This window comes from Styela clava, chromosome 5, assembly GCF_964204865.1.
Source record: "Styela clava chromosome 5, kaStyClav1.hap1.2, whole genome shotgun sequence".
Taxonomy (NCBI): Eukaryota; Metazoa; Chordata; class Ascidiacea; order Stolidobranchia; family Styelidae; genus Styela; species Styela clava.
The window spans coordinates 21367747-21489555 of NC_135254.1; the positions used below are offsets into that span (position 1 = coordinate 21367747).

General features: G+C 36.0%; 5 protein-coding genes and 4 long non-coding RNA genes across 10 annotated transcripts; 7 read left to right on the forward strand and 2 right to left on the reverse strand.

Moving 5' to 3' along the window:
• Nucleotides 1-2992: 2992 nt before the first annotated feature.
• Nucleotides 2993-13724, forward strand: LOC120344496 (endophilin-B1-like). Of its 2 annotated transcripts, none has more exons than XM_039413742.2 (8): nt 2993-3463; nt 3807-3948; nt 4054-4182; nt 4918-5144; nt 5612-5701; nt 8935-9035; nt 10840-11100; nt 12174-13724. In XM_039413742.2, exons 1-8 carry the CDS (start codon nt 3380-3382, stop codon nt 12175-12177), a joined length of 1038 nt encoding a protein of 345 aa, XP_039269676.1. In that variant the 5' UTR covers nt 2993-3379; the 3' UTR covers nt 12178-13724. The 2 variants fall into 2 exon arrangements, with proteins under 2 accessions (XP_039269676.1, XP_077968825.1); XM_078112699.1 differs by having other exon boundaries at nt 3011-3463; nt 10840-11026.
• Nucleotides 13725-17021: 3297 nt separating this feature from the next.
• LOC120345078 (uncharacterized) lies at nt 17022-19269 on the reverse strand. The gene is made up of 2 exons (XR_005569818.2): nt 18259-19269; nt 17022-17727 (listed from the first exon to the last, which is right to left on the reverse strand). It is a non-coding gene; the product is annotated as an uncharacterized LOC120345078 (long non-coding RNA).
• A 6596-nt stretch (nt 19270-25865) lies between these two features.
• Nucleotides 25866-27298, forward strand: LOC144423067 (uncharacterized). Its single transcript, XR_013475564.1, has 2 exons — nt 25866-26301; nt 26540-27298. It is a non-coding gene; the product is annotated as an uncharacterized LOC144423067 (long non-coding RNA).
• An 8558-nt stretch (nt 27299-35856) lies between these two features.
• LOC120344681 (protein mono-ADP-ribosyltransferase PARP4-like) lies at nt 35857-57049 on the forward strand. Its single transcript, XM_078112559.1, has 9 exons — nt 35857-37114; nt 37343-37422; nt 45554-45659; nt 46023-46100; nt 47096-47226; nt 47362-47444; nt 47735-53682; nt 54034-56526; nt 56969-57049. Exons 1-8 carry the CDS (start codon nt 37094-37096, stop codon nt 54571-54573), a joined length of 6987 nt encoding a protein of 2328 aa, XP_077968685.1. The 5' UTR covers nt 35857-37093; the 3' UTR covers nt 54574-56526; nt 56969-57049.
• Nucleotides 57050-57886: 837 nt separating this feature from the next.
• LOC144411636 (protein mono-ADP-ribosyltransferase PARP4-like) lies at nt 57887-65535 on the forward strand. The gene is made up of 4 exons (XM_039413982.2): nt 57887-57905; nt 58168-58276; nt 58491-58573; nt 59526-65535. The coding sequence occupies exons 2-4, from the start codon at nt 58233-58235 to the stop codon at nt 65252-65254; spliced, it is 5856 nt and encodes a 1951-aa protein (XP_039269916.2). The 5' UTR covers nt 57887-57905; nt 58168-58232; the 3' UTR covers nt 65255-65535.
• Nucleotides 65536-68596: 3061 nt separating this feature from the next.
• On the forward strand, nt 68597-69551 carry LOC144422768 (uncharacterized). Its single transcript, XR_013475375.1, has 3 exons — nt 68597-68805; nt 69328-69399; nt 69488-69551. It is a non-coding gene; the product is annotated as an uncharacterized LOC144422768 (long non-coding RNA).
• A 32300-nt stretch (nt 69552-101851) lies between these two features.
• Nucleotides 101852-103999, forward strand: LOC120345161 (uncharacterized). The gene is made up of 3 exons (XM_039414585.2): nt 101852-102254; nt 102744-102967; nt 103814-103999. Exons 1-3 carry the CDS (start codon nt 101975-101977, stop codon nt 103997-103999), a joined length of 690 nt encoding a protein of 229 aa, XP_039270519.2. The 5' UTR covers nt 101852-101974.
• A 212-nt stretch (nt 104000-104211) lies between these two features.
• On the reverse strand, nt 104212-109226 carry LOC120345163 (E-selectin-like). Its single transcript, XM_039414586.2, has 5 exons — nt 109022-109226; nt 108308-108544; nt 105922-106134; nt 105220-105402; nt 104212-104485 (listed from the first exon to the last, which is right to left on the reverse strand). Exons 1-5 carry the CDS (start codon nt 109056-109058, stop codon nt 104472-104474), a joined length of 684 nt encoding a protein of 227 aa, XP_039270520.2. The 5' UTR covers nt 109059-109226; the 3' UTR covers nt 104212-104471.
• Nucleotides 109227-113528: 4302 nt separating this feature from the next.
• LOC120345178 (uncharacterized) lies at nt 113529-115291 on the forward strand. The gene is made up of 3 exons (XR_005569843.2): nt 113529-113639; nt 114465-114584; nt 115114-115291. It is a non-coding gene; the product is annotated as an uncharacterized LOC120345178 (long non-coding RNA).
• The last annotated feature ends 6518 nt before the right edge of the window (nt 115292-121809 follow it).

A 121809-nucleotide genomic window follows, 5' to 3' on the forward strand; every position in this document is an offset into this window, starting at 1 on the left:
CTGAATTTGTTAATAAAACTAAATGACTGATTGGGATAATCATATTACTTTCAATTTGCCTTCCAGTAAACTCTTGAGTATTTGCTTATTTACAATTATGTTATATTACAGTATTATGGATAAGTTCCTCAACCCAATCATTTATAATATCTCCTTACTTCACATTTTACACAATTTTGCTGCACCAATTACTGTACAAATATTGCTATGTGTCTGGCACACTCATGCCCTTCATGTCTTATAATGGTTCAGCTTTTGTCTCTAGCAAGTTACAGTGGAGATAAAAGTTATTTGTCATTTCTTTGTTAATGATTATCAATATTGCCCATAAATTCTTTTGAAATATTAGTGGCGATGTTTTTGTCTGTAATAGCCACATCTATCATACATAACACATGTACTGATGATCATCTTTTGCTTTATACTGTATATTAGTTGCCCCAGATGCAAATATTTGAAAATGTCAAATATCTACCTTTTCTCAATTACCGTAGTCAAAAACTTTGATATCACTGTGTGCAAAAATGTATCAAGCATACAACCTCCCTGATTACACAATTGGTATTTATTAAATAAAAATTCAAGTACTCTGCAGTGTTTCGTCATATGGTTAAGCCATCTTATCGGCTTTCCCCTCCCCCAGGATAAATATGTAAATCCTATCCTGTTTTTGATATTCTGGTGGAATCTTCAAACATTTGACAATGCTAATAAGGCTAAGAATTAAAGTCCAAAATGCCCCTTACACTGATCCCCTGTGTCCTTTTCTTTTGATTGAATATAAATTTTGTGAAAAGTATTTTTTTATTTTAATTTCAATGATAAAGAAGTTAGTTATATTACTAAGTTTCAATAACTTCTTAGCTTGGTTGCAAATTTTCGCCATGTTGTTTGAAGCGCTTGATCCGCTGTATATACATTTTTTTCTTTATACATATATTTAAAATGTTTACATAAAGAATTATTTATTATAGTTTAAAGCCGACTGATACTATTAGTGCAACTAAGTTTCCAAATATATATCATGTTGACTTCATTTTTCACCTTATTATTCTTACCCGTTCAGGTTATATCGTGTTTATTTTGAGTCCCAATTCATTATTAGGTATAATCTGTTTACATTTATATTATTTTTTGTTCCTAAAGTTTGTAAAAATATTACTGGTCTAACTTTTTCATTAAGTCATCTCAAAATTTGAATCTTATTCATACAAGCGAAATAGGTGGGAGTTGACCTCGATGACCGCATGGTCGTATCGCTCCCTCCTGTCCATACTAAAACAATTTTATTGTTGCTACTTTTTTACTGTATTGATGACTGCAATTTTTTTGGTTGACACATTAATAAATCTCTCTCTCTCTCTCTCATTATCCGTCGGAAAAAATTTCATCCACTTCTTCCATTTAGTGTTCAGCTTTTTAGTGACTTCAACCACCTCATTATTCGTCGGAAGAAATTTCATCCACTTCTTACTTTTAGTGTTCAGCTTTTAAGTGACTTCAACCACTTCATTATTCGTCGGAAAAAATTTCATCCACTTCTTCCTTTTAGTGTTCAGCTTTTTAGTGACTTCAACCACCTCATTATTCGTCGGAAAAAAATTCATCAGGTTTTTAGTGACTTCAACCACCTAACTACCCGTCGGAAGAAATTTCATCCACTTCTTCCTTTTAGTGTTCATCTTTTTAGTGACTTCAACCACCTCATTATTCGTCGGAAAAAATTTCATCCACTTCTTCCTTTTAGTGTTCAGCTTTCTAGTGACTTCAGCCACCTAACTACCCGTCGGAAGAAATTTTATCCACTTCTTCCTTTTAGTGTTCAGCTTTTTAGTGACTTCAGCCACCTAACTACCCGTCGGAAGAAATTCCATCCACTTCTTCCTTTTAGTGTTCATCTTTTTAGTGACTTCAACCACCTCATTATTCGCCGGAAGAAATTTCATCCACTTCTTCCTTTTAGTGTTCAGCTTTTTAGTGACTTCAACCACCTCATTATTCGTCGGAAAAAATTTCATCCACTTCTTCCTTTTAGTGTTCAGCTTTGTAGTGACTTCAGCCACCTAACTACCCGTCGGAAGAAATTTCATCCACTTCTTCCTTTTAGTGTTCAGCTTTTTAGTGACTTCAGCCACCTAACTACCCGTCGGGAGAAATTTCATCCACTTCTTCCTTTTAGTGTTCATCTTTTTAGTGACTTCAACCACCTCATTATTCGCCGGGAGAAATTTCATCCACTTCTTCCTTTTAGTGTTCAGCCTTTTAGTGTTTTTTAATTTTTCACCTTTGGGAACACTTCAACTTCCGTTTTCCCTCCACTTCATCCGTTTCTTCCTTCAGCCTTTTAGTGCTGTCCCCCCTTTGCGCTGTGGGCCCTCCCGCGACCGCGGGGATTGCGGCCTGCGGGGGTGGATGCTACGCCACTGTTGAAGATATTACAGTTATAGCGACAATTACAGATTTCAGAATTTACGAATTCTTAAAATACAGCGATATCGGTATTTATGTATTACTGAAAGCGCTAGGCTACCGGTTCCGGTACCGTATATCTATATTCTGATAGGTACCGGTACCGGTAGTGCGGAAACAGGGAGATGTATTTTAAGTTAAATATTGTACGGTACGGTACCTCACCCTAACAGACGTTCCGGGTGTACAGACTTTTCCGATTATACAGTACGGCAGTTCTCCGATACTAAGAATAGATAGTACCGGTACGGTACCGGTACCGGTAACAGGGGTTACATTGAAGGGAATCTATTATAACAGTGAATGTAACCCCTTCTTTTTCGAGCCAGTTTGGGCCTCCATATTGGCACTGTGCAATAAACTAAAAGGAAGCGCCATCTAAAAGAGTCACCATTGGATTCCACGGAAAAATAATTCGATTTACCAGATAAAATTTTTTTATTGTAGTTTCGAGAGTTTTTAGCAGAAAAAGCAATTTCGGTATTTTTGGCTGATGCACATTGCAATTGATTGAAATTTTTATCGAGACAATCCTGCCACGATGTGCCGTTATGCCAGATGCCGTCAGTCTATAAATTAAGTGTTTGTTTTATTGAACCAAATGTCGGGACATTTCCGAATAGGGCAACTGTACCCTACTGCACTATCACCTATAAATCCGCATGTATTTATAAATTATTATTTTTAAACAACTCCTAAGGCAAAGGTTAAAATATATCGTATTTTGTGGTCTAAAGTCTGAAAGTCCATGCTGCCATTGGAAAAATTCTGTATATTGGGAAATGTTGCTTGATTTCATATTATTGCTAAAATTCAGAGAACCTATAGTGAGATAGTCTGAATTGTGTTTACTGCATACACACAATTCTGCCATTTTGTGTGGTGAGATTTGTTATATTCAGAAATAAGGATGGATATACGTTCAAAATTCTCCATGTCTGGTGTCAGACAAATGAGCTCTGATGCTTCAACATTGTTTACTAGAGCTTTGCAGGTGAGAAATAAAATTTATATTCAATTTATTTTGACCAATTTAAACGTTTTTCAACAAATCTTTGATGCAGTGCTTCTATAATTATGAAATGATTTCATTCTTGAGAATGAAGGCCTAATGTTTACCAATCTCTTCATTGTGGACCAGCTAAAATGAACAACTACTGCTTAGTGATGTGACAAGTTCCTCGAATAGAAGTATAATTTCAAAATTTATTATACTACTGTACTCTATCCTCTGTAGGCCTATTAATAATTTGTCGAACTTGCTGACCTGTGACTTTGTTTATATGGAACTTTTTTCTATCAACGGTATGTTTTTTTTCCAACCAACCTTTTTGCAGTATACAGAGGAAAAACTGGGCAGTGCAGAAAAAACTGAATATGATGCAAATTTTGAAAATCTTCTCGAGCGTTATGATCGCACTAAAAACTGGACTGAAAAGTTGAAAACACAGACAGAAATATCATTACAACCGAATCCAAGTAGGTCAATGGATTTTTAGAATTTCAATATGGTTATTACTCTTGCCTAATACCTGATCACTCAAGATCTAGCAAAACTAAAGCTAAATATTTTCTATTTTTTAGATATGCGTATGGAAGATTTTGTTTACACAAAATTAGATAGAAGGCCACCTGAACGTGCAACAAATCAAGAAATATTAGGTGCTACTATGATTGAAGCAGGGAATAGTTTCGGTCCTGGTACAGCTTATGGTAAGATTTATTCTCACTTTTCAGACATATGTCATACAATAACCAGAACTAGTGGTTCTTGGTTATGTTATCTATTTGGCATTTGCAAATAGACAGTCAGCATTTATTATTAACAGATCATGCTTGTTTGTGACATATTCCTATTCCAGCAACAAGTTCAATCTCATTGCGATCAGATATTTTTAAGAAACTTAGTTTCGATAGAACGGAGATTAGATCAGATTGGTAAAATTCCCTTTTCCAGTGAAAATTTTTTTATTTCAAGTTCAGTAAATATTGAATATTTAAGTAGAAAATTCATAATTATTATTCCAAGGTGAATTTTCTAAATTAGCAAGAATTATAGTGTAATTGGCTCTATCAGAGCATACTTGTACTGAGAAGTGTCCAAAGTAATTCCAATATGTGTTACCGGTAGCTATAAACAATGTAGCGTATTCTTAATCAGGATAAGAATTTTATATGCCGTAATATAATCTTTCTAAGAATACAGGGACCAGGAATATTGCCATGCAATAGTAATTATACTAATCAAAATATGATGTGCATATTGGTAAAAATCTGTTTAGATTTTATGAACTGTAATTATAGAAAATGATTCAAACAATATTCATTTTTTCACTTTTGTAGGTACGGTATGTCTCTTTTCCCATTGTGTCATTTGTGATCATATCTCCGGTAATAATTGATGCTAGTTTCATTAACATTATTATTTTGCTTTACTTATTTATTCAGGGAAGTCTCTTATAAAATGTGGAAACACTCAAATGAAATTAGGAGAATCAGAAAAAACACTCGTTCATACATCAGCAGTAAACTTTTTGAAACCACTCGCGAATTTTCTTGAAGGCGATTGTAAAACTATACAAAAAGAACGCAAGACGCTTGAAACAAAGCGACTTGATTTAGATGCGTGTAAAAACAGAGCAAAGAAAGCAAAATCACTAGAGGCTAGACAGTCGGTGGGTATCTTTATATTTTATAACGCCATAAATAGTCAGATACGACACAAAATCAATTCTGAATAATATTTTATTGGCATTTTTGCTTAATACTTATCATGTGATCCCATGAGATTAACACCAGCTGTTGCTATTTTTCCACTTTCCCAGTTTGCATTTAGGTAAATGAATAGCTATGAATGGCTTACAGAAATATAGATAAAGAGCATGTGGCAAGGTCCGAGGCTACAAAGAACGATGGGATCTTTGTAAAAATTGCCACAAGGAGATATACTGATTGATTTACTGTACCAAGTATTATAGCAATATGGTAATATACTACCACTTCCAAACCTTTTCATTGCATTTGACATGCTCAACCAAGAATTGGAGAACTCCTAGATGTATTTATTTTTGCTGTAAAATTTGTAGAATAACATTCGATGTTTTTTATCCAAGTTATATCTAATCAATACATTATGTTTCAGGCCGAAAATGATTTGAGACTTGCGCAAACTGATTTTGATCGTCAACATGAAATAACAAAATTACTACTTGAAGGATTAAGCAGCACTCATGTAAGTAAGAATTTTGGAGAAATGTTAAATGTTTATAAATAGTAAATACAAGTTATCATTACCTAGAGACTGGGATGGCAACTACTGAAAAATTCACTATTTTGAATACATTTTTTTCAAATAGGAAATATTGAATATACTCTAAAATAAAATCAAGTAATAGAAGCTTTTCATAGAGTGTGAAAGAATTTTCATATAATAATAAACAATGGAATAAAATTTTCCTCCAACCTGGCTAAATTAAGTGGAAGCCTTGCAAGAAAATAGTAACGATTTCCACGGCGCAACCGTGCATGAATATCACCACAGTAAGCGCCACGATTGCACATAAGTTAACCAACAATCAAAGTTCCGATTCTATATTGCTGTTATGACAACATATGACAAAGCGCAGAAAATCATTTGAAGATTTCTCTCGAAAATGAAACATCTTGCTGACAACAAAAAGTGGCCATTATTCTAAAAATCAGATGAAAAAATATTCGAATATATTGATATTCGAATATTCAATTCATTTTGGACAACCCTTCCTGACTGATTGACTGATTGCCTTTTAAGTATTACCGTATATCTTTTAGCTAAATATTAGCAAAAGTAAATTAATTATAACTTTCAGTATTGAGTAAAAGTGCCCAATTTAATTTACTTTGATCTTTATGAAATGGAAGCATGAAATTGGTAACTTATTGCTGCAAAAAATATTCTAACTGTCCTTTTCATTAGTTCGTATGACAATAGCTTTAGCCATTAACCCAAAACACAAACTTGAAAAAGATGTTTTTAGATATTGAGGAAATGTATATTTTTGATTTCCATTAAGCTCGTGTAACTCGCTACACATGGATTTAAAACTCATGAGTATTGCTATGAGTAGTGATAAGATATGAGCCTAATAAGCACTTACTCTTCATAGCAGAATTTCCTAAGTTTTTCGCGAAAGAATATTTCATCAACAATTGAAATGTGTTTGATTTGATGATATAGCCCATGTTATAAAACTAATGTAATACCTGGGGATTTACAAGCATGCTTTCTTATATCAATAATTATAGATTATTGTTATAATCATAGCTTTTGTCGGATTATGAAACTTCAGAATGCCCAATCCATATAATGAAAAATTGATTTTGTGTTTAAAAGTGGAGTTTAGAATATAATATGCCATATGGAAGTAATATTTTTCAGAGCTTATTCACTTCCACTTATTAAGTATTGTAAATGTTACCAACATAATAACACAAGTTACAGTCAGACTAAATCAAGATGTATTCTTCTTCGTCCACCATATCCTAAAAGCTACATAGAACATACTAATTTTGTATCTATTGGCAATTATTTGTATCTATTCATCAAGCTTTGCAATTCCCTGATATATGTAAATACCAAACAAATCATTCCAGCATTTATACGAGTACTATCATCTGGCAGTCACATGCAAACAATCTATTTAACAGAAGTGTGATCCTCGTTTCTTTGCTATATTTAGCTTTATATTAAATATTTCAAACCAATCTTTTGGCTGAGTAATTTTAGACATAATACAAAATCATAAATAAAACATCCAAATATTTGAGCCTCAATGTAGATTTTAGATTTGTTAGCTATAAATTTTGCTTAGAAGTGTAAGCTCACATCTGAATACTTCTACCATTCATTAATTCAAGTTTAACTATCATGGCTGTTATTGAAGAAGAAATTTAATAATGTTTATAAATGTTGTACCCTACTCACAAAGAATGTTTAATTAAACACATCTATTTGTTTTTTCAATTCTCTGGTAATATTTTTGGTCTAAAATGTATGGATGAAATTTTGTATTATATAAAAACAAACTGAATCACTCATGCAAGGTTTCAGGTATGCTGATTCATGCTCTCTTCAGTACATAATAATTTATACAAAAGATTTACTTGTTTACTATTCGGGCTGTGCAACTATGGTTTTGGCATGTGATAGGGTTCTGTGCACACAGCAGAGCATGCATCTTAAATCAATACTATAACACTGATATCTTCATTACCCTTTCCTACCTTTGGAAATGTGAGAGTTTTGTGAGAAATTTTGTAATTTCTTATTTGATAATACATATAATTGCATTAATATAAATTTGACAGTATTGTATTCACAGATCTCAGATACCCCAATAATATAAATCCTTGGTTTGAATAAACCTGTTTAAAGATACAACATGATTTCTGTCATGTTGAAACTATCGGAATTACACTGAAAAGCCAATATGACGTAATTCATGAGTCACCTATTGTTTAGACAGGACGTAGCTATTTTAATAATGATTCAGTTTTACTTTGTAAGGTTATGATCCAGCCATGCTGATACATTTATACAGTTTATGGTTATGTCATCACAAGCATCTGTTGATTTAATCTTCACCTTAGTATGTTCTTGCCTGTACCAGTCAGCAGTCGCAATTCTGCCAATGGCCAGGCAAAGCAGTGAACATTTTTCCTGCACAATTATAATCTGATATTTTTCTGAACTATTAAATCATAACTTCGTGGGTAAACAGTTTATTCACTGTTTCTTATTGAACAATGACATTTTATATATCTGGGCTCAGTCAAATATACATGTGAAAAATGTGACCTTGTATTTTTCAAAACTACGATAAGTTGGAAATTCTACCTGATAAAGAAAATTTTATAGCATGCATTACCCACAAATGATTTAACGAATGTTGAAACTAATTCAGTTTCTCATTTATATATAGGCAGTGGTTATGTCTAATTGATCACGGATGAATGGATAATGAAAGGTTATTCAGTTCAGATTAAGGCGTGTCGTCGGTCATATAGAACAATATTATTGATTTATTATTTTCTTGACCTGAAATTTTATATTGAAGTTATACAGTCACATTCATGTAGTGATACAAAGACAGCGATACATTTACAATTTTTTTGATAAAACTTTGGATCTAACAATGTGTGAAAGAGTCCCCACCATTTACTAGATTACTGTTTATAATATTGGAATGGGTTTCGCTTCAATATTCTGGATTCAATTTAATAAGTATTCTTGAAATTAAATTTTTCTGACTTGCCCATTCTTATCTGTAAAATTATATATTGCAAGTTTGCATAATAAAGTAACAATTGTATGATGAAATATTGCAAAATTATGTAAATGGGGATTTCTCTTTTCACTTCATTATTTAATGGATTCAAATTATTTGTCATTCATACATTCACTAATGTACCTCTTATTTTTTACAGTCACACCACTTTCGAAGTTTGAATGAATTTATTGAAGCACAGTCACAATATCACGCATCCTGTCATCAAGTAATGCAGGAACTCAAAGCTGAATTGAATAGGTGAGACTGCTCGCCGCTTGAATATATTGAATCATGTGAATATTTACATATTTGATCAACGAGTTGCTACTCGCTATGATAGTTAAGATCTTCTATAATCAGCTTTGGTTCCCCGCGTCTTCCCTTCACTAGTGAAATGTTTATTCAATATTTTTCGTCTTAATGTTGCATGATAATTTTTTTTACTGGATGGAAAAAAAAAACTCGACTAAGACTATAGACTGAAAAATATTTCAGTAAGGCTGAATATTCAATTGAATTCAATATTTGGCGCTCCAGAAGTGTGTGTACCAATATGGAGGTAACTAATTTTGTTCACCTACTTTTAGGGCTGTCCAAGCGAACCAAATATTCAAAATCGAATCGCAAATTATTCGAATCGTTTTTCGGCTAATTTTCGAATCGCTAAGATTAGCTACATAAAGCAGAAACCACCTTTGCAGGACTTTTTTTATGGGGCAAGCGGCGGCGCTTCGAGTTTAGACCACTCTCGCTCCTGGCTTAATTGGTTTCCCGATATCCGCCCGGTGGCACATGATTAGCCATTTCATGCATGGTCATCATAACTTAAAAGTTATCGGTAATGACTTTTTTGAGCGAGAACAAGGAGGAACTTGGTACAGGCAACTCAAAGCTGAAACAGGTGTTTTGGGATCCTTATGATGGCAATACCTTATTTCAATGGAATTTGTAATTTCTTATGATGGCAATACTGTATTATTCATCAATATACCAAGACAAATAATTGCACTCTTGATTTTTGATGGCTGTTTTACACTAACAATATTAAAGTCATCAAACTAGCTTCGAATTTGTTAAATGCAATTTTGAATTTGAGCAACAGATTTATCTATATTAATGGTTGTTATTATTTGCTGAAAATTACACAAAAAAACATAACCCTAGTGAATAGAATTAAAATAGCATCTACAGGCTTTACATGTCCTATTAAAACTGAATCCATTAGAATTGAGATTGTAATTTTTACCCTTAACACTCAACAGTTTTCGAGACCCAAATTTTGGAGTCCTCAAAATTTTTTGACCAGTTCATACAAGCGTGTGATCTCCTTTCATAAATCTGAAAACATTGTATTGCAAAATACCAGCAGTAAGTAAGATGTAACTGCACATACGTCACCACAACATCGAAGGGCAGGCGTTTATTGTATAATAGAGACGGATTTAGGATTGCGCAATAATATTCGGTTCGATTCGGCGAAAATATTTGATTCGATTCGAATCAAAAAATTATTCGATTTTGGACAACCCTACCTACTTTACATCAAGTTGTGTAAAGGGACTGAAACCTATGGGCAGGGGTATATTCACTTGGCTAACACAGACAGTCCTTGAACTCGTAATAAACCTAAAACAAGGAAAATCTGAATGAAATTATAGCCTAACGCCCAACCCTAAACTGGTACACACCACGGTAGTACCCAATATTTTACCAATACAGCTTACCAGTACAATTATTTCATAAAATACATGAATAATTTTGTCAACACTTCGATTTTCTCTCATTAAGCATTAAATTTTATCACGACCAGTTTCATTGAAACAGTGCTCACATAGATAAAATTACATAAGGTTTTTCTACTCTTCTCTGCAATAAATCTTTTGTCATTTTGCCCGATGCATATATTGCTGTAAGGTTATGCGATAGTCGCTTCTCTTCTCTTGCCTTTTTTGCTAAATTTGTCATGTGTAGGCCTACTGGATGTCTGAAGTTGGTTTCCGTTACATGTGAGCAGTAAAACCTCTCAATTTAATCTCTTAACCTCTAATCTCTCAATTTACAGCTTAGGTGATTCACCAACAGCAGGTGCAGGTTCATTCAACCGAGCACTACAACCTTCAGCTCCTGTTGATGTTAATGATATAACAGCAAGAGATGCGAATTTACCTTTCATTGGATCACGAAAAGCGAGAGTTCTTTATGACTATGATGCCAACGACACAACTGAGCTATCTTTACTCGCTGACGAGGTATACGACCACATCCCCGAACAAAATTTTACTTTAAATTTTCTGACGCCACACTCAACCAGCTCCGACATGGGGTAATTGATTTTCAAGTATATAACAAAACTTTGTCGTTTTGTTGTGTCCTACCAATCATCTTTTCGGAATGTTAAAAATTTTATTTTTCATTTTGCTATGCCAATGTATACCTATTTTGGACTGATTTGTGATTTTAAGTTTGATTTCAGGTTTCATTTCTTTTCTATTGTTCCAAAAACAATTAGCCTATTATATTGAAGGATTTTTTTTTCAATTTGAAACAATAGTATTGTATGAATCAGTCATGTTGAATCAAGACGCCCGAACTTCAAAACCCCTTTAGGATCATCAATGATATGACATTTGATAATTTATCTCTCCATCTCTCAATAGTTTTTAAAGCATATACTGGGAATCACAGACATCTTGTTCCATTAATTGACAATTTATGCACCCTAATAACAGGAATTGTCGTCTCCTGCACATACCCACATAATGCAGTTCATTGATGACCTATTCTCTATGATTTTCCTTAGTAAATGGCACGTTGGTGTACATTGGATTCGTCCAAATTCTTATGAATAAATATAAAATGATATGATTCTAAAATTAATGATTTGCCATTGATTACATGATTAAGAATTAAAAAACAATCTTAAGATGCAACAGGGAAAAACTTTTATAATTTCAATCATAATATGATATATAAAAGATACTTACAATATAGGGAAACTTGCTCTGTTGTCAGGATATCTGTCAAGATTTATCATAGTGAATATGATTTTTTGTGCTTCAAATTTATTTTGCTATGTATATCATTGATAACAATCTATTTCCTTGTGCTCTGCATGGATTTCTCTCAATTTCTTTCAAATGTAAAATCACAGCCAGTTGATTTAACCACAATAATATCTTACATTTAATTTGAGCATAAAATTTCTGTATTGTGACTTTGAGTATTGTTGAAGTATTAGTATGTTTAATTATCAGAATCTTTTAATTATGATTACGGCCCAAAGTTCAGATTGCTACTTCCATGCCCACTTGACTCTCAATCAATAGTTAACGGCATCAAAATTTGGAAATCACCAAAATGGGTTATTTTTCAAGCTTCTTATTATTTTCTATTTAGGTAATTACAGTTACTGCTGTCCCTGGTATGCATCAAGATTATGTGATGGGGGAAAGACGATCATTAAAAGGAAAAGTTCCACTCACATACATAGAGATTCTATGAAGATTCCACTATCCATATTCATAAAGTCAGATGGAGAGAAGAAGTCGAAGATACTCGTTATATACTCGTCATTTCGTGCACCTGTGGTGTGATCATATTATATGTAATACTATTTAGGCGACTGGAGAAACACATGCTGCATTTTTTGCAAAGCGGAGTGGTATTTATGGATCATTCCTGTCATGTCACAGTCTTGCCTTTGCTTGGTGAGAGAATGACACGAAAATATAGATTTTGGTTGCTGACTTGTATGTCAGAGGACTACTCACTACAAAGCTCAATACCGATTTTATGGTGGCAAATACAATATATATATTAGTTAGTTGCCTTTAATCATAATTAAGTATTAATTTGGAGGTAGTAAAGTACATGTGGTGGGAAGCTAAACTTTTACAATTCTTAGCATGTTTCATTAATGTCACACATGCAGTGTTACAATATTTTTTTATCAGTTATGTATCCATATAAAAGTTATCGACAATGTACCGAGCGACTACCAAATGCTCTCGTTTAATTATTTAAATTACAATATGTGATAAATTTTTGATTGCTTTATTTATTCGTTCGCCTAACTCCAACGTTTCTCATTTCATATTTGAGGAAACTCTGATACTTCATAAAAACACATTTGGCTGATGGTTCTGTAGGAGTCTGCAAACATAATGGCTTCCAGGACAAGTCTTAGACTAATTATATATTTCAATGTTCCAGCCAGTGACTTCTAACCAGCAATCTTAATTCTTGCAAACTCTTATCTCCTATCACTCATCTCTTGCATATATAAAATTTATTCAGTAATTTTATACCAAATGGTGACTATATCAGCTATGACTATATGTTTCATACTGTTTTAGAAAACTGAATAATTTTTAGGTATTTGTTACATATAGCTGTTAAGCTTCAATTTCTTATCAGTAAATTTCTGAACATCCACTGGTATTACTGATAATCAAGCCGGATATAACTTCATTAAGTCTATGCCATTTGTGATGGTAAATGTTACTTATTTTTCATTCAGGAAAATAATTTGGCATTCACTCTTACCATACATCATATATGTCATATACACAAAAAAACATTTTGAGTGAAAGGAATGTCAAGCCTAACAATAATATTTTCAATGTTGTTTAGAGGTAGATGAGTTCATGTAGTTTTCACCCGCGACAAATGATTTTAATTGTAATGCTGGAACTGCTAGTTGTTCTCGCTTGAATTTCAAAAGACCAAGTAAGCAATCGGCACCATCATCTGAAAAGTTGCTTTGCTATTGATGCCAACTCCTCTGAATCTGCAATGGAAGTAAAGCTGTCTTTCCAGCAAGCAGTAGCATGTGCTTGCCACCGATATATATATATATTTGCTTGTTTTCCATACTTATTTCAATAGCCCGTTACTGTTGTTTTTTGGTCTCTGTAACGTATAAAAATATATTTGTAGTGGAGCGTAGTAGCATGCTGTATTTCTTGTGTGGATAAGCAATATTTTGGATCGCTTTTTGTGTATAACCTGGTTATGGGTTTCTGAAGTCCATGCAACTAAAATGAATGAAGCGAAGCAGTGGTCTCACTGGTCTGCCTACCTTACCTTTTACAGTGCCTTACATAATATACTGCAAGGTACCGTCAAAAAACTGGCCTAAGACCGAGTTGTGCGACATGCACCTCTAGAAAGTATAATTGCAGCTTCGGACTGCTGTGGTATAGTAGGACAACAGACATGAAATATAGCGATAAAACTAGTACAAGACAGAATCAGCTTATGGCACGTTCATGCCCCAGGTTCCGGTGTTAAAGAATGGAAATAAGATATGTAAAAATCGCCATTTCGCTTTGAGCATTGCTCTCTTGCCTTCCCGGTCATGTTCTACTAACAAGTAGCGAATGACACACATACGCACAATACACAAGTCGCCATACTATGTCTTAGATATGTAGTATGACGTTGACTCTGGAATGACAAGCTGGCAGAACTAGGCCCTCTAAATCTAAATATATCGCAGCGTTTCTACAAAAGGATGTGGCGTAAGCAAATGTTGCATTTGGTCTGGAACAATTTATGTCGTAACTATCTTCAAACGAATTGAGCGCAATGTCAACATGGCGAAGAATGAGTATGTAGGCTATAGCATAGCGTTTCACAACGTAATAATTCGATAGCTTCCAAATTTTTTACTTCGGTATTTATCACAGCATACATTGATTTCAATAATTGCATAGGACAAGCATATGGTGTTGCTGCGTTGAAGCTGTTTCATACTTCGGCTTTTTGCAGAGGCTGTGTATACACTTTGTAACATCTTCGCATCGGTGGTGGATTCTGCTGAATCACAAACCTATGATACGCCACGAGTCAGAGACAAATTGGCGTAATGGCGCATTGTAAAAACTATTATATATACATGAAATTGACTTTAGTTTCATGAAAAAAAGGGTTTGCGATCATAGATTACGAAAATCTGTCTATTGTGCTTAATCTTTCGTGCCACCTACATTTTCATTCAAGTCTTTGAATGGCCTTTTCAGGGTAACTTGAAATAGCTCATGTAAAAGAGACTCGGGGAGATGACCGACAAAGGGTGAATGGTATCGATGAGTATCAAGTTTATGTACCTGATCACAGGATGCAAATATTTTTTATTTATTAAGGCAACAGACTTTTTCTAAGCTTCTCTTCCATAACGAATGACTTCAGCGATGAAAATGCGATGGGTAAATACCTTGGATAACTTCGATAGCGAAGTAACTATGTATTGTAGAGAACTTCTTTAAGGCAGGGTTTCCCAAACTGGGGTCCGTGATGACTGCACAGGGGTCCGCAATGATATGAAGAGTCTGATCGGTCTTTAATGATTGATTTCAATCAAAATGATATTGCATCTTTTTGGCTGAGCATTGCGGATGGATATACATTGCTGTCAGAAAAGGCAATTAAAATTTTATTGCCTTTTGCAATGACCTACATGTGTGAGGCAGCATTTTCAGCTCTTACCAACATCATGACAAAATACAGGTCGAGACCTTCCATAGAGTCGGACCTACGCTTGTCACAGATTGCCCCGTGAATTAAGAAATTGTGCAGTGAAAAGCAACCCCCTCCATCACATCAATGTCGTATGTGTTGTACATGCAATATTGTCCTTCCTCGTTGGTTAAGCACAGAAATTGATACGGCATATAATAGGGGTCCGTCAAAACTATGATTCACAAACAGGGGTCCGCGTCCCAAAAAGTATGGAAAACCCCGCTTCAAAGGTATTGTTAGATATCAGTGGCCGCTTTTGTGTGGCTTTGTTTGGAACAAAGGCACGAGTAAGCGTCGTATTACGTCTTTAAAAAAATGGACTGGCTACGGTCTTGTCAAAATCACGCTGATCCATCAATCTGATTGTCAAAAGTCACAGTATTGATAAACTAACCCTGTGATTAGGATTTGTTTGAATTAATCGGGTTAAAGATATTGACGAGTTCAAATATTGCAATGGAGAGGATAACAGAAAATAGAGGTTCTCAGATAGTTATGGTCACTTTAGGCTTAAGGCACCAGAGGATCATAGTGACCACTGACCAGTCACAGTAGAAATTAACATGACAATAAATCGAATTCAAATGCGAATAAGCACTTGCGTGCATGTGCGTGGAGTCTGACTTTCTGAGAATCTAATTTTTAATTGCTTGCTTACGCCATGCCGATGATCAGGACAATGGCTGATCCCGTTTGGGTAATTAATACAGTATATTATTTTACATTTATTTTCCTTTCTATATATCTGATGAATTTATACAGTGCATTAAGTTGCATCGTTGGTTGTGGATTTTAAGAAACATGCTTATAACTGTAATGTTTTGCTTTTACAAACCACTCATGAAACATATTCGTTAATATTTTGTTTTGCTTTTTTTCTTATAATATTTTTTGAAGTGTTTTGGTGTTTCATTAAATTTTTGTGCTCACTGACCTGAATCAGCGAGCTTTTAAGGTGTCGCTGCCTGAAGACCTTATGAGGTCCCTCGCGACTCCTGTCACACAACTTAAGTTAAGTTCATATTGTGTTTGAAACGTTTTTTTCCTATGATATGTTTATTTTGTGCTGACGAATAAAATGATTATTGATTGATTGCCGGGCAGTACACATCTTTGCTTATTCCTTACCCAGTCCCTTGTTTTTGTTATTTTAAATATATACAGTATATGCAGTGGTGGGATTCAGCCGGTTCGCACCGGTTCTATAGAACCGTCTCACGGAATTTTATGAGATCAGCGAACCGGTAAGCATTACTGGTTACTGTCAATGTTCTGTTTGTGACAGAACCGGCTGAAAAATATGACTTTTGTGAAGGAACCGGCTGACGAAAAATTTGATTTTCACCACGGAGTATATATATATATATATATTTTGGGATGAATGTTATTGCATTTTGTCCTATCCCTGTTTAACAAGCTGCCATACCGCAACGAAGTACGTCGCACGAAGCTCCGCTCCCTTTCCACGTGGATGTGATTGATGCTACTTGGTTAAGGACCACTGATATATATACACTCTTTTGAAGGAATAAATCTTTACTAGCCAACATCTCAGAAGAAACCTTGGCATTAGTTAGGGCCCACGTCCCTCTTTTAATCCTCTCCTCAATCCTTTAGATGTGCTAAAACATAACAAACTTCCTTATGTCTCCAACATTTTTATAGCTCTACCATTTATACCTCTATCATATTGATATCATTTATGTAAGTATCAGACGCCGCTTGAAATAAACATGCACGATTTTTTACACACAAAATTATACAATTGCAAGCAATTAAATACTGAACCAATATGTGCAAAATAAAAAGAATAATAAAATGTTTTTTAATAAAAACTACTGTCGATTTCAATACATCATGGTTACGTTGTGCGATTATATATCTGAAATTATATATCTGAAATTTGTCTTAGAATTATCATTCACAATCTGCAACACCTTGTCACAGATATGTTTTTGATTTTCTCCGATTCAGTTCACGACTAATATTACTTGTCTGTAAAAACTTCTATATATAGATGTTAAGACAATTATACTATTTACGATTATTTCGCATATATTTTTAAAGTATTTCATAACAAGAGTGTGTTATGTACATTGGAGATCTAAAAAAATTACTCCAGTTTAATATGTAGCTTAATTGTCATTGAACTTTCTGTACATCAAAATATTTTTCAAAGTGTAACCAATTAAACAGTACGGACAGATTTTGTTTTTGTCTTTGGCGTTGTTGCCTTGCACAACACCGAAACCAATCCAATAAATGCGAAGAGTACCAAAACTCCACCTCCAATATATAGCCATCCATACTGGTTGAAATCCAAATGCGTTGATTCTGGGTTCACATCTGTACATCCTTCATCCGATGGTGACCACCAACAGCGGAAAACCGGAATACTTTCTGTTTTCTCTTCCATGCTTTTTGCTTTCTGAAAAAAACTTGAGTGAGGTAACAAAAATGTCATCTAGGTATTATCTTATAAATAAATAAATAAAAAAAACACGGCATAGCTTTACACAACATGAAAAGGTGGTTATGCGATACGGAAAAGAATGCGGTGGAGCTCCGTGCTCAAACTCTATAGCAAGTATTTCCTGATTCCAAGTCACAAAGTTTGTAGGTTATCGCCATCATTTCGATCAATAATGTATTCATTGGAGCTCCTATCAAGACGCGTACAAGATGGCATGAGTTCCCATCGTTAATATATGTGTATTATATACACAACTGCTGAAACTGATAATACACCGTAAAACTAATACTGTCTTTAAAACATCGAATTCATGTTGTAATTCAGATGGACAGATTTTAAAATTTCAACAACAGAAGCTATGAAGCAAACTCGAAAGAAGAAGTTTTATGGTATGTCTCACTGCACTAAGGTGCTTGTTATATCTGTTGAATATGTTCAATGATAACCGATGACTGATGAATATTCGTAATCTGTACCATAACGTACCTTGTGACTTTTGTCTGTTAAATATTCCAGTAGTTGAATAAAAACAGTTGACACTCAACCTCTCGTTTATGTCTGCTATAGCGACTCTATTACAATTACTCAACAATTTTTCCAGTCGAAATAACGTAGATATATCGACATGGTTGAAGTAGCGTCGCTTAATTTTCCCTGTTAATATTTAATCTTGGGTGCTATATAAATAAACCGTGATAACATTTTGAGACACATTCCTCTGGGCGTGGTCTGTCGTTTTGCGTATGAATTCTAGTGAGCAAGGTGGCGAGCACTAAAAGTCATTTTAGCATTCGTTTATTGAAAATGACACAACCGCGACTGTACCAAACTCGAAGACAATATTGGATACTCATGCGAGGGCGAATTTTGAATGTAACACTCGGCAAACACTGTATTAATATTATGCCACATTTGAACTTTTAATGGCTTGTATACGTCACAATCTCTTGTGGTATGACGAACGGTTTCTTCTATTGCAGACAGTAATGCTTGGCGGTATAGGGGACTATTACCCTATCTGCGTATCCACACTCCCGTGTTATTGAACACACGTTAACAGAGTGCAACTCCGATCTGAACTCTTCAGAAGTTAATGAGCACACAATAGATTGAATGCCAAATGTTTTTATTTTGTAAAGATGCACAATCCAACTGATCCAAATAACAGACAAGAGAGCTACGCACAAATATATGGACACGTTAGACCAGAGCGAATCAGTCCTTACCGGTAGCTTTGACGCTACCGGTACCCTCAAAAAAGTTCTGGATTTCTAGTAGCAAGAATTTTGCAGAATCAAAACGTACAGCCAGTCATGACACTGACTAAAATCCGTGTTCCCATGGATAAAAAATAATACAGCAAAATTTTAGACGAAATATCAAATTTCATAGAATTCAAAATTTTGAAATAAATAAAAGTAATAGCCTTCTAGCGAAAAAATTAATCTTTAACCACACTGAAAATTTGAAAGCAATTGGTCCAGTATTCGAAGAGAGAAGCGACTTGAGAGAGAGAAACGTGTCAAAGAACAAGTACAACAACATAATATTGAAACGATCGTTATGTCCACTTCGTGTCCAATAACGAATTACACTTAAAACCTATTAATGCAGTGGCGGCGCGTGGTGATTTTGACAACCGGGCAAGCTACTGCGGGACCAAGTCACCCCCAACTACGGGGACAGGATGAGCGCTGTAAGTTCTCCCATCATTTTATGAGTATAAAAACCATTCCATCGGTAACAACCAATCGGCAAAAGCGACAATTTTTAATGATAAGAAAGTGTCTTTATAACCGGTCCAAGTCAAGGGATTAATAAATGTAGACATAGTTTATTTTGAAACCTCTTTCAAAAGGAAAGGCAATATTTACCCAGATAAATACAATGACATATTAACAGAAACTTCGGGAAAGCAGACAAAACCTAAAATAAGGTTTAAAACGTTACTATGAAAAAAGGAAAGTTAATGCAAAGATAAGGACATGCGTCGCTCACTCATAGATATATATGCTGCTAGACTTCTACTGCTTGAACATATATGCAACACGCCGCGGTTTCTTGGAAGCAAAATGCTCAATAACGCGCTTATTAAAGTCATGCATCCCAGAAATAACGTCTCTGTGAATGGATAAAACAGCCAAGGAATTTAATCTATCTTGCTTCATTGTGTTTCTGAGATGCGTTTTAATACGCTTCAGCGTGCTGAATGTTCGCTTTGCGTCGGCGGAAGAAATAGGCGTCGTCAAAATGATGTCCAGAAATTTTGCAGACGCCGCAAAGGTAGTTACTAGAGTGTTATCTATGAGGAACCCATAGAGCGCGCAAGTTGATGTGATGTTCAAAAAAGTTTGATTGGTGTGTATACATCGCAATTCATTTTCCAATTTACCCACGTTTATCATGGGGTAAAATTTGGAGACAGTAGCCAACAAATGGATGGGAAATTGACGTGCAAATTTTGGAAAATTTTTGAGGTTCATCAAAGAAAACGCGGCAAGGTGTTCAGTGCGCAGACGATCGCCTATTTGATTCACCAGAATGTCACAGCATTCCTTTGCAGACAAAATCAAACGCTGCGTTGTTTGCCCGCGGCGTAAAGAAGCACTCCATGTGTCGTCGTATTTTATTGTTTCCCGGATACGAGATATAGCATCGCAGAAGTCTGATATACACGACTGCACAGACGCTCCATCCATTAGCCTTGACTGCAATGCGCCGTATAATACATCCACGTGATAGAATATTGTGGAGAAAAAAGCGAGAAAAAATGAAAACTCACCATCTTCTAGCAGACGCTTTAGACCTGCCGCCTCCCCTACAGAGCGTTCGTCCCAAACCGGAGAGCTCTGAATGCCATTGAAACACTCAATGAGCTCAGACCTAATTTCGGATACGCCCTGCACCACGCGTGATTGGAAGTTCCAACGTGTTGGTGCACAAGCTGGGAGACGGCGGCTACATATCTGGCGAAGGAGGTCAGAGCGCTTCGGCGAAACGGAAAAAAAAATGAAGAAAACCCCGAAACATTTGCAAAAAATATACGGACGAGAGGGGTATCAAGACACATATTTTAATAACGAGGTTAAATTGGTGTGCATAACAATGTAAAAAATGCGCATGAGGAAAATCTTTTTTTATACAAACTTGAACACCATGTTTCGACCCACTCATGACTGCCGCGCCGTCATAAGTTTGAGCTATCAATTTTGACTTCGCGTTGTAAGGCTGTAACACTTCTTTCAGTACAGCCGATATCCCGCAAGTCGTGCGATCAACGATTGGTACAAAGCTGTGAAATCTCTCGGTAGGTTTACCATCTTTCACAAACCGAAAAATCACAACCAGTTGGGAAACGCACGTGATGTCAGTTGTCTCGTCAGACTGAATCGAAAGGAACTGGCAATTCTCAATTTCCAGAGCCAAATGTTGTAAATAAATTTTATACATTGAGTCGAGCAAATCATTTTGGATATCCTTAGATGTCCCTTCCGAAACAGTTGCGGCATCAAGATGATCTCTCAATACTGTATCTAGGGATGCGGTGTATTCCACCATATCCAAAAATACCCCTCTATTAGAAGAGCCAGCCCGTTCATCGTGCCCACGGAGGGACAGCTCGTGACAACCAATGAACTTCAAAACATCTATCAATCGACCGAGAACATGGCGGTCTTTCTCGACGTTTTGATTGTGCCGACGAATAGAAACCGCGCGTCCTTCATCCAACTGTGCTGCAAAATTAACATTTCCGAATGTTCGGTATTTTACTGCATTGTCCGGTTGCTCCATAGAAGATTGATGATCCCTGGCACGCTCGGAAAGATGTTTAAGATCTCTAAAACCAAATTTACACCAACGTGAGTCACGGGCGGTAGCAAAAAGTAGGCAATAAAAACAAAAAAGTGCATTTTTGTCCTCGCTGTAACACAACCATTCGTGTTTTTTATACCAAGTTTCTGCGCAGAATGTACGCCGACGCTTTCCTCCGTCATGGGATTGTTCCAGTGAACAATTTTTTGGTTGATAAGGCCCAAGACGTTGTGCCTCTAATTTTTGTTCGGAGTGCGAAGTAGTGCATCAACCTTATTCATTATGAGGTCTAAGGCTAAGAAATGCGAAGCCGGAAAGAAGTGAGGAGCTCAAAAGGAATGTGGAAAATCGAAAGCAAATGGACTAAAGGTCTCTAACTGATTCAAATAGCGAAACAAGCGACAAAAACGAAGGCGAGGAAACTATCAACTCTTCAAGCAACCAACGAACGAGAAGGAATGCGTGAATATGTCAACACGTTGTTGTAAGAAACGTCGGCATTGTGTCGTCATAATTTCGGGGCTAGCCCCGATGATTTAGTAAAAGAAACAGAAAACAAACGAGACAAACGCGGCGAGTGGAAGATAAAAGAGAGAATACGATATACAATGAGCAAACCGGGGCAAATTCGGCGTCGCCCCGTCGACGTTCGGCGAAGGCTTTGCGAGCGAAAAATGAACCATGTCGGGAGAATATGGCTAGTGTAGACAGTCTGTGCAACCGATATTGAGGTATTTTTCGAATATTTTTTATTATACCGAAAAAACAACCGGGGCATTGCCCTGGTTGGCCCTATTGACGCGCCGCCACTGCGAGTTTAAGTATAATATAATTAGCTTAGGGGATTGATACTGAGGTAGGTATTGTAATTTATTGGTTACGAAGGGTTAGAACAAGGATAAAGTAATGGGAGATGTTTTTTCATAGGATCTTTTGAGATTAATGCGGAAGATTCATCAGAGTCAGTCTTTGTAAACTTGTTCACATATTTCACGTTATTCGATGATTGTGACGTATTCTGAAAAACGATCTGCGAGTAAATGTTTAAAAGATATATGCATATATGGATATATGTTGACCTATTAATTATTAGGAGATAAATGAAATTGTTAAATTGATTTTAGGAGGTATTGACCATTAAATTCTTATCACTTTTTATTGGTGTTTGAAGGATCCAAAAGCAATTTCTGTTAGAGACACAATAGTCACACCATGCAAAAACACTCAACTTTGATCATATCACACTATCTACACTTTGGTCAACAAGTCAACTCCACAGCAATAGCTTACCTAAACATAAAGTGCATGCCTACATTAAAAGGTAGAAAACCACATCAAATTAAAATCACCAACACAAAATTAAACCCCTCATGCAGAAAACAAGAGCCATACACGTGTAATAAGAATGATCCCACACAAAGAAAAGAAGCATGACCATGCAATTGTCAGAAACTGAACAGCTATTCATAAAAAACACTATCCAAGTATGTCAGTTACCATCTGACAAAGCAAACAACATATATATATATATATATACACAGTGATAAGAATGCCTTCACCAGATTGCGATTGGAACAAAACTAATTACAATTTGAAGCAGGTATAAAAGAGCTACACATCACACCTAGTCACAGTAGTAACTAGCTGCAGGAACTATAACAGGATTTCTATAGCTGTTCATAGCTGACAAAAAAAACAAAGTGCAAGTGAGGAGTGCCCCGACTTTTTGTCATGGATCGTCAAAAAGATATTCATTTTCTTTAAAGTTTGATTGCTTCGAAACTATTAACACGTATGGTATCAGTGAGTTTTTGAAACAGTAATTTTTAATATTTGGAGACTAGATAAGACTTGACTTGGTTTTGAAAAGATTTTTTAGACTTCAATGTTTCAAATTTGAGGGAGGTGAGTTCCAAAGTTTGGAACCGAGTTCCAAAGCTTATAAAAAACTCTTTATGAACATCAAATATTGGCAGTATATTTTGTACCAAACTAACAAAATTTCACGCCAAAACTCACATACATGCAGAAAAATGACTGTTAGATTAGGGTCAATTTTATTAATTTTGACAAAATGTATTTCAAAATGGAAAATACATTCTGAATGCACGATAAAATTTCCTTCCATTTGAAATGTCTCACAACGTGCTACCTATAATTGGTAAAAAGTTACAAGCGTGCCAAATAGCCAGTATTTAGACTTATTTTATTGTTCTACCAATACGGCGCCGCTAACCTTCAGGGTGAGCGAGTAACTTCGCTCAGAGCCGTCAGAGTTCAAAGAGTTGAAACACAGGGAATGCTGGCTCACAGATTTACTCATGAAGGGTAGGAACAAATCGGAGCTACTTATTCGGTTGGAGGTATTTTTGATAAGTATGTCGTCGAAGCAGTTTGGTAGTGCGTTATTATGAAAATCATAAGCTAATGACAATACTTCAAATTTCATCAGATCTTCAACCTTAAGTATATTTAGTGATTTGAAGTAATGGTCTACAGTCTACACTTTCATATTTTTTTTTCTTGAAGACAATTCTTAAAAATTATTACTATTAAGTACTTTGCAATTTTGAGACTCGTGTTTTGTTTCCATGGAGCCAAACTGAGCAACAGTATCGGATGTGGCTGAGTAATAATGATTGAAACATTGCTAGTAAAGCCGATTGATTGACACACTGGGAAACCTTGGCAGCAATTGCCAAATTTCTTTTTGTTTTACCAATAACATGTGTGATTTGTGATTTCCAAGATAGTTTTTTATCAAAGATAACTTTCAAGAATTTTATTTCACTCACTCTTTCAATTTCTTTGCCATTGAGTGATAAAGATTTTGAGCAATTCAAATTTCTATGCTGATTAGGATGGAATAGACAAATTTAGTCTTGTTGGCATTAAGAGATAGTTTATTAACCAGCATCCAACTGTGAATGTTGGCTAGTTCTCGGTTTGCAACAGCGAATAGATCTTCCAGATTTTTCCCACAGAGAATCAAGTCTGTGTCATCAGCAAACATGATTGACACAGATGAGTCCAGACACCTAGGCATGTCGTTTATATAAGCTAGGAAGAATAATGGGCCAATTAAAGATCCTTGGGAAACTCCGTGCTTCATGACACAAATATTAGTAGGGAATGAATTGTCATAGTGTACGACTTGCTTTCTGTAATGCAGGTAGCTCCGGATCCAATTGAGTGGAATCCCTCTTATTCCATTTTGATACAGCTTACTTAGAAGGATAGAATGGTCTATGGTGTCAAAAGCCTTAGAAATATCAAGAAATATTCTAATAGCATGTTGCTTTTTTTCAAACGTCTTTATTAATATATGTACCAAGACAAGAGCAGCCATAGCAGTGGAGTGTTGCTTACGGAAACCAAACTGATGCGAATACAAAATATTAGTGCTTTCAAAATAATTTGACATTCTACTATAAATTATTTTTTCAAGGATTTTGGAAAACTACATAAGAAGACTGATAGGCCTATAGTTTCCATAATCAGAAACATTACCCTTTTTAAAAACAGGGAGAATTTTGGCTGCCTTGAAGCTTTCAATGAATAGTCCAGTGGATAGTGAGAGGTTAAATATATATGTCGGGATATCAATAATATGTTCTAGAATATATTTCAAAATTTTGAATGGAATACCATCAATTCCAAAGCTGGACTTTGGCTTCAATTCGTTTATGATGTTTTTAATTTCTAATGATGTGATTGGCCTTAAAAACATAGATGAGCATTCTTGCTCCCCAAGATATAATAAGTGATTTTTATCACAGTCTACAGGTTGCGGCATATTGCCAAGCAAGCTTTGTGCCACTTGGGAAAAGTGTTCATTATTTTTATTTTCGGAGCTATTTTAAGAGTTCTTTTGCGAGTTGGCGCCTGTAAAATGGGATATGTGATTCAAACCATCCTTATGATTCATCGCATACTACATCTGTTTTTTAAATCTACCGGTAAAGAATTTAGCCTAGTCTATCACAGCTATTTCTACTCTAATTTTTTGTTACTGCAATCAAATTAAAACTCGGACCTTTCCCCGACATCAGAACATCCGTATTTTCAACCAATCACAAGCGAGCAAATGTAAACAAACATTCTCCGCTGAAAGTCGCTCAGACAACTTTGGACGCGTTCCGCACAAGTTGGTGGCGGTTTAGGCAGATCTTTGTACTTTTTTTCGCTTTTTGTTTTCTTCACAGGGCTGCGAGAATTTGAAAGCGGTAATACTGTATGTTACCGTACTTGTTGCAAATCACGTTCACGAAATCTATATATCTATACTAAAAGGCTCTACCCGTTGCAAGCACCTTACAGGTACGGTACCGTACAGGTCAACCAACTGCTAGGCCTATTTCGAACCAAAAAATAGTAGACAGTTATGCTGATGCAATCAACGGTACCGGTAGCCTACCGTATGTCCGTACGGAAGAATTCACCTTCGATACGATGTTGCATTTTTATTAACCAGAATCTACTAGTGAATTATTTTTTGAAAATAACTACGTGTAAACGCTGCGCATATGGTATTTGCCGGTCTGACAACCTGTACCGGTACGGTACCCCTGCCGTTCAAATGGAGTAAGATTTGTGCTACTTCCGAAGCCACATATTGACCACTAAAAGACAATGAGGTGGATGAAGGAATGCAACAGGCCTCACAGTCAAGTCAATCTAGGAAAAATCACCAGAAATACATACGTGTGTACCAAGGTAGGCCAACATCAATGTTGTTTTCGATACCTATGATTTATTCAATGTGTTAATTTTATATGAAATAAATTTTCATACAAGCAATGCGTTCCATCATGCATTTTCATGGAGGCAATGGACCAACTGATGAATACCCTGACCCTATATCAGATTCTTATCACCCAACAAAAAGACACCATCAAATTGTGAGGTAAGGATCACTTATACCATAATTCAACTTTGGATCATAATTTAACAGGATCTGTCACCAGATACTTCATTTGATACAGCGACGTGCGAATCTGACGAAAATGAGAAAGGATTGTCAAGGATCCAACCAGATATGCCCCCAAACTCTTTAGTTGAAACTACCTCAAGCGCCACTGAAGAAAATGACAGCGCTTTGTCAGACAGCAGAAAATTGTAAGCAAGCATCATCATCATTTTATTTTGGTTCTCTGGCATGAAACAACACAAAAAGTCAACATGCAAACAAAATGCAGAGAAAACTGGTAGTCGAGCATAACCTAAAATAGATTTTAAAAAGTACACGGCTACCTACCAGAAAAGAAATAATAATAATAAAAGGGCACGGAAGAATTAACAAGATTCAGAATCGGGCAACACTTTTAACATAATTCAAAATGAGAAAACACATACTTCTTCCAGCATTGGTGTCATATTTGCTAACTGTAAAAATGATGAATGAAGAAGGAAAATTAATATTGAAGACTTGTGACTTCATGCAGAATCTTTTAGTGCTCAGTGAGCGCAATTCTTCCATATTATCAGGAGATGAAACCAGGCAGCTCAATAAAATAACTCGGAAGTAAAATCATTGTGATACATTATGTCTGTGAATGGAATTGTGAAATGAATTTAATTCTAATATTTTGACGTTCCATTGCTTTCATGGTTTTTGTTTATTGTGCCCAAAAGCATATATGTGGTGTGTATTTTTATCCTATACAACACAATATCTGGAAAACTGTATATTTTGTAGTAATTTTCTTGGATTTGCTTGTTCCTTCATCATATATTTTTTATAATCTGTTATATTCCATTTCTACACTGAATGAATAAACTATATTGTAAAACCTATCAGATACCAGACTGTTTTTGGTTGAACCTGTATGATTGGAACTCTGGCTCGATCTAACTTTGTGGGCTTAGCACCAACTACAGACGACAAAACTGTTGGATCTATTTTGTTCCCTCCATATAGGTTGTTACCAATGCTGGGGAAGGCCTGTACACGCTTGGCTCAGCAGAAAATCTTTTATTCCCATCAATTTCATCTGTTGGATAGTCCTTGTTAGTTCAACGACATGGCAACAAGCACCAGTAGTTCTGATGAATATGTAACAATTTTAAACCATGTTTATCACTATAACATTATTGGTCTTGTAATTTTATGTGGTAAGTAATCAATCATAATACCTCAATAAACCTGTTGAATCTAATCTATCAATAGTATATTTGCACCCCTCTTACTGAGCTAATAAAGACTCCGGCAGAGACTCCTGAACTTATCTATAGCATTTGGCTTTGAAATCTAGCGTTGAACCAAGATTGACGACTGAACCATCATGAATGTATTTGAAAAAAATATTCATCTGTTCATAATTACAGATTGCTGTAGTTTGTGCAATGTTTCCAAGAATGTATTCAAAAGACATTTTTTAAACTGCCCCTGCATTTCATTTGCTTCTATACTAAATCCACCAATTCAGTCCTAACTTGGACGCTACCTATTAGTCTATGAACCATGGGATGCGGTACCGGTAGTCACGCAGGTCTCCCAGTCCTCTGACATTCTTCAACCATATAAGTTTAAATATCACCTTTCAAAGTTTTGTATCCCTCTCCAGCTGGGGCAAAGAAAAGGAGAACCAAGTCATAGAAAAGCCATCTCTGAGTGATTCCATTTTTGTATGTTAAATAGGCTTTTGGAACTAAGTTAGGTACGATAACGACAATGTGAAGGCGGAATAACGTTAATAATAGATCACTTGACAATATGTTATAACTTCAGAAGCACGAAAATACCGCCATCGCCAGTAAATGCCATTCGAAGGCATTTGAAACGAGCAACGTACCACTTTATCGCCCTACACAAGCCTGAATATTTGCAATGTTTGTCTGAGCGAGCAAAATCAAAACAATAAAGGTCAAAGGTCGGGGAAAGGTCCATTGAATTATTGGACACGTTTAGTGGCCATAACGATTGTTTCAAAATTTTGTTGTTATTGTTATTTGTCTCCGTCTCCATATTTAAAAAATCGCTTTTCTCTTCGAATACTGGACCAATTGCTTTGATATTTTCAGTGGTTAAAGATAAAATTTTTCTCCAGAAGGCTATTACTTTTTTTTCGCTATGACGTTATCAAAATTATTGCCACTGGGTGGCGCTACGTGTCCATATATTTGAGCATAGCTCTCTTGTTTCTTGATTTGAATTTAGGTTTCCGATACACAACTGAAAACTAACGAATAGAGCTCAAGAACGCGAAAACGAGGTAATGTTTACGACCACGCTTGAAAATCTGTCTGGGTGAGAAAAGTGTCTGAGCGGATGCGAAAAGGGACCATTGTTACGTCACTTTTTGCATCTTCCTGATTGGCAAATGTCAAGATGTAAGCAAGGAAGTCGATGCTCTGGGAAAGGACCATACTAACCACTTTTGAACCTGATATATAAATTGAAATAAGTAAAATTTTGGTCAAGAAAAACAGACTTAAAATTTCGACCGGAGGTTATAGTCCGGCAGAATCGGGCCTTTACATTGTTTTGGGACATAAAGTTTTTTTCATTGTTTAGATATAATGTCGATGACATAAATAATGATACCCAGGTGGGTGTGGAGTATATAATGTTGAGCAATTTTTTTAAATGGATTTTAAGTATTCATACTAAGATGACGCACAGCCTGAATCCGAACCTGGTACACATGCAATGTTCAGGTTGTGCGCCATCTTGATACGAATACTTCGGGAGCACCTTTTCGTTAAAAACAATTATTTCATAACTACATGGGTTAGTTTTGAATACATATTAACATTGCATCTCCTTACAATGTCAGAAATTCAATTTCAGTAGAACAAATGGTAGTTTATTTCACTAATATAAGCCAAGATCCATCGACAGCATCTAGCCACTTTCTTTTGCGCTCGTCAAACTACATTTGTGTTGCTTCGGGCATTTCGTTTTCCTGCTTAAAGCTTAGGAACTTGGGAAATATTTTCTTAGTTGAAATGGATTGGAATATTCGACCTCGTCTTTCACTCCGAACAAGGCCATGTAAAACCATCCACTGGTATCTAACGATGTGTAACGTGTTTTCTTTTGGAAGAACCGGAACCTTTCAGGTGCAGCATTGACTTTGGCCAAATTAATATATCCTTGTGGAGATAGAAGGTATGCGTGTGCGAAACCGAGATGTGCACCTGTTATTCCAACATAGTTGAGTCAAACATTTTGATCACTAGTACATCACACACATTTTCCTGCGTGCTTCGGTTGTATATACGTAGTAACGCGCACATTTTTGAGAACATGCATCAAACTCCACTTGTTTATTGAGCTATAGGTTTTTGACGAGCTTTTGTGTATGATTTCATTTCATAGAATTTGTATGCTGTTTTAAAGAATACTAGTTTAAGCTTTTTTATTCATTCAAACCGCGTGTTGGAAGTAAGTTATGAATACTGCGTGTTGGTTTTCAAATGGTTTATTAGTATCCATCACTTGACATCCTTAAATCGGTGACGCCAGTAAATCTTTAATACAAAAAAATCAGTATCATCTGCAATAAAAACAGCAGTACCTACTCAAATGACAGCTGGGGGATGGATACTCATATTATCTGCTCCATCGCGTGCCTCTTACTAGTTTACATGAGTGCCAATTGGTATCTAAGATCAGCCAGAGACAAAAAGTTTCGGACTGCGGTTGGCGAGACGAAATGTTTTAAAATATGTAGTCCACAATAAGATTATTTGATGCATATTACTGAAAGTTACGCCTTATATGTCATTTCCAATTGCACTATTTCTTTACTGATATTCAATGATATGACGCTCATCTGACATAGTTTTTCAAGTGTGTAGATAGGTATAATCTTTTCCACGCTGTTCAGATGGGAATGCGCGAATATATCTGAGAATCGCTAACATTGGTTCGCAATGCGATGAAATCCCACCTTGGCATTTATGCCTCTCGCAATTGCTGCGTATATTTATCGGGGAAGTTCTGTGGCGTGGTTATCAAATGAAGAACACATGGGAGTATTTTTTCCACTTCTCTACTACTCTCAAACCTTGACATTTTGTCAAACCTTTTTTCCAGTGAACCTTTTTTCTTAAACATCCCCAACAACCACAATTAATTCTGTAATTAAACTTCCGAAACAAACAGATAAAATTATCAACAGATGCATATCACCAAGTCCTGAGTAGATATTGCTAAATTGATCTTTATTTTACTATTTTCATGTAATGCTTTTTGGTAAACCTGTTATCTATCGTAAATGCAGCGCATTTGGCTATGTTGAAGTGTAACTATTTTGGCCTCACATTTTTGATATTTGATCTCTTGGCCTTGGTGCTCTGTCAAACAAAGTTACATACAAAATATTGGTTGTTGTACATGTTGTTGGAATAACTTGGCATTTTACCACCCGTATATATATCATTCATCGTCGAGAATAATAATGAAATCATAAAATCTAAAACCCGTTTTCGTGAATTTTTTGTTGTAGCTGAATTCGAGGGACAGCATGACAACAGGCAAGAGAAGCACTGTGGCCTCTTATACTTTTTGACAGGGTTTCCTAAATTGGGACCCCGGTCTCCTTGGAGGCCACTGATCGGTTATCTGGGAGCACGAACAAACAGATTGAAATGCGAATATATAATAACAATGTATTTTTATAGAAGAGAAGAAGCAAAAGTGTTGAAAGTCTTTGGTAGTTTGGTAAAAAGCATTGAACATAAGAATGAACTACATTCTTTCTCAGGGATATACTATAAAATGCAGCAATTTTCTCATTCTTGTTTACGTGATAGCATTATCTTTCTCTGCATTGTAGTGATCATCCTGCTACATAAAAAATCCTTTCCTTGCTAACAAATAATTGACTGTTCTCCACCGGGTGAATATCCACTTGAACCACTGCCGACTGCATTAGCAGGCTTGTATTGTTAATTGCAACAAAAGCGGGTATTTTGAAATAGTACTCTTTAGTTTACGCGTATTTCAACAGTATTTCCATATATATGGGTCGCGACTCAAAGCTGGGTTCAAAAAATGCCTAAAGTTATTGATTTTTATTTCCTAGTAAATTTCGTGCTTCCGTAGTTTGTGTACCAAGATGGCGCACAACCAGAACATAGTATTGTAACAGGTTAGGTTTCAGGTTGTGCGCCATTATGGTGCACAGATTTGATGGAAAACACTAATACAAATATCGAGCCATAAAAAAAATTGCTCAAGGCTGCAAACTCCACACCCATGTAAAAATGATGGGCAATAACCCCAAGATGAATAATCACAAATAAAAAAAACTTTATGTCTGAAAACAAGGTTGGGCCCAAAAAGACCCCTTATCTGCCGGACTATTAGGAAACATTCAAAGTGATCGCTTTTTACTAGATCAGTGGTTCCCAAACTATTTGAAAAAAATTCCATGACGGACCCCTTGCAATTTTTTGAATGATTCCCGACCCTGCGCACTAAAACAAAACATTAAAAGATCACAACAAAAAATCAATGCGCCGTTAAGTGAAACGAACAAAAGAATATAAAGCGCAACTCTTATGACATGTGTGACATCCAGCCTGTTCCGATATTTGGTAAACGTACAAAAGGGCAACAACACCTACAGCCCTGCAGTTAGTAAACTCGTGGTAACATGAATTGAACTCTCTCTGTGATATCACAAGCACACAGCTATGTGACATCACAATGAGGCAGTGTGATCGAAACAGAAAGTGACGAATCAGTGTCTCCAACGGTGATTACGAAGCAGAAAAAGGCGACAAATGTGTATTTGTAAATTTAAGCACTTAATTTTTGTATTATCGAGCTATGAGTCATATTACAGATTTGTTTCGCGGACCCTCCGAAAGTACTTCACGGACCCCAAAGGGTCCGCGGACCCCAGTTTGGGAACCACTGTACTAGATTATCATATGCGGCTGCCACGCTTCAAGAAAAAAGTGTTCCCATGAATTCAAACGACAATAATTTATCAACACAATGGATCATATACAAACAATACATAAATTTAATGGATTATAAAAACCTAGTTTGATATATCTTTCCACTTTTTTACGCGATCTCATTATGAGTAAACTAATAAAAACTCGTACAAACAATTACGCAGTTGTGTCATGCATGACTACTTCCAGTGTAAACAATTCTTATCTCCTGACTAAGGGAAAACCCCCACAATTCAGGTTGCCTTGAAAAAAGTGCAGGCTGTGGGGCGATGTAGACTATAATAGGCGTACTTATAGAGTACATATTTGTGTTTTATTCGTTGACGTTTGTTTCTATATATTTGGTATTACATGAAGATATGTTTTAGGGCGAAAATTCGTCGTTTATGTCGATTCCATAATCGGCAACTTAGGTACGCGTACCGTACCGTAACTAGCAAACGATAAAATATTTAATAAAAATAAATAAATGAAACTGATTACGGTACAATACCAGAACAGCAATCAAAAATATGGGTAAGATTTAAAACTTACAGAATTTGAATTAAAAGGTCTTTCCAAAGGGAAGTCAGTAAGTACCGGTACCGGTAATAAATTTATTTACACACCGGTCTTACTACTTACTGAATACAGCGCGAAACATCGCAAAGAGCGCAAAACAGCGCGAAAGAGCGCAAAACAGAGGGAAACAGTGTGAAGCAGAAAATTTTTTTGCAATGAGGCACTTTGTTTTGAATTGGAGTACCACGGCAGCAAATTAAAAACACAAACCAACGTTGTAGCCAGTAATGCTGTAATGCAGTAATGGCAGGTCTGCCCCTGCTGGTGACACATTTTGGGTATCATAATTTAGAACATTTTCCATATGGATATAGTTGGATTTAGGGTTAGGGTTAGGTAAAAAGCGGTCTTACTATTTACTGAATACAGCGCGAAACACCGCAAAGAGCGCAAAACAGTGCAAAACAGTGGGGAAACAGCGCAATTCAGCGCGAAAGAGCGCAAAACAGAGGGAAACAGTGTGAAGCAGAAAAAAAATTTGCAATGAGTTCGGGGCACCTTGTTTTGAGTCGGAGTACCACGGCAGCAAATCAAAAACAGAAACCAACGTATGTAGCCAGTAATGCTGTAATGACAGGTCTGCCCCTGCTGGTGACACATTTTGGGTACCATCATTTAGAACATTTTCCATATGGATATGGTTGGCTTTAGGGTTAGGTAAAAAGGGACCTCCAGAAGTATGTGCACCAAGATGGCGCACAACTTGAAAATAGTATGTGTGTGTGTGTGTGTGTAGCGGATTCAGGTTGTGCGACATATTGCTGCACATACTTCTGGAGCACCAAAAAGGTAGATAAAATTTCGCATGATGACCTATAATCCGATACATAACCTTGTAAATATACCGGAAATAGCGCCATAAAACCATGGCGAGAGGCGCCGTGGTTCTTTCGTGGCAGGAAGTGGTAATGACTGCGTCTCCTGTTTTGCGCTGTTTCCCTCTGTTTTGCGCTGGTTTCCTTCTGTTTCGCACTGTTTTGCGCTGTTTCGCGTGGTTTTGCGCTCTTTGCGGTGTTTCGCGCTGTATTCAGTAAGTAGTAAGACCCGGTAAAAAGAGCCTCCAGAAGTATGTGCACCAAGATGGCGCACAACTTGAAAATAGTATGTGTGTGTGTGTGTGCGTGCGCGCGTGTGTAGCGGATTCAGGTTGTGCGACATATTGCTGCACATACTTCTGGAGCACCAAAAAGGTAGATAAAATTTCGCATGATGACTTATAATCCGGTACATAACCTTGTAAATATACCGGAAATAGCGCCATAAAACCATGGCGAGAGACGCCGTGGTTCTTTCGTGGCAGGAGGTGATAATGACTGCGTCTTCTGTTTTGCGCTGTTTCCCTCTGTTTTGCGCTGGTTTCAATCTGTTTCGCGCTGTTTTCCTCTGTTTTGCGCTGTTTCGCGCTCTTTGCGGTGTTTCGCGCTGTATTCAGTCAGTAGTAAGACCCTCTACACATTCATGATAATACAAGGCTCGGCCATGTGGCGCATCATGATAAGCGTTCGCACCCCTGATTACCATATGTGCCAGACTGGATTCTGTGGCAGGTGCACGTCTAGGTGTACGCTCGCAAAAACCAACTGACTATAGATAGACGAGGGTCTCGTGCAGTTTCGTACCTAACATACTTCTAGTGAGCGTATCGCAATAATTTTTCGAAATATCAATCCTAGCCCTCACCTGACTAGGCCATCCAAGACGTTAAATATACATACGATCGCCCGAAATGGCATTGGCGCCGACGATAAAGAACTGACTAATCTCAGTGATCTCACTCATATTGGGATTGTTGCGACGAGAAAACGAGAGAAATAGTTATTCGATTTGGGATGCTCGTCTGCGCATCTTGGACAACAGTTCGTATAGTTTGAAGGGCTCTATTACGTCACTGTGACGTAATTTTTGGATGGCGTAGTCAGGTGAGGGTTAGAATTGATATTTCAAAAAATTGTTATGCTACGCCCACTAGAAGTGGATTAGGTACGAAACTACATGGGACCTGATAGATAGACGATACACCTTTAAGCTTACACGAGCTTGAACATGTCAAAATCCATGTAGATAAACAATTAAATGGGCTTCTTTTTTTGTTATCTTCATCGCATCCTGTTTGTGCCAATTAATTGACCATTGACATATGCAAAAATGTGCATTGTCGCCATCGTTTTGCGCATAGGACTTTTTTGGGACCTCCTGAAGTATGCGCACCAAGATGGCGCACAAACTGAACTCAGGTTGTGTACCAGGTTAGGGTTCAGGTTTTGCGACATCTTGGTGCGCATATTTCAGAAGTACCCTTTTTTGTATTCAGCATTCGATGTAGATCAACAAATATAAAGAAAACAGACATGGCGAGTTAGCTCTCTCTCTCTCGCATCCAACGGCTGTTTAGAATAAAATGAGACTGCCGGTAGCGAAATAAAACTTTGTAACTAATAACTAGGTTAGATTGTATACTGTTGATTTAGTGCTCACACAATCAATTAATATAATGATATATTTAGCGTTGAGACATCTTTTACGTGTCGAGTACCGTACGATACCGGTATGCCTTTCGGTACCGGTATATGAGCACGTTTTCTTGTCACTTTGTTATCCCTTGCACAGTATTCTAACCAAACACATTTGATTTAATATATTTATCCTAGCTATTGAAGTTGTAAGTAAAAACAGCCACCTTTCCATCTCCCATTACAAGAAGAGCTTTCGTGCAGTTGCAGGCATACCCGTTAACCGCCGTCGCATGGCGAGTGGTCCATGGCAAGTTATTCTACATGGCGAGTTAGCCGTCAGCCACTTCAACCATGCCAGTTCTTTTTTTATTTATCATCTTTGAGAACTCTGAAACTTCCTGTTTTTTTCCACTTCATCCTTTTCATGTTTTAGCCTTTTAGTGATGTCCAATCAAAATATTGAAGAGTTATATCGGCGCGGCGGTGTGGCTCAACGGGCTAAGCGTTAGGAATACGCTCGCCACCACACCTCTAATTACTCTGCGTGGGTTCGCAGGTTCGAATCCCATGCAGGGATGGTTAAGTCCATGCTTCCGGAAACAAACAATATATAACTAATCCCATACCCGACTCGGAATGGTAACCGGTTTCGCAATGAAATATTGGTGATTCATTATTACGATACTTGTTACGTTTGTGAGATTACCAGAAGCCTGCCCTGATTGTGAACAGCCGATTTGGTGTAAATGATTCAGGGCAGAATGACATGATTATTCGACAGGAACTCATTTTTTACCGTACATTGTATTTAGCAGTTTTTGGGTTGGCATTGATTTAATGCATTTAGTTGTAGAAGCAGGGTTGAACTAGCTTGGCTGCAAGTTCCTTACCAATGGTTTTACATGGAAACACAGTAACAAGTCTGGCGAGTTCAGTTTTTTAGATGAATGCTTGATAGATACAAACATTTGGTGTTCATGACAAAATGTATGATGTATTGTTTTGCGCAGGTGGTTCGGGAATAGTGGAATAGGGCAGTACAAAAAATATGGCCATCTCCGAAGTAAATGCTGACTCATGACACACATAAACAATAAAAAATGAATAAAAAGAATTGACAAAGAAAACATTTTGCTATAGGTTAACAATTGATTAGGAATGAAGTTATTTCAAAACTTTCCAGAATATTAAAAAAATCGAAGTGATTAAGATTTAGGAGGCAAAGTATATCATATTATTCAAATGACATGGGATGATCTCTTGACGAAATGATTGAATTATAAATTATAATCTAATAACATTCAGTTTGTTCGCATCTATTAAAATCACAACTGATTCACTACTATACTGAATTTTACATACTGTAAAATATTTTATAAATGATATTCATTACACTGCTAACAACAATGGAATGATTTAAATGCAATTGCAGTGCCGATAAAATGATCAAATCTTTTTAACAAAAAATGTGACTTTCTATTTTAAAAACAGATAACTAACTATACAACTTTATGTTTCATTTTGTTTGGTACTGATTCCACCCCTACATTTTTCTATGAGCATAGGTATTGCTCATTATGGGGCTGAATAGATTAAAGGTGAGTAAAAATTTAGATTTTTGTTGGTGAGCTGAGTTTTATATTGGGTATCTGGCTATATCTTCATTTCATTGGCGAATTTGTACAGCCAAATTCAACCAACATTAAAAATGAAAGCTTAAAGCTTTTGAATTGGCAACACATGATGGAATTTTGCTTTAGGTTAATAGAATTTTGAAATTTGAATTTATAAGCTTCAAAAATGGCTAATGATCTCATATTTTTCAGGAATTGGAGGGGAGAAGTATTCAAGCTCTTCCAACAATTAAAAAATCCCCAACCAATCGAAAATGCCTCAGGAATAATAGGTGAGTCATTTACTTTTTGCTCTATTGTTCGTTATCGTCGGAATTGGTGCGGCGGTGTGTCTCATCGTGCTAAGCGTTAGCCGTAGGATAGTTCACTTAACCGCTGGTCTGTTACGGCTTCCTCCACCATCAAGTCCATGCTTCCGAAAAACAAATAACTAATTAATCCCATACCCGACATGGAATGGTATCCGGACGAGAGGCCGTGGTTTGCCATATGGTTAGGCCGTATTATCGGCTTTTCTCTGTCCTGGGATAAATATGTAAATTCTATCCTATTCTAATTCTGGGATGCCGGTGTGAAGTTGTTTGGTTGACTTTTTGATTGTTGCTCGCTGAGCTGTGTGATTTTCTATTGGTTGACAGTTTAACTTGAATTCCCTGTTGTTCTTGTGTTGTCCCCAGTTTTGTTCCTCTCTCTAGCGACAGGCCCAACGGTTGATGGCCATTGTTTGTTTGTGTGCTGTCGTGTTGCTCGTCATGGTTAGGGCATCCTTGCGTTACATGCACGTGGATTCACTGTGCAAAGGTGTAGAGCAAGTAAAGGTCGGTAATTTTTATGGTTATCAATATCATATTTGCGATTTGTTTATAAAACAATAGTGGTGCTGGTGCTCGTTTTAAGGGTAGGCAATGAAGCAGGAAGCCATACATTAGGCGCGTTTTATAAGGCACATTATTTGATATTTAATAAAACTATTTTCAAATCCACTAAAATATTAGATTTAGCTTCCCTGCCCTATGTAGTGCATTGATTACCATACTCTATGCTTTCGATTATTCGGATGAAAGTGATGAGCCCCATTTACAGATTTAAATGAAACTAGCTAAATTGCTGTATTGTTGTGCACAAGTATTTTCACTAGAAACAAGGCTTCTCATTCTCATTAAACTCACACAAACTGTTTTGAATAATGTGAGAATTTAAGATTATATAGCAGGGGTCACCAAACTACGGCAGGATCCGGCCCGCGTCGTCATTTTATCCGGCCCGCAATAACACACAAATGTGGCCAAATATTTTTCCAAGAAAAGTTTTCTCGAGCATGGTCTTCCTTATTTATTTCGTAACATTGGCCAATCAGCAAGATGCAAAAAAGTGACGTAATAATGGGCCTTTTCGCATCCGCTCAGACACTTTCGTCACCCTGACAGATTTTCAATCGTGGTTGTAAAAAATACTTTGTTTTTGCGATTTTGAATGCTATAGTAGTATATATTTACGATGTTATTCGTTAGTTTCTGGTTGTATTTGGGAAATTTAAGTATGAATCAAATAAGTCAATCATCATTTGCCTCTTTAGGAGTTGTAGTTTAAATAGTAGTAATGAAAAATTAGTCTAGAAATAGCTGTGACGAAATAGGCTAAAATTCTCTACCGGGAGGCAACGTTTTCTGCGAAAGATGCACGCACCGAAACTGTTTACATCTTTGTGCTAAAATGAACTTCGAATGTGCATTTTGCGCTAACAGTACTGTAATCCCTCGCGTACTGCTCCAATTTCACAAGTCACACTAATTTTTGTACTGCTTAACTGATTCATGTAGGTAAGTTACAAAAAAATGAAGTTCATCCGATTTGAATAAAAACTGCGCGAGCGGATAGATCTGAGTGAAAATAAGAAAACAATATCCAGTTTATAAAAAAGCGGTCGAGAAATAACGGAGATATCGGAATTTTAGTACCGCCCGACAGGCCATTTTTTTCTTAAGGATTGTGTAACTTTTTTGATAAGAACTGTAATAAATATGAAAAAAACACATATCAATCACTAACCTTTCAATCTGCGTCACATCTATGGAATATTGAGACTATTTCAGGATTTTTTTTTCTGGCAACGGTCTTGACACCCCCGACAGTTCGTCGCAAATAAACGCTGGAGTTGTGCATGATGTTTGACCGTAAATATGTTTGACAGTGGTTCATTATGGGTAAAATAAAACGATGTTCTGATTGTACAAACTCCATAAAAATTGGTAAGTATCATGTATCAAGTTAGGAAAGAAATACACACGTCCACATAAATTTTATTGGTGTCCATAGACAATATCATTAATTTGCACCACGAATGTCTTGGGCGTAATTTTAAAAGCTCCGAATGTTGGGAATTTGTGCCCTAATGATTAAAAATCAAATACCAGATAATAGTTGTTTATTTTATCTAAATTATGTCGAAATTTCATGGAATTCCATGCTACAGCAGGCAGTCCGTAGTCGTGCAACGTTTTGATAACAGCTAAACTCAGGATTGTCGTCTAGGGCTAGGCTATATATAGAAATTTTGTATATTTGTTTTCCTAGGATGTTCTCGATCCATATTCTGCAATATATATAGAATTTAATTTTCAAGTCTTCAGAAATGTAAAATATATCGCCGGATGAGAACAGAACAGGCCTAAGTCACATTTTTGAGTTTTGAGAAAATCGCAAAAAACAGTTTTGAATTTTATCATAGTTGAATATCTAGTTATGTATTCTCAGTGAAGATCTGAGCTTTGGCTAGGATAAGGTCCCTGATAATAGCTTTTTAATCAACATCTTTTGGCACTTCAACTTCGATTCGTTTTCATTTTTTACCCCCCTAAAGACATTTGGCCTATTCTGTTCTCAGTGATAATTGACGGACTTAGGCCCTTTCTGTCACCCATTGGTTCTTAGGCCCAATATACACTACACAAATTCCTATAATTGTGACTTAGGTCTGTTGGCCTAACATATCTCTGCTTGCTAATGCCAGTATGCCTCAGTTTTACAGCAGCCTTGTTGTTGTTTTTGTCTTGTGTATTGAATCAAAACAACAGAACAACTAACGAACTACAAAATTAGACCAATTTTGAATGTGAAGTTTTCAAAAAAGGAATAAAAAAGAAACTGAATATGAAAAATCAAAAAACAATTCAAAGGGTTTGAAACCCTGTGTCTTTAAAACTGGTGAATCGATCTAAATAGAGGAAGATTCATCATCACTGTCTGATTCATCTGTTTCATCATTTTGAATGGTGAGACTCTCGTAGAACGTATGGTATTGCGGTGGAATGAGATTTTTTTTACACAGCTTCATTAAGGCACCATATTTTTCCATTGTAATTCCCGGTTTTTTTTTGTAGCTTCGCCTCATTTCATTCATCCTGGGTAACATATCCAGGGTTCCTGAAATTCTTCGACTCAACCTCACTTTTTTTATGAATGAAACTTCCTGATATTCTTCTTCTGCATAAAGGTACTTGAAGAAAAACTTATCAGGTTTTTCACCAGAAAACTTGGCCTGCATGATCTTAGACCATTTGATCTTTGATCCATTCACTTTTAGGTTTGATTTGTAAACGTCTTGAAACATGGTGAGTTTTTCTCCAAATTTGAAATCCAGGATATCACTATGGGACATTCTAGTCATAGTTATATTTCTATTTTTATTCCCTTTAGTCAATGCTTGTACGATGACAGATTCCCACTGATCGGTGGTAAAGGTATGCAGCCGTTTTGACTCTTTTTCGATAAGAGAATGTGCACAGTCATTCTCGTTTTGGCTATGCCCTGTAACAAAAAAGCTTAACGTTATATCTGAAAATCCAAACCAATTAAGGGCAAGGGATAGCATGATGTATACCATGCGGTTGCAATTTTGTCCTGCGCATCTGTCACAAAAAAGGTACACACTCTTCACACCCTTTTTTTGTAAAAACTTCAAGTAGAGCAACAGTGCAGACGCCACCTCATTTGAACCCTTTTTTGCTTCTTCCTCATTCCACAAGTAACAATGAACTTCTTTAAAAGACGAGATGTCCGAAACTGTGAAGTTGTAGTTTCGCAGTCTCATGCTATAGTAAAATGAGGAACTCTCTCCTGCAGGTGCCAGGAGTGTTTTTTGAAAGTCAAATGCTGATGCTTGAATATGGCTATTGTCTTGTGCTTTTTCTTTTATTTGTGCTTTGAACACCCTGCTCAAGTTCTTTTCTTGATCATGTTCTGCCTTTGATTTTACTATTTCGGTAGTTCTCAATGAATCTTTTGTATTGTCCCATGCATCACATATGTCACATCGATCCTTTTTGGGTTGATGAAATTTTATATTAAAATTATCATGAAAAATGGACAAGTAAGCTTCGTATTTCAAGGGATTCTCAATGTTATTTGAGGCAAATATTGATATTTAGACTCCTTTCGAACATAGTGACTTTGAACTGTCTTAAACATACAAATATGTTCAATTACCTTTTCCACTTTTTTTGGATCAAATCTGTTATGGGGTACAGTTATACCACGCATATCATTTTCAACACTTCCAATAAATTCTTTTGATAATGCTGTTCTAACTTGTTTTCTTGAAACATCAAGAGTTGTGAGGAAAAATGTCTGACAAACCTCAAACTGATCTCCACTTTCCTTCTGAAGAAAATATTTGAAACTAACATCTCTTTTTTTGCGTCTGACTTCAATATCTGGTCTCAATCTGCTTCTTTTAATTTTGCATTTTTCAATCATTTTCGTAATATAAATTCTTTTTGACAATATGTTATCTAATTTCCAATAATTTTCAAATAAAACTTCTCTGTCCTTGGCAGAAAATATTTCATTGCACTTTTTTTTACATGAACTAGAACATGTTTTCTTTATTTCTCTTTTAGGCATCAATCTAATTTCTTTATTTTTTGTTCTGTATTGGTAAGACTGTCCATGCATTCGAGCTTCCTTCCTAATATTTCTCTGCCACTTGGAGATATTTCTTTTTCTTTTTCTTTCTGTCAAAGGAGTAGGTGTTATCCAGTCTGTTGAACACTGTTCATTAACCTGATTTTCTGTTTGGTCACAAAGCTTATTTATGTCACACAGATTCCATGTGATGGCAGTACCTTCCTTGTGTTCTACAAGGTTAAAATATGGCCAATGGATCGCAGTTTGGAACACTTTAGTTATAAAAAAACTTCCTTGTCTATCCTCACAGTGAACACTTCTACACTTTGCTTTGAATATGGGATATCTTTCATAGCATAGAATTACTTCTTCACTTTCGACGACTGAAATGTCAACCTGGTGCTGTACTGTGGAATTTGATTTATCACTGTCAGATTCATTGTTTTGAGCCGTCCAATAACATGGCATAGACTGAGACTTTTCCTTCTCATAATTATAAGTTGGATCTTTATCTGAATCATCATTATAATATTCAAAAGATTCATCTGATAAATTTTCTTCCTGGTCTTCGTTTTGAGAATTTTGAGCTTCAACAAGGACAAAATCTTTTTCCTCATCACCGATATCAAGTTTTAAAGCATTTTTTGGAACTGAAGTTGTTTGATTGTCAATAAAAAATTTGACTCGAACAGTGTTGGAGTAGACGCAAACTATCACTCCTTTTAACAGCGTCTTATCTTTATATGGTAAACTATTACTGTATTCACGCTGTTCATTATCGAAATATGTAGCAGGGAGATAAACTTCTTTTCCTGTTTGCAGAATCTGACTCTCAGTGCTATCCCAACTTCGTGTGCCACAGGGGAATTCAGATTCAGGACCTAACATTGCTTCACTGATAAATTGTATATAGCTTTGGGAAAAGTTAAACATACAAGATTATTAAGTAGAACACAATTTAATACATACAAGACTACTAAATAGCACACAATTTAATATTTATAATCTTTAAATTATTATGCAGTTATACTTAAAGCCTGCTATTCAATATACCAAGGCTCTTATCCCATTTAATATCTAACTTTCCAGGGTAAGCTACCTCTAGTAACCTGTTTCCTGTAGCACATGCTCATAAGTATAACTGCAATATGCTTTATCAGTTGTCTTCATCACAATGAATAATTTGTTTCAGCCAATCAGGACAATCATATTTATTTTTTCATGTTCTTTGGGACTACTTGATTCTAAACTTTGCCATAGAATGGGCCTATGTTCATTTTGACAGTAAATATGTGGGACTGAAAGGGCCTAAGTCCAGCATATTGGACATAGGCCTGTTCTGTTCTCAACACCTCTATGATTATAGCATTCCTAAGTCCAGCTAAAATTTTTATTATTGAGAAATTCAGGATTTCAAGACCACCATCTTGTAGAGCATGGCTCAAAACCCCAAAATATTGAAAAAAGTGAATTTTGCAAAAATGTGACTTAGGCCCCTTCTGTTCTCATCCGGCGATATATTGTTGAATAAATTGAATGGATTCCCCAATTTTTGTGAATTTATTGTATTGCATTAACAAAAATATTTGTCCGGCCCATTTCAACATAGTTTGAGTCATACCCGGCCCACGGTCGAAAAAGTTTGGTGACCCCTGTTATATAGGAATAAAATAAAATCTGAATTTCTGGAAGGATAAATTTTGGTATGCAATCTCGTTAACCTAACAATGACAGGGTTCGGGTTAGGAACAGAATTCTCTGAATTTTTTTTTGAGATCACACATTGAGCAAGTGGTATCATGTACAAAAGGAGTTTAATGACGCATACCAAAGTAGCGTCCAAATTTTTTTACAATGTTTACAAATGCATAAATGCTTTGATAGTGATTTACTGGCAACACAACTTTCTTAAAAAAAAATTAAAAAAATTTGTTGTTGTTTTGGTTACGTAAAATTATAAATGCAAAACAAGGTAACGAGCTATTGTGCGAATTTTTTTCCGAAATTTTACCAAGGAATTATCATTTGACTAGTAGAATTGCCATTATTGGTGTCAACAAAACTTATATTATTCACAGTTTTATTTTTAGTATTTTATATTGCCGCTTTTCAACTTTTCGACATAGTTAATGCTTTGTTCTTTGCCCGCGAATTATGCTGGGCCTTGCACGAAATCAATAACGTGAAAAGATACGTCCAGCGGTGAAAATTGTTTATAACAACTTTAGATCTAGTTAATTTTTTAGCGATAATAATTAATTGTTGTAATGAAACACAGTTTGCCTCTTTCATTTCTCTCGCAAGTGCCAACAATAACACTATTGAAAGATTTTGACAATGAGAAAATCATTTTAAATTGTACAAAATGAATTAGTTGTGCAAAACCGTGGCGCGTGATCGGCGGTGCGTTTGAAGACGGAGTATGACCCGTGCTGGCGCGCATTTTTCACGAAAATGTGAGGTGCTCCGAAGGCGCCCTGATCCACATTATTGTAAGAAAACAGTTATAATATCGGTAACTATTAACCGTTTAATTGCGTTTGACTATCGCACTTTTCGGAAATGGTAATTTTGTAAGGCGGGAACAACATGTGTTTTTGCGAAATTATTGGGGGGGCGACTGCCCCCCCTCGCCCCCCCGGGTGTCCGCCCCTGCTCTACCTGGTTTTACTTTGAAATGCTGAAAGTTTGTCGCGCATTTGCAAGTCCCCACGGCGAAACCATTGGGAACCGCTACATTGCACCGTTTTTCTTTATCAATATAACCCTTTCATTTTTTGGTGTTCCGCGAGGAGATATAAAAACTGTGGCCGAAAAATGGAAACTTTCACGTATAGCAAAACAAAATATTTCATCATCTATCCGCTGAAAGGAATATGCGGTGCGGTAACCTAACAGTACCATACCTGTAGCCCTGATATTCGATCGCGGGACCGCCTGAAACAATTTAAAAACAGTGTTCCATGATTTTTGATGTCACAATCACTAACGCTTACATTTATCCTAATACAGTGTAACCATGTTTCCCATGTGCCGAAACATCACTGTCCATCGGCTAAATGCTTGATTGAAACATCAGCGCAACAGTTAATACAAGATAGAATTTTATAATATTGCACATCCCTAAACGTGTCGTTGGAAGTTAAGTTTCAGTAAACAGAAAGGTTGGTGATGAGCACAGACAATTTCAAAAAACTGGGAAATGCAATATTTCTTTGTTGAGCGTATGAGCATCCTGACATGTTTTATCTGCACAATTGAAGTTGCTGTGCACAAGGAATACAATTTAAACGAGTTGCTCAGCTTTTATTGTGGAAAACCTGATGTGGCCCGGACTCATTTGAGACTCTGCCCCAGCAAAGCTGCCCCAAAGAAGCTTCACGTACCGGCAGTTGGGAACCACTGTTCTAGTACATCGTTACATTACACCAGTTATACGAGTTGAATTTGGTTCAAATTTGGTTTGGAAAAAATGGTTCAATCTTTGATATATTTTAGGAATAAGTTGGTAAACAAAAGCCTTCAGAAAAACATAGAAAACAAGAAAAAAGTTATTGTCCCCAATAAAAGATGGCTTCAACATTTCACTGACAAGGATGCGAAGGTTGGTTGCCGAAACTTTAAGACCTTGATTCTAGACATGGGATAACAGTTCAATGTTGAATTTTTTATCAGGATTGGCAGATTTGAGACATATTCATGGGTCTAAATATTTGTATGGGCATTTTTAAAAGCCATAGTTCACTGTTGTGAATAATAATTGCTTCAATATATAACATTGTACGGATAATTGTATATGCAGGAAGTTTCTGGTTATTTTTCATATCTTATCCTATTTTAAATATTTGAAATGCTATCATTCACCATTGAATTTGAATTTCAAAGATGATAATAGCTTTAAGTACTGCAATTTTTATTACTGCTTAAATTATCAGATTGTATGATATATTATTTCTTTGCATGCCAGATAAGGCGACACTTCTGGTGTATAGATGATGACTATGTCACACTTTTCTTGACTGAAAGTGAATCACTATTTTTCAAGGTAATAAATAGTTCTATAAGCAATTTTGTCTACCATATCCAACATTGAAGTTGTTTAAATTATCTATCATGATTCATGTCTTATCAATTTCATAATTTCTTTTATTTTGCTTTTTTTATTTATAAGAAGATACCGCATAAAAAAATCATGGTAATTAGCTGAAGCAATCAATGTATTCATTGTGTTATCTCATATAGAAAAGCAGAATTGCTGGGGCGTTAAATGAGTGCTCATAAGGAAGGAAGTGTTAGGCAACATATCAGACATGTGATGATTCAGTGTCAATCAAAATATACAGACCATAAACAAAGTAATAGACAACTTGGGAACCAATCTAAGTGGGTTGAAGCAGAGAATAAGAGGATGAAGCAGGCCATAATATTTACCTCATGGAATGAAATGACAAAAAAATTCATCTGGCAATAATCTGACAATGGCTTTATTGTGTTACTACATGTGATCATTAAATTTTATGCTGTCTTGAAGTTGTTTAAGGAATTGTATAACATTAATACCCAAACTGTGTTAGGTATTCTACTAGTGGTTATGAAAATTTACTGCAAGTGAATGAATATGTTTTTCTATGATTCCGTTGGTTTTACAATAATTATTATAAATTGTTCCAAGTTTCTGTCTTATCTTCCTTTGACTCAATACCACTCAGGAATGCTGTGTATAGTTTTTCTAACTCGAAATGCTAGTTCTCGACAATTTAATAATCATTGGGCAGGGATCATGTACCTATCTGTATAAGACATAACTTATAATGCGCTCTGAGTGATTTTGTACTTTAAAAAAGTCAGCTATTCTGTGGAGGTGATGGCGATTGTTAATTAATAATCGTAGTGCAATTATAAGACCATTCTGTGGTTCAATCCGGCTTTATATAAGCAATTTTTTACGTCATTTTTTACGTCATTCAATTAATAACATTCAATGAAATTTGAAACTCAGTACCATACCTCATTTATGTCCATCGATTTTTCTTCTCACAGAAAATTCTTTTGACGGATATCATGTCAATCAATAAGGGCAAATGTTCTCAATCATTGAAATATGATTTCAAGTTAACTTTATCAAATTTGACTATTTTTGTCTTTGAGGATTTATCAAAGGATTTTGACATGTGAGTCTTTAATTGTTGTTGTATTGTTGGTTTTTAAATTCCTCGTATGTGTTACTATTTGTTAACATTTAGCTGTTATCAGTTGGTAAGTGTAGTTTGTTTCTATTTGAGCCATAACCTTGTCTTTGCTTCAAGGAATCAAGAAAAGCATTGGTATGACATACTGAAACAAGCGCATTCGTCTGCTGTAAATCATGAGAAGATTGCCAATGTGAATGGTAGGCAATGGGTTTAAATGAACTATTTTATTGCTGTATTTTCATCCCAATGATAATATATATATATTTTATATTGCCAAGATAAAATTGGGAATTGGGTATACTTCATAACACTTCAATTATCATTGTATATTGTAGCACAGCTGATGTTTGGTGAATAGAGATATACTTTTTATCTCATGTCAAAATTAAAAATTCACTCATAGTCTCTATGCTTCTTGCACTTCTATTAATTGGAACATTTTCAATTTAATATTGTTCACCAAACAAGTTTGATTTTGTATTGTCAGAAAATGAAAGAGTTCCAAAGAAGAAAAATATATTTGATAAACTTCAATTCGCCCTTGAACTTGGAGATGCATCATTTGAAACAAAGAAGACTTTACGTGAACAGATAACAAGTCATGGAGGACAAATCTCATACATATTGACCAGTAATACTGATTTTATAGTTCTTTGCAAGGAATTGATTGCCCAATCTATGCATTCATATAAAATTCGCAAAGCAGTTGCATTTGGCGTACCTATTGTTAGTGAAGAATTTCTCACAGAATGTGTAGGGAAGAATCAACTTGTCGATTTCATGGATTTTGCTCCGCAGACTGATACAATTCACAATTTTTCGTTGGGAAAAATATCATCACAACCCATCAATGTAAAAAAGTTTGTTTCTAAAAAATTGGACCTTGGAAAAATTGTACAATATAAATTAGAATCTGGTGACTGTCCTTGTTTTCCAAATAAATATGAAGTTCCCAAATTTTCGATTTTAACAAAAAGTTTTGAAGAGAATGGTGAAATTAATGAAATGTGTTGTGTTGAAGCACAGGTTGGTATAACTGCAAATCAGAATAATCAAAAGATGTATAGAGTCATGGTTTCATATAACAATATTAGCACTTGCTCAACTCATCACGTGTATCCATTAAATAATTCATTTGAGTTAGTCCAGTGTTATGAAAAACTTGTAACACAGTTCCTTGATGATGGAATGAAACGAGCTATTGGAATTTCAAAGGATCAATTCTCTGATATTGTTTCACCTTCACTCAACCTTGTTTTAACGGAAATGAAAATTTCATCAGGAATTCTCCATCCTGAAGTCGCACGATTAGTCAAAACTATTTGGCTGGATTCGCTAGACGAAATAATGATGACATTTGGTGTCGGGCCATATGGTATTGATGTTGAACAAGTCAGAAATGCATTGATTGTTCTGATGCAAATAGAAAAGTCCATCAAAGAGAAAGATTTCAAATCAGCTTTATCTGACAAATTTTACCACTTTATTCCACAGACAGATGATAAAAAAGAACCAATTGACAGCATTCAAAAAATTGCAAAGAAAAGAGAATTATGTCAGCTTTTAAAAGACATCACTTTAGTGAATGAGACTTCTTGGTTTTCTAAGGACTGTAATGATTCTTTATCACAATACACCGCATTGAAGTGTGCTATAATGTGGATTGACCCAAAAGAAAAAGAATATAAACTCATCAAAGACACACTTCCTGACATCGATGGAAAAACATACAAATTGCAAAATATATTCAGAGTCAGTCGCTCTGTTGAAAACTCGCAGTTTAAATCAGATATTGGCAATACTAAACTTCTATTTCATGCATCCCACCCTCATAATTTTGTTGGTATTTTATCGAGAGGTTTAATGTTGCCACTCACACTGTCTAGTGAGTATGGAGTCTCAAGGAGTGATGAAGGAAACCTTGGCGCTGGAATTTATTTCTCAGATTCATTTTGGATGTCTTCAAAATTTACCGCACGAAGCCAAAGTCGAGGTTCCAGAATAATGCTTGTTAGTGAAGTAGCACTGGGAAAAGTATTCAACACAAAGGAACCTATGGCCCATTTATTGGCTGCACCAGTGGGTCACGATAGTGTGAAACGCACGCATGCCACAGATGCAGTTAAATCTGATGCTTCAGAATATGCAGTGTATAACAAAAATCAACAGAGGATGTGCTACATCATTGAATTCACAATTGATGATGATAGTTTGGTTAATCATGACAAAGTAGTGATACCTTTAAGTTTTAAGATGAATAAGAACACTACCGCTGAAATTGCTGCTGAGCGTGAGAATTTTGAACCAAAAGTTGAGGAAGTTAGATATGGCCTGATCATGGAATCAAAAGATATTTCTGCAATATTAGAGGAAGTTCATATCAGAGCAAAAGTTATTGATTTGGTGTCAGAAGTCACTATTTTTCAGTCGTACATCAATACAACCAATAAAACTGTTGAAGCAAAATATGTTTTTCCTCTCACTGAAAACGCTGCTGTATGTGGATTTGAAGCTTTTATAAATGACAAACATGTAATAGGAGAAGTTAAAGAGAAAGAACAAGCCCACAAGGAATATAAAAAAGCAGTAAGCGAAGGTCATGGAGCTTATTTGATGGATGAAGAGAAATCTAATGTATTTTCTGTTAGTGTTGGTAACATTCCTCCTGCAGCTCGCGTAATCATTAAAATTAGTTATGTTGCTGAGCTCGAAACTACTAACGAACCTGACAGTAATGTTTTATTTACATTACCAGGAAGCATTGCTCAATGGGAGGAAAAATCTGTGTTGCTTTCAAGTTCTGCTACTCAAGAAGTTACGGAATCAACTTCTGTTTCAAATGAGAAAAAATCTTCAGTTATAATATCAATTGATATGCCGTTTGATATTCTCGATATCACTTCACCTACTCATAAAATTGTAATGAAAAAGACATCTACAAAGGCTTGTGTAAAACTGCAAAAGTCAATTAACCTGGATGGAAACAATTTTCGTTTGCTGATCAAAGTAGCTGAAATTCATGTTCCTCGTATTTGGATTGAAAAGGAAAATGAAGAAAGCAAAGATCAAGTGGCAATGGTGACTTTTTTTCCTGAATTTGAATTCGATGCAGTAGAGAATTTCAATTGCACAGTAATGTTGGATATGTCGAATTCCATGAAAGGATCTGCTGCATGTCATTCTAAGCATTTATGTTCATTGCTTATCGAAAATTTGCCAGATCAATGTGATTTTAATGTCATCTCATTTGGGTCATATTTCGAAGAGGTGTTCATTGGATTTGAAAATGTTTCAACTACTTCTAAAAAACAAGCAAAAGATTTTATTACATGTTGTAAACCATCTTTTGGAGGATCTGATCTTTTTTACATTCTTAATTCAGTCTTCCTACTTCAAAATAATTCATACAATAATGAGTTACATAATATATTCCTCTTTTCTGATGGTCATTTGTCTGAAGAGGAAAGACTTTTCAGGCTTTGTAAGGAAATTTCAAAAACCAGTCATTGTCAAACAAGAATTTTTACATTTGCTGTTGGAAATTCACCAGATAACCACACTCTACAGAGTTTATCTATATTAACTGGAGGGTCTCATGAACAATTCTTATCTTCGTCAAAGAGGACATGGAAAAGACAATTAAGCAATCAACTATTCAATGCTAAACAACCTGCATTAACTGATGTACATATTGATTGGTGCAACTATGATAACAAATCCGATGGTTTTCAAGATTCAACTGTTTTGCAGGTTCCAGAAAAAGTAAAATGTGTGTTCAGTGGATCTCAACTTGTCGCATACAGTTATGTTCCAAACTGTCTGAAAGCAACTCTTTGTGCTAATATTAATGGAAAAGAGTTCTCTACAATGGTAAATGCGAACGGATTATCAAAAATTACTGGAATGACATTGCACAGACTTGCAGCAAAAGCTGTGTTCAAGGAACATGACTGTGGTAGACTTGCTGATGATGCTTTGTGTGATCAGATGTTGAAAGAGGAAAGAAAGTCAATTATTATTTCAATGAGTATGAAATACTCAGTTGTTTCAAAATATACAAGCTTTGTAGCTATTGAGGAAAGAAAACCTGGAGAAGATTTAAGCATAACATGTGGACCATCTCTATCTAATCTTGTTGATGAATCTTTCATTGATATCATTTCTGAAGTAACATGGGGGGCTGAAGAGAAATCTGTGGAAGAAAATGTGGATGAACTACTGAAGAAGTCTTTGCAAATTCAATCAAGTTCTATACTGCAATCTCGGGATTTAGCTCTGGAAGCAAAAGCATTGCATAGCACATTGGAAGAAAAAGATCCACTGAGGAAGTTACGAATATGTGCGACGTTATGTAAATTGGATGTGAACAGCGATCAACTTGATGCATGGCTTGATTTGAAAACCATGTTGTTGAAAACTGATAAATCACTGAATTTTGAAGTGATGAACACGATCGCTAAATTTGACAATTCATCGCCCAGACATAATTTGTTGGATATTTTTAGTAGCTGTTTTCCTGAACACTGTTCAGTCCATCTCCAATCTATTCCTGAAATTTTTCAGCCACTTGCCATTGGAGGATACACTGAAATCTGTCATTTTTATGAAACTGTGGGAGAATGTTTTAGAGATTTTCCTCTTTTTTGGGAAGAGTTTCATGATGTTTGTTGTTGTGATGATAAGAGTTATAAGGATGTTTCTTTGGCATTGAAAGTCTTGATCAGAGAATTGAAGTTTATAAATAAACCTCACAAAAAGAAAAAAAGGTACAAGCCCAAATTATGCCCATTTTCAATAGCCACCCCACCATCATCACTACCTAGGCCTCTACAAGCTGTTCCACCACATCTAACACCAATACCAGCAAATTCATCTCTATTTGGATCAGCAAGATCAGGTATTTCACCATTACCACCACAGCAATCTTTTCTCTTTGCATCATCTGGTCCTCCGCCACATCCACCACCTGGATCTGACTTTACACCATTACCACCACCATTACCACCGAAACCATCTGTATTTGGATCAGCAATTCCACCACCACAACTACTACCTGGATCAGGTATTTCACCATTATCACCACAGCAATCACTTCTATTTGGATCATCTGTTCCGCCACCTCCACCACCTGGATATGACTTTCCACTACCACCAAAATCATCTCTATTTGGATCATCTGTTCCCCCACCACAACCACCTCCGCCACCTGGATCTGTCTTTCCACCATCACGACATCAACAACCACCAAAATCATCTCTATTTGGATCATCTGTTCCCCCACCACGACCACCTCCGCCACCTGGATCTGACTTTCCACCATTACCACCACCACTACCACCAAAATCAGCTCTATTTGGATCATCTGTTCCCCCACCACAACCACCTGGATCTGCCTTTCCCCCATCACCACATCGACAACCACCAAAATCATCTCTATTTGGATCATCTGTTCCCCCACCACGACCACCTCCGCCACCACTACCACCAAAATCATCTCTATTTGGATCATCTGTTCCCCCACCACGACCACCTCCGCCACCACTACCACCAAAATCATCTCTAGTTGGATTAGATGTTCCCCCACCACGGGCACCTACACCACCTGGATCTGCCTTTCCACCATCACCACCACAATCATCTTGTTTTGGATCAAGTCCTCCACAACCACCGCTTCCAAAATTTAGATCTGTCATCCTACCACAATTGCGAAGTTCTGGATTTGTATCAGCCACTCCAATATCGCAACAGTATCAAACTGAATCTGCCATACCACCTCAATATCATTTAAGCAATATAACTTCTTCATTTCTTTCGATGACTGACCCACTAGTTCCATCGCAATCTTCAGTCCAATCAGCAGCAGGTTTTTCATTTGGTTTGGCCAGGTCTTTTGCATCGCGAAATTCAATGCGGTCAGTTGCTTCATTTGGATATTCGTCCACTTCCAGGCAATCAAACACCCCACTACCTACACAAGCTGCGTGCATGGTATCAAATGCTGAACTCACTTCAGATGATAGTTTTGACACTAAACCATCATATCATCATTCTTCTGAGGTTGCTAGAAGTAATTTTTATGAAGAGTGTGAGGATTCATATTTGTTACCAAAAACGAAAAATCTATTATCCAGAAAATCCGAACAATCTCAAGATATTGAAACCAAACAAATTTTTGGTGGAAGATCTAAATTTGACAATTCACATGAACCACAGGATATTTATGAGAGCTTGGAGGATCTTAAGTCACAACAATTAAAGACCAGTGGAAAAAGAAGAAACCCACCAGTAGTTCTTACAAGGTCTTCTCAAAGTTGTGAAGTTATGTTTGATTCACTTGAATGTGTTCAGACAGATACATCTACATTAAACTCTGAAAGTTCATCTGATATGTATGAAGATATAATATTGTTAAATCAACATTATGACCTGGTTATGGTAAGTTATTTTTATGAACTATTTTACTTGATTACCGATGAATATATCTAGACCTGCCGTGTTACTTCCCAATTATATCTATCTGCCTGAACTAACGCAGACAATATGCCAGGAATTTAATATTTTATGAAATGTCTGTACTATTTGCAATAATTTGTTGAATGGGTTGAAGAAATGTAAATTTAGCTTTGTTTTTTGACACAAAAAACACTTCATATTGAGTGTTCATTTCATTATTTGTTTGTTCATTCTTATTTCTATACAAATCGATTTATTGATGAGTAAAGCCATCCACATTTATGAAGTAATGCTGAAAGTGCATAAAATTGGTAATTCACATTTTATCAACAGATTGAGGACGAGGATGACGAATTAGAACAGTCTAGCGGATCCATCAGTGCTGCATGGGATGATGATTCTGAATGCACGGAATATGAGTGGAAAATGGTTAAAGCTATGATGAAACTCCTTAACCTCACAGTTAGTGAACTAATGGAAATTTTCAAATCTGGATTAAGTCCAGATGGCTTTTGGAAATTTCCTAGCAATGAAGCCATCATGTCTGAAGAGTTTTCTGAAATTGAAGTTAAACTATTGAAAATTTATCGAGAAATAGTCATTTCTGCTGGTGCGCTATCTTTTGGTAGCAAAGTTTTGTCCACAGTGTTAGATATGCTGTATACAGCGATTATCATAAAAATTCTTAAATTTATTAATGAATCAAGTAAAGTGTATGACATGATAAAAGATGCTGAAAACTGGTTGAAATTAGCTGATGCGAAGCAACCATTTTTATATGAACGGCTAGAGTTAGGATCATCTTGGGAAATGGCTGCAAATGCAGTGATTGTCAAAGTGTCTGAGGCTGTGCTCAATTCTATCTCTGGTTAGATTAAGTGGAGTGGAATTTTCAATGTATTCAAATGTATCTGCTCTAGTAGGTTTTGAGTAATACACATTCCCAAATATAGAAATCATGCTTTTAAAAATAATTTAGATTTTGAAGTTTATTTGCGCTGATTTTCATACACATAGATTGAATACTTACAATTGTAAAGATGATTTTGTTGTGAACTTTATCTATACATCTTTGTTCTATATCTATGTTATTTTGTCTATTGTATTTGCAATGTCGAGTCTATAAACTCATATTTCATTTTATACAAGTTATCTCAAATCAAAGTAGAACACAATCAAAGAGGACAAAATTTGGTGATCAAGTTTTAGTATTTATGAACCTGGGGATACTTTCTAAGTATCTGAAATCGTTCATGGTCACGAAGACCTATGGATCGTTTTGGTATTACCGTATGTTGTTGTTTTCTTGTTTCTCATGAAAATTTCGCTTTTCTCTTCAAATGGACCAATTGCTTTGAAATTTTCAGTGGTTAAAAATTGTATTTGTTGCTAGAAAGCTATTACTTTTATTCAATTAAGAATTTCTGTGGGCCCCATGAATTTTTGTGTAATGCTGTCATCAAAATGAAAAATTGTGCACCCTGTGGCAGTTCCCCTTTCTGGTTGTCAGTTAAAGTCCGGAAGTGTATGTATCGGTACTGCTAAAGATATCATACTTGTATTACTTGGCCTTTGTGTCCATATATGTGAGCATTGGTTCCTTTTGTTATATACAGATGACTATTGTCATTTTTGAGAATAATCTATTTTTCAAAATATTTGATATATTCTAACAAATATGTAAACACAAAATACAGTGAGTAAAAAATGTTGACCTACATTCTATTTATTGCTTATGGCAGAAGAAATCTTACAACTATAGTTTCTATTCTCTCAAACTATTCTTTGGGTCAGTTTCTAATATTTTTCTGTGGTCAGTGATTTTGTTAATGTCTGCTAAAGAGTATTAACTTTTTTGAGATCAGTAACAATGTACAGTTTTGATTTTCACGTTTGATATTGATTTAATTCTTAATTGGTGATAGTGTTATTAGACTATAAGTCATTTTGTATTACTCAATTGCTATTCAGTTATTGTTCATTTCTGCGCTTTGATAATTTTTCACTTTTAATTTTATTATTAGCCAAGAGAATACCATGTTATTCTACAGGTTTTTAAATCCATTTCTATTCTCTTTCTTTAAGATATTCACATATCACTTCTATTCCTCTGTTTTTGTATACAGTTCTCTTTCTCTTGATGATTCTATAGTCAAGTTCCGGAAATGTTGAATTATATTATTCTTGTGTTCTTTGTGAAATATTATTTGTATCATATATTATATAAAAGTTTCTGTATGCTGTAGTTTATACTGTTGTTTGGGAAGTTGAGGTATTCTTTGCTAATTGAGTATTAAACTGCTCAGTCATAAACTTTCTATCATTATGTTTATGAAAAACAAAATTTAATGTTATTACTTAATATATTTCTTGTTGTGATTTAATTAGTATCTATTACTATTAAAATATTTTATCCATGTTGTTTTGTCTGTAATCAAGTTCCAATTGTTGGTAATATACTTTGATATTATTTGAAAGTCTGCATTCTTCCATCAAGTTGACCAACAAATTATTTCATTAGAAAAATAACTCCACCTGAGTTGGCTATCTCTGAATCATGTTTGTGGTATTTAAAAATTTTTTTTCCTGATATTTGCGGGGGATATTAAATGATGATTCTTGTATATTCTAATTGCTGAACCTATTTGTTATATTCAGATTTTTATGTAAAATAATAATATATCAGGAAGGTATTATGGAGTTTGACTATTTATGGAATATTAGCTATCTGATATAGTAACCCGATCTTGCATGGCCTTACTTTGTGGATTAATATTAGCCAAGATATAAACTACTGCCTACATCATGGGAATAAATAGATTAGAGGTTAAGTATAAAGTCTTTGTCTTTAAATGTTTGAAAACTAGTTTTCTTATGTTTCATTGATAGCAATTATGTTGCATCTTTTTAATTATATAATTTTTAATTTATAATCCGAATTTCTTGAGTAAATGCTCAGCAGTGTGGCGCATTGAGCTATGCGTTAAATTTACGCTCGTTACCGCACCACTGATTACCCTGTGAACCCAGGTTTGCAGGTTCGAATCCTGTGGGGAAAAATTATGTAAGAGAGGATTGCTGGATTCCTTCTGGTTCACGGGATCCCATACACGACATGGACTGCGGTTCATGTGATCCCATACTCGACATGGACTGGTAACCGGACGAGAGGCCGTGTTTCACTGTGATTAAGCTATCTTATTGGTTTTTCTCTCCCGGGATAAATAAATAAATCTTATCCTTAATATGTGAATTGTTTGTTTTACAGGACTTTGAAGTGAAAAGTAAGCATATTTGTCATAAACTGAAGAAGAGCAATTGCAGATTGAAGTCTTGTAGTGAAAAAATGTGAGTCTGATATCCCCAAGAAAATCAAGCTCTAAATTTTTTTTTGATTGAGTGTATTGAAATTGTGGGGCCATTACCGTGTCAATGTTTTCAAGTTATAGTAAGATACAAAATCATTTGAAGGGTTTAGGATATATTTTAATACCTAATCTCGTCAATTTCCTATTAATATTCGATCGCAAAATGGATATTTTACAACTAAAACTATAAGAATTATTATAGTGAATGTGTCATATCATTCTGGTTTGTTTTGTGATTTTAGTGTATGCTGAAAGCTGTGACGACACATTTCTAAACCTACCGTAATTTGAAACATGGTTATAATAACCTTAAAGTTGCACTTGTGTTTTGAACTGAAAAAATAATTTTCCTATATTATTAGCATCACAAATTTGCCGATTATTATTTATCATTGGTTAGCATATCCCTCCACATGGCTATCTGATAGGTGATACTATAATATCGAAAGCACTCTAAAACCAACTTGAATATACTCTTTGTTGTTGTTTAGGAAAAATCTAGTACTGGATAGTACTGGATCTCTGCAGAACAGACATGAAAAGGAAATGAACCTCATTGATTCTAATAAAGGATGGTTGTATCATTTCACAGATAAAGATCCAAAGGTTTATAAATAAGTAATTTCCACCCATGATATTTATATATCGAAGACTAACTGAGAGACTTTGAATTTGTAAACTGAATAGGAAGGTATTTCTCAAGACCAGATTTCTAAATATAAATTATACATGATTTTGGAATATTTTATTGATTGTCAGGTACGACGACACTTCTGGTGTGTTGATGATGAATATGTCACAGTTTTCTTGACAGAAAGTGAATCATTGTTTTTCAAGGTAATGTGGATGAAGTTCATTGTTTAATATTCAGATACATCTGCCATATGTAATCTGAAAAGAAGAATAGGTATCGAATATTTAACATGCTATCTGAAAGTTTAATTAATGCAAATGGTATTTAAAATGAACTGAGAAAATTGGGAATGTAATGTAAAGCATTAAAGTAGCATTCTGTTAGTTCTTTCAGTATAAAATAGTATTTTACATTTCATGATAGAGTGATGATATATGTTTTCACCTATTAAGAAAATTTCATTAGCAAGCATCAAATCAATCAAAGAGAGCAAGAAGTCCAAGTGCTTGTTCAAGCTGGTTCTATCCAACATGACTATTTTTGTGACTAGCAGTGATTCTGAAAAGTATAAAATGTAAGAGTTTATGATTATACCAATCATAATTTTGTTATTGTAAAAATCTAGGATTATTGTGAACATAAAATTACATATTAATTCTACTGATTTGTGAATTTACTTTTTGATAAATAAAATTGTAAAATTTAAAATACCTTAACCGGTGTTTCACTGTGGGATAATATTTTAGATGCATTTGATTTTTAAGTTGAAGTATATGATTTTTGTTAAGGATTCTGATGAACCATTGGTATAATATGCTTAAAGAGGCCCATTCTGCCGCAGTAAAACGGGAGAATACTGTGCTACCTCTTGGTATGTTGTGTGACTGTTATTACAAATAGTCTTAGTCAATGTATTATAAATGAGAAAACAGCAGATGCTTTTAAATATTAATCTTGTTGCTAACAAAAAAGTCAATAATTTTATATTTACTCTTTTGTTAATAATTAACTTTACCAGATTTTTGAAAATGAATCATTATATTGAGTATTTCCAAGTGTCCAGCAATGCTATTTGTTTACTTAATTTTGCCCATTTTGCTGACCATTAATTTTGATTATTATTAAAGATGTTTGTTAACATCTGCATACCCAAGAAATATCAAACTATCTGTTCATTTAATATTTTAATTTTAAATTATTTGATTCTATACATTGCAACTGTATCTATGTTTGAATATATATTTGGATATCTTGAAATAGCAATAGAAAGATTTACATGATTATTTACATGACTTACATATGATCGCTTTTGATTATAAACTGAAACAAACAATATGAACATTGTGCAAACATGAATTTGTGGTTGTGATTTATTTCATACCCGAACAGGATTGCTTTGTGATACAGTTTGTTGTTGATTCAAGAAAACTTATATAAATACGTCTATCTTTCAGTGGTTGTCAAACTTTTTAATCCGTGCCCCCTTTTTGAAATTTGTCAAGTCTCGCTCCCCATATAAAAAATAGCTTACAATAGGCTACGAATAACAGATAGTAAGGCGAAAATATGTTATATCCAAAAAACATGTTGAAAGTGCATGGACGGAAAGTAACTAATGAAAAGTTTTGAAATGTAAATATCCAAAATAAGACGGGCAAGATCAAATCTAACAAACTAGCTTCACGCCCCCTCAAAAAAGTATCTACGCCCTCTTGTGGGGTGCAGCCCACCGTTTGAGAACCACTGATTTAGACAACACTAATCCCAGTTGCAAAAAAAAAACAGTTCTTAGGGATCATTTTTTACCTATTTGTTGTTTTCAGAACAAAAAAAACTCTCAAAACATGGAAGCATTTTCAAGAAACTTCAGTTTTCTCTGGAACTAGGGGATACGACGTATGAAGCAAAGAAACATTTGCGTGAACAGATCACTAGTAATGGAGGACAAATTTCCTATATTTTAAATGGAAATACTGATTATCTGATTGTGTGTGAGAGAAAAACTTCCACATCGAGTAAGTCCTACAAAATTCACAAGGCAAGAGAACTAGGAATACCCATTGTGAGAGAGATCTTCATAACAGAATGTATTGAAAACGATAAAATTGTTGATTTTCTGGATTACGTTCATGGAAAACCAATTGTTGAGAGTTATTCTGCTGGGAAAATATTGGTTTCTAAGGCAAAGCCGAAGGAGCCTTCTGAAAGATTCGAAGTAGAAAAAGTCATTAAATATAAAGTTGATGCTGGAGACTGCCCTGTTTTTCCAGATAATTTCCAAGTAGCCAAATACTCTATTCTCGCAAAAATTACTGAAGAAAGAACACCAAATGATATGTATTGTGTTGAAACACAGGTTGGGTTACACGATAACTGCAAAACAATATTTCGCGTCATGGTTTCCTATAAAAATGTCAGTGGTGTATCATTTTGTCATGTTTATCCTGTGCAAACTTCATCAGAGGTGGTTCAGTGTTATGAGTCCTTGGTAAAGCAGTTTATCGCTGATGGATTCAAGAAAGTCATTGGAATTCCTGGCGATGGGTTCTCTGGAATTGCTTCTGCTCCACTGAGTTTGCTTTTAAATGAAATGAAAATTTCATCTGGAATTATTCATCCCGAGGTCGCTCGATTGGTAGAATCTGCGTGGTTAGAATCTCTTTGTGAAATAATGACAAATTTTGGTGTTGAACCTTTTACTATACATCATGAACAAATTAGGAATGCAATGATTGTTCTGATGCAGATAGAAAATTCAATCAAAAGAAAAAGTTTTAAATTGGAATTATCAAATAAGTTTTACCAGTTTATTCCCCAAAGAGATGGTAGGAAGGAACTGATAGACAACATGCAAAAGATCGCAAAAATGAGGGAATTATGCCAGCTTTTGAAAGACATAACCTTGTCCAATGAAACTTCTTGGATTTCTAAAGACTTCAATGATCGCCTGTCACAATATACCGCATTGAAGTGTGCTATAATGTGGATTGACTCGAAAGAAAAAGAATATAAACTCATCAAAGACTTACTTCCTGATAATATCGATGGAAAAGGATACAAAGTACAAAATATATTCAGAGTCAGTCGCTCTGTTGAAAACTCGCAGTTTAAATCAGATATTGGCAATACTAAACTTCTATTTCATGCATCCCATCCTCACAATTTTGTTGGTATTTTATCGAGAGGTTTAATGTTGCCACTCACACTGTCTAGTGAGTATGGAGTCTCAAGAAGTGATGAAGGAAACCTTGGCGCTGGAATTTATTTCTCAGATTCATTTGAAATGTCTTTGAAGTTTACAGCTCGAAGCCAAAGTCGTGGTTCCAGAATAATGCTTGTTAATGAAGTAGCACTGGGAAAAGTATTTTATACAAAGAATCCCATGACTGATTTGATAGTCGCGCCAGAAGGCCATCATAGTGTAAAAGGTACAGGTCTAACAAAATTTGATGATGTTGACGACATTGCATCTCATGCTTCAGAATACGCGATATATGATGCAAGGCAACAGAAGTTACGCTACCTTATTGAATTTACAACGACTGATGACATCATGACTATTTATGACAGAGTTCCAGTCCATTTACCTTTTAAACAAAAAGAGGATAAGCAGGTGAATGAAACAGTGGGTGATAATGAGAATTTTGAACCAAAAGTTGAGGAAGTTAGATATGGCCTGATCATGGAATCAAAAGATATTTCTGCAATATTAGAGGAAGTTCATATCAGAGCAAAAGTTATTGATTTGGTGTCAGAAGTCACTATTTTTCAGTCTTACATCAATATGACCAATAAAACTGTTGAAGCAAAATATGTTTTTCCTCTCACTGAAAACGCCGCTGTATGTGGATTTGAGGCTTTTATAAATGACAAACATGTAATAGGAGAAGTCAAAGAGAAAGAACAAGCTCAAAAGGAATATAAAAAAGCAGTAAGCGAAGGTCATGGAGCTTATTTGATGGATGAAGAGAAACCTAATGTATTTTCTGTTAGTGTTGGTAACATTCCTCCTGCAGCTCGCGTAATCATTAAAATTAGTTATGTTGCTGAGCTCGAAACTACTAACGAACCCGACAGTAATGTTTTGTTTACATTACCAGGAAGCATTGCTCAATGGGAGGAAAAATCTGTGTTGCTTTCAAGTTCTGCTACTCAAGAAGTTACGGAATCAACTTCTGTTTCAAATGAGAAAAAATCTTCAGTTATAATATCAATTGATATGCCGTTTGATATTCTGGATATTACTTCACCTACTCATAAAATTGTGACGAAAAAGACATCTACGAAGGCTTGTGTAAAACTGCAAAAGTCAATTCACCTGGATGGAAATAATTTTCATTTGCTGATCAAAGTAGCTGAAATTCATGTTCCTCGTATTTGGATTGAAAAAGAAAATGAAGAAAGCAAAGATCAAGTTGCAATGGTGACTTTTTTTCCTGAATTTGAATTTGATGCAGTAGAGAATTTCAATTGCACTGTAATGCTGGATATGTCGAATTCCATGGAAGGATCTGCGGCATCCCATTCCAAGCATTTGTGTTCATTGCTGATCGACAATTTGCCAGATCAATGTGATTTTAATGTCATCTCATTTGGGTCATATTTCGAAGAGACGTTCATTAGATATGAAAATGCTTCGACTACTTCTAAAAAACAAGCAAAAGATTTTATTACATGTTGTACACCATCTTTTGGAGGATCCGATCTTTTTTACATTCTCAATTCAGTATTCCTACTTCAAAATAATTCATACAATAATGAGTTACATAATATATTCCTCTTTTCTGATGGTCATTTGTCTGAAGAGGAAAGACTGCTTGGGCTTTGTAAGGAAATTTCAAAAACCAGTCATTGTCAAACAAGAATTTTTACATTTGCTGTTGGAAATTCACCAGATAATCACACTCTACAGAGTTTATCTATATTAACTGGAGGTTCACATGAACAATTCTTATCTTCATCAAAGAGGACATGGAAAAGACAATTAAACAATCAACTATTCAATGCTAAACAACCTGCATTAACTGATGTACATATTGATTGGTGCAACTATGATAAGGAATTCGATGGTTTTCAAGATCCAACTGTTTTGCAGGTTCCAGAAAAAGTAAAATGTTTGTTCAGTGGATCTCAACTTGTCGCATACAGTTATGTTCCAAACTGTCTAAAAGCAACTCTGAGTGCTAATATTAATGGAAAAGAGTTTTCTACAATGGTAAATGCAAACGAATTATGCAAAATCACTGGAATGACATTGCACAGACTTGCAGCAAAAGCTGTGTTCAAGGAACATGACTGTGGTAGACTTGCTGATGATGCTTTGTGTGATCAGATGTTGAAAGAGGAAAGAAAGTCAATTATTATTTCATTGAGTGTTAAATACTCGGTTGTTTCAAAATATACAAGCTTTGTTGCTATTGAGAAAAGAAAACCTGGAGAAGATTTAAGCATAACATGTGGACCATCTCTGTCTGATCTTGTTGATGAATCTTTTATTGATATCATTTCTGAAGTAACATGGGGGGCTGAAGAGAAGTCTGTGGAAGAAAATGTAGATGAACTACTGAAGAAGTCCTTGCAAATGCAATCAAGTTCTATACTGCAATCTCGGAATTTAGTTCTGGAAGCAAAAGCATTGCATAGCACATTGGAAGAAAAAGATCCCCTGAGGAAATTACGAATTTTTGCAACTTTATGTAAATTGAATGTGTTCGAGGATAATTTCAATGGATGGACTGAAATGAAGAATTTGTTGTTGACAAGAGGCAAAGTGTTGAATTTTGATGTGATAAATGCTATCACAAATGCTGAGGATTTGACTTTCCTACAAGATTTGTTTGTTGTATTCAAGAGTTGTTTTCCTGAACACTGGACAATCCAACTTAGTTCTGTTCCAAAAAAGTTTCAAGCACTTTCTGTTGGCGCTTTTTCCGAAATTGTTGGTTTTTGTGAAGATTTTCCAGACTGTTTTGAAAAGGTCTCCATATTCTGGGAAAAGTTTCGCAAGATCTCATGCCATGATGAAAAGGCAGATAAATATCTTTATTTTAAAACAAAAGAATTGATCAGAACATTCAAATCTTCCATTCTCCCGCTGCAACTATCAGATATATCTGAATATATTGAAAAAGAGAAGACTGTCGTTGGGAGACTGTGTGCAAAATCAAGGCGTAGTTCTTTCCTGCACAGGCCTCATAAAACTTCTTTGATGTCTGAATCAAGTGCTAAAAAATCATCTGCACCAAAAGTACATTCTGATCAAACAGATCATTTCGGGGGTATTCCCACTGGAGTTGAAGGCACTGTTAGCGATGATATAAATAGGAATGTTGGTAAAGCTGTTATTTTTTCTCCACAGTCTCCATTGAAAACAGTTTCCGTTCGACGATCGAGATCTATGAAGAAGAGAGTTATTAGTAAATACACTCCAATGCGTAATGATTCAGAACTTAGTCCTACATCACCAGTTATCAGTGAGAAAGCACAATCTTCAGCTTTCCACAATATTTCTTTAAAGTCAGCTCAGTTTAAAGTTCAGCGAAGACCAATTGCATCTATAGATGACTGCTTGTGTCTGCCAGATGTGACTCAGACATCTTTTCAAGACCTCCATCATGACCTAAAATTGTTATCCAATTATGATGATCTTTTGTCTGCTGCTTCAAAGTCTGACGATGCACAGCAACAACTTAATTATGAAGACTTCTTTTCAGATCCATGTACTCAAGAAATTGAAAGTATCAGTGTGAGTGAATTTTATGGATTTCCAAGTCAGTTAGAGGTAAAAACGGACTCCATTGGAGTGTTGGAAAAAGAAGAATTAAAATCATCGTATAGTGAAACGATGCAATCCTCAAAATCTAGTTCTAATGGTAGCTGGTTATCTAGGTGCGATGATGAACATAAACAAGTTAATAATGTTTCACATGGAGTTCGTTATGTACCGGATTATTTATCTGAAGAGATGGAACCAGACGAAAATGAAGAATATTTTGAAGATTTTCTTTCTCCAATAAGCACAAGTTCGTTTTGTGATACATTTTATACTGATCTTGAGCATGATAAATATGCCGATGCATCCAACATTCTCGGAACAATAATGAAACGATTTAATCTCTCTGAGAGTAAATTAGTGGATGGTCTTGAACATTGTGCAACACTTGGTGGATTTTGGAGGTTTCCAGATGAAGAAACAATTTCTTCTAATGAGCTATCTCCAGCTGAATATCAAATGCTTTCATTATTTCGCAATGTTGTAATCTCGGCAGGTGCTCAATCTCTTGGCAGTCAAGTTTTATCATTAGTCACAGACATGTTGTTAACTGCAATTGTTTTGGAAATTCTTAAGCTTGTCGACGATGGAAATAACATGATTGTGAAGAATATGCTTGAGCGTGGCAAAAAATGGTTAAAATATGTCGATACATTAAACCCATCTCTGTATAAACGACTTGAATTAGGTTCGTCTTGGGAAATGGCAGCAAAGTTGGTGATCAATCAATTATCTGAGAAGCTGCTGGAAGTAACAGATATAGCAATGCAGTCCAAATAGTGAACGGAAAATTATTTTTGTGTAGATTGCAGGGTTACTTTTTATTATTTCGAAGTTCCCATTTTGTGCAAATTGGCTATGGACTCTTGTGATATGAATGGAGTACGGGATATTATTTTCGTTGCCCATATATTTTATTATTGGATAAATTGTAGAATTTTTAATGAAAGTACCAGCAATTTCTTTTAATTTTGTCTTTCTTATATAGCATGATGTAATGTATCAGTATTTTAATTTAAATGCCATGTTTGATGCCTTAATTAACACTGTTGTGCATATAACTGTCTTCGTACTTTTTTCTAGATGAGGAGGGCTTTGTGTAAAGCTTGATCTTTCTGTCTGAGCCTTTTTGTTATATTATCTGCAAACGAGAACCTCAAGCTGCCACTGCCTCTCTGACCTATAACACTATTCGGTGCATCAAGGCCCGGATTACTAAACTATGATGCTAACATTAGGCCTGATTACAATCAATTACATGTCCATCAAAATCAGCCCAGCGAACCGGTTCGGTTAGGAGAAGTCAGTAGTCTCGGAGACCACTTAGCGCCCTCGATTACTGTACCCAGTGGCGCAGCCAGGGGGGGGGGGGAACCCCCCCTTTTGAATTATTTTGAAAACAGAAAAAGTCGCCGATTACGCTTGCAATTGCTTTCTGCTGAAATCTCCGTATGTTTTCATCAAGGCGGTGTGTTATTTAGGCCGTAAACGCCTTCTCGTTGGTATTTATTCTCTCTAAATCACAAATTTGTGCCACGGGAACAATTATAATTATTTTATTTTTGTACTCGCACGGAATTGTGAAAACTGAAAAAGGGTGCAATTGCCTTCTGCTAAAATCGCCGATTGTTTTCATCAGTGTTGTATTTAGGCCGTAAACGCCTCTACGTAGGTATTTATTCTCTCTAGATCACAAATTTGTGCCACGATAAACACGATGATTATTTTATTTTTGTACTTTGCAAGGAATTGTGAATTCGGTGAGAGTTATTATACGTTCATCGGCGGCGAGGTTCTGAAGACAAATGAAGGAGTAAACCCGCGATCTAAATTTGACTGAAAATCGACAATATAAAATACTGAAAACAAAACCGTAAACAATAGGCTATGAGATTTGTTGAGTCCCGCGACAGTCTAAAAACGCCTTTCTACTCTAAAAACGCTTTTGAAAATCGCAAAATTTCGTGTGCCCACGGCACACATTATGTTTTCTCTCTGTTTAGGAACATACCGTCATTAAAATCGAAACACGGTTAATTGTGGGTGGGAAACATTACTTTAAAATTGTCGTCGAAAATTTTAGTATTATCATTAAATTAAACAAGGTTGAAAACGCGATTTTTTCCGTTAGTGATGATACATAAGATAATTAATCTGAAGTATATCCATCAATTTTTATTCTGAATTTTACTCCATGAGAATTTACAGCAGATTTACGGATTTTTCGAAAGCTTTTATCTTTAAAAATAATCGGAGTGGCAGCATTGCGATTGAACGGAGTCAATGTTACAAGCACATCTCAAATTTGTCGAATTCGCAAAATAGAAAAAATACGGATCAAAACAATATATAATAGGGCAGTTTACCACACATTTTTATGCGGAATTCCGTGGTGTTTTAGAGTGGCTCTTGTTTTGTCGGCGCAACCGCAGGTTAAATTGAAAACAATTAAATTAATAAAGCAGGACATTTTAAATATGCCCTTATCGGTCATGGATTGGTTACCTTGCGCAAGAGAAAAATCATTTTTCGTTAGAAAAGTCGGCTCTTTTAACAAGTGACGTAATCGCGGCGACTGTTCGGCGTGGATTTCGAGGCGGTGAATTTGTATTTTTGATTTACTGGTATACTTTATATCTATTTTCATTGTATGAAGTAAAATTGTACTGAACGTGATTTTATATCAAATATCGAGATTTTACTAACGGCGATAACGAGGTCACAAGATTGCAAAGATACGTATCAAAATTAAATATCTCAGGCAGCTTATCTCATTGTTTTATGTCCACGGCAGTAATGTTATTATTTTGACGTAGAAAGTCGAGACCGCGAGTTGCGTTGGGGACAATAAAATTAATATATACGTAAAAGACATTTTAGAATCTCGTAGTTGTCATGAATTGAATATTTTACGCGTCAGAAGCTGAAAAGGCGGCTCTATCAACGAGCGCGTGATCGCGGTGACTGTTACGTTACAGACGGCATTAGTAATTTCCCATTTTGAAACACCCCCCCCCCCCCTCCCCCTTTAAAAATCCTGGCTGCGCGCCTGACTGTACCGGTACATGTCTAAACCAACAAGATGAAAAACGTTTTAGGGTTTTAAGACTAAAGCAAATACGTCATGATTTGCAAACACTGCGTATATATATTTTATCTTCAATAAATTCAATACACGTTCTTGATTGAAGTTCTGTGAAGTTATTTGCAGAATATGACGAGGGGTTGCTTTCCCGTGGAAATTTGTCCATAATCTAAGAACAAAACGTCAAATTAATAAAAGGTAGACGAGTTAGATCATTTTGGCCGACCATTCAGCGTTCAACGTTGCGGAGTAGTGGCACCTTACGCCACACGACCCATTCAAAAAATTACGGTAGGCCTAGAGTTACCAGTAGTCTACTGGAAACCAAATTAAAACAGTTAGAATAGGATTTACCTATTTATCCCGGGGGAGAGGAAAGAAGGCTTATCCATATGGCAAACCACAGCCTTTCGTCCGGTTACCATTCCAAGTCGGGTATGGGATTAGTTATATTGTTTTGTTTTCGGAAGCATGGACTTGGTGGTGGAGGAAGCCGTAACCGACGAGCGGTTACGTGAACCACCCAACGACGGCGAGGAGTCCAGCAATCCTCTCGCACATAACCATCCCTGCATGGGATTCGAACCTGCGAACCCACGCAGAGTAATTAGAGGTGCGGTGGCGAGCGTATTACTAACGTTTAGCCACACCGCCGCGCCGTTACATTTTATCAACCAAACACTTTGTGTGAAGTGAGCTCATCATATGTAAACAGAAGCCGACACTGAAGCTTCGAATTTGTGTCGGTACCGGTATGCCTATGTATAGTAAGGGTACGGTACCGGTGCCAGCTAGGATGAGGTATGGCTGTATGGTGAAATCCCCAAAAAATTTTGAATGCAAACTGAAGTTTATCAACAGAAGTCGTACTGCGCTCAGTTTATATCAATGAATCTTTGGACATTAAGAATTGATTCTTAGTCCTCTTATTGACTCTTGAATGGACATCTTGTAATAACTGTTGCGCTGATGTTTCAATCAAGCATTTAGCCCAGTGATTCCCAAAGTGGGCGATATCACTTCGCTTCACTCAATGACATTAAACAACATGATGCGCAACTCCGGCATTTTTGTCCGAAGATCGTATTCGATAGCACGCTCCAATGCACATACTTGACGAGACGAAAACGAGCGGATGTGTGCTGTATTCAAGGCGTAGCACGAATGGTGTTCGTGCCTGCTTCGACAGTTGTTGTCGATTTTAATGATATTTTAGAAAGTTAAGGTAAAAAGAAATCGGAAAAAGGTAAGGTAAATACTATTGTGGTATATCACACCCGGGCATCGCACTGTTAAGTACATGTGGGAAAGCCAGCCTTTGTCAAATACTACGAAGTTATTAATTCAGTACGGTACGTAGTTGCCCATTTTCCAAATTACATATTTACTTACCCCTTATGCCTGGTTTCAAAAAGTTCATGCACCTCCAGTTAGATTTTTTTAATCAGTGAGGATATTTACTCATTGTTGATTGCTGCTCATTGTAACATACTATTGCGCATTCACTTATATTTGCGTATTGAATCAAAGTGTTAACAAGTTCACCTAACATTTCACTCATACCGGTCTATCTTGTATAGTCTGATCTCTCAAGAATTTGGAGCCGCGAATGCTTGTAATTTTCTGACTAAACCCTTTTAATAGTTGGTTTATATACCAAATTCAGTAAAATATGAGATATTGGATTTATTAGCTTTTCCATTCTAAATCATATAGACTGTTTTATTTATTCTTAACGAAAATTAATAAATCTACTCTCTTTCTTCAGATGTGAAAGTTGTGGACAAACCTGTCTAAGCATTGTGAGACTCCTGCAGCACAAGAGGCAATAGCAGAAATAGTAAGTATATCAATCAAGAAATTAATCCGACATAAAGCAAAACTTTCAACTATTCGTCTAATCTTAATTTCCTATTATTTATTCACAGGACAACTATAGCAGAAGGGGAGATATCAGAAGTCTGGCGACATATCAGTGACAGTGTGATTCCAAGAAATATAATTAGAGTACTCCATAAATGTTTGCAATAGAAAAACAACCTATGGAGGCATGCAAAGACATTTGACCCTCCGGTAGAGTTGTGTATGGCCCCCACATCCTGCAGGGCTTGAGGAAAAGAACTAAAAATTCTAAAGCGTAAGATTGCATAAGCGGTCTTATTTGTAAAAAGGCACAAAACACGCCAGACATACTTAAAACAGCTTTGGAAAATGAGGATTACGGGTAACGCACTGCACCTGTGTTATATTTGGTTCATCAACTTTTGGTAGTACTATAGAAGAAATTACGGAAGGGGTATAATCATCATTCATGATAAAATACTATCATATATTTTTTGGACAACTTCAATCTAGACCAGGGATCTCAAACTCGCGGCCCCAGAAAACTTACAGTGCGGCCCTCGAACGCTTAACAATAATTGTAATAGTATTTTGGAAGTTTTTTTTTTTTATCTAAATGTAATAGATTTTTCAAACCTTTTAAAGTGAGATTGATTATCCACACAGAAAACAGTTTACTGAACGTAGTTTTGGAATATTAATTTTTTTTTGTCCTCATTTTGACCCAATTAAGAATACACATCAAGCTAGCAAAAGAATACTTGAATAAAACACTTGAGTGATTAAATTAAACGCAAAGTACATGAAGAAGTTGGCATTTTCGAAGAAAATGGGAGTAGCAATATTTCTGCTTTCCACAAAATTTTGAAGAACATTGTTTAATTTGTCATATTTCCATCAATACAATGAAAAAACACAATAGGCTCAGAGGTCAATATGACAAATTCGAAGACCAACTTCGAACAGAAAATTTCCATGTGTTTGTATATTAATATAATTATACAACGACTTGGTTACTAAAAATCAATATCAATAATAATTCAAGCAATCCTATGCCACGCAATGTGGTGCGAAATGTCTTGTCGAAAAAATCTGTCATTTGTTTTTTTACTGATCTATACATGAAATGCTAAAAGTAACTTTTTTGCATTACTGGAATTAATTAAACATTCGCAAAGATCCAGATTAACTCATGATCATGTGGCCTCGTTAGTTAGAGTTGGTACTATAAAATAATTTCAGCCTGGCCTTAGTATGCTGGTGACACAAAAAAAAAAGATGCCAAACGTCAGGACAAATGAAATTATTAAAACGTTGAGTTTATACTGTAGTATTTTTGTTAATTTTAAGTTCATATATTTAGATTAAGTTATTTTTAGTGTATGTATTATTCTTTCCTTATCCAAAGCTTGTTCAAAAATGATTTTGATGGTTGTACATAGAATTTTATGATTTTTTATATATAATAAATACAGTAACTTGCAAATGTTGCAATAATAGTGGAATGCAAATATTAATATGTAATTGCATTTGAAATTGAAGAAAATAATAAAACTTAATCCAACCGTTTAGTTGCATCACAATATATGTCACAAACTAAAACTATCTTAAAAATATCTTTCAAGTATACATTATCAAAAACTGTTTGCGGCGCTTTTTACAATTTCCAAAATGCAATGCGGCTCTCGAAAACCCATGAGTTTGACACCACTGATCTATTCTAGACGATTCAAGCATTGCTTTGGGAAATAATATCACTTCAATTAAATTGAAATAATCTCGCTATATTAAATACAAAATCGTTGCTATCATAAAGGTAAACCAATTCAGCCACTCGAAATATATTGGCCTTCACAAAGCAATGGAGGCAAAATTGAGAGTTCATGAGCTATGAACATTTGTTCTTTTCTTTGTCTTGAACTTTTCATACTCCACAGCCCCTATTAATTTTTTATAATTTTAATTACCATGTAATGGTCATACATATCTTTAACTTGTATTTTCTGTCATGATGTATTATCTCAATGTGCCAAACTATTAATTAGTGTGCATATTTTGCTTCCAGATGACATAAATGTATTGTCTTGTTTATTACCTCAGCTTGGAGTATTGACAAGAAAAGGTGCCAGTAAATTAGGTAAAAAATTTTTTAACTCTTTGTTATAATCAGAATTCACAATCAATAGGAATTATAAACAGCCAACAATCAATGAGAATTATATGCGAAATCCCTCAAAATAAATTTGTCTAAAATCGGAGGAAGGCAAAAAATATAGGTAGTTTCCACTTTCCATCCACACAAGCATTTCAAGAAGACTTGCTCGAGCCAAACTAAATGAGCATCGTCAGGTGATCGGTAAGGCTGCAAGTTGAATTCAGCCGCCCTGCAACCTCCTGCATAGAAGATAATATTAATTAGTGGGCTATGAGCTAAATTCCTAAATTTAAACAAACCTATCTACGATGCATTATGTACCAGCAATGTTACCTACGATTAACTGAATATGTAATATGTCTAATAAATTCACCTACAAAAGCAAGTTCGATAGGTGCAAACTTTGTGTTATGGAATTGTATCACAGCACAGTTTTGTATGACACCCTCTTTAAATGAAATTTCAATGATTAAGCGCAAACATTAAAATTACTAACTTTGAACTTTGTCATTATCTGCAAAATGTTCCACACAAATCTTTCCGCTATCGCGTTTGTAATCTTCTCTGATAAAAAAAACGTCTATGATGTCCAGAATTGCTCTTTACAGCTTGCCCGCCATTCCAGCTTTCCAAGTGAGCAAAACTTCTTAGATATAGAGATTATTTTGTTTCGTTACAGGCGCAAAAATGCAGGTACTACACGTAAAAAAGACGCCGAGTAGCAAAAGCGAGCGGAAAACGGACGCGAAAGGCGACGAGAAATATGTGCATTGGAGCGTATCATGAAATACAATCTCTCGCCTGTAGTCTTATGGAGTGACGTCAGAGTTGCCTATCATGTTGTTCAATGTCATTGCTTCACTGAATGGACTTTTCCCCGACCTTTGACCCCGGAAAAATATTCCCATACTTTACCATTCTAAAATTTTCGGTGCTTATTTTAAGAGTTTCTCGAGTTGTTGCCTATGAAATGAAGTATTTGTTTCAAACTATCATTCTATTTATACCATTCAACGATCTGTTTTTTGAAAGTACCGTAAAGAATTTTAGCCCAGTCTATCACAGCTATTTCTACACTAACTTTTGGTCACTGTAATTAAACTGAAACTCCTAGGAGGACAAGGTGATCATTGACTTATTTTATTTAAATTTCCGAAAAACAACTAAAAACTAACGAATATAATTCTAAATCGCGAAAATGAGGTAAAATTCAGTGTTCACGACCACGCCTGAAAGTCTGTCTTAGTGAGGAATGTGTCTGAATGGATACGAAAGGGGACATTGTTACGTTTATTTTTGATTCTTGCTGATTGGCCAATGTCACGAAGTAAACATGGACGTCTATGCCAGGGGAAACATCCAACCGGCGTTACTCCTGAAGTATGCGCCCTAAGATGTCGCATAACCTGGTCCTGAACCCTAACCTGGTACACAACCTGAGTTCAGATTGTGTACCATCTTGGTGCGCATACTTCTGGAGGTCCACAGAATTTATCGTGAGACACGTTTAGACTAAATTTTGACCTTTTGCCTTTATTCTTTAGAATTACTTGTTTGTCTTTAACAAAACCAAAAGAAGTGCTGTAAATTTGTTGATGAAATTAACAGTCAAGAGCTAAATCGACGGTTAACGAAAATGCCACTACCCTAACTTAGTTAGTTCACTTTAGGCCGACGGTGACGCAATTTTAAACGGTCAGTTGGGCAACAACTTCATGATTCTCAGATCGCCATGGCGACCAATTTAGATGTATTTTTGATTCCTTTCCCACGCAACACTCGGAAGATGCTCGCGGAACATTAGTGTTCAGCGGAACACAGTTTGGGAAGCGCTGTTGTATTGAAAGCCTTAATCATGCTAACTGAGCTAATTGACTTGCGGGCCGCACTAACATTAAACTTTAATACCAAAGCGGGGGCCACAAACTATCATCCTGCGAGCCGCGAGTTTGAGACCCCTGTTCTGGACCGATAGTACGGATTTGAATCGCAGGCGAACCACTGAAGCGTGAATATGTGGTCTGCTAGACCGGTTCCAGCGGGCATGTAATCAGGCCTATAGTCTCTTTCGTTGCTATAACGACTAGCTCGGATGGAGAGGGTACTTAAATATCGTTGTAAATTTGTGAAAGGCTATCTACTCAAAATCATCGGATATAACGGCTCAGCACCATACGATGGCGATGTGCTCGTTAGGGTGATTGGAATAAATAGATCGTACAGGCACTTTATTTTTAATGACGCGGTTCTGTCTGAGTTCCTGAGTTCGAAACGATTGTCCAAAGATGTTTATTGTTGAGTCAAAATAGTAGTCAAATAATGATGAAATAGTTAACAAACAGTAATCCGGTAAAATACAGTGCTATTACACAGGAAGGACCAATAATAACTATATGAAACAGGAAAATAGAATTATATGATGTAAATTTAAACTACGCCTAATTAATAATACCAAAGGCCCCCCGATTGATTAAGATACAAATTTATACGTCCTACCTCCAAGCGGCTCACACCGAAAGAGATCCCGCCAACACCAAAATGGTCAGGGTTCAATGCCCTAAGTTACTGTTGCCAGTTCAGTTACAATAATAGCGGTCACCTTTTAGAATCATGGCCGCTACATGGCTCCCCAAATCAGTTCCTCTCGTATGGAAGTACAAGGGGGACTGATTTCTACTCAATAAAAACAAACAAGAACCAACAGTGAAAACCAAAGTGAAGCTTCGCCGCCGGTGCACCAATAAGCATTTCAAATTGAATAACGTCGAACATAACGATTGGCTCCACCGTCGGGGAAACCCCACAAACAAGTAACAACAAGCGAAAATGAAAAAACACTTTATGAAGTTATAAAGGTTACAAAACGATTGGATCCACCGTCGGGGAAACCCAAATACAAGAAAAACAAAAATCACTTTATAAAATTACAAAGGTATCAAATTGTGAGAAAAGTTGTAAACTCGTCAATTACGTTCAATAAAAACATACAAAACATATGCAAATAGCAAAACACTAACACAATAAGAACGTAGGCTAGTGATAAAATTAATCAACTACTAACACAGTAAAAAAGTAAAATTAAATTACTGACACAATAAAGGTGTAATGCAATCAATCCTCTACAGACCTGGAACCCTCATTGGCAATTAAAAGAACAAGCTTGTGTACAGGCCGGTCTAAATAAGCTGTGACCCCAACCCGCTTACCATTGGTTGTTAACAAACTTGTGGCAAGCTGAAGTCTTACTTTACGTACTAGCCCATCACCACTGGGGAAAACCTCAACAACCTTTCCTAATTTCCATGAATTTCTAGGAGACCCATCCTCAATAACATGGACAACATCACCCAGAGCAAGATTTCTCTTTGGAAAGACCCATTTCTGTCTTTCTTGCAAAAGGTGAAGACATTCTCGTCGGTACCTGTACTAAAATAAATTCATTAACAAGATATTGTACACGTCTCCATCGATTTAAAAGATACTGATCAGACTTTTGGAAATTACCTGGAGGTGGCAACAAAACCTTGGGCTTGAGTGTTAAAATGTGGTTAGGAGTCAGTGGCTCAGGTGCCAGAGGATCACTCAAATTAGCAACCGCCAATGGTTTCGAATTACCAACCTGATCGGCCTCCACTAACACAGTGCGAAATGATTCTTCGCATAATATGTGACCAAACTGTAAAAACAGGGGCTCCAAGGCAGAACGAACAGTTCGTATCTGCCTTTCAGCAAAACCCTGCATATGACTCGAATTTGGCACCCCAAATTTGAAATCCACCCAGTCACATTCACCCTGTAAGAGAAAATTTTTGATCTTGACTTGATCAAATTTCTTATAAGCCTTTCTTAATTCGTTACTTGCACCAATGAAAGTGCTACCCCAATCACAGCGTAGCTGTTTCACATGGCCTTTTCGAGCAGTGAACCTACGCAAAGCATTGATAAAAGAGTCTGTGCTCATAGAATTCAGAGATTCCAGATGTAGGGGAAAGTGGGGCACGTTGGGACATGGGGCACAGTGGAAAATCAGCTCTCACACTGATACTATATCCGCAATCCTGTCCGCGGTTCGATGTTTCAATCCGCCCTTTGGTGAGTTACAACGTCCCCGCGAACAGACAACGGAAGGGTAGTGCGGCGCAAGCTATGAAGTGAAATTGGTTTTGGAAGGTTGAAACTAAAATTTCACCGTTCCAGTTTTTTCTCTTTTCGACATTGGACTTTCCAACATGACAAACCACCGTCTGATATTTTTCAGCTTTAGTCCACTGTAGAATATTCATAACGTTGGCGAGTGGATGTGCCTTCCAGATTTCGCTGTGGGATAGTCTGAAAATATTTGTTGCCTATGAGGAACAATGGACCGGGGCACAGTGGGACTTGCCCTACAGTGCACAATTCGACATTGTTTGATACAATAAGTGCTTAGAGACCTAGATATGCGGTATATTAGGTGTAATATTATGGTTTCTTTTGACCCATGGCCCAATATGGAATATATTCGAGAATCAATAATATTTCCAGATTTAGATTCGAGGGAAGAAATAATCAAATTTGTTTGCGAAACTTTTTGTCTGATATCTGAACTATTTCAGTTGAACATTGATTTTAAAAATATTAAAGCTTCAAATTTGAAGTCTCCCTGTTCTTTAGACGATTATGCTGATTAATTGCTTATTTTTAAGGGCATACTTCGTTGAATTTTGACGGACTGACCCATGGGGCCCCAGGGTCTGTCCGAATGTGCCCCACAAGTGGGGTACAGTGGGACACTTGACAGACGTTTTTCAAAGCATTTTGGTAGTAAGATGTGTGTCGCAAGAAAATTTCTTATTCGCTGAATGTAAACTACATTTACATTACCATGCATTAGTCCCGCCAACTTAAGGGAATATGCAGAATTAAAGGCTCAAAATATGCAAAAGAAAAAAAGTCTCCCAACCTTCCCCACTTTCCCCTACAGCTCGTGATGACAAGCAAATGAATAAAATTACCCATCGTTTCAACATGGACTTTTTTTCTTTAATAAAAAAATGCCCAAAGATATTCATGCCACAATATGTGAAAGGACTGTCCAAATCAAACCTATCTTTTGGCAGGTCAGCCATCTTCTGGCCATGTGGGCTACTTCTATTTTTTTTTACAAGAAACACAAGCATGTATTTGCTGAGAAACAGCAGAAGTGCCTTCCAAAATCCAATTACCAGATTGCCATATAACATTTAGAGTCATATAACGACCCATGTGGCCACCACGGACATGAAAATGGTGAATAATAATACTTGTGACATGACCTTTTCTAGGCAAGACAACAGGGTGTTTTACCTTAAACTCCTCTTGAGAGTTTCGAATTCGTCCCCCAACTCTGACAATGCCAGAGTTATCAAGGAAGGGGTCTAATCTTAAAAACCGGTTTTTAAATGAGACTTGCTCTGAGCAATCAGAATTCTTTCGTACACTTAGATCTTCACTAAAATATGAACGCTGAAGGGAAATATAATTAAATTTTCCGCCTGGCACAAGTCATCAGAAGTAACTTTCTGAAAGGCATATTTAGGATTCTTGAGCAAATCCTTGTTCCTGTTAGTACAGTTAGTAGTAGGTACCTGTTAGTAGTTAATACAGTTTGCAACTGCACGTTTTGCTTTAAACTGAGATGAGAAAACATTAAGTCTATAGATATCAAAATCTTTGCCAGAACAGTCAGCTTTGAAGGCGATGGTGCGATGCACAGAGCATCCCTTCATCTCCTTCTGCACTTCTAAAATTACTTCATCATTCTGTTCAGACTTTACTAGTGGAGGAACAAATTTTCCTTCACACCACAAAAACTCTGGCCCGTTCAACCACCTACAACCAGCATTTAGCTGGTCTGCTTGCAAGCCTCGACTCGCATCATCACTTGGGTTTGCCTCGGTAGGTACATGATGCCAGGATGATGGACTAGAAAAATTATGGATAGTTTGCACCCTATTAGCCACAAAAACATTGAAACGTTCGCTCTCATTTTGTATATACCCCAATACCACCATACTATCGACCCAGAAAAACTCTGTGGCGTTTTTCAATTTTAGTTCAGTTTTAACCAAATTACTTATTCTGGCAGACACCACTACTGCAGTTATTTCCAACCTGGGAATTGTACCATGTTTCAACGGAGCAACTCTGGCCTTACCAATTACAAGGGCACAATGTGCTTTGCCACAATCATTAACCAGACGTAAGTATGTACACTGGCCATAACCACTTTCAGAGGCATCAGAAAAGTGATGCAGTTCCACATGCTTGACATTACCAAAATTTACCGGCTTATAGCAACGATCTACTTTCAAATTCACCAAATGACAAAGATCCCTTTGCCATTTTTCCCATTTAACCCTGAAAATCTCAGGAATGGGTTCGTCCCAGTCATAACAATCCTTGCACAAGGCTTGGAGGATTTTCTTACCCTCGAGAATGGCTGGCAGCGAAATAAACCAGCACTCGAACACAAATTTGTGCTATTTTTTATCAACTCAATAGCTTCCTCTGCATTTGGCTTTAAAGTCAGACCATCATCAACGTAAAATTCATTACGAATGAAGTCTGCTGCTTCCTCACCAAAGGAAGACTCACCATCATCTGCAGCATGCTTTAACCCGAAACTTGCACAGCCAGGTGATGAAATTGCACCAATTAGGTGAATTTTCAATTTGTAATGGCATAAGTACAGTCATATCACTATTATACCACCATAAAAAACGTAACAGATCACGGTGCGGTTCATCAACTAAAAATTGATGAAAAAATGCTTCAATATCACACTTCACAGCCACTCTCTCCATACGAAATCTGAGCAAAATACCCAAAAGACTGTTCATCTGGTCAGGCCCATGAAGCAAATAATCATTCAAACACACACCACCATTTTTTGCAGAACAGTCAAACACAACACGAATTTTATCAGGTTTTTATTGGATGATACACACCCAAATGAGGAACATAAATCACTCTACCATTGCTCAAACTTACTTCATCATCAGGCACCCGTTCAGCATAATTCTCAATGATGTCCGACATAAATTTATAATAATCATTTTTGTACTTCTGATCTCGAAGCATACGCTTCTTCAGCTGCCCAAGTCTTTTTTGAGCAAGAGGCAAATTATGTTTCTCATTTGGGTGTGTATCATCCAAAGAACACATCAATCGGACACGATTTTGATTTCAACAGCATTTGTCATTTCTTGGGTTAGGTGGCGAAAATGGGAACGAATATCACCGCTTTTCGCAAGCCAGAGAAAACGAATTTATTTATAGATCGCTTGTACACCAAACTTGATTAATTTCAAGCAATTAATAACCATATTGGTGGTTGGCAGTGGCGGCGCGTGGTCATTTTGACAACCGGGGAAAGCTACTGCGGGACCAAGTCACCCCCATCTACGGGGACAGGATGAGCGCTGTGAGCTCTCCCATCATTTTGTGAGTATAAAAACCATTTCATCGGTAACAACCAATCGGCAAAAGCGACAATTTTTGATGATAAGAAAGTGTCTTTAAAACCGGTCCAAGTCAAGGGATTAATAAATATAGACATAGTTTATTTTGAAACCTCTTTCAAAAGGAAAGGCAATATTTACCCAGATAAATACAATGACATATTAACAGAAACTTCGGGAAAGCAGACAAAACCTAAAATAAGGTTTAAAACGTTACTATGGAGAAAGGAAAGGTAATGCAAAGATAAGGACATGCGTCGCTCACTCATAGATATATATGCTGCTAGACTTCTACTGCTTGAACATATATGCAACACGCCGCGGTTTCTTGGAAGCAAAATGCTCAATAACGCGCTGATTAAAGTCATGCATCCCAGAAATAACGTCTCTGTGAATGGATAAAACAGCCAAGCAATTTAATCTAACTTGCTTCATTGTGTTTCTGAGATACGTTTTAATACGCTTCAGCGTGCTGAATGTTCGCTCTGCGTCGGCGGAAGAAATAGGCGTCGTCAAAATGATGTCCAGAAATTTTGCAGACGCCGCAAAAGTAGTTACTAGAGTGTTATCTATGAGGAACCCATAGAGCGCGCAAGTTGATGTGATGTTCAAAAAAGTTTGATTGGTGTATATACATCGCAATTCATTTTCTAATTTACCCACGTTTATCATGGGGTAAAATTTGGAGACAGTAGCCAACAAATAGATGGGAAATTGACGTGCAAATTTTGAAAAATTTTTGGGGTTTATCAAAGGGAACGCGGCAAGGTGTTCAGTGCGCAGACGATCGCCTATTTGATTCACCAGAATATCACAGCATTCCTTTGCAGACAAAATCAAACGCTGCGTTGTTTGCCCGCGGCGTAAAGCATAACTCTATGTGTCGTCGTATTTTATTGTTTCCCGGATACGAGATACAGCATTGCAGAAGACTGAAATACACGACTGCACAGACGCTCCATCCATTAGCCTTGACTGCAATGCGCCGTTTAATACATCCACGTGATAGAATATTGTGGAGAAAAAATGAAAACTCACCATCTTCTAGCAGACGCTTTAGACCTGCCGCCTCCCTCACAGAGCGTTCGTCCCAAACCGGAGAGCTCTGAATGCCATTGAAACACTCGATGAGCTCAGACCTAATTTCGGATACGCCCTGCACCACGCGTGATTGGAAGTTCCAACGTGTTGGTGCACAAGTTGGGAGACGGCGGCTACATATCTGGCGAAGGAGGTCAGAGCGCTTCGGCGAAACGGAAAAAAATGAAGAAAAGCCCGGAACATTAGCAAAAATATACGGACGAGAGGGGTATCAAGACACATATTTTTATTAACGAGGTTAAATTGGTGTGCATAACAATGTAAAAAATGCGCATGAGGAAAATCTTCTTTTATATAAACTTGAACACCATGTTTCGACCCACTCATGACTGCCGCGCTTTGAGCTATCAATTTTGACTTCGCGTTGTAAGGCTGTAACACTTCTTTCAGTACAGCCGATATCCCGCAAGCCGTGCGATCAACGATTGGTACAAAGCTGTGAAATCTCTCGGTAGGTTTACCATCTTTCACAAACCGAAAAATCACAGCCAATTGGGAAACGCACATGATGTCAGTTGTCTCGCCAGACTGAATCGAAAGGAACTGGCAATTCTCAAATTCCAGAGCCAAATGTTGAAATAAATTTTATACATTGAGTCGAGCAAATCATTTTGGATATCCTTAGATGTCCCTTTCGAAACAGTTGCGTCATCAAGATGATCTCTCAATACTGTATCTAGGGATGCGGTGTATTCCACCATATCCAAAAATACCCCTCTATTAGAAGAGCCAGCCCGTTCATCGTGCCCACGGAGGGACAGCTCGCGACAACCAATGAACTTCAAAACATCTATCAATCGACCGAGAACATGGCGGTTTTTCTCGACGTTTTGGTTGTGCCGACGAATAGAAACCGCGCGTCCTTCATCCAACTGTGCTGCAATATTAACATTTCCGAATATTCGGTATTTTACTGCATTGTCCAGATGCTCCATAGAAGATTGATGATTCCTGGCACGCTCGGAAAGATGTTTAAGATCTCTAAAACCAAATTTACACAAACGTGAGTCACGGGCGGTAGCAAAAAGTATGCAATAAAAACAAAAAAGTGCATTTTTGTCCTCGCTGTAACACAACCATTCGTGTTTTTTATACCAAGTTTCTGCGCAGAATGTACGCCGACACTTTCCTCCGTCATGGGATTGTTCCAGTGAACAATTTTTTGGTTGATAAGGCCCAAGACGTTGTACCTCTAATTTTTGTTCCAGCGGCAGCTGCGAAAACGGAGTGCGAAGTAGTGCATCAACCTTATTCATTATGAGGTCTAAGGCTAAGAAATGCGAAGCCGGAAAGAAGTGAGGAGCTCAAAAGGAATGTGGAAAGCAAATGGACTAAAGGTTCTAACTGATTCAACTAGCTAAACAAGCGACAAAAACGAAGGCGAGGAAACTATCAACGCTTCAAGCAACCAACGAACGAGAAGGAATGCGTGAATATGTCAACACGTTGTTGTAAGAAACGTCGGCATTGTGTCGTCATAATTTCGGGGCTAGCCCCGATGATTTAGTAAAAGAAACAGAAAACAAACGAGACAAACGCGGCGAGTGGAAGATAAAAGAGAGAATACGATATACAATGAGCAACCGGGGCAAAATCGGCGTCGCCCCGTCGACGTTCGGCGAAGGCTTTGCCAGCGAAAAATGAACCATGTCGGGAGAATATGGCTAGTGTAGACAGTCTGTGCAACCGATATTGAGGTATTTTTCGAATATTTTTTATTATACCGAAAAAACAACCGGGGCATTGCCCCGGTTGGCCCTATTGACGCGCCGCCACTTGTGGTTGGTACTCCAGGTGATGATGTCGTTCTTGAGTAAAAGTTTACTTAAATAGCAGAACATTGCTTAAATTTGGCGTATCGCGAATCGCTCTAATTTAATTCATTCCGAGGTTTATATACTGTGCTCAATATTGTGCTGTGAACTGTCAATGTATTTTAAAGTTGCAAAGTCTAATATACCAAGTAAAATTAAAAAAAAAATCCTTAAAGCAACAACGCGCACATTATATACGAGTCACAAGCTGACAAATAGAACTGACGACAAACTGATCTTGATTCGAGGTGCGGTAAAGTACGAGTCTCACGAAGTAATCGCGTGTTTAAAATAATACGAATGTGCCACTGGTTTTGGGAAAATCGATAATTCACAACGAACGGGACCGCAGTTTGTGATCATTCAACGCCGTCGCTCCAGTCATGTGACCAAACAACATGCTGTTATAGATGAACGATGTTCGTAGATGTAGACCATGCATCATATAGATGTATTGAAAAATAGTAATAGCCTAGTAATTATAGATGTTCTTTAGTGAGGTGAATATGGTAAAAAATCAAATAACGCTCCCAACATAGCATCACTGCGACAGATCTGCGGAGCTCCATATCATGTTGATCAAACGATATTTCCAGGTATCTATGGACCTTTCCCCGAGCATCGACTTCCTTGTTTACTCCGTGATATTGGCCAATCAACAAGATGCAAAAGTGACGTAACAATGCTCCCTTTTCGCAATCGCTCAGACACTTTTCTCACTCAGACAGATTTTCAAGCGTGGTCGTAAACAGTACCTCCTCGTTTTCGCGTTTTAGAACTCTATTCGTTAGTTTTTGGTTGTGTTTCGGAAACTTAAATGTAAATCAGATAATTCAATGATCACTATGTCTTCCTAGGAGTTTTTATTAAATTGCAGTAGTAAAAATTAGTGTAGAAATAGCTGTGATAGACTAGGCTAAAATTCTTTACCGGTACTTTTGGAAAAGCAGATTGTGGTATGTGATGAATCATAATGATGGTTTGAAACACATAATTATTTCACAGGCGCTAAATCGCAAAAGCACTTTTAAAATAGCCACGAAAATTTTGCAATGGTAAAGTATAGGAAGTATTTTTCGGGGATCAAAGGTCGGGGAAAGGTCCATTACCTTGTACCAGGCTTGCAAATCTACGCGAGTACGCGAGTCATACTCTAGTCTAGACTCGCGTATTTTGCCCTACCCGAGTCTAGCTATTACTCCCGTAAAAAACGTCATTACTCGCGTCCAGCAGTACACGAGAGTCCGAGGCGATTTTTTCCGCCGCCTCTCGCTCTTTATTCTTTAGTGACGTAAAATCGTTTGCGGGCGATGGTTTATGATGTCACAATAGTACATTAGAGCGAAAAGCGAGGAATCAAGCACGGGCACGCCTCCGGACGACTTGGCGTTGGCGAATGCAGAATGTTCCCTTGTAATAAGGCAGACTGCGAATGCGTATTATGAATTTAATAGAAGTGTTGCAGACTAACAAAGATGAGATGTCGGTAAGATTAGGGCTAGTGTAATTAATTAGTTATATTAACGGCTGTTTTGTTGTAAATTACCGGTAAAAGGGTATCTTTGCGTAACATCGTTTTTTTTTTGTTTAAAAATACCACAGGAGATATTATAAATTGTATGATTAGAGTAAATGGAGGAAAAATCAAGGTCCGTCTCTGTAGCGGCCTGGAGGTTTTGGCCAAACAGATTAAAGGACAGTTTTACGTTCGGTTTCAACGAAGATAATATCAAAGTCGTACATGCAGCATGCATTGTATGCAAAAAACATTGTGACAGAATACAGCGCGGCTATGGAGGCAAAGTTGTTAATGATGTGACGACTTGCGGGGAGAATGGCACCAACTGGGATCTAAGATATAATTTAGAACGACACCTCAATTCCGAGGGCCACTTAAAGTGTGTCGAAATTGAGAATGGGAAGCTCCCGACGCAAACAAGTATCGCTCGCTTATGGGGCTGCCAAAAACAGAGGGCGGAGAACGCCATAAAACCTCTTGTTCGTACTGCACTGTATGTCTCTAGGAAGGAACAGTTTGAAGACGGGGCCATTCGAGAAAATCTGGTCAACAAGGCTTCCGCCCGATTTATGGGAAGCGATGGGACGTCTGAACGAGGTCTCGTGAAACGACGTATAAATTCAATTTTAGGGGGGTTGGAAACAGCAAAGCCCAGCTTGGTACAGCCTCAACTAATAAACATCGACGATAGCTCGTCGGAAGAAGACTAAAACTGTGATATGTGAACCTGAAAGCGTCTCACGCATTTCTTTGTTCGTGACACAATTTCTAACCTTTCTTTTTATACATTTTAAATGATGCGAAGTCGACGGGCGGCGGGCGATTAGCGTTTAATATTCAATTTCGTTCTTTCTGTGCGATGTTTACTTTGCATGAACTCATCTGCTACATGCGAACTTATTTTATAGATTTCAGTTTGTACGGCAAATGTCAGACTGCATGAATGGTTTTGTTTATTAAAAAAAAAAAAGCAGGCGATGGCAACGGCGACTGCCGTTTATTAAAGTTCCTCCCTTTATTGTGCAAAACTTGAGGTATTATTTTCTTTGTAGGGTAACATGTTGAGAGTTATTCACAGTCCACAGTTTGCAGCAAAACCTGCAAAATGGTTGACCCCGATTTATAATTAGGTCATTTACGTCGTGCGGGGAAAACGGCGTCGCAGAGCACGCAGCTATCTTGATTAGTATTTAATGAGACGCTCGCAAGTAGCAATATCGCAGAACGAGGGTACCGACGGAGTAGTGTTTATCGAGCGAAAGTAGGTGTGTAGATAGTGTGTGCGTAGATATATTTAGACACATTGACTCGCGCCTGACTCGCATAGCATTTTCCTGGGACGGGAGTATATGTGACGTCACTATGACGTCATTGAATCTTTCGAATTCCGTTAGGAGGTCGACGAGAGTATGCCTAGACTCTCGTTTTCGGGCGCGGATTTGCAAGCCTGTTGTACTGTAATTATCAAAATGGGTTTAGCGCTATGAACAGCGAGAGTAAAATTATCTAAATGCAGCAATTTCATGCCATATAGCAGGGGTCGGGAACCTTTTTGGTCAAGAGAGCCATAAAATATACATATTTTCAATTGCATTTCCGTGCGAGCCATATAACATTTCTTCACTTAATCAGGCCTGAAATGTTTCCTCAAAAGTCAACACATACAATGTCAATATACATTTAATGAGATTTCTGATGCTGCATGTAGTCGCTGCGGGCCTTGAACGGTTGCTCACTTGCAGCCCAAGTTGAAATCTACGGTACTCATCACCCTTTTTCGTTTAGGCATCTCCGTAGTGTTTTTTAAACTCTATCGCTTTGTGATGTCACAATATATGTTCCAGAATCCCCTTGTTTGTCACAATGCCTGTCTGGGATTATCTTACATATCATAGACATGTGCTGGGCGCGCGTTCTCAAACGTATTGGGAATTTTCTGCCAAAATTGGCTATAAAAGTGTTTGAAATTTCGTAACAATAGTAAGCTTAGTCTTAGAATATTAGATTTTTCTGGGAGCCATATGCCGTCACCAAAAGAGCCATATATGGCTCGCGAGCCATGGGTTCCCGACCCCTGTGGCATGGGGCTCGGCATGCAAATCCCATCTCAAAACAATATCTGTTCTTCAAAACCGTGCCCTGAGATTGATGACTGGTGCTCGTTCTAGACAGAGTTTGGGACCAATTTATAAAAAAATGAACATCCTTAAACTTGAGGATGTGTATAAACTTGAAGTGGCGAAAGTCATGTTCCAGTTCAAATTCGGTATGCTGCCCATTGCTTTTAACAATTATTTTACCAGTTGCAGCAATGTCCATAGTTATAACACCCGTTCAGCTGGCAGAGGCTCTTATTTTGTTAGAAGGACAAACTCCACCCTGGTGCAAAAATCTATAAAAATTGCTGGCCCAAACATATGGAATAACATTCCAAATTTGATCAAAGAATCTTCGTATAATAGTTTTAAGAGTAAATTCATGAGGCATCTCATTGATAAGTACTGAAGGTATGATTTTGTCCAAACTTCATGATACCTTCTGTATCCTAGCATATATAAATTACTATTATGTTTTTTATGTTTATCCATATTTATATATTGAGTACTATTTGTGTATCTGCAATAACTGCCATCTAATTTTGAGGCAAACCCTTGCTGATTTAAATAATAGTTTATTCTCCATATTTATATAATGAGTACTATTTCTGTATTTGCAAAAATTGCCATCTAATTTTGAGGCAAACCAAACCCTTGGTGACTCAAATATTAATTTATTTATCCATATTTATATATCGAATACTTTTGTGTATTTGCAATTACTATCATCCAATTTTGGGCAAACCCTCATTTACTCATATTTATATATTGAGTACTATTTGTGTATCTGCAATAACTGCCATCTAATTTTGAGGCAAACCCTTGCTGATTTAAATAATAGTTTATTCTCCATATTTATATAATGAGTACTATTTCTGTATTTGCAAAAATTGCCATCTAATTTTGAGGCAAACCAAACCCTTGGTGACTCAAATATTAATTTATTTATCCATATTTATATATCGAATACTTTTGTGTATTTGCAATTACTATCATCCAATTTTGGGCAAACCCTCATTTACTCATATTTATATATTGAGTACTATTTGTGTATTTGCTAAAATTGCCATCTAATTTTGAGGCAAACCCTTGCTGATTCAAATAATAGTTTATTCATCCATAGGCTATTTATATTATGAGCACCATTGGTGCCCTTGCAATCTAATCTAAACTGCCATCTAATTTTGAGCCTAACCCTTGCTGATTTAAATAATAGTTTATTTTTCCACATTTATATATTGAGTACTATTTGTGTATCTGCAATAACTGCCATCTAATTTTGAGCCTAACCCTTGCTGATTCAAATAATAGTTTATTTCTTCATATTTATATATTAAGTACTATTTGTGTATCTGCAATAACTGCCATCTAATTTTGAAGCTAACCCTTGCTGATTCAAATAATAGTTTATTTATCCTATTTATATTTTGAGTACTGTTTTATGTATTCGCCAAAACTGCCATTTAATTTTGAGGCAAATCCTTGCTGATTCAAATTATAGTATATTTCTCCGTACTTATATACTGAATACTATTTGCGTATTTGCAATAACTGCCATCTAATATTGGGTCAAACCCTTGCTGATTCAAATTATAGTTCATTTATCCATATTTATATATTGAATACTATTTGTGTATTCGCAATGACTGCCATCTAATTTTGGGGCTAACGCTTGCTAAGTCAAATAATAGTCTATTTATCCATGTTTATATATTGAATCCTATTTGTGGATTCGCAATAACTGCCATCTAATATTGGGGCAAACCCTTGCTGATTCAAATTATAGTTCATTTATCCATATTTATATATTGAATACTATTTGTGTATTCGCAATGACTGCCATCTAATTTTGGGGCTAACGCTTGCTGAGTCAAATAATAGTTTATTTATCCATATTTATATATTTAATACTTTTTGTGTATTCGCAATAACTGCCATCTAATTTTGGGGCAAACTCTTGCTAAGTCAAATAATAGTTTATTTATCCATATTTATATATTGAATACTATTTGTGTATTCGTAATAACTGCCATCTAATTTTGGGGTAAACCCTTGCTAAGTCAAATAATAGTTTATTTATTCATATTTATATATTGAATACTATTTGTGTATCTGCAATAACTGCCATCTAATTTTGAGGCAAACCCTTGCTGATTCAAATAATAGTTTATTTATTCATATTTATATTATGAGAACCATTGGTGTATTTGCAATAACTGCCATCTAATTTTGAGGCTGAACCCTTGCCATATTCTTTATATTGAGGTCTATTTTGTGCATTTGAGAGGCTGACCCTCTCTATTTCAAATAATGTTTATTTATCCAAATTTCCACTCGATATTGAGATTACCAAAATTGTTTCACATTTTGGGTATATAATAGTTTATAAATTGGTACTTATATATGTATTTGTGGGTATTAGTCACCCATCTGGCTAAATTCTTTCTTGTTATAAGGCTGATTCCACTCTTTATACAATTGTTTCCCAATATTATATTCACATGACTATGAGTACCATTTTGTTTATCTCCAGAAACTTATTTTTATATGTGAGGCTTACCGCTTACTCACTCAAACAATTGTTATGTGTCCAACATTACATTTGAGTGTAGTAGTCCAATAGCCAAATTTGTTTTTTATTCATGGGACTTAGACCTCGCTTTCAAATAATAGTCTGTGTAATAGTTGATTATTCGTTCAAACTGTTTCATTTCTCAAAGACAAATCTTATCTTTTAAAAATTTACTTTGCTAAAATAATTATATTTTTTTTGTTCAATTTGTATAACGCGCCTCAGCCCTTCTCTTATTTTCTCATTTTGTTTTTAATCATCACATGTCGATGGCTATTGAAATTTGTAGCCCAATTGCAGGCAATTTAGGTAAATTAGATAACAACATCACATGTAATATCAAAACTATAAATAGCATCCCGATCCCGCTTACATATATTTTCCAAATATGTATCCATGACGAATGCTTGTAATATCCTTACCTGACCCCTTCATAAATTATTCTCCCAGTCCAAAATGAATGCAATATTTCTTCAAATGAAAAATAGTAATGGGCTTCTTAGTTGCATCATACCACATTTATTTTGTTTTTTATAACTTTTCTGTATTACCATGTTTATTCAAATTGTTTGTTTGTATATATAGATGTTAACACGAACAATTGCTTAGTCCATTTTTTTGTTTTGTTCGTTTTTTTTTTTTTTTTTTTCAAATTTTGTTTCATGAATTTTAACCACTTCAAATAGTCATATTTTACTGTGAACTTATCAGCGTAAACTTGGAGGGAGCTGACTCCGATGACCGCATGGTCGTATCGCTCCTTCCAGTCTATACCGAAAAAAGTGTATTTTTTGTTACCATTATTTATTGTTATGACTGTTGTTTTTTTTCTGGTTGACGAAAATAAATCTCTCTCTCTCTCTCTCTCCCTGCCATATAGCCTAGGGAAAGTTGACCCTACTCTTCGTATCTTTACTCCAGTTCTATTAAAACGTACTTTAGCGGAGTAAACCTCAATCTGAACCTATTTTTATAGGTCAGTAAGCACACAATAGATTGTAATGCCAAATATTCGCATATTGCACAATGCCAAATAATGTAAGTTGCAATGTAAGTGGAAATTAAATATGTCATCAACTTTTTCGCTTAAAACGTTGCGTGAAAATATATATATTAAAAGAAAATGAAATCGACCTTGTTTGAGACAAATAACACACACAATTACGAATAAGGGGTTAAAAGCATTGAAATACACAGTACCATCCTTTTGTACTCGCTACATCGTCATTACACAAAATGGTAGAAAGAATTGCTATTTTTCAATTATTACTTATCGATTTTAATCGGTAAGTATGTTGATAGGTATTTGTCTGTATGTTTGTCTGTTAGATTCACGCGATATCTCACGAAAGCGAGATTGAATCTGCTCCAGATTTTGCATGTGCATTAATCTTATCTCGAACCAGAAGCCTATTGATTTTGGGCGAATTATGTCGTATAATTAGCGAGTTATCAATCAATTATTGATATAGTGATCTAGATTTTTGTAAAGTGAGAGAATTTTGAGACCCGCCGAGTGCGTGTGTGTGCGATGCGCAGTGTGCAAGTTACAAGAGCGGATGAATCGAAACTGCAGTTTCTGTTTCGGGGGATCCCCTAACTATCGATCGATAAGTCTTCGGTTTCCAACCGATATTCTCGTTTTCAGGGACAAGACTCCAGATGCTAGGAGAATTTTTACCTCATTTTCTGAACTTACTCTTATAATACATTGTTTGTCCTTTTCTGTCCAATGCTTTTTATTAAATAACTTGTTCCGTGTATAATCTCTGTTTTTTAATTAGACTTTAGCCCAATCAATCAACGATTCATGTTCAGTAAAGTTTTCATCATTGTTAGTTTTCGAAACAAGACAGGTAAATGATGCAATAAAGTTTATGAATGTAGTGCTTCTGCTTCAAACAACTTCATTGCTATGGTTCTTAACAAGAACAATATGATTTAACTTATCTATACTACTTATCACATTTTTAGAGACTAGTTATCACATTCTCACCGAAATTTGCATCAGCGAAGTACATGTCATGATTTATTTAGAGTAGACAGAGATACTCTCGTATAGACGCATAATATTTACAATTCAAAAAGTGTTCAGGTAGTTGCTACTGTGCTACATGATCAATCGATTTGCTGGAGCCGCTTGCAACGGTAAAGTTGAGATATTAGCTGAAAATTCAGGTTCACTGTTACATTTTAGGAGATTCGTGTTTACATTACTAAATATGCAATATTATAATTTTGATCCGCTTAAGTTATGTCAATTCGAAATTTAAAATCGTTTGGTGTTATTCATGCCGGAGGCTTGAATTTGTGCACCACACTTTGGTATGCTATTTTACGTGTTTGTTCCGCACTGCTAGCTTTACTCATCACTTTTCTTATCGCTGTGTATGACTTTTCAGCAGTTCATTCAACCTCGCATAACATATGAGTAATGTGAATAGCAATATAGTTAAGACAGAGGATAAGCACAGAATTTAGGTTTGTCCAAACATAAATTTGTGATTTAAAATTTGGTTCGATTAACAAATGAATTTTGTGTATTTGGAGTGACATCGTGTAGATATTTCATACTGAGCAAAAAAATTTTGTGTCACGTACTTCAGAGTTAAATATCGCATGCTATAGACGTTGTGAAGACAGATTATTACCTATTCAATACGAAAAACCTCTTTTCTTGCGTCAGGAGTTTCAAATATTCTTGCCGAAACAGTGGTCGAGATATATTGTTTGAAAACATGTTTTCAAGAAAACTGGTACGAATTTAATAAATATTCTAGCCAAGATGTTTTCGACGTTGGGAGAAACGTTTGTTTCTCAATATGTGTCATCATAATGAATCCTCGCGATGCGCACTTTTGCAATGGCCGAGTCGCCAGTATGAGTTTTGCCTTCACTAACGTGTGAAATGAAATACCTACTGAATCCTATAGTGGTGGTAACATAAAAGTCATATTGGGGATGGCAGAATAGGGATGGCAAAATACGGTCGAAAGGTGGCAGATTAGGGATGGCAAAATAGGGTCGAAAAGTCATATTGGGGATGGCGAAATGCGGTCGAAGCGTGGCAGATTAGGGATGGCGAAATGCGGTCGAATGGTGGCAGATTAGGGATGGCAAAATGCGGTCGAAGCGTGCTGGCAGATTAGGGATGGCAAAATGCGGTCGAAGCGTAGTGGCAGATTAGGGATGGCAAAATGCGGTCGAATTGTGGTGGCAGATTAGGGATGGCGACGTTTGAGAAAGTGAAGGGCATGGTGTCAGTGTTACCGTACCGTATACCGGTACCGTACGAACATTTTAAGGTTCTTAAGTTTAGCATGTAGCCTGAATGTATCTGCATATGCCAGAGTTACCAGACTTGGACTTTTAATTACTATGGTAACGGTAGACTACCGTATCATCGGACTACCGGTATGCCTTCGCGGTAGAATTATTGTGTGGCAAGATGTAGGCACGAACACGGTATGTCAAATTGGGACTGGTACCGGTACCGTACCGTACCAGTAACATTGCAGCATTGTGTGGAGCAAGCGATAAACTAAAAAGTGAAACTGCTAAAGACATTTGACTGTTTGAGTGAACTCCGCAGACCTAAGCAAAATGTTAATATGCATTCTAACTATTTGATACCGGTATATTTAATTGCTGAATTGTCTAACTTCAAATTAGCAGTGGTGTGGCTCATCGTGCTAAGCCTGTAAGCGGAATAAGCTTGGCATCGCACCTCTTATTACTTACACTATGTCAGTCTGTGTAGGTTCGCAGGTTTAAATGTGGAGATCGTTAGGAATACGCTCGTCACCCCATGGTTATGTGCGAGAGGATTACTGGACTCCTCGTCGCAGTTGGGTGGTTCACATAACCGCTGGTCGGTTACAGCTTCCTCCACCATCTGGTCCATTATCTCTCTCCTGGGATAGATATGTAGATCCTATCGTTAATCCGAGCGAGACACATATCATGTTAATTAACTGTAGTAAAAGCCCCGAACTTCCAATTCCATTATAAAATTTTATCGTAAATGACATTAAGTCTATAATGACTACTTGAAACTCTGTCAAGTATTTTGATATAATTTCAGATATGAAGATTAAGGTTATCTAGTCTTTAGGGATATTGCTGCAATGACTGAAGTGAGTCTATTTGTGCCAGAAAGGGGATCAAGAACTTTATAGTTTGCACTTTCAACAAGAGAGCGATGCTCAAATATATGGACACGCAGCCTGAGCGAAGCAGTAGTCCAGCTTACCTTTGACGGTTCGCTAAACACTAGAAGCACCAATGTTCGCTGACCTCGTGACTCGCTCGCACGATGAACCACCACATGGTGGCAATTTTTGATGAGGTCATAGCACAAAAGAAATGAATTCCATGCAGCTCTCAGAAATATTGGAAATATATGAAAGTAATAGCCTTCAGGCAAATCAATCTTAAACCATTGAAAATTTCAAAGCAATTCGTCCAGTAATCAACAAGAAAAGCGGTTTTTCAATATGTGTCAAAGAACAACAACATAATAACAAAATGATCCATATGTCCACTACATGCCCACAAATGAATTGTGACATGGGACTTACTCCAAAACTATTTTTGTACTTCAAAACTGTGTTTTGAAGTTGATGACCGGCTCACATACTCTACTGTGTATTGGTTCAATCTGCAAATATTCTGAAACTTGAGAATGTTCAGTTCAGATTTGGTATCATTGCTGATCATTGCTTGGGACAATTCATTAAAAAGAGATAATAATCGTTCAGCTGATAAAGGTTCCTATTTTGTTATAGTAACTTTACCCTGGTACAAAAATGTATTGAAGATACTTTCTAACACAATAGCTTCGTGTAGTATTTCACTAGTTCTTTGAATATGATTATGTTCAAATTTCATAAAGGAACCATTCTAATATAGTAATATTTAATATTTATTCAGCATTTTAGCTTATAAGGCAAATGTTAAATGAGAAATTAGACCTAAACTTGTTATTTGTAAAGGGCATATAAAACATTAAACTTTAGTGTATGTTTGCTAATCCATATGTTAGTAAGAGTTGTTTATTTGCCATAATTGCTTCTATTAAAATAATTTTCCTATTTTTGTTAATGTAACTTGGATCAATCATAAAAATCACTCTCATTGTTAATCTTGTTTTATAGTTTATTTATTGCTACTGTTTTTTATGCAAACTGTATTCCAATTGTTGCATCCAAGGTTATCCATCCAGCTAATCTAAACATTTTTATGACAGATCAACTTTTTCATAGATTTCACCTAATAGCACATAGTCAGCCCTATAGTTATCATTTTATTTACACAAACATTTGAAAGAGTGCATTCTCCTGGTCTGATCCTTTACTTCCACAAATATTTTATCATTTCGACTTGCTACTAGTATGCAATCTCACTTACTTTTGTGATTTCCATTTTCGTGTCTTGAAGACATTCTCATAAAATTCAGTTCCTAACCCTACCTAAAATCCCTGAGATCACACAATCGCTGAGATTGAATACCTTTATATGTTTAATAGGTGCTCCCGTGTGTGCATCCCGTCCCAGCATGTGCACCAAGATGGCACACAGCCTGAACATATTATGTGTACCAGATTAGGGTTATCAGGTTGTACGCCATCTCAGTGCACATACTACGGAAGCGTCGTTTAATAACCTAATAGCTCTATTTGTGCTACTGTTCAAATTAATGTCACTGACTTCAACTTGTGTACACAAATTCCAAATATTTATTTTTTTCTTCTAATAACGTGCAACATACTAAATTGTATTTGTTTGAGATTACATTTTTCCAAGATACAGAAATATGTTTTAATTTGCTTTCAGTATTTTTTGCCAATTATTAAACACTATTTATGGGGACTGTAGCATTTGTGTACACGATATTATATTCTTTGTCTAGTGCTTGTTTGTTTTGAAGTCAATCAATAAGATCTGATTTTCATTCATGAATCATAACCACTTTGTACTAATGCATTGTCTGCAATCCTAAAATAACAATTTCTCTGCTACTACTCCATACTGTGTTATTTTGTTCTTGTTATAAGATAAACTTGTTATTTATGTGGGTGGGTGCATATGCTGTTATATATCTTCTATAATGAAGTTCCTGATTACTTTCTGTAGCAATAGTTTTCAGTGTGTAATCTTGAAATCTTGCAGTGAAAATATGTCTTCCCCCAGATAATGTCCTAGCATTTACTAAGTCCTTTGGTTAAGTTCATGTTTTAATATGCCAAACTATGCATGGAAACACATGTAATTGTGTGACAACATTTCGAATCAATATGATATACTGGTGTTATATGCTTTCATTAATATAAAATATTGTAAATTAATTTCTCAATAATGTAATAATTTTTTATTGGCTGGATATCCCAATTTTTGTGTTCACATTTTGAACCTTACTGTAAATGATGTAGGATTTCCCATTTTGCATTTCTACCCGATATCTTTACAGCATCATGTCATCTCAAATTATGTGCTTCATGTTATCTCAAATGTCATCTCTTTATTTCCGTTTACAACTTCTTTCTTGCGCGCATGTATGAATAAACATGCATGGTTCACTAACATTTGCATGTTTTCTCATGAATGTCCTGCTTGTAATTTTCTTAAAAGCTTCTTAAATATACTCTCACTCTCATGTCAGTACGCTTTCGTTTCTATAATATAAAGCTTTCAAAATCATATCATATTACATGAGCCAACTTTAGTGTTGCTCAATTTTGAAATGATTGATGATAATGATTTTTTTAAACCTACTTAGTGACAACAACTAGACCATTATAGTTATTTTTGATGCCTTATACCTTACTTTGAGTCATTCACCATTTACATATCTTAAGTAACCAATGCCATTACCTCAAATTTGAAAATACCATAAAACCTACGATCTCTGGTCGTTCTTAGAGCATCGATTCACGGGCCTTTCAAACTCTCTGGTCATTTAGTTCAGGGACATTTTATTCATCCCTACATATATACCGTTCAATATGTTTTAATGTTAGTCTAGTCTTGGAAAGTTTTGAGATTGTTTTTATCGTGGAAAACTGAATAAAATGAAATAAAGAGGCCTCCTCATTCACTGTTTTTATCGTGGAAAAATGAAATGAAGAGTTTCTAACGCCTCTTCAATCACGTAGTCGTTAGGGGGTTGTGATTAGAGTGGTAGTGACTTCAACATGGCAGAAAGCCAATCTAAAAATGCAATTCTCATACAGTGAAATCCCGTTTCAAAGCTCTTTTGAAACCATGGGGAATATTTACCGTAGCGTTGGAACATATTTCGGTTATTAGTATTACACAAATTACATAAAATCGAGTACAAGATATTACCTTAGTCTTTCAACTTCAAAGATTATGAGTCTCATGGAAAAATTGCGGCAGCGGGTTTCTCTTCAATTAAATACCTACGAGTGGCCAATACCGAATAGTTCACTGTTTCAAATACATTTGAAGTTCAAAAAACGCTTATCTATAATTAGGGCTGGGGAAAATATTCGAATAGCGAATCGAATATTAAATTATTCGAATGGCATTTTACTATTCGAATATCGGGTACCACGTGATCTGCGTCGCTTCCCTTGGACACGGAACGTCTGTGAACCGATCGTGAATTGCGCGAGAATTCACCTACAAGCTCGCTCGCTAACAGACAAATTTGAAAAATCGTTTTTGCGTTGTGGTGTTATTTGTTTTCTTTGCGTTTCGATCGTTCATTTCAATTCCCTATGTTGCACAAAGAGGTACCGACACCGTTCCCTAAATTTAGAAACGTTAAATCAGATGAGGTATTCAAAATAAATATTCCAGATTTTAAACTCCGTATGATTGGCGGCACGTGATTAGCCGTTTCATGAATGAACCAAACATAAATTTGTTTAACGAAAATTAAAAGTTGAATTAACTTTTGCGTGGAACCATATATACATAGCATAACACGAACAAGCTATGACCAGAAAAGAAATGGCAGGACATAGTTCTTTTAATGTACTTTCAAATAATTCTTTAGTGATCCCTTTCATTCTTGACCAAATAATGTTTCGAAAGTGTAAACATTTCACTCGGGCATGCATGGCGGGTGGAGTGTAGAAATCGTGAACAGGAGTATGGCGTAAAATCAATCGTGAATTTCGATGTAACAACGCGCACTGTCTCGTTTACGAATTGTTGTATCGTCGGAAATGATTACATTCGTTATATTTTTGAGCATTTTTGCACTAATAAATAGGGCGTGACATTGTCAAAATTGTCAAGAGAAGTAAAGGTGAATTCGCGAATTCCGTAAATAAAATTGTGAATTACTCGGTAACGATATTAGCTATAATGACCGCGCGGTTTGTTGAAAGAAAACGTCGGAACTTGGAAGAGTTAGTTATAAATAGCGCCTGGCCGTCTATTAGGCACAAAAGTACAAAAGCGCAATTTTTTCAGCATTTGGTCGCATATGCAAATTATTATTTAGGAAGCGCTGTTTATTAACGTCATCTCGTCATATGGCCACGCAGAAATGCCTTTATTGCCGAATTATTTAGTCACTATTTTAAATCAACATTCGGGATTGACGCAATCGCAGCTCTGCGAGGTTTATCTGTAACGTAACATAACCACCATAGAAAAGCATAGCAAAGTTAATTACGGTATTGTCTTAATAAATATCTGCATCCCGGTATCGATAATAATATCACCGTTCGCTTAATATTGTGACGGTAAATTTACAAACGTTGATAAGTAATATGAAAGCTAACGCAAATGATAAAAATTAGAATAATATTAATTTGGGTTTTTACATCAATCCTTAATGGTTTTAACAGTTGTTGCCGACGTGAACGCACGGGTAAACCCGAAATATAAACGTCGATGTCCGCCGACGCGAAAGAATTAATACTTGCAAATAACAGAAAGGGTCACGGTGACAAAAACAATCATGATTATGACGAAATTAACCAGTAAAAAACGCTTTGTAGCCGGTTTTCAATGTCTTTATTAATTTTCAAAGGGAGTATCGACCGACGTTGTAGACCTCCTGTTGTGTATAAAAAATATTCGTTATTCGACTATTCGGTATTCGTTAAAATATTCGAACTATTCGATTCAAAAAAAAATATTCGATTTTGCCCACCCCTATCTATGATATGCGAAGGAATTTGCATGCAATAAACAAAGGAATAACTGGCTATATTACCAGGCATTTCATATTCACAGATTACTGCGATATATATTTTAGAATAGTAACGCTTTTATTATTTTATAAGTCGACGTAATCATGAGTTAGTTACGTTAACAGATTTAAATTAATATGGCAAGGCATTTGAAATAGTGGTATCGGTCATGGATTTGAATATTTGGCGCAACACAAAATCATCCTGGTAAAAAGTTCATACTTTCAAATACCAACCATTATTCAAATTATTTGCCAAAAAGCGGGATAAAGTATAAATTATTTTTCCGACCTGGGACAATTTTTCCAAGAGTCCTAAAATACGAATCAAAAATTAATTATGTTCAGGCACTTTACCACACATTTAAAGCCCACAAATTGCCGTTGTATTTTGGAGTAATAATACTTTTATTATTTTGTGAATACGAAAAAACGAATCAGCAATTAATTATATTCGGGCACTTTACCACACATTTTGAGCCCACAAATGGCCGTTGTATTTTGGAGTAATAATACTTTTATTATTTTGTGAATACGAAAAAACGACTCAGCAATTAATTATATTCGGGCACTTTACCACACATTTTAAGCCCACAAATTGCCGTTGTATTTTGGAGTAATAATACTTTTATTATTTTGTGAATACGAAAATACGAATCAGCAATTAATTATATTCGGGCACTTTACCACACATTTTAAGCCCACAAATTGCCGTTGTATTTTGGAGTAATAATACTTTTATTATTTTGTGAATACGAAAATACGAATCAGCAATTAATTATATTCGGGCAATTTACCACACATTTTTGGCCACAAATTGCCGTTGTATTTTGGAGTAATAATGTTTTTATTATTTTGTGAATACAAATCAGAAATTAATTATATTCGGGCACCTTGCCACACATTTTAAGTCCACAAATTCCAGTAGATTTCAAAGTAATAATACTTTTATTATTCAGTAAATCCGAAAATAGGAATCAAAAATGAATAATAATCGGGCAGTTCACTACACATTTTATGCTCACAAATTGTCGTCGCAACCATAAGTTACGTTAATAAACAAAACTAAATTAATAACGCATAATAATTTTATATGCTGGTATCGGTCATGGATATGAATAATTTGCACAACAGAAAATCATCCCAGTAAAAAGTCGAAACTTTCAAAGGTGCTCCCAAAGTATGCGAACCAAGATGGCGGACATCGGAACGTAACATGGGTAACAGGTTAGGGTTAGGCGATAATTTTTTTCCAATTTTTCTTATTTTAGTCCTATTATCAGTTCGAAGACTAGCCAAGAGCCTCCCGTAGTATTTATACCTAAAATTATGGCCTAACCCTAACCCAGTACACATATTACATTCCGAGCTCCGCCATCTTGGTTCGCATACTTCGGGAGCCCCCTTTCAAATATCATTATCAAAATTATTTGCCATAAAGCGGGAAAAAGTATTAATTATTTCCTCTAATAAATCGACTTGTTTTCCGACTTGCGACAATTTATTGGGTATCATAAAAATTACGACATTGAATAATCTTCAATTTCTTGACGTAATGGAAATGAATGTGTAAAATCGTTTGAAGATTCCCGCAAAAACGAAAAACCGTGTTTACGATGAAAAGAGACTATATATTATTCGAAAATCAGCCGAAAATGTATTCGAATATTTGATTCGTTTTGGACAACCCTGTCTACGAACCACAGTCTTCTTTTCTACAATACAACAATAGTTTTCGTCCCAATTCTTTAAAAAGGTTCGCCATTCCTGCTAGACTAACCCATCAAATTGCGTGTTCCCTGACTACTACATGAAACATTAGCGTTTTCTGACCATCAAATGTTTGAGATTGTTTTGTAAAGTTCAAAAACAATTAGGTTGAAAATTTTCAGTTGCAGATTAGTAGTAATTTGACTCCAGTGTAAATGTCGAATATTCAGGGAAGTATTTCACTGGCTTTATTTCGCTAAATGTCCGTACAATTATAGAGACCCTGCTCAGCGCAGAATGTTTTCAAAACATTTCGCCTATAAGTTTTTGAAAGTATAATTTCATTTGATTTCAATTGAAAATCTAGAAAGGCTTTTTGTATCTTATACTCACCAGAACAAATATTACAATCATTAGATATGAATATTGAACGTATTACTAGCTCAAAATTAATCCCTCATCAAACGCATTTGAACGTGAAATAACGGTGCACGAAACTACGCCAGTTATAAGCACCATTAAATATTAAACAATGCGGATATATATAGCACCAAGGTCTAATCCACCCTATTCCAAACAGCACGAAAAATTCGTCGCAAATGCGTCTTTCCTTGGAATTCAATTGCAACAAAGAACAAGACTTGCGTTACACGTAACACATTAATTTATAAGTTGCTCCTTCGCTATCCAGTAAGACATGGGTTGGATTCTGTACCAAGTAATGGTAATTATGTTCCTCAAGAAGTAAAGCATGCAAGAAGATTCCTAAAAAGTCAAACTAGTCTTCGACATTTTCTTTCTGAAAAACGATAAAATGGATGACTTTGGTGGTTCCCAACATTTTGTGTTGAAATCTTCTATTAGTTGGTTTTTGAACTGTTTATACCAAAATCCCTATGTTTAATTACCTTGCCTTTTGTAGTATCTTTTCCAGTGTTATACAAAAGTCGCATTTTCATTTTTACGCAGTTCAAATAGTTTGTCGCGTTTTCATGAATAATATTATACAAAAGTGAGTAATACTACAATGTATATTCCTATTCAAAGACTCTCCTCTAGATAGGAATTCACTCAATATCATAAAAATCATTTTATAGCATAATATATCGAACACATCTTTACATCAAAAGGTTATATTCAAATGATAAAACCAATTAACTTCGAAAGAAATTTTGAGAATTGAAATTAACGAAACACGGAGAATGAACTCTTCATGCAGTGTGATCGTGAATTATGCCAAAAATATTTTAAAGCAAAACAGGATTCTTCTACATATATACTTGAGCAATTTGAAATATTTGTAATTGTAAAGAATTGTTTAATAACAGTATTTGGAATATAAATATCGCAGGCTTCGGGGTGGCGTAAAAAATTGTAGCGACTATAATACCAGGGAAAAATTGGAATTTCCATGACGAAAGAGATAAAACATATGACCTCATAAATGATGGCACGATCCAGAATGCTATGCCAGCCAATGCAGACCTCTTGAAATATGCGCAACAAGCTGGCGCACAACCTCAGGTTAGGGTTCAGGTTGTGCGACATCTTGGTGCGCATACTTCAGGAGTACCCAAAACTTGATGAGAGAAACGTAATAATATATCAAACATTAAAAGATTGTATTAAAATTATTAATCAGAAAAATATGAAAAAAATGTTCAAGACTTGATGAGAAAAATGTAATAATATATAAAACATTAAAATTAATCATAAAATAAAGACACGATGAAAAATCGGACAATACCTTTTAAATGAATTTTAAAATGTGAAACACTGATCAGATTAATTCCTTAAATTTGACAATGTTCGTTTCCAAATCTGACACGCATTTCGCCATCCTTAACATGACACCCGTCAACCCACTGCCCTATTTTGCCCTCCCTAATCTGACACGCATCGACCATATTTCATCATCTCTAACCTGACAGGAATCGACCCTATTTCGCCACCCCCAATTTGACACGCTTCGTCCGCATTTTGCCATCCCTAATCTGCCACGCTTCGACCGTATTTTGCCATCCCTAACCTGCCACGCTAAGACCGTATTTCGCCATCCCTAATCTGCCACCACGCTTCGACCGCATTTTGCCATCCCTAATCTGCCACCACGCTTCGACCGCATTTTGCCATCCCTAATCTGCCACCACGCTTCGACCGCATTTTGTCATCCCTAATCTGCCACGCTTCGACCGCATTTCGCCATCCCTAATCTGCCACCACGCTTCGACCACATTTTGCCATCCCTAATCTGCCACCACGCTTCGACCGCATTTTGCCATCCCTAATCTGCCACGCTTCGACCGCATTTCGCCATCCCTAATCTGCCACGGTTCGACCCCATTCCGCCATCCCATTTTGACACTCATCGACTGTGTTTTGCCAGCCCGAATTTGACAGGTACTAATCCATTTCATCAGCCCCAAATCTAAACACTTTGGCCATATTTCTTTGTAATTTCGAGGCAATTGTTAATTGTTATTTGTATACTAAACAGCGCATTATGACAGTCGATTTGGCAAAAACTGACACCCATCGACCGCATTTTGCCATCCCTAATCTGCCACCACGCTTCGACCGCATTTTGCCATCCCTAATCTGCCACCATTCGACCGTATTTCGCCATCCCTAATCTGCCACGCTTCGACCGCATTTTGCCATCCCCAATTTGGCCTTTCGTCCCTATTTTGCCATCCCTAATCTGCCACCTTTCGACCGTATTTCGCCATCCCTATTTTGCCATCCCCAATATGACTTTTATGCTACCAACCCTCCTCACTGAATCCTTGCGATTAAAATATTACACGGCTACTGTGCAACAGAGGGCACCATTTTCCATGCAAATTGTTTTTCACATTGAAAATAGTGTTTGTCGTACGTTTATGTTTCTCAACTTCTGTTTAAAGTGTAGTATCAATTATATACTTTTTCATTGTGTCGGGAAGGTATTGATATGAAGACATTTTTTTATTTGACAATTATATTCTTGCTACTTCGCCTGCAATACAAATACGCGTTTTGCCAGCGCAATGTAATATCCACCGAAGAAAACAGTTACACAGTGTGCCAGAATTTCAAAGGAATTTTTGATCCGAGCAAGCAGAACCTGCATAGTAAAGTAGTTCAAGGAATTCCTGGTAAACGAGGACCTAAGGGTGACAAAGGATCACTCGGCAATATAGAAGAATCTGTAATAGTGCAAAATTTGTCCGAAGAATTGAAAACCTTCAAAAGTGAGAAGCTAATTTTTGCAATTACTTAGTGTTTTTAATATCACAGAAAAAGAAATAAAAAGTGGACTTTTTCGTAGCGGTGGCCGATATTTTTATGGTCCATATGATTTATCTCGCAACGTGTTTTTAAATATACCATTCAATGCTTAAAAAAGATAGTAATCTTGAAATCCGTCTTATGTAAAAATTAAAACCTCTAACAGAGGACTACACTATCAATTGCACAACATTTGCAGATAAAACACTATATCATTTGAAAAAAGAGTTTATAGAGATTTTTTTCTTAAAAATCAACGATTAAGCAATGTCTTTGTCATGTTTGTGTGGCAATATTTTGAAGAGTTATACAAGTTTCAGTTGCAAGCAGAAAAGGCGGATTATTAAAACAAAAAATATTCTATTACGTATTTAGAATTTCCAGAGTCGTATATAGAGATAGACCAATACCATAATAGAATTTATATTAAATTGGTCAAACTTATTTTTAAGACTGTGATGGACTGTATCGCGCCGGAATTTGCTACTTTTTGTTAGAAGAGAAAGTCAGCTACGAAAATGCTGTCAGCAAGTGTGAATTACACGGTGGACATTTGGCATCAATTACTAGTCGTCAGTTGTATGGTGCTCTTTTCAGATTTGTGTACGATGGTTTTGTGCTTTGGCAGTCAAGTACATACGCACAGTTTTGGATTGACGGAACCTATTCAAATGCAGTAAGTTTTGGTTCCACGTATACATGCTTTGTGGGCATTATTCACGCAGTATTATTATTTAGCAAAATGCGTAGATTATGGGCCACTTATACAAGTTACACACTCGCATTACGTTTTTCTCAAATCTCACATTTTTTGCATTAGTAGCAGCATTGGCGGGGTCTTTGTAAAAAAAAACAGATTTTGTACTACTAACAACTTGTTACCTGGGCCAACATCATTCAAGTTTGGGTAACTTATTCGAAGTGCACTTTATACAGGTCGTGCACTTAGCATATGATGCAGATGTTTGAGTGGGTTTACTACTGCACGTGATTGAGGATGGAATCAATAAATTGTAAAAAAAAAAAAATTATAAGTATGAACACCAAGCAGGATACAATTTGTGCAGATAGTAAAAGTTTTGTAAGTGATACACAAATTATCTGTATCAATTTTCAAAAAGTCATGACACAAAATTTAGAATTGAAAAACGGATCACATGAATCCCACAAAATTTTTTGAAAAAAAATAATATTAATAGCCTTATAGCGAGAAATACAATCATTGATCATTGCAAATTTCGAGGTAATTGATCCAGTAGTTGACGAGAAAAGCGATTTTTTATACGTTAAAAGTAAATACCAACAAGAAGAATAACATAATAACAAAAGGATCCATAGGTCAACTTCATGTTCAATATATAGAAGTATATATATGGGTATTCTACAAAATAAAATTGCCCAGGCTAGCTTTGGTATAGTTATTATATATGTGATGCAGCTGTTTGTCAATGAAAAACAATAATATTAGATATCGTGAGACAACTTGAGTCTCTTTTTCACATTATATTATTGGTATTTACAGAATGGTCTCGTTACTCTGAGAGACACCAACAAATCTCCGTATATCTTGTGGTATCCAGGATACCCACGACCCACGGAGGGTCATGTTTATATGGCATTTGAAGTGAAGAAGTCTTTCAGCGGAAACCAGAATATGTTCAACATTAACCCGGCTCATCGGATATATTCTCTATGCCAGAAATCATAATTGAAATGGAGAGAATTTTGAATAGTGAAGCATATTCTGCATCATTTTCTCTAAAAATTCTTTTTCTTTCTTTAAAAATGAAATTATTATTTCACATATCAGGATCAAGAAAAAATACATCGTTCACGAAAAGTAAACATTGTTTTAGGTGAATTTTCGATGGAAATTCGTATCACAATCAGTGCGAATATGGCATAATTGTCAATAATAATACCCATGTTCAAGTTCAATATATCATCCAATGTAACGGATACAGACACAATACAACGGACACCTCGACGTAAAAATAAACATTTCCGTATACTGAATAATAGCCCTAATATATAATAGGAACGCTAATAATAATTGCATGTAATAATTTCTTCATGACATATTTTACATGTAAAGCAGTTATAACATTTAAGAAAACAAGTGATACTTTATATGGACATATTACACCCCTCATAGTTTTGAAATCATTATTTTCTGTTCTTTATTTCTTGCAAGCTGTAAATATAATGGAAATTGTAAAAAACAAAGAACAATGAATTCAATGAATAACTCGAGGTCTGCTGCTGGGGCAACAGTTCTCAGTGTGTTATATGAACTTAATAACTGGTTCAACGTAGCGGCAAAAGTGCAGGATTTCATATAGCAAGTTTATATCGGGTCACTGATATTAGTTATACACGCAATTACCCAGTTTTCTATTTATATATAGCTTGAGTGTCATAACTTGCTTTGCCAGGTAATCAAATTACATTTCTATTATTCTGCTACATTTATATTTTACTTCATATAGCTTTGTCCACAATGGCCCATTTTTTTTTGTTTTAGACCAGTGATTCTCAAACGGTGGGGCGCGCCCCGCGAGGGGAGGGGGGCGTGGACAATTTTTTGCAGGGACATGAAGCAAAATAAAAATATTTGTAATATTTGATCTTGCCCGCCTCATTTTGGATATTTAAGTTCCATCCATTTTCAACGTGTTTCTTGAATAAGACATATTTTCGCTTTACTGTCTGTTATTTTTAGCTCATTGTTAGCTAGTTATTTTAAGGTGGGCGCGAGACCTGACAAATTCTAAAAAAGGGGTCGCGGCTTAAAAATTTGAGAATCACTTGTTTTATACTTTTCATCAACATAGCAACGCAAAAAATAAAATTGTACACATTACAAATTTTAGAATTTTTTTTATTGTAAATTCTGCATGTACCGACTAAAAACAAAGATATACTTACGAACACATTTTGGTGGGTCTGGATCCCAGTTTACTGATATTAATCCATTAGCTGTGCAAGTAACCGGCGAGGTACCCTCCAGCAAAAAGCCTTCATCACACGTACAGGTGGCTTCTGCTCCAACGCGGGGAGAAGTGTATGTACACGTACCATGTTCGATAACAATATCGGCACACCCAATTCCTAAAAGTAGAATTTAGGATTTAGCTGAAACATGAACAGGAACGAGAGGAATTAAAAATAAATTTAACATAGTATATATAATATTCACACTAACGACGTATGTTACGCTATTTATGTTTATGCTAAAATAAAGAAAAAATTGTTTGCTTTGGTGAATTTTCTATTATCACGCTCAAAGTAGTGTTGTCTCGAATTGTTCCAAGTGTCGTGTCTCTAATATAGATTGAAATTACAGTCGTTAATTTTAAACATATTATATAGCTCCAACACTTACTGTTTCCTTGGGTAGGAGACATGTGGATGTATGTGCTTAGAAAATCAAAAACCAGGATCTATTAGATATAATGCAATGGCCGTTTATGGAGAGATTTTTAATACCGTATCAGTACGTATTGATAAATAATTGTCTTTTTCTTCGATAAAGTAGAATTTACCAATTTTCAATTTGCTTTTTCAGAGCGGCAAAGGTCATTTTATCATAATTGCATACTTGGAACGATAAAAATACAAAAAACTCACTTTCACAAACTGGTTGGTTCCATCCGTCAAAGCACCATTCTGTGGCATATGTTGTACTGGAGAAAATGCAAGTGGCTTTCTGAGAACGTTGTAGTTCGTACGATGAATCACACGAAAAGGTGCACACGGTTTCCAGTGGGTAAGGACTCGTAGCTATACCACAATCATACGTAACTCCAATGGCGTCAAGGTCGGCCGCGGCACAAGTAAATACTGAAATTGAAATTGTTGAATTAAAAAATCAAGAGATCGATGCTCAAATATATGGACACGCAAACCAAAACGAAGTAGTACAGATTATCAGATTTGGCACCGTAGTCTATTGTAATCCATAAAAAATATTTCGACTTTCGTTAGGCACGAGATCCGCCGACTATCGCTGAGCACAAGATACGCGGGCGCGGAACCAATGCAATTAATTTTCAATTTAGTTGAGGTCACCACACAAAACATTAGAATTTAGATTTTAGATAGACAAACGAATCCCACGGAGCCTACAGAAAATTTTGAAAACAATAAAAGTAATAGCTTTGTAGCGAAAAATACAATCTTCAACCAATGAAAATACCAAAGCAATTGGTTCATTAATAAATGCGAAAAGCGAGTTTGTTACACGGTAACGACAAGAACATGAGAGCGATGCTCGAACATATGGGAACGGAGACCAAATGGAGCCGCTCGAGAGAGGTCGCAGAACCGCTAAAAATAATTTTTCTTATTTTGAATAGGTCACAACACGAAATTCCGAGTGAAAAATTAATCACATAAGGGCAACAGAAATTTTGGAAATAAATAAAAATAATAGTCTTCTAGCGAAAAATGCAATCTTTAGCCACTGAAAACTTCATAACAATTGGTCAAGTAGTCAATGAGAAACGCGATCTTTTCAAAACAACAAGTAGTGAAATACCAACAACAGCAACATAAAACCAAAACGTTCAATATGTTATGCTTCGTGTCCAACAACAACAACATAATAATAACAAAACGATTCATATGTACACTTCCTGTCTAATAAGGGCACGAAAAAGAATTCCAACAACAATGTAATATTAAAACGATCAATCGGCCAATAATAACCAAACGATCCGTATATATGTAGGCTACATTTCGTGTCAACAACTATGGCATTATTATCCGATGAAACAATTAATGTCTATCCAAATAAGAATACCTCCGAATATATAAAATTTAGTATCGGTGAGATTATTTACAATAAATTTAAGCAAAGTACCCGTTCAGCAGGTTATCCAGAGTAGTTGAAAGTGATGTTCGAACTTAGACCCAATTTATCACGTTTTAAAAACTAATGACTATTCTCGTTGGACACGAAATGGATCGATCTGCTAAATTTTTGTTGTTATTAGTCCTATTGGAATTGCTAGAGGTATTTTAATTTTATTATTATTTTGTGTGGGGGAGGCCAGGGTTACTGGCGATGTACTGAAATAAAAGTACTCAAAGTCTCTTTTCTCCGAAACGACTGTGCCAATTTCAATTTTCAGTACTTGATGATGAGACCAAAATAGCCACGCCATATGATTAACACTATTTATAAAAAACAATTCGGAGATCTCCTACAATGAAATGATTGATATGAGGATGGGGATTAATAACAATAATACCAGGACGCCTAGTATTGTGGTATAAAAACAGAAAGAGAGCTGATTATATAATGATTGACTCTAATTGACGAACAAATGGTGATTTCGGAATTAATTGGTTATTATGGAAAAAAATTCTTTTTTGAATATTCACATTTTATAATCAACCACAAAAAATCTAAACTCATTTCTTTTTGCTTTATCCCGATCTCAAACTAGTATAAACTAGCGCAATAGACACGTTTTTACAACCCAATAATGAAACGAGAATATCGGTTGGAAACCGAAGACTTATCGATCGATAGTTAGGGAATCCCCCAAAACAGAAATTGCAGTTTCGATTCATCCGCTCTTGTAACTTGCGCACTGCGCATCGCACACACACACTCGGCGGGTTTCAAAATTCTCTCGCTTTACAAAAATCTAGATCACTATATCAATAATTGATTGATAACTCGCTAATTATACGACATAATTCGCCCAAAATCAATAGGCTTCTGGTCCGAGATAAGATGAATGCACATGCAAAATCTGGAGCAGATTCAATCTCGCTTTCGTGAGATATCGCGTGCATCTAACAGACACACACACAGACAGACAGACAGACAGACAGACAGACATACAGACAAATACCTATCAATATACTTACCGATCTTAAGATCGATAAGTAATAAACGACAGTCCAGTGCACAGACATAATTATAATACTGTGAGAAGCTAAATTGTAAGCATTTACTTAATGCAAAGTCCAAAAACTATTATGTGACTATATACGCTCTTACCTTCACAAGCACGAGGGCAGTCTCCTGTCCATTGGTCATCGCTGCCGCAAGTTAAAGAAGAACCACCTTGGAAATCACCAGTAGTACAAACAAATGAACATACTGTGCCAGGAGTAAGGGCACATGGATTGTTATCGGATGTTTGAAGGTTAGGAATGGTGCCATCAGTTAGGCCCGTAATATCACCTGCGGGACAATCAGACCACACCCCCGTCAAGCTGACTATCAACAAAAGCACTGAAATTACATTAAAGAACAATCATGATGAGACCAGATAATATATTTGCGAGTATATCCAATTAAACAAGCGCTTGTGATGTTTTGTTTAGTCAGCCTAGCCGTAAATTTTTTCTGTTATAAACAAACATTCCGAAAAACGTTTATTAATTAACCCCATTTCGAGGGTGAACTAGATATTCAGGCGCTCAATTTTTTCTCCATTGTTATATATATTACAACATGGTCTTTTTGTATTGCAAAAACATTTTACTCGTTTGTTTCGTCTGTTACTCGTTTAAAATGAACATTTATAACTAAGAATTGATTAGGTTTCAAGTCTGACATAAATAAGCTGAGTAAAAAAAGTTTCGTCCAACACACCAAAACTATCAATAAAATTATTAGGTTAAATAAAATGTATTTAGCTCTTATTTCCCGTGCCATTTGAACGCTCTGTTTTTTAAAAAAAGGGACATAATTTAGAAAATTGCTTACAAGTTTTGATTTCGTTTCGGAGAGCTTTCATGTCCATTTCACTTTCTACTAAATATGTTCCCGTTCAGTCGTCAGTTAGTTGCGCAAAAACATTAGATTGCCAGTTGCCAATCAGGTCTCACTGATATTCGTTGCTATGATGGAAATTATACTCAGGAATAAACCCGGAAATAAGCGATGAAATATCTTTCCGACAAGATGGAAATTTTTCAATGGAGCGGAGGAATGACTAATAATATATGATACGCTTCTGCTTCAATAAAATTCTCAGTAATTGAACTGAGCTTAATAAACACTATGCTGCTACAAACGCTTGCCTACGTTAATTTAAATTCTTGTCGCTGTACCAACATACACGATATTATTAAACAATTCAACTTATATCTTATGTTACGAGAACATGTTATTACTTCCCATGGAGTCTATGTTTAGTGATTTCAGTTGCCATATTTCTGTTTGTTGTAAATTAAATTTGTGAAATCAAAGGTAAATCGAAAGAGTGTTTACAATCATCTCAAATTTCGATATTTTTGGAAAAGAAGAGCATACATTTTGTTTTCGTAAGAGCTTAGGATTGTAGGTAACTCTTGTGTCTGCGATTTGTCCAGCGCAATATGATAAAGCACGTTTCGCGTGGAATAAATATATTTGAGAAGCGAGTATTTAATGTTCTACTTCGGGAGCATTGTGGATAGGGGGCGACATAGGGTCGATATACAAATTTGAGTTCGTTTGATACCTCATATTCCATACTTAGTCTATAACTGATAATTTAGTTCCACTGGACATAAAGTGGTCCTATCGGACATTATTTCGCATTTGCTATTTCATTCTCATTCATGAGAACAATTTTATATGAACTATGGGAACGTTTTCATACGACATTGTCCACATATTTTAGCATCGTTGTCTTATTTTTTGTTCATTTTTTTCACAATATTTATTACATGGTTATGCAGCCAGCATGTCAAAAAGCTCAGCGCATAAACTATTATCATCTTTATACTGCTGTGCTTGTGTATTGGGTGGTTAACAGGTTGTTGTTTCTCATTTTCGAAATTGTGTATGATAAATATTTTCGCTGTGAAAAAGTGAATATCATTTTCTTTTTCGATTTATATACAACATCTCGCTCTACATGGTCCAAAATAAGAACGTAAAAATAGTGACAAAACTGCTTACTAACGAGCTGAGCCAAGAAGCAAATGTCTACTCAGCACAGCATAAGTCCAAACTCTAAATCACCATCGTGCAGAGAAGCTTGACCCAGTTTAAAATATCAATACTTAGTAATTAAATAACAAATAAAGTAATTATGCAATAACATCGAATAAACCACTCGGCATAATTAAAGCTGACAAACAATTTTTGTTATTATGATTAAACATTGCTTTATGGCAACTTTGAAATACAGTCAAAGTACGGGTCACAATTATGCTCTACACAGCATACTCCCTGCCAATTATAGGTTCCATACCGTTTGTCACAAAATTTCGACTGAAGTAGTTTGGATAGTTTTATTTTCAGGATTATTTTTGGACCGCCTCTTTATCAGTTTCGATTTGTTATATATTTAAAATATGATAAATCCATGGATATTGCTCATAGTCATACATATTTGAAAACCCATCTCCTTTGATACTTCCTATCAATATCCTGGCTATTACTGTGAGGATGTCGTTTAATGGAGATTATTAACTTGATTTGTTTTAAGTCCTCGAGTTTTCTATATATACATGTTATGGTGACCGTACATTTGAACCCACGTACATTTGAACCCATGCGTATATCCACGGGTTCAATCTATATGCGGGTGCTAAAACCCATGGGTTAGGGTTAGTATGGGTTTAACTATCCGTGAAACAAAAAAAATTCCATAGGTGCAATAGCATACAGGTGCAATTGTCATGGGTTCAAATGTACGTGGGTTCAAATGTAATGGAACCACATGTTATATATATATAATATGTATTTATACAGCTTTTCTTGCGTCAGTGGTAGTTTGTAATGTTTTTGTATTTTTCTAGTTTCTACATTTTCTAGTTGAAAACTTGGATTATGCTTTAAACAATTGTATGGAACTCTAAGTCTGTATGTTCGTGTTCATAGCATTTCCATGCAGTCACAAGGTATACTAATTCAAAATAACAAGCGTATTCACGATGCGCGTTGCTGGCTTTGCGTTTTATTGGAACTTAGATCGGGAAATCATGACCTCATGTGTAATTGCAAAAGAAAACTCACTACATTTTATGGGAGTATGCTGCTTGATTTTACACTGTTGTGTCAAGCATTCAGTTTGATGGATCGTATTAAACCGAAAATATAGTATGCTACTCCCGAATTCCACAAGCACTGCGTAACCTACGATACTTTTCGATCGCATTTAAACTGCGAAAAAGAGTATCGAATCATTCTAAACTATCCAGTAGTGTGATTGCTTTTGTACATTACGATCAGTATCGAAAGATAGGTTTTTCCAGTTGTTGAAACTATTTATTGACCGTTGTCCTGTTAGCGCACATACTTGAACCCGTTGTTTCTAAATATTCCCATAGCATGGTCTTAAATAACAATGTAAATGGAATAATTATGTACATTGTACACTTTTGATTAATAAAAAGGTAACAACTCTTGCGTGAAAATATTATTGAAAGAGACGGTAATTTAAACAACATATTTAAAACATTTTTATATGATATAACGACATCAATAAATGAGATTGAAGTACAGGAAAAACTTCAAAGACTGGGTCAGGTGCCGACTGCCGATCGCTATATCAAATCACGAAATCATTAGGTATCAAAACTCTTCTGCATGTTGCGCAGTATTCTTTGCTATATTATTTCCATGAATTTTATGCGATTGTGCATCGGGATACAGCCTGATTTTAATTAAGGGAGGCTATGTACGTAGAAAAATTTATTTAAAAAATTTATATATGACAATATCCAAGCATCTGCATAAAATTCGCTAGGACTCAAATTCATCATTATACTACGGAGATTTATTGATGGTATGTATACAGGATGGAAGCCAATCTGCATTTGAAATCGTATAAATTTTAAACGGAATTTTGCTTGAAGATATTAATCTTTCATCAAATTTGAATATTTTTAGGCATGGGTGTGGGCTGTATACAGTGGTGGGATTCAATTTTTTTGTCAGCCGGTTCCATCACACAGGTCATATTTTTTGGCCGGTTCTGTTATATGTTTTTTAGTAATTCTAACCGGTTCGCTGATCTCACAAAATTCCGCGAGACGGTTCTATAGAACTGGTGCGAACCGGCTGAATCTCACTACTGGCTGTATACCCTACTGCAGGGGTCGACAACCGTTTGTCGCTCGTGGGCCAAAATTAAGGTTGCAAGTCATTGGCCCGCACATATTTTTAGAAAGTTGAAAAACCGAACGGATGGTACTTTTCATAATAATATCAAGCAGTGATACATCTCTCGAATAGAGTATAGATTTATTTCCTCATTGCATATCATAAAATTCCATTTGAATATTATCAGCGCCATTGAACCCTTTGCACTTAGCATCAACTTTTCTGCGTTTTGTTGCCATTTGCCTAATTATAATTAAATTATATGCTCATTAAACGAGTAATTGTGAATTATATAACTGTTAGGTTATAATATAACTTAGTCTAAAGAATATATTTGTCAAAACGGATGTTTTGTTACTATAATTTAGTGAAGCGTCGCGGGCCGGATTATAGTGCTCCGCGGGCCGGGCCGTAGGTTGCCGACCCCTGCCCTACTGCTTATGGACTCCCGAGTCGACTGGAAAAAATTACCATAGCAAATTCAGTAGGCGGTAACTGTAAGTTATTATAATGCAACAGAGTCGCGATCACAGAGTGTTATTGCATTGTAAGATTTTTATTGGGCAACACTTTTATAACATTAAAATGATTGCTCGACAAAATTCCGCCAAGTCAAGTATTTCGTGTTACTTTATACTGAGCTCATATATTCTAATTCGACATAATGCTGACGTGACTGGATCGGGGACCTTTGGCTCCTGCCATTATTCAATATGGTGTCTAGGTTAACAATTTTCACGTCGCAGTTTCGGATATTTTTTGTAAAAGAGATATTACTAATTGCTAATTAAAACATTGTGGACATTGGTCTTAATCGACATCGGCCCAGTTCCAGGAGCATAAAAATGTCTTTGTTATGCGGCGTGACCGATGGACGAGAATTTTATTGCTTACTTGGGATGCTAAACTTTCATTGTTTTTGTCGGGATGCTTCTTTATTCATTTTGTTCGTATTGCGGGACCCCCTGGGGTTGACGATCTCGGAAGCGTATCACGCTAAGAAGTTTCCCGCAGCTTTAATGATTTATTCATAAACGCAGTGTCGCGCTCTCCTTTTCTCTGAAGGAATCGTAAAGTGCGTTGCTCTCCCTCTGCGGTATTGGTTCGTTATTGAGACTCAGCGCTTTAAATACAGCTTCGATAAACGTTGTGAAATCAGAAGTAAGTTTAAAACCTCAAAGGTGGCTGTTGGCTGTTCGAACCTGTGCAGGCGAAACGAAACCATGCACATCGAAGTGATTATAAGAAGAATGAACATTTTTGTGGATCTTTATGATATTCCGAGGTAAGAAGGTATGACAACATGTTGTCATTAAACATAGTTAGAAGGCGGTATCATAGTACTGTAGTCTGTAGTGTATGATTTCTAGGGCAGATATTTCATGTTCAGTTTCCATTTGTAATTCATTTTCATTCTCGTTTCATTTCGGTAATCAGTTAGTAAAGAAAACTTAGACATTTTCTTCGATATCATCACAAATATCAAATTGATAAAACTTCTGGGTTCCGTGAATCTCTTCCACAAAATACCCGGACAGTTTTGGTGTCATCATTTGTCATTTATTCAATATATACAAGATAAGTAGATCGTATTGTTCTTTTTGTTAACAACCTCATCATGTTCTTAAATTTGTTGACAATATTCAGATCATTTATCAAGTATAATAACTTGCAGCAAACCACCATTAATGTGTTCACTTGCTTAAAACGAAATGCCAATTTCAGTGTAAAAGTTCGTACGTTGTTCATTGTTTGAAAGTCTCGAAGTTGAGAGCGTTTCTGCCTCTAGCCGACTGGACGTGATTAATATAACAAATAAAAATATCCCTGTAAACAGTACGATAAAAAACGTCGACATAGCTATATCTTTCAACACTGGCAATATTATTCATACAAAGAACAGAGACCGAATATATATTTTTGCCCTGTTTTATTATTGACTGTAAACGGGATTCAGAATCAGTGTTTCTTACTCATTCGGCATTAATAATTTATCCCACTGCACTGGTCGATGGTACTATTCTGCTAAGATCAGTAACGTAGTGGGGACATTTGCTGTATAATATTGCGAACTTCTGGCCACATATAACTAATCCATTTCTATTCGCAGGGTCGGGTTATTCCCAGTTTCTGAGTTTGGTATTCATCAATGAAAGCATATCAGAAAATTTTGAAGTTTGAATGAGGATGAGTTGTTGGAAATGACGAATCTAAGACAGCATCTGTACAGGTACAAATGCCTTTGTGAATTGATTTAAAGATGTGATTTAAACTGTAGTACGTCCGTACGTTGAAAATTATAATAAAACTGTGGTGGCTACTAATCTTTTGACTTTGACTATCAACATCATTGAATATTGCTGTTGAATTTGTCTGACATCATACTCACGAGAAGTTTGAATACTTTAATTAATATTAACATGGTGAGTATTAATTTGTTCACTAAACTGAGTGATGTAAATCAGTATATATGTTTAACATTGTACACTGAAACATTTCCTTATTTCTTCTACCTTTAAATCAATATTGGCCGTCGCTGTAACGGAAGCTCATTTTGACGACTGATCGATATGACTGCATCACGTTTGGACGAAAAACAAAAATATTTTCATATTTCACGAAAATTAAATTAATCATCCAGAAATTAAACAACTCCCGAAAAATTGTTCAGTTTTTGTAAAGTAAATTGTTGACATGTTGAGAGAATCAGAACGCTAGGGTAACTGTTTTATTCTATGGTGATTCCTTATTATTCTCAGATTATTACGTCAAGAAAGGCTTCACATGTTACGTTCGCACGTTATTTCGGAGAGGAATGTTGGTTATTAAAAATCGCAGATGGCAAAACTTTTTTATATTGTGGGCTTTGGCACGCGGAAGCTACTCAGACTAGGAAAGTTGTTAAACTTCGGATTCCACAGATTGATTTCAGTGAGAAAAATGCTCACGTCATACGTGGCCCATTGTTAGTATATACATTTACGCTTTACACACGCATGAAATTGTACCAAATCAAATTGATGGCAGGCTAGAACTGAAAGGGAGTATCTAATAAACTAGTTTTCAACAAAGCAAAAAATGCGTTGGTTTGTTTTATCAATGGAATGATTTACACTCTCCTTTCCCGTCGTTGTACTTTACATTCGAAGCTTGATAAGTTGCCATCTTTCAAGTAAATGTTATCGCGTGGGAATTCTGAAACTTTCAAAATCTTTCAATTACAACCGCGGAATTCGTTACTGGCATGATGATTTGAAAATCCTTCCATCCGCATGTAAATCAGAATAGAGTGTTCGTTATTATCTTCCTGGATTGTCAAGTAAATGTTGAATGCGATCTTGGCGACGGCTCCTTGATTGTCCAAACGCAATTTGTGTACCAAGTTCAAATATCACAAATTGAGGTGGACATCAAAATGCCGATTCGTCGAACTCACAATTAATTTTAGAACTAAACTCACCAACGTTCAAGTTATTATTCTATCCAATTTGTAGTTTTGAATGATATACCCAAACTAAACCTTTTATTCGGTCACTGGGGGTATCAATATTATCATTTTGGAATTATAGTTCTCTGGCGCTTTTTTTTTCTTGTTCTCGTGTGATATCATTTGAAAATATATATTTTCAATAGCCCCTGCTGGTGATGTTAGAGATGATTTCGCAATGTATATCTTATAGAATATTTTGTTGAAAACGGCTTAAACGTTCCTTTAAGGCAAAAACTGTTTCAAGATTTGGAAGCGAAATCTGAAATCGAAGTGTTTACTATTTTTTTACGAGGACGAAACTTTACCTTAACTTACACACCTCTATATCCCTTGACTCATACATCTTGATTGCCTGTAAGGTAAAAAAAAATCTGTGAGAACGAACGCGCAATTAAGTAAAAAAGTTATCTCTATGGCCAATGAATTTCATTATTCGATAATAACATATCCAGAATTTTTTTGGTTTGCCAAATTCTTTGTAAATATTTCCAGATAAACAAAATATTTTCCTGCGATTATTACCAGTTTTTTTGACAGTCGCGTCTTCAAAATCATCCGTCTATGGTTATTTTTTTCACTTTCTTCACTGTGACGTAACATTTAATATTTCAATTAAGACAACTCAAATTCCCATCCCTCGCCGTGAAGGCTCTCGAGATACAAACTGGAGATATAGACAAAAAGGGGTGAAATACAGACAGTGTTTAACCCTTCATTCAATATCATACTATATCATCAAAACCAAAATAAAATATCACACACGTGGACAATTTACGCCAAATCCCCACATGCAGCGAAATGAGTACGGATTCGAATACAGCTGAGCAGTCAATTAGTCACAACACAATCACAATGCTGCGTAAATGATTGGCGTTGTGTATCGTTTTCCCGTCCATATAATTCAAATATATTGAACGAGAATGTGACCAGCCATTATCATTTAAAAATCGAATATTATTTTTCAATACACTAAATAAAAATGAAAAGTTGCAAACAGTTACGACGATGGAAAAGCGGTCCATGTTTTTAAATGAGATTACTCCATTGCACACTCTTTGTTTCCTACCGATGTAAAACCTAATGTAAAGGGGATTGCAATATCCTATTTGGTTCAGCACGCATATTGCCCCATCTATATTGAATTGTATAATAATTAGCGGAATGATGGGATATCGTTCATATTTCAATATTAAAATTCTCAAGATAACCCATAAACACCAATCCCGAATAAAGCAGAATGAGTCATTACAAGAATAATATATAAGTCGGTCACTAATATAATCAAATTGGTAAAAACCGCGAAACGATAACTGTGATTTCTTCCTTTGTCCTATCATCAGATTATCTTAAGGGGCATGCTATAATAATTAGTAGGGGCAGTTTTTTGCATCAATCTGGCATTTTATATTTTCCAAATACCTTGTGTTAAATTCATGGTTTCTAATTAATTTAATCCTAATTTCTACCAGCTGGACGTTTAAAAAGTGTACAGTGGAACCCAATTGAGCACGACATAAACACAATGCAATAAAAGTCGCAGACAAATTAGCTCGTCTTGAAGAAAACCCCTTTACCTCATTATTGCATCACTTTATGAAACCACTATAAATAAGTTTGTAGATTGAAGATGTGCTACGGGGGCGTAGCCAGAAATTTCCAAAGGGGGTTCTGCATTTTTTTTTTGCTAAGTTAGATTGAAACAGCTTGCGGGTCCGATCGAACGCTGGAATACGCGTGCTTTCAGTAGTCTTGGAGGTCTAAAAAGCATTTCAAGCTACGGAAAATTGCTATCTATGACACAGAAAATTGATTTTATTTTTTTTACATTTCAAAAGGGGGTTTCGACTCGCAAAACCATTCCCCTGGCTACGCCACTGATGTGCTAACTCTAAGACCTAAGTCCTCTCCCGATCCCACACAAATCAGATAAGTCGGTGTTGTGGACAGAACAAAGCCTTCTGACGCAGATAAATAGCAATGTTAATCTGAATTTTGAAATTAAATAAAATGTATCGTGAGTAATGATAGTTTGTACTAAACATTAATGCAAATGTTTTGTCGACAGTTTATTACCAATGGCAACCGCATCGGCACTGCATGTACCTAAGGTCTAATAATTTGAACACTGGTTTTGGATTTCAGCAATCTGAAACCGGTTTTCATGGGTTTCATTATCTTTCTAAAAAAAGCTTTCAGTTTTAAAATAACGAAAATTCATTGATTTTTATATTTTACATCTCGTTCATTTTTTTAATTGGTGTAAAACAATAATTGTGTTCAACGTGTCGTCATTCAGCCTACTTCTAATCTTTGCAGCGCCCACAGCAGAAAATGTTTCCCTTTTTTCCACAGACGTTGGTATAATTCTGAGGATAGCTGGGTAGGCTAAAGGTTTTCATATTTTACTGCTTAACTTGTATTCAAAATACTTTCGAGAATTTTGAAAGAACACATAAATACAAAGCAAATCCGATGGATCAATTGGCATTAGTCAAGTACTCAATTTCCACGTAATAGCATGCATGTTCTTCCTGGTCAAACCGATCCAAACTTGCCCCCCGGAGTCCTGTTTATTATGATATTTACTTGAACACCTGTCATCTAGTTACGACAACGCACATTGGTACTTGGTGTTGCATATGGCACTGGCTAAATATGTATATTTGGTTGGATGTATATAAGTTAACTGAAATGCATATTGTGGCTGTATATGCTCGTAGAACTCTCGACCCTATCGATGCTTTTTTGTTTTCGTGGTAATCGGATTTGATTTAGAATGGGGTCTATAGAACCACCCGTGGATTTTGTCGGATTGGCGATCACCCGTAAGGAAAACGAGTCGTTTGGATTTTGAATCGATCTGGCAGACAGAACTAAAACTCTTTGATATCTACGAATCAACATGCAGCTTTTGGTCAATGGCGGTCCATGATTTCCGGACACAAGCTTTCCCCCTCCGTGCATAAGCTTAAATATAAATGCATTTTCATGAAAAACATCCCATGATACTGTAAAAAAGTTGTTGACCGCGACTGGGTTACACTAACAGATATATACATTATACCTAAGTCCGTTTTTTCGAGTGATCCACTTTCAAACTGTTATTTGGCAGTAATCTTATCCCACTTTTGTATGCTAAAATTTAATTGCATATATATACCAAAATAGACGGGCTCAAATGAGTACCAGAGCATGATTTGAGTGATCTTTCCTAATACTTTATTATATTGGTGAAGCGTGCCCCTGTTTCAAACTTTATATAGGATACGATGTCGCCAACTATGGATTTTTATTCGTTTTATTTATATTAATATATATATTCATAAGATTGAGTATAAATAGATATTTTACATCAGCTATTACTTCAAAACCCACTAATACGCAATCAAAGAAAACAATTTGGAAAGCCCCCAGAATTTAAATGACCACAAATATGTATTTCTAAAAACATTTGATTTTGAAACTATGAACAAACAATTTTGTAACTCGTACTTTAAAACTAGTATTCAACTCAATGAACTCGGACAAAGGGGAAATTGTTTTGTTCGATTCATGAAATCAATCCGCCGGAAGTCGCAATTAGGCCATATGCCGTAGATCCAGCTCGGGGGTTCCCAAGCTTTCCTCAGGACGACCCCAAAGACAACTTTCAAGTGTCCAGTGCGACCCCGGGTCAATATTTTCACGAAACTTTAGAGCTTCTTCTACTAGACTTTTGAGTTTGGTCATGTGGTGGTATTTAAGTAAAATAAGCTAACACATTTAAACTTTTTATTTTTATTAAAAATTAAAAATAATGAAATTACAAAAAAACAGTTTGAAAATTTCTTTTTTGGGAATGGTCACTGTTTTATTTTAATCAATTGCCTATAGTTTTACTCTTTCACAAAATCAAAATGAACAACTTTATGGTAGACGTACCAGAGTCGCTATTTGTTAGTTATTTCACTATCCTAATAGCCGTATGTTGGCGCTTTTTCCTAAGACTGAACCAGCGGAGGATAAACCGAAGGCGTCGATATATTGCCATCTTGTCCATGTTATTCAGAAAAGTGATCAGACGAAAAAAAAGAAAATACTGTATGGTCAAAAGGCGATATAAACTTGGTCTAGTCTAGGTGATAGTCTGGTACAGTAGTACCGGTACTGTATCATGGCTCAATGACGGGTACAAATCGTGAACTGATGACTTTAATTCAGGTAGCCAAAAATGTAAAATAGCAGCACTTACGTACATCAAGATTTCACTATATCTATACTAGCAATTCCAATATACATTCCGAAGATAAAAACTTTCTGATTAAGCTGTTGCTGTATGATGTGAGTGCCATTATATTTTTTGATAATTTTAGACGAGAGAATTGGTGGCTGATAATAGATAAGCATTATTCTGATGCAGAGTGGTTGAAAGAACTTCCGTATGAAACGATCACCCTTTAGAAAAATTGTAGATATGGTAAAAGAAGATATGAAGCCATGTAAGAATTAAAAAAATATTCCATCTTCAGACTATTCAATATTTTTATTTTCAGATGAACACTGGGTAAGTCAGCCTAAACCAGGGTTGTCCAACCTTCATGGCCGAAGGACCACATGTGGTTTACGAATGATTGCGCGGGCCACTTGACATGGTATTATGTTCTAGGTTATTTCACAGGGTGTTTTCGCTTTCTTATGCGTGAATTGTTTGAACATAATGGGATTGCGAATCTATCAATAAAAATAACTCTATAAATACCTCTGCAATATTAATCTTGGCAATTTTTGCAAATTAGTGGAAAATATTATAACTGATCTTTCATCTATTTGTTCGACTTCGTGTTGCCAAACTTTACGACTGAAAAATAAAGAACAAACTCGATTCATTTTGCGGATTTACTTTTTTAATCAGCGTCTTGTGGCAGAATTACATTTGGAAAATGCTACAGTGGTTTAAATATATATCAATATCTTTAAATAATATTGTTGCATTAGTGGAAATAACAGTAAACTTAACAAATCGCGGTGAAAATACTCTCGATCTCCGTGCCTGACCTATTTCTGTAACATATTTTTAAGTGAAATAACGCATATTATTTTGTTTGTCTCAAATCATCTAGATTTTATACTTGTTTTGCTTTTTTGATTCTGTAACCAGTCCTTTTGTTATATTGTCTGTATATATATATATATATATATTGACTATATATTAGAATCAGCATATATGTGCTATGGTATTTCAATGACTAGCAGATGTGTAGTTGGTGGTTACAGCAGAGTTAACAGTGATTGTCTGCCCCTAAATGAATTTTCTAAGCATGAAACAAGAAGACAATTATGGATCAAATTTGATCAACTAATCCTTTCTGATGTATTCATGGAACTCCTCTAATTTGAGTCGTTTCAGCGTAAAAAAAAGGGCCGTGCAAACTCCTGCTCCAAAGCCTACAATACCGGACGCCGTTGAGTAAATAAAGAATATTATATCAAACAGTCGAGAAACGAGATAAAGTGACTACAGAGTCAGTAGTTCAAAGCCTCCCACTTCCATAATTCAATTCAACTCAGTGGCAAAAAAAAACAAAAAACAGCACCATTATTCATTGCTACTACAGTCAAAGTTTAACTAATTCATCAATAACTCTAGCAAGTTTGTGGCCTACCTGAATGTGATTCTGTGGACCAGCAGTGCGCCCACTGGTTGAGAACCGGTGCACTCAACCATAACTAACCATAACGTGGATTCCACGTTCACTTGATTCCTTTGGAAAATTAGCCCATTTGTAGTGCCCTGCCGCTCAAGTTGCAACTTCTATCATGTGTTACTAATCTTCAGCCCTGCAAGATCTTCACATTGTATTCAAGTTCAATCATTACCTATTACATGACATCTTCATTGTGCATCTTGTCCTCCTCGTTACTACTTTTATATTCGCAGCGACGCATCCTCTCGTGCACTCAAGTATTTAAATATTTAACCGAACCT

Bases quoted from the DNA above. Each gene is read 5' to 3' on its own strand.
- LOC120344496 (XM_078112699.1), top strand. From the start codon at position 3,380: ATGGATATACGTTCAAAATTCTCCATGTCTGGTGTCAGACAAATGAGC. The intron at 3,464-3,806 runs GTGAGAAATAAA...ACCTTTTTGCAG, and splicing joins TGTTTACTAGAGCTTTGCAG to TATACAGAGGAAAAACTGGG. The intron at 11,027-12,173 runs GTATACGACCAC...TTTTCTATTTAG, and splicing joins TATCTTTACTCGCTGACGAG to GTAATTACAGTTACTGCTGT.
- LOC120344681 (XM_078112559.1), top strand. From the start codon at position 37,094: ATGGGGCTGAATAGATTAAAG. The intron at 45,660-46,022 runs GTTGGTTGCCGA...TTTGCATGCCAG, and splicing joins TCACTGACAAGGATGCGAAG to ATAAGGCGACACTTCTGGTG. The intron at 46,101-47,095 runs GTAATAAATAGT...TTCTTCTCACAG, and splicing joins GTGAATCACTATTTTTCAAG to AAAATTCTTTTGACGGATAT.
- LOC144411636 (XM_039413982.2), top strand. From the start codon at position 58,233: ATGACTATTTTTGTGACTAGCAGTGATTCTGAAAAGTATAAAAT. The intron at 58,277-58,490 runs GTAAGAGTTTAT...ATTTTTGTTAAG, and splicing joins GATTCTGAAAAGTATAAAAT to GATTCTGATGAACCATTGGT. The intron at 58,574-59,525 runs GTATGTTGTGTG...TGTTGTTTTCAG, and splicing joins GAATACTGTGCTACCTCTTG to AACAAAAAAAACTCTCAAAA.
- LOC120345161 (XM_039414585.2), top strand. From the start codon at position 101,975: ATGAAGACATTTTTTTATTTGACAATTATATTCTTGCTACTTCGCCTG. The intron at 102,255-102,743 runs GTGAGAAGCTAA...CTTATTTTTAAG, and splicing joins AGAATTGAAAACCTTCAAAA to ACTGTGATGGACTGTATCGC. The intron at 102,968-103,813 runs GTAAGTTTTGGT...TGGTATTTACAG, and splicing joins ACGGAACCTATTCAAATGCA to AATGGTCTCGTTACTCTGAG.
- LOC120345163 (XM_039414586.2), bottom strand. From the start codon at position 109,058: ATGGACATGAAAGCTCTCCGAAACGAAATCAAAACTT. The intron at 108,545-109,021 runs GTAAGCAATTTT...ATGTAATTTCAG, and splicing joins CCGAAACGAAATCAAAACTT to TGCTTTTGTTGATAGTCAGC. The intron at 105,403-105,921 runs GTGAGTTTTTTG...TTCTACTTTTAG, and splicing joins GAACCAACCAGTTTGTGAAA to GAATTGGGTGTGCCGATATT.